The 120,939-nt window shown below is 39.9% G+C and overlaps 1 protein-coding gene across 3 annotated transcripts; it reads left to right on the top strand.

The window, feature by feature from the left end:
• Positions 1-22,023: 22,023 nt before the first annotated feature.
• LOC107075942 (uncharacterized) lies at positions 22,024-106,916 on the top strand. Of its 3 annotated transcripts, XM_069179676.1 has the most exons (25): positions 22,026-22,429; positions 26,609-26,808; positions 27,257-27,496; positions 29,301-29,477; positions 31,573-31,670; positions 38,613-38,672; positions 41,112-41,216; positions 42,157-42,257; positions 51,741-51,883; positions 71,218-71,330; positions 71,821-71,946; positions 73,554-73,757; positions 76,027-76,173; positions 79,053-79,163; positions 80,103-80,186; positions 84,332-84,451; positions 84,810-84,919; positions 86,435-86,537; positions 90,233-90,355; positions 91,012-91,104; positions 93,233-93,369; positions 98,162-98,300; positions 102,426-102,508; positions 103,587-103,737; positions 105,855-106,916. In XM_069179676.1, the coding sequence occupies exons 2-25, from the start codon at positions 26,613-26,615 to the stop codon at positions 105,897-105,899; spliced, it is 3,009 nt and encodes a 1,002-aa protein (XP_069035777.1). In that variant the 5' UTR covers positions 22,026-22,429; positions 26,609-26,612; the 3' UTR covers positions 105,900-106,916. The 3 variants fall into 3 exon arrangements, with proteins under 3 accessions (XP_069035779.1, XP_069035780.1, XP_069035777.1); XM_069179678.1 differs by lacking the exon at positions 84,332-84,451 and having other exon boundaries at positions 22,024-22,429; XM_069179679.1 differs by lacking the exons at positions 79,053-79,163; positions 80,103-80,186 and having other exon boundaries at positions 22,025-22,429.
• The last annotated feature ends 14,023 nt before the right edge of the window (positions 106,917-120,939 follow it).

Genomic DNA, 120,939 nt, shown 5'->3' with positions numbered 1-120,939 from the left:
ATTGCTCAAGGATCCATTTATAGTATTGAGGACAATAGGACAGAGAAAAGAGAAACAGGACTGAAATAAAGTGGTGGGAATGGGATCTAAAATAGAAGTGGTGGGTTTCATATGTGTAACTAGTTTATTGAGGGATGCTGAGTCAAGAAGAGAGAAGCTGGAGAGAAGGGAACCAGAGAAGTTGGATGAGGAGGGAGGAGGTGTGGGAATGATGTGCGTAGTGGAGAGAATGTGATGCTGGATATTGTCGATCTTAGAACTAAAGAAATCTAAGAATGTGTTGCAAACTTGCGATGAGGCAGGTAATGTGGTGGGGCAGTTTGGCTTGAGCAGTCTGTTGATGGTGGAGAAAAGATGTCTGGGGTTGTTATGGTGATTTTCAATGTTGTGAGAGAAGAAGGTTGAGCTAGCAGACTCTATCGTATCCTTATATTCAGACAAGTAATCTCTTCAAGCCTGATAATGTACTCCAGAGTCCAGAAAGACGGCACCTATGCTCAAGTTTGCGGGAGGCTGCCTTCACAGGTCGCAGATGGTCGGTGTACCAGGGAGCAGAGCGAGAAAAAGAGGTGTTTCGAGTTTTTAGAGGAGCAAAGGTGTCAAGGTAGATAAAAAAGTGCTATTGAGCAAATCTATTTTGTCCTCTAGAGGGTCAGAGGAAGAGAAACAAGATAAGGAGGACAGAACAGAATACATGAATCTAGGCTGATCAAACGATCGCCAGTTGTGAAAACTTGTGGAGCATGAGGGGGAAGTATTAGAAACAGAATAGCTATGTGGTCAGAGAGGGAATAGAAATGAGAAACAAATGAGTCATTTGTAATTATTAAATCAAGTTTTGTCCTTTGTTATGTGTTGGGCTATGAACAAGCTCGGTTAGATGAAAGCATCCCAACAGAGCAAGAAACTCCTTACCTAAACTGGAAGAGTCAATGTGTATATTAAAGTCCCCAAGAATAAGGATCCGCTTAAATCGGAGGCATAAAAATGAAAGTAAATCAGTAAACTCACCTAAAAAGGCTTTATTAGGTCTGGGTTGTCTTTAAACCGTGGCAATGATGGGAGGGTGGGGAACAGAGACATTTAAAACAAGACACTCAAAAGAAGATTATAAATAACAATGATGCCCCCGCCTCTGCCTGAGAGACGAGGGAGGTCAAACAACCCATACCCCGGAGGGGCTAGCTGGTTGAACAGGAGACCATCATTTTGTCTGTGTCAGGTTTCAGTTAAGCACAGAAATTCAACATGTTCTTTCGGTAATAAAGTCACATAAGAGGAGCCTTATGTTTCACAGAGCAGGTGTTTAGTAGTGCTGATCTGGCCAGTCTCGGGGATCTGGGGGGAAGCGGAGTGGGTTCTAGGCAGGGTAGAGGGAGTATATTTTTTAGGTCGGCGCCGATGCGGGATGATCTTGCAGCCTTGCGCCGAGAGGCAGGGATAGAGACTCGGCAGGTGGACGAAGGAAAGAAACAGAAATAAATAATCATACATGGGTTTTTTTTCAAGGAAATAATTCAGTTTCAGTTGCAGCAAGGCGTACTTCAGAAGCATGTTCGCGGAATCTGTGAGATGCGACAAAAAAACGGGAAGGAAATTCGGAATAAAGGCAGTAGCAGGTGGTTAAAAGTCCGCAGTTGAACACTTTCATTGGTGAGTAGGTGGCAGTAGAAGCAGCAGTCACAGTTTGAAGCCTATATCATGTAAACATAATGGCAAACTTTGGTGAATTCAATGTATATGCACTATGCACATTTTTACAGTTCAGAGGCATGGCATTTGAATTACTTTGAATGAATGCACGAGATCATATACAATAATTTTAAATATGCAATACCCAAAATCTACAATAATTTAAACAAATCAAGGCTTGTTTCTTGTTTCAGTTTGGAATAGGTTTACTGTTTGCACTTTCATTGACTACATGTTGCTTCACACACCTCTTCTTTCCTCTGTTCCCATCTTGAACCCTTTTCAATGTTTGTGGGTTTCATGGAACACACAGTCTAGGTTTGTTGGACTTTCCTCATGTTCCTGCAGCTAACTTCCCATCCACAGGAAGAGTACTTGGGTGCTCTCAGTCCTGCCTTGTTTCCTGTGCTTTTGAGCTGCAGTCTCAAGCCTCACTGGGACAGGTGAGTTTCTTACAAAGGATGGATCCTCAGAATCGCTAAATATCACGAAAGAAACTGCAGGGATTTCTGGCCCACCCTGACATGTCAGGTTTTAAGACCTGATGTGCTACTTCAATATCATGCCAATAGTAAAACATGAACAAACATGTCCCAGTGCACACAGTCATCCCTGCTTTATTAGTTCACCACGAATACAATATTTTCAATTCACTTTATTCACGATGAGTAAGATTCCAGGAATTCAAAGTTATTAAAAGTAAGTGCCTAAATTTGACGGAGCTGCATTCATTTTTTCTATTATGTCACCTTCATCTCCATCTTCAGCTCGGGTTTTGCATTTGCACCAACACTCACAGCAACAGACACTGCTAGCATGCAGTATATAGTATATAAAGTATATGCACTTACATATATATGGACTAAGTTCTCTAACCACTAAGGCACAACAGACTGAAAGACATAGTGGTTGAGACTGTAATAGAATTTTAGTGGTTTTGTTCACTTTTCTTCATTTTCTTTGTTCGGCTGTTCACATACACTGCAAACGTATCCAACCTCTGCTAATAATCTCATGTTAATACTTTCCATTTAATTATATTTTATTTTTTCAAACAGGAATGATTGGTCTGGACACTGCTTTAGGTGATGGAGCTGGAGTTTTTAGCAATAAACAGTCATTGTATACAGTAAGTTAGATATCCTGAAAACAAGTGCAGGGATTTCTGGTGCAGTGACATGTCTCTGATGGGCCATTTCAATACGATACGCAAAAATACGTTTTCCTCCAACCCTCACCTAATCTTCCTTTATCAGTTCATCCATCCATTTTCTCATGGCTTTATCCAATACAGGGTTGTGGGGGAGCAAACACACAGATATACACATACACCAGGGCCAATTTTCCCAAAAGCCTATTATCCTAGCAGTTAAATGTAGGATTGTGGGAGGAAAACAGAGTATCCGAAGGAAACCCTCACAAACACAAGGAGAACAGACCGTATGTTGACAGCACCCCAGGTAAGGACCTGACCCCAGGGATTCAGCACAGCGAGGCAGCAATGCACACCTTTGCACCACTGTACCAGCCTGATCATTTAGCAGAATTCTCTTGGTTTTATTTGATTTTTTTCTTTTTTGGGGAGGTCAGCAGTTGGGTCCATATAATGTCACATTCATGAATTACAAGTAAATTCTATTTTATTAAAGTTTTTGTCCAGACTGGAATGATTAGGTTGTAGACTGTTATGTGTGATGGATATTGAATCTTCTGCCAAAAAGTTACAGTAAATGTAGCTATTGTATGTAGTCAGTGTTCACCACACTCAGTCATTACGTCTTTGAAACCCCTTTGGGAACAATTACTACTGTCAGCTTTGCATGATAGAAATTTTTTATTCATCACCTGACAAACCTGCTCCTCTGACAGGTTTCTGGCCATAACTAATGGGCTGCAATATTCAATCAAGTCAGGCTCATTCACTCTGTTCTTGTCAGATTACTGTGGCTTTGGCCTTCGTTCTCCTGAAGAGTGAATTTTCAACGGTTTTTGATTCTTGGGAAACGTTTTCTTTCAGTTTTTTTCCTTTTTTCCCCTCCATGTCAACACGTGTAGCACTCTTAATAGTAATAATTGCTTACACTTACAGATGCAGCCATTCAAAGTGCGCGGTACGGACACGTACCGGAGGTAATTGGCTTCGGCGTCGCGCATCGTGACGCAAGATGACGCGGGGTACCGCGGTACGTGATTGGTTGACCGACAGGGGCACCCATGGTCCGTTGGTCTGTCGTAGAAAGATTTACAGTAAACGTCTTTACTGTGTCCATTGTAGTATTTAATATTTATATGGAATTTTACCTCTGAAGGGAAATCTTAGTGCCTGAGCATAAAAAGAATAGGAGCATACTGCAACGCGTGTGAAGTCCATAAACGATATTAATTTTGGAACTTAAACATACAGTATATGGCTGGTCTCGGTACTTTAAAGAAAACATACACACCAGTATTCCATTTCTCCCTAAACATTTTAAGCATCGAAGTCTTTAACTAATGTGATACCGGAGTCAACAAGCATACTTTTAGAATTTGATTAAAAGGGAATATAATATGGAATCGCGTATCTCAAGAAATTAATAACAATATAATTATATTCATGTTGCAAAAGAACTGCAACGGACATAAAAACTCCCTTGCTTTTAACAGAGCGTTCCATAATTTCTAACTACGAAAATGATTTAAACTGCGACACTTATCATTCAACCAGAGCTCGGATATCACAAGGATCCTCTAGAGCACAGCAAAGACTATATTAAAAGAATCGCGTATCTCAAGAAATTAATAAGATATAATTATATTCGTGTACTGCGACAGGGCTGTGTAGGGCTGTTTCACCTCTGTCTTCGTGTGACTCGATTCAAAAGCCATTAAGCAAAGAGGGGATGAGAAGAGTGACAAACTAGTATACGGTACAGTACTTCAGATCTTTTTTTCTGAACCGGGGAAAATCTGATCATTTTTCTCTATAACAATAATAAAAAACATTGCCACACCCGGACTGTTAAACCAATGCATTAGCACGTCGAAGCCCATTGAGGAGCCGGGCGCAATAACTGTTTTGTCCCTTGATTTACTGATCTGCATTAATTACAGAAATCGAGTTCCTCCTCTTTGCAGAGGAACTGGTCCTGCTGTCGCCCACAGAACAGAGGCTGGAGCAGCACTGTCAGACCTGGGCGCTGACAGTCAATCTGGACAAGACCAGAGTTATGGTTTTCCAGAAAAAAAGCCAGACCCCCATTAGTCTTCCTGAGATCGTCGGATTATGAACGAATAAAAGCATCTTATTAAAAACGCGTTTGCTTTTGTCTGGGTATTTACTTTGTAATCTGTGGTTTACATCTACCGTATTGTTTTGAGATGCCACTTTTAAAGGTGATATGTAAAATAAAGTTTTTTATTATTGTTATAGAGAAACATGATCAGATTTTCCCTGGTTCAGAAAAAAGACGATTAAAATCTGTAATCTTTCCAAGAAGTTTCTGCTTTGTGCTAAGACATTAACGAGTACAACCCCCCTCTCTGCGGGAGGGCTGGCTGTGACGAATTAAACCGGTTTCACAGGTATTTTCAAAGTAGGAAGTACAGTAGGACAGCACAAAAAAAAAAACAGACATTGTGTGGTACAGCACGGAGCTCAGTCAATTCAAACAAGTTCAGTTTCAAAAGAACTGCAACGGACATAAAAACTCCCTTGCTTTTAACAGAGCGTTTCATAATTGCCAACTACAAAATATATTTAAACTGCGACACTTATCATTCAACCAGAGCTCGAATATCACAAGGATCCTCTAGAGCACAGCAGAGACTGTATTAAAAGAATCGCGTATCTCAAGAAATTAATAAGATATAATTATATTCGTGTAATTCGTATAATTATATAATGCCAGCGAACTCTTGTTTTTATGTCCACTATAACTACGCTGGGCAAACGTTCCGAGGTCAAATTCTTCCAGCACGGGGGTACCTTTAAAGCGGAGACGACGGCACCAAAATTTTTTGGCGCGCCTTCTCTTTAAAGCCCTGGCCATATATGAAGACAGTACGTACAGTTATAATTCAAACGGAATTAAAAACTACACATCCCAGTTACCATGGTGGTGCTTGTGATCATTGCGTTTAACCAACGAAACAGGGCGAAAAATCAGTCACATGACTTTGGGGCATTGTTTCGAAAGCTTAACCTATCAGCAACAAAGTGAAATTTACACGATAGGCTACCTCAAACTGTCAGTTACACGACTGTGTATGTCGACATTATGAAAAAAATGTTTCAGGCATTGATGTGAAGGACAACAGAGCTTTCACTGGCCGATTATCATTATTATCATTATAATCATTATTATTAATAATGATATGAATTTAAGGGTCTAAATATCTAAACATATGTATCTGTATAGCAGGTAGTATCACTGTATTCCGCTTTCTTTGTAAACACGGAAAAACAGATTCACAACGCAAAGCTGTATCGCTGTGTAAAAAAACCCAGTTTGTAATGAGCTGCTGAGCTAAGAATAGGAATGTTCCTGCTGGCAGAGGGGGTGGAAAGTGCCTGCGGTCATTTAATTAGTATTGCAATTCGCACTGATTCCCTTGCGAAGATATGGACTTAAGAATATTTGTGCCTGGTCAAAAAATGGCATTAAGCACTTAAAATTAATATGGTTAATAATAGTAAACTGTAACATGCTGTAACAAGATTGGCTAAACTGCGAAGAAAATGCTTTCAGAGAAAATGTTTCAGGTGTGAAGAACATAGATCTCCAATGCAATTTCAACCAAACCTGTTCCCACACACCCTGCCCCCACTACCATTAGAATATACACAAAGCACTCAAATCTTTCGAGCTAATGATCAGGTGACCCGAGAGAGAGCGAGAGAAACACCAAGGGGTGCAGAACCAGGGAACTATTTACATGGAAAATGGGCGATCTCCCCAGACTGTCTGCCCGTTTCACTGTTACCTGGATACCTCTTTATTTAGAACTCACTAACACTGATTTTTAGTTTAGAAGGATTCAAGTAGGGTTTTAGATGAAAGGCAGCGACCTTAATCTCTGACCAAGGGAAACGTTTCATTTTTTCAAAGAAATGTTTGTTAAAAAATAAAGTCATAGTTCCATGGGATTCAATCACAGACCATGTGACATGGGAGTCAAGAAACTAACACACAGCGCCACCGGATTTAATAACGCTATAAAAACGCTATAAAATAATGTGACTAGGCACAGAACAAGTTTACAGCACAGTACAATAATAAATGCTGACCATGACTTTAGAAGCATAATTGCCTTACACTCAATTTAACACAAGCTGTCTTTAGCCCTCTAAGCTGGTTCATACAGAAATGTAGAGATCCAGGCTCAGAACACACAGCTTCATTAGCGAATACATATGCAGGACAACTAGAGAAGACGTTTTACAGAGGATGGATTTTTAGAAACATCCCATCAGTGACATCACTGAAGTCAACTCCTAGGTACTGTAACTGTCGTGTGGATAGTTTCACAAGAATCAGACAAAGGTTTAAGCATCGCTTGTTCTAGATAAAACTGCAAAAAAAAAAACAACAACCCATAATGTACTTCTTTGCGGCTCTGTTTGCCCAAATCATATATTCACAACGTGAAATCTAGAAAATAATATTACGTAACCAAAATCCGCAATATGGAAACAGAACCTGTGTAATTGTTGACAGATGATGTACTCGTAACATTTTTACAAGACGAACTACAACATTTAAAAAATGACTTGTATGTACTTGATATCTCTAATCAATCCATGGCGACATTGTTAAAAGCAGAGTCCCAGCACAAAACGGAACTAAAACGCATACCATTTCGCACTTCTTATTAGTTGCTCAAAAGTAATTTGACCTTATGAAATGCATAATATAAACCTAGAAACATATACGTGAGCAGTATTTACGCACTGTAGTATCGGTTAAGACATACCTCTCAAATACTGTAAATCAAGTTAAGAATATCTCAAGACCGATTCTGGTCATAATGAAACCATGTTTCGTGTATGTTTTCTTTAAAGTACCGAGACCAGCCATATACTGTATGTTTATGTTCCAAAATTAATATCGTTTATGGTCTTCACACGCGTTGCAGTATGCTCCTATTCTTTTTATGCTCAGCTACTAAGATTTCCCTTCAGTGGTAAAATTAGATATGAATATTCAATACTTAAACAGGCACAGTTAAGACATTAAATATACATATACATACTGTATACAGTACAGTTTTCATACGGTAATATGTTTATGTTCCTAAATCAATCTCTTTTATGAGCATGTGAAAAGCATGGTGAATCGGAGATTCTAAAAAATTACTGTACTTTGCATGATTGGAAACAAATGCGTGATTGCGAAATGCTGTGGTGTTACTTTTACAAAGACGGTCAATGAAAAAAAGAATGTTGACCAGGGCAATACTTTGAGTTTACACTTACAGCTTGTCCAAGGTCATTCATTATTAATACTATTAGTAATATCTTCGTTAAAGACTTTGATGGCCACAGCTCAAACATGAGAGGTTGAGCTTTATTAGCTCCACCTTGCGGAAATTCCGGATACTATTATTTTGCTTGTCGTATTATAGGAGAATTTACGGTAACTCGCGGTATTTACCGGTAGCTTGCGGCAGACTGCGTACAGCGTACCGCAAAATAATGCGGTATCGCCCGCGCATTTTGAATGGCTGCATCTGTATATAGTGCTTTTCTGGACACTCCACTCAAAGTGCTTTTACAGGTAATGGGGACTCCCCTCCACACCATGTCAGAGACCAGTAGGTGGCAGATTCAGACCCTGTGTGGGGCTGGAGTAAAGGGTTGAGAGAGAGAGTGTCCGATAACTGAAGTCCAAATCGTTAGGCAGTTCCGTGGTCAGAAGGAGGGCAGAGATCCGTAAACCAGAGAGTTGAGTTCGATAACCAAATCCGATCCATAAGGCAGGTCCGAATGTTGGTGGGAAGGCAAAATCCGTAATCCGAGGTAGTGAGACAATCAGGTGGTTTAGCTCAGGCGAGTAGAACTCAATAGTGAGCATGGAGAGCTGCGGTAGAAAGGTTTAAGTAGAGAAAAAAGAGGAAGAGTGGTTGGATAAGAGGTTAATTGCGGTGAGTGTGTGGTTGTGTGGAGACTCTGACAAGGGTGTCTGAGGACAAGTTGAGACACTTCCTGTGAATGGAGAATTTGTGAATTTGAAGACAACGTTAAAGTATTAGTAATGTTACTTCTGTTTTCAGGAAAATCCATCCTTATTTAACCGTGACAAAACTGCATTTTTTGTGTTTAGCCACCTGGATGATGCGATGGCAGCCATAGTGCACCAGAACGCTCCACACACACCAGCTCTCAGTGGGGAGGAGAGCAGAGTAATGAAGCCAGTTCAGAGATGGGGATTATTAGGAGGCCATGATTGGTAAGGGCCAATGGGAAATTTGGGCAGGACATGGGGTAACACCCCTAACTCTTTATGAGAAACGCCCTGGGATTTTTAATGACCACAGAGAGTCAGGACCTCGGTTTTACATTTCACCTGAAGGACGGCGCCTGTTTAAAGTATAGTGTCCCCGTCACTTCCTTGTCCTTGTTTTTTGTTCCCTGCTCCTGGTGTTTCATTTTTCCCAGCTTGCCAGCTTTTTAGACTTTGGCCTGTTTCAAGACTTCGACTGTAGATGCTTATTGTCATCTTCCTGGATTACCTACCTGGCTCTGGATTCAGACTTCAGGGGCGGACTGTGTTCACACACGGCGAGGGAGAGAGAGAGAGAGAGAGAGCGCAGCCGGAAAGTTTCTAAAATAGGAGACGGCTTCCGGTAAAACTGAAGGGGGGAAGGGTGGCGGTGGAAGAAGAAGAAGAAGAAGTAGAGAAAGACAGACAGAGAGTGAGAGTAAAGCAAAAGAAGGTTGAATAACACAGTTATGGGGTAAGAGTTTATACTTAATTCAATAATACTTACAGTGCCTTGCGAAAGTATTCGGCCCCCTTGAACTTTTCAACCTTTTGCCACATTTCAGGCTTCAAACATAAAGATATAAATTTTTTATTTTATGTGAAGAATCACCAACAAGTGGGACACAATTGTGAAGTGGAACGAAATCTATAGGATTTTTGAAACTTTTTTAACTAATAAAAAAATGAAAAGTGGGGCGTGCAAAATTATTCGGCCCCCTTGCATTAATACTTTGTAGAGCCACCTTTTTCTGCGATTACAGCTGCAAGTCGCTTGGGGTATGTCTCTATCAGTTTTGCACATCGAGAGACTGAAATTCTTGCCCATTCTTCCTTGCATAACAGCTCGAGCTCAGTGAGGTTGGATGGAGAGCGTTTGTGAACAGCAGTTTTCAGCTCTTTCCACAGATTCTCGATTGGATTCAGGTCTGGACTTTGACTTGGCCATTCAAACACCTGGATACGTTTATTTGTGAACCATTCCTTTGTAGATTTTGCTGTATGTTTGGGATCATTGTCTTGTTGGAAGATAAATCTCCGTCCCAGTTTCAGGTCTTTTGCAGACTCCAACAGGTTTTCATCCAGAATGGTCCTGTATTTGGCTGCATCCATCTTCCCCTCAATTTTAACCATCTTCCCTGTCCCTGCTGAAGAAAAGCAGGCCCAAACCATGATGCTGCCACCACCATGTTTGACAGTGGGGATGGTGTGTTGAGGGTGATGAGCTGTGTTGCTTTTACGCCAAACATATCATTTTGCATTGTGGCCAAAAAGTTCGATTTTGGTTTCATCTGACCAGAGCACCTTCTTCCACATGTTTGGGGTGTCTCCCAGGTGGCTTGTGGCAAACTTTAGACGAGACTTTTTATGGATATCTTTGAGAAATGGCTTTCTTCTTGCCACTCTTCCATAAAGGCCAGATTTGTGCAGTGTAAGACTGATTGTTGTCCTATGGACAGACTCTCCCACCTCAGCTGTAGTTCTCTGCAGTTCATCCAGAGTGATCATGGGCCTCTTGGCTGCATCTCTGATCAGTCTTCTCCTTGTCTGAGCTGAAAGTTTAGAGGGACGGCCAGGTCTTGGTAGATTTGCAGTGGTCTGATACTCCTTCCATTTCAAGATGATCACTTGCACAGTGCTCCTTGGGATGTTTGAAGCTTGGGAAATCTTTTTGTATCCAAATCCGGCTTTAAACTTCTCCACAACAGTATTACGGACCTGCCTGGTGTGTTCCTTGGTCTTCATGATGCTCTCTGCGCTTTCAACAGAACCTTGAGACTATCACAGAGCAGGTGCATTTATACAGAGACTTGATTACACACAGGTGGATTCTATTTATCACCATCAGTCATTTAGGACAACATTGGATCATTCAGAGATCCTCGCTGAACTTCTGGAGTGAGTTTGCTGCACTGAAAGTAAAGGGGCCGAATAATTTTGCACGCCCCACTTTTCATTTTTTTATTAGTTAAAAAAGTTTCAAAAATCCAATAGATTTCGTTCCACTTCACAATTGTGTCCCACTTGTTGGTGATTCTTCACATAAAATAAAAAATTTATATCTTTATGTTTGAAGCCTGAAATGTGGCAAAAGGTTGAAAAGTTCAAGGGGGCCGAATACTTTCGCAAGGCACTGTACATTAAAATGGTCATGCCATGCATTTTACAACTTCACTAACTGCGGGAAGAACCACACAGAAGATGGCCATAACCTCTATGTCATGTGCCCTGATTCTTACTACGGATCTGTGAAACATCCCAGCACCAAGATCCACGTACTGACTGATCTGGTGAGCAGCAGTCTAGAAATTGGAAGCAGAATTCACTAATGAGCACTCAGCTGAGCAAGCTGCAACAGGCAAGAGAAAAATGAAACCAAATGATTGATTGAAGGCCTGTCTGTTATCAGTGGTCTTTTGATTATATGGACCAATATTTCTGCGACAGCAAGTAAAAAGGGTGCATATATCAAACCTCCTGGATGGTCCAAAACCTGTCTGCCTCTTTAGCACCTGCCCTTGGCCTCTAGATGTCACTCTTATGCCCTGGAAAACAAAAAACTGAGGCAGCCAGGTTTCACAGATGTCAGCTCTTTATTGTGTAACTCACAGAAAATGGCAAAAACACAAAAAATAACACCCCAGCCCTCCAGAAAATGAAAAGAACACAACTCTTCCAGACAAGGCAAGAGTGGCTTCTTATTTGCAAAGAAAGGACTGCCGGAAGTAGAATGGACAAACACAACAAAAGACATCAAACGTGATAAAGTCCTTGAATCGGACAGGTCTGGACCAGGCTCTGGCATCAGAGCTGAGAGGATCAAAGACCAAAGATCTCTCCAAACCGATAGCTCCCCATTTCACCTCTAGCAGCCATGATCATACTGATCTCTCTGTTTGCATCCTATTGCAGAAAGACATCCAAAACCAGAATTATCCTGAAACTAGGATCCGTTTCAGGCTTCGGAAAAGAACACAAGTACAAGTGAGTCTATAAAACACAAAAATCTCTGAGACCAAGGATGAAGCATTTAATTTTACCCTTAAAGATAAGGAAGAGGAGGTGAATTATCTACAGTCGCCATCATGACTTTATGTCCTCTTACACATCAAAAAATAGGATTTTCATATTAAAAAATGCAATCACAGTTGTAGGTGTTAATAGAAAGTATACCGAAACAACTGGTATACTATGATATTCAAATCTAATAAAACTGTAGTGAGGGAAACTCAAAAAAGGTTTCTGTTTCATGTTCTCCAGCCACTTGCTTATAGTACAAGCTTTGTTCTTGAAAAAACAGCCAAAACAAAACCACTAAGGAAGGAGAGAAGACTTGAACACAGTTGGTGTGCTGTGGCCTGCTGTTATCACAACCACAAAGAGATTTGCTCTTTCACAGCACTGCCTCAATCATATTTCACAACCTCTTTTCTCCACGACAGCAAAGAACAGGAAATAATTGTTAAGAAATGGCTTATACGAGACATTGAAAGTATGGTGTCGAAATCCTGAATTAGAAACAGTCTGCTGTCTTCTGGAAGCCGAGGCACCAAACACTACTATTTCATAGGAACAAGTAATAGGTTTATTCCATGCTGAAAAAAAGAAGAAAGAGAACACAACGTTTCGACCGTGGAGCCTTCTTCAGGTGTCTCACACCTGAAGAAGGCTCCACGGCCGAAACGTTGTGTTCTCTTTCTTCTTTTTTTCAGCATGGAATAAACCTATTACTTGTTCCTTTGCAGCCTACGCATGCTGAAGCAGCTACCCACCTGAACTACTACTATTTCATACCGGGCAGAAGCTGGAGAGACATCCAGAGCTGGTTGCACATATAGCATCTCATAGCCAGGCAGCCCACTACATTGTTATTGTGTCTTCACCTGCCTTTGCACCTGCAAGACTCTGTGCTCCTCGAGGTGACCATCTGAAATCCATGTCACAAGTGTTATTTTTTATTCTGGGGTAGAGGAATTACGATGACGTGCATATACTGTGAGATATCAAGATGGCAATAAAACACGTGTGAGAATCAGAAAAGGAGCCAGAGGTATTTGCAAGTGTAGTGTTATCAGGTCCATTCCAAACAGACACTAGGAGTTAACATAAGTCAAAGGCAAAGATAAACATGAGTCATGAAATCCCAGATGTGAAGAAAAAATACAGGCAAAAATTCAAAACACATGCGGTTGACTTATGTTTTAAAGTAACATAAGAGGAATGTAATCCTCTGCACAAGGAAAACAAGAGACAGGCTTATGGAGGGTAAAGGCTTCACAAGGCCAAAGTATAATCCCTCTGTAACCCCGCCCCACATACTGTCACAAAAACATCCACTGTTAAAATGCAAAAGATAAATCAGTATAGGAAAGGGCAACAGAGACTCCAAAGCCAACCAATTAACATAACATCACTTTATTAGCCCTATACAATGTCTTGTATTTGGAATTTGTCTTTTTGCATACCCCAGCTTGCTCTCCATGAAACACACAGACAGGGAGAGAGCCTGGGGTCAGAGCACAGGGTCTGCCATTGTACAGCACCCCTGGAGCAGCTGGGGTGAAGGGCCTTGCTCAGGGGCCCAACAGAGTAGGATTCCTCTGCCATCCATGAGATTTGAACCGGCAACCTTCCAGCCACAAGCACAGATTCTGAGCCACAGAACCACCGCTCCGCCCCATTGATTTATACCCCACACATTTCTCTAGCAGCCATCTAGATTCTCTCTGTTGTTTAGTGTTTTATTTACATTTGTTATTCTTTTTATCAACTTTGTGTGAATCCTCAAGGCACATTTCAGTTTGACAGCTGGCAGAGAAAGAGAACAGTGATCAGCAGTCACTGGGGAAGACTCGCTGTCCCACACAGAGCAGGGGGAAACACACGGATTAATCTCTTTTGGGGTTTTTTCTGCTCCATTCAAGGAAGACTTCAAAAATGTATACAACAACTATCATCTTTTCCAAACCTTTTTTAGCTATAGTTGATAGTTCCATTCTAACTGCAGATAAAGGCACTTGCAATAAAATATTCCAGTGCAGAAGATCATCTGGCATCTCAACAATAAATCAAGACGCTCCACCCAGGAATTTCAAAATATTCCAATTTACATTTCTGCACTTTATTCCAATCTGGAGCCACGATAGCTTTAAATCCCAACAGCACCAGAGAATGTCATACTAAAACTTAAATTCCTTTCTGAACGTCTTCCATTTGGATTCACTCGTTCAGTAAATTTAACGTCAGCGTGTGCCCGTCTCCCTGACGGATTTCGGAAGCGTGTCAAGAAGGGGAAGAGAGAACTTGAGAACTGGGGCTCAGCGAGCTCGCAGCAGTGGACTGCTCGCTGAACGGTGACGTCTCACGGTCCAGCCCATCAAAGCGAGGAGAAGGAGAATAAAACATTCAGGCGTTGGTCAAAATAACTTCATTAGCCTCCTACAGATTCATACTGCAGTGCAGTTGTTTTGGCTCTGTACTCCAGCAGGTTGGATTTGAAAGGGAACAAGCACTATGAAGAATGTCAGCTTTAATCGGAGGGTGGTTACATCTGTATGTGCCGGAGTATAGAGCCACAGCAACACAAACCGTGTCACTGTCCGCATACTTACGGACTGCAGTGTATGTGTATTCCAGTCTTGAAAAAAAGCTCTTATTTCGGCTCCCTATTTTGACTGGTGAATATTCTTTACCTCCGGGGTATTTTGTACACGGAATATTTAATAGTACACGTATTTAATATTACAAAGCTTTTAGTTTTACCTTATTTAGCTTACTTTGAATGAACGTGTTATGTTCTTCGTACTGTCACTTTCGTACGGGGGAAATACATTCAGTAGTACAGAGCTGTGAATAAACGGTGGTATTGTCAAGTTTTCCCTAGTTTACTTCGATGTTTGGATTCGAGACTGCTCACTATGCATGAACACGATTCGTCACTACTTTTGTGAAGGCATAGACAAGATGAAATTCAATCCCCTCGAACTGCGAGCGGAGAATGAAAAACAAAGTCGTTTAAAAACGACCTGCCGACATGCCCTGGAAGACAAGCACGAACAGCAGGCAGCGCTGTGACGTCACGCGAGGTGTCCCATCCCCCCGTTTGCAACAGCGCACCCGAATCCTCTTTATTTTAAATAACTTTTTATTTAAACACCAGAAATATAAAACAGGAGACAGAATATTAAAATAGACACTTCACAGCCAGAGGAATTCCCAATTGTAAAAGCTAAAAATTATACTTTTTACATATTTCCATTGTGTCTTGCTTTTTGATTCTGTAAATATCTAATAGAATTTAAATAAAAAAGGAATTCAACTTTAAAAACATGAATAGAGGGAGTGGTATTGGACCATTTACATTTGTGGATGAAGTATTTAGCCCAAATAATTAACAGATAACAATAAAAACATATCCTTTATCCAAATCAGATCTAACAAAATATGAAATAATATCAAAATCTTTCAATTCAACAGTTACCTTTGAATTTGTAACAATAACATTTAGCAAATCTATCCAAAACAGTTTCGTATACAGTATATATACAGTTAAACAAATGTAACCAAGATTCCTTCTCATTATTACAAAATATGCATGTCATCTTGTTCATGTTTAACTCTAGAAAGTGTCAATTTAACAGGATAAAATCTATGAACAATCTGAATGTTCATAGTTAATGAAATTTCTTTAACTTTATTTGTAGACAGTATCTATCAGCAATTGTCCAAACTAATTTCCAATTTATTTTCCTAAACATAGTATTCCAAAAGGAGATACAAGAAGGTATAAAATATGAATTGCACAAGTTCCTAATATAATGATTATTGCATTTTGTATCTTTTATATCTACTGCATTCAAAAATAAATTATCAGAGAAATCAGAAGATACTCTATTAGCATGGCCGAAACTAGCTCTAAACAGCCTCACCACTTTCTCAGGAATAGCATCAAAGACTATTGCATATTCATAGAGAGTGATGGGAATCTTTAACTTTTTCCAAAAATTCTGTATATGCGAACGATCTTCCCTCTTCATTTAACAATTGGGCCACTAGCCAGATTTTGTTATCATACCAAGTCAGAAAAAATATACCTTGTATCTTTATTATTACAAATATAATATGTACAGTATGTGGTGAAAAGTTATGCTTATATATTAAATTCCAACATAACAAAACTTGTTTATGAAAATTCGACAATTTAAGAGGAATTATATTAATATCAAAATTACATTTTAACAAAAATTCGAGATCACCTATATATTGAAAAACCAAATCAAATTCCATATAATATTTGTGTTTATAGTATCATTTCTAATCCAATTGCTTTTAAAGATAATATTAGCAGTATACAAATCCAAGACATTCAATCCACTGTGATTCCTAGGTTGAGTTTGAAGAGACTTTCTTATATAATGGGGTTTGTTTTTCCAAATTAAGTTATAAAGTATTTGTCTTAGGTTCAAAATTATAATCCTCAAGTAAGTCACCACTTTTTTACAGGTATAGTGTCAGCAACAATTAACTCCGAGTCCTTAAGGGAGAATAATTCACATTTATTAAAATTTAGATATAATCCTGACACCAAAGAAAATGTACCTACTGTATGTCTTCTATTGTCTTAGCTAACTTTCTACTATCATTAAGAAATATATTAGTATCATCAGGTGGGTAGCTTTATCAGCATGCGTAGGCTGCAAAGAACAAGTAATAGGTTTATTCCATGCTGAAAAAAAGAAGAAAGAAAACACAACGTTTTGGCCGTGGAGCCTTCTTCAGGTGTGAGGCTCATAAGAGGCTATTTCTCTAGGATTATCTGAAATAGCACCATTAATATTTATTTTGTTAATCGAATTAAACTCAGATTTCTTTTTTTCTACATTATAAAAGTATTTAGAATTTTTTTTCTCCTTCTTCCAGCCATTTTCGTTTCAATCTTACAAACACATCTCTTGCTTTCTCTTCATAAATCTGGTCTAACTGCAACTGAAGCAAAATTAATTTATCCTTTAATTCCTGATTATAATTTGTAGTTAAAGTGAGATCAACTATATCTTAAATAATAGTATCTTCTTTAATTCTTTTAGAATTAGCTAAACCTTTACTTCTTTTAATTGCAAGTTGTCTTATTTTGAACTTAATAAATTCCCAATTCTTAGAAAATGATTTATACCGTGAAGCTTCGTCATAACTCTTTCTAATAATTGAAGTAGCATCCTTAACAAATTGTTCATCATCCAAGAGATTCTTATGAAACTTCCAATAATTTGAGTTTTTAGGTTTCAAAGGGCCAGACATACAAACCGATAAAAAGATCCCCTTGTGATCAGTCAATACATCAATAGGTAGACTTTCTAATTATTTCTAAATCAACCACAGATCAATTCTGGATTGTTGTGAAAAATCACGATTACACCACTTACTCCTGGGTTTCAGACATCTCCAAATATCAATTACCCCCAAACCCACACATAAGATTTCCAATTCCACTGACTCCAAACTACTATTAACCCTTAGGGGCCATCTATCGAAGGACTCATTAGGCACAGTATTAAAATCTCCTCCCAACATTATCCTTGCTTCAGAAAATCTAAGACCTGTTTTATTTTCATCTCTAACTCTTGAAAAAAAAAGTTCATTTTGTGATTTGCTAGTGGTAGCATATACATTAACAATTACATATTGCTTTTTCTCAACTACTAATAATATCCACCACCCAGAGTGATGTCCGTTATAATAAAGAATTTTCCCCTTTACATTCCCTTTAAGATGGCAACACCAGTTGAGTGATTAGTACCACTAAAAATCCAGATGTCATCTCCACATTGACTCTTCCAAAACTGAAAATTAGATTGACTTGAGTTTCTTGAAAAAAATGAAAGTCTGAAATGAAATGAAATGAAAATGAAAGTCTCTTCTTTTTACGAAACAGAAAAATCACCTTTCTTTTAACTCTATTCCGAATACCTTTGGCATTAATAGAGAAAAAGACATAAACAGCACAGAAAAAACTCTTGAAAAAAAAACTCCCAAACTAACTGCGAGTTTTCAAACCCGGATAATAACAACCCTTAAAAGTGACTACAAAGCTACAGTGAGATCTCCTGTGCTGGACAGTCACTGGCCGCGGATCTCCTTCCTCGCTCCTGCCTTCCCTTCGCGCGGCTTCAATCTGGGGCCACAGCTGCTTCCTGGTGTCACTGTCGGCGGCGGACAGATGCTCTGCAAACCTCAGATTTGTGGCTTTCAGAAACTTGTTCCCTCTGGCTGCTCACCACAGCATGTCCCTCATCGTCGTTCTGATGAATCGTATAATGGTTGCTCTGGGCTTTGCAAGTCCAGACATGTTGGCTCTCCGGACGCGTTGAACACTGTCAATAGATGAAATCCTCCTCCTGGACCGGCAGCACTGCTTTACAAATGTCCTTAACTTTAGCATTTCATTTTGTTGCTCTGGAACTCCATACAGCTTTACGTTACCTTTATGTCAGTGTCTTTCAGCTTCACTGACTCTTTGTTCAAGAGCATTAATTTTTGTTTCTTGCTCTGCATTTATCTGTCTAAGAGCCTTTACTTTGTCTTTTAAGTCACCGGCCTCTTTAAACCCAAAAAATCCACAGATTTCTTTAAAAAGTCTCAATTCTCACAGCATTGTCCCTTATCATTTCTTTCTAGTCCTTGTTATCGTGCCAAAAAACGTCTGCCTGCTCGTCTTCCAGCGCCAGGTCGCGTTTCCCTCTCTTGGCCGCTGGAGTCCTCACAGGTGTGACGGGCGGAGACTCCAGTTGCACCCGCAGCACTCGCATCTCCCTTCTCACCTGCACTTCTGCCGCAGTAATTCCAGTCTGTTCTCTAGTTGCACTCGAAGTTCGTGTAGCACTGTACACGAGCGCCTGAGGAATCTGACTCTTCTCTTTTGCTGATGCAGCACTTTCTTTTCTTTTCACAGAACTGCTCCTATTTTAAAACTTGCAAACTTAGAACGTACCTATGGAAGCCCGTTTCCGCCAGGGAGTAAAAAAAAACGTGCTATGGTATCTCGCAATTGCGACTTAGTATCTCACATTTGCGACTTCGAAATAGCCCATATTTTATTGTCTGTCCTCTTGTTATTGTAACGGATTCGGGTTCCAGGGCTTGTGCCCTCGCCGCTCCCACCCTACTTCGTGCCTCACTGCCTTGGCTCGAACCTGGGTCTTGCCAGCTGAGCTAAAGAAGACTTTCTTTAGCCCTGGTGGCCAGCATCACTGTTATGCACAGGGGAGGGCGGTGCCGTCGCCACACTGCAACCGGATCGTACAAGCTGTATGTCGGCCGTTCCGTTACACTATATTCATAAATCGTACAGGATCATAGGATCTATAGGCCTGAAGACTTGTCTTGTACAGTGCCCTGATAAAAATCTAATTAATTACACTAGCTTTTATGGAATCCCATTTCCAGTGAGGCTTCCATAGTACCCGGATGGAATAGTGGACAGTGGGCTTTTTAAAAAAGTTTTTATTTAAACACCAGAAATACAAAAACGGAGACAGAACATGAAAAAAAGATACAGAAATAGACACTTCACATCCAGAGGAATTCATAGTTATAAAAGCTGAAACTTATACTTTTTACATATTTCCATTGTATGTCCTTTTTTACTTAAAAAGAAGGTCTTCTTTAGCTCAGCTGGCTAGACCCAGGCTCGAGCCAAGGCAGCGAGGCACGAACTAGGGTGGGAACGGCGAGGGCACAAGCCCTAGAACCCGAATCCGTTACAATAACAAAAGGACAGACAATGAAATGTGGGCTATTTCGAAGTCGCAATTGCGAGATATAAAGTCGTAATTCTGAGTTTTTAAGTCGCAATTCTGAGATACCAAGTCAGAATTCTGAGATACTAAGTCACAATTGCGAGATACCAGAGCGCGTTTTTTTTACTTCCTGGCGGAAACGGGCTTCCATACGTAACTGATAACGTATATTGCAATAAAAGCAAACTAGAATCACACATGTAGCTTTTGTAGTTTACAAAAGTGATGAAAAAGACATTCGAGGCATGAAATACTCATGTTTTTCTCCACAGCCACTAAACCCTACCACCTGCTGGACCGCCATCTTGAGCCGGACCCAGAATGCTCGCACTCCTGAGATCACACTGGCGTTGCGTCACAGAGGGGTGGACCTGGAGCAGGGGCTCAGGCGCAGTGTGACACCTGGGACATGGCCGTGCGAGGGGGAGTGGGAGTGTTGGTCTGAGCAAACTAGAATATGCTGGCTTTTCGGTTTGGAAAAATCTGTGTCGGATCCTGGTTGTCTAGAAAGGAATCTGATGAAACACTGGGAGAGATTAAAAGAAGAGATGCTATTTTCTATGCTTTTTAAAATATTTTCCATTCAGTGTAAACAAAGAGCACTTATTTTTAACTTACAGCTACAATATGTGGGTCTGTCCATTTCGCCAGGATCAATCTAAAAACAATTCCTTGAACCTCCCCAGGTCTGCTACACTATATACTCAATGTGGCTGTAGCCAGCCTGTTTTCTAGCTGCTGTGTTCCCTTTCCCCTTTTTTTAAATCAACACCCCAGCACAAAAAAATAGCAGTCCATGAGCTTGTTCTTCAAAAAAGTATGCAGTCAATTCCTCTTTGCTTTTTACAGTTAATAGTCACAAGACTGAGGAAAACATGATTTCTAGGACGTAGAGTCCAGAACCACACCATCTTGGCTTTACACCTCTCTCAATGAATTGCTTCTGCCTCGATTTCATGTTTAGGTCTGGAGCTGGAAGAAGTATGCTTGGGACCTTGTCACATCTGCAAATGGGAATCTGCAAAAGTGTTTTGCATCTGTTTTTAGTAAAGATATTTACAATCATATTGCCTGCAGTACTGTATGTTTGCATTCAAGTCACTGGTCTATTCCATTATACTGTAGTTCACTAGGCTACAAAGCTTGCCAGCCAGCCTAGTTTCCCAGTTCAGTTAGAACTCCTGAATTGAACGACTGTTTCGGAGGCAAGCGGTCAGGATAGAATCAAAGATGAATCAAACTGAAGACAGCAGTGAGGAGAATTTCTTCCTTCATTTTCTGATTCTCAGTGCACACAACAGGAATCTCAAAGAATTGGAGCACGCACCCGGTATGAAATATACTTTCAGGTAGGGGGTTTATTCAGTCCCTTTTAGCCCCAAATACTTTTATTTTCATATGCTGTTTAATGAAACTGTTTTTTTGCTTCTAAATCATTTCCTCTTTTCAGTGTTAGATGGTCTTCTCCAAACTCGATCTGATACAGGGGCTTCTTACCTGGACCACTGTACAGGGCTGGTGTTTTAGCTGATGTGGACCTGAACTGTCTGTAACAAACCAGTGTTCCAGCCACTGATAGAGATTTCTCTCTACCGGAGGACCTGAAAGCCTATTACACTTGGTTTGAGAAGGAAATCACAGAACCACAGGCAGGAGTGCTCCCAGCCTGTACAAGCCAGTACCCGTCTTTTAAAGTACTGGCTGTTCCTTTTGTTCCATCTCTTATTGTACCTATATTGATAATGTGAAACACATGCACAACTATTCACTCGTTACCATCTAGTTAGCAATGCGGCTATTGTGTGTGGAATTTTGAGAGAAACAAGATGTGATCATTCTTATCAGTTCTGGGAGAGCGTTTTACTGTTATTTGTTAGCAAATCTACTCAGAAATGACTGTTCTGTGCCAGTTATACATTTTATATCACATTTTACGTCATAAAAGTCTAGTACTTTATGTGACAAAAGTCTAGATAAAAGTATAGTATTTTTTTAATAATGATGAAAACCATCCCATATCAGTGGAGCAACGGATAGACTTTATTAAACAATGATCTAGGAAAGATGCAAATAGCGCAAATAGTGCCAACTGCATTTAAAAGGAGGTGGACTATTGTAATATAGAAACTGAAACACAACACATAGATAAACCTTAATTTCCTGTTCTAGAAACTTCTGCTGCATAGATTTGCAGTGCAGGCTGTGTTGTCTTTCTCTGTTGTTAAAATCAGTAACTTGGCCACGAACAGCCATTTTACTAAATAAATATTAGTCTGAAGTAAGTTACAGTTGTACCCATAAGTTATAAAGCTGCGTATTGTTTTTTTTACTGGGAGTAGAGTGAAGAGCCTTTTGAAAAAATAATAGCAGGCATCAGAGTGTGAATTTAAAATCACCAACTTCCGGGCGTTGTTCGACCTTTATTAACATTTCTAAAGACTTTCTGTTTGTGAAAAGCCTCCAAGAACACTCAAGACCGTAAGTAACAATTTATGTACAGTATATTAGAACAAAAATTGAGTTTGACTTTTTTAGGACTACAATACACTGCAGCTACATGTAAAGTGTAGATAGGATCTAAATGATTTGAAAGATTTGTTGGATTACTGGATTACTTCTTATTGGTTTCTTAGTTTTGCTTGAGATCCAAACTTAATTAAAGCAATTATGTAGAATTGAAACAAGCTTTTGAACTTGTTAAAGGATTCTATGATTATCAGGATTTTTTCCCAACTGTTTCTATATCAAAAAGAAATATATTTTATATTATGTTACAAGTAAAAAAAAAATAAGATTAATAATAAAGTAATAATGAATTAACCTCCAGAACAGCAGTCTCTAAGAAGAGCAATCTTGGAAAGAGAAAAATTTAAAGATGCCCTTAAACAGAAATCACAATTTAGTTTTTTATGTGTATACAAAATTTAGTTTTAAATACACATTTTAATGCCACCATGTACATTTTTAAATGATAAAATTTCAATTTTATTTTTTTAGATATGTTTTGTACTGGTCTTTCTTCTTAGTAGTTGCTATAATTATAGCATATAAATATGTTAGTAGTTTTTTATCATTATTTTATAATGTAATTATTTTTATAATTATGTAAACAATTATTTATAATTATTTGGCTTCAGTTCCTTGTTGAAAAAGGAAAGAAAAACACAAATAGAAGTCTTTTTTTACATTAGTAGATTGAAAGATTGAAAGATCAGTTACTGGCAGCACAAACACTGCAGTCAACAGTTCATTGTTTGGGCGATTAAGGGCAGTCCAACTCCATTTTTACTGTGAGATGGTATGGGCTGTTTCCTTCACAGTGTGTACTGAAGTTTTAAAAACAACTCTTCGAGCACGTGAACCAAATATGTAAACATTCATCAATGTGCGACACATGCAAATCCCATGAAGTCATGTCCACAGATATTTTGGAACAACAGCGAACAATGAATGGCATACTGTATAAATATCCTGTATATATACTATGACACCATCTCATTTTAAAGCCACAGTTTGGTTTTAAAGTACAGTATGTGTGAAATATATTTTCCCATAAATCAAAATCTAAAGTGAAATCGATTCCTAATTATGTGTTGCTGGAATACCGGTTGTTTTAATACAGATGAAAACCTGAAAAAAACATATCACGTTCGCAACAAGCTACAATAATAAAACATTTTTTTAGATATATTTCTGGTCGGACTGAACATGACAATGATCTTAAACACACTTCAAAATCAACAAAGAAATGGTTGATAGAAAAAACAATTAGCATTTTGCCATGGCTGTCTCAGTCTCCTGACTTGAGTGCTATTGAAAGCCTGTGGTCTGGGCTGAAGAGGGTTGTCCACAAGCGCACACCTACACACCTCCGGGATCTGGGAAGGGTCTGCATGGAGGAATAGTCTAGGATCTCCCAGTGTGTTCACCAGCCTGATGAAGCATTACAAGAAAAGACTAACTGCCGTTATCCTTGCCAAGGGAGGCTCCACCAAGTACTAAAAACAGGGGGAGTCAATAATCGTTAATCGTTATAATTATTTCGTTTATTTTTGTCTTGGTTGATTCCATTGAATCATTCATTCAGGATAAATAATTCCTTATGTTGGAAATATATTTCAGTGCTTTATGAACTCATGATTTGTTTTATACTTCTTTTCTTCATATCTATCAAGAGGTGCCCAATAATTATGGAGTCCACTGTATATGACGCTCAAATATTCAAATATGACTTTGGATATTTCGAGAGTCCACATTGCGAACTGAGCAATGTGTTAAGCAAAAGAAATCATTGATTTAAAGTGCAGTCTGTTGCACTTATATTTTGTTTCATTCACCTGTGGTTTAGGTCAGTTTAACAACTGTGTGGGTTGTTCTTCTTGGCGATAGAAGTTGCTCCTGCAGATCCTGAAGCCCAGGCCTCCTTTAATCAGGCTCTTGTGATCACAAGGCTTTTACAAGACATTTGGGATCCTGAAGTAAAGATTTTGTTACCTTTAGATATCTGAGAACAGCCCTAGACAGGGCATGTAAAACCACTGTGACTAAACATCGCTACTGATATTGCCCATAAGCACATCTTTTTGTAGAGGTACAGTGAAGCCTCGAAATTTGCAGAAAGTAATTTAAGTAGATTCAGTTCCTTCCCTCTCAACCACCTCACTCCCACTTCTGCAATTTGTCTAATTCTCTTTCTTAAAAAACTTTTAAGTTTTTTGTTTTTTGTTTTTTGTTAACAGCTCTTGTTTGTTTACAACAGTAAGTTATATACAAGCATTATTTTGATAACAGGTCTCCATACAACACACATCTAATGCTTCCTGATGGAAACTGAATAAAGCAAAACCGACGATGCGCTCCATCAGAACCCCTTTGTTAACCAGCCTTTACTACTGAGACTGATGCAGGTCGGGTGAAGTAGATCGATGAAATGCATACGCCCAAATTTACTTTACTACTGTGAAGCCAACCAATAGGCAATTGTGGTCCACAAGTGTTAAAAAATGTGGCCTGTTGCATGAACTACAAATAGAAATAGAAAAAGAAAATATAGTGAATATTGAGGCTTTACTGTAACTGGGCTACAGCCAAACATAACATTTCAATAACTATTCCACATAAACAGTGTCATTACTGTTGTGTTATACAAATGACAAAGTTCAGGTGTCTGTGTGGTAGAAGTCTCTTTGTTTCATATGCAAATGGAAGAACGGCTTGCAACCACTAAAGATGGTCTTTTATACCGCGAAACAAACAAGTTACCACGACACATTCTAAACGAATGATAAGACAACAACACATGCCAGTATTGTTATTAATCATATCTAAGTTGCAGACTAGACAAAAGTTAGTTCCTTTCATACAGTATGTTCTGGGCACACAGCCAGCTTGCCTCATACATGCCCTTTATCTTACCGACCAAGGCCAGGCAACACATTTATATATTTTGGGCGCAAAGCCAACTCCAAGCCACTAGACTGCATAGTTTACAAAAATACAAAAATTATATCTCACTTCCCAGGTGTCTCACTTATCTCTTCATGAAAATCAGGAATCTGCAGGATTTAGTCTTTGTTTAGTGCATTTAAAAAATATTTTTTTAAAAAAGCTTTAAAATATTTTTTTTTAAAAAAAAAAGCTTGGTCAGTTTTAGAAAAAAATAACTTCAAAACTTCACCCTTCCATAAACATATTTCAAGTGTAAAAAAAGGTTTAAAATTGGAAAAAAATAGACTGGATGTCAGAAAATGCAAAATGTGACAGAATACAAGATATTTGTATCCTGTTTCTTGATCAGTACTTTGAATTGTTATTCATTAAGTATAATAATGTATTTCTCCACAGATTGTTTATATTTAATAACAGGCACTACACAAAAAAATTAAACACATAATAATGCCAACAAATTGACCTAACGCCTGTATTTAGTTTCCTGATAATTAATAGTATAAAAGGCAAAATAAAACAAGAAAGCTCAGTGAAGAATATTGTGTCTTTCAGTTACATATTAAGTCCAAAAAACATCAGGATATCCCCTGCATAGTTGGTTTTTTTATTTTTGGATAATGCCTTTTATTTTCTCATTATACCAAAGTGAACCATTTTTCTAATGTCTGCATTCATTCACCAGTGCCGAAAACACAGTCGAACACAGAAATAAGATGCAGATATATTTTACATTAGGGCCATTTTGAATACATCAATTATGAAATACAGAACTGTAACAGATCAGTGTGTTTGGGACTCTGTGTGTTGTAGTGTCAGTGGATATGCCTAAAAACTAAGGGAATGTCCACCTCCAACTGACATTAGAACATATGTTTTACCATGAATGTGTTGTTAGAAGATTAGTTCATATTAATAATAGTCACAATCTTCAGTCCAGTAGCTGAAACTATACTGTAACTTACCTGTACCTCAACAATCCACAAACATGTTTTTAATCCCTATCAATTGCTTTGAATCTTTTAAAAGATTTCATGATACATTTTTCAGAAAAGGATTTGACTTGGACTGGAATTTAAGACGGCTGAGCCTTAGAGGAGTTATTTTAAAAGTGCTTTGTAAAAAATTATCTTCCCTTGGGTGCCTCCTTTTGAGGAAGCATAAAGATTTTGTCAGGTTAATGTCTTAATTTAAACATGTATCTCTTTTAAGGGAAATGTCTGAAGATTTATCTGCACCACCTTCAAAAAAGACTAAAACCAAAAGCAATGATGATAAAGGAGAAGGATCGGAAATGCATTACAGAGATTTCAGTTTAAGAATATCTGATGGTTTTATGCGTACCATTGGAGACATTGTTAAGGTGGTGGTGTGTTCTGGTGCAAGCATTATGATGCTTAGAGAGTTAAAAGGTAAGGAATCATGTGTCTACTGTGGTATAAAATACAGGATTATTTTCCTTTTCAAATATTTTTATTTTTGTGTGTGTGTGTTGAAATATCAAATATACTAGGTTGTTTCATTCACAAATGTATGACTATATATAACCATGTCACATCTGCTGGACAATTAATTGCATTGCATTAAATCCCATTCTTCCTAAAATTAAATAATAAACTTCATTTTATATATAGTGCTTGCAGAATGAGTAACCATTGTCCAGGTTTGTCCATTTTGTTGAATTACAAATTGTGTATGCACATTTTATAAATATTTTAATCTTTTTAAACTGAACACTTTTATGTGCAAAAGACATTAAAAAAATAATGAAATCATGAAATTGCTCACTGATACTATCGTAGCTGTTTAGAACTTAAATTCTTCAATGTGTTTGATGTAACTTTTTTTTATTTTTGTTAGTTTCAGAATTTATGAATGTAATTAATGAGCTTGCAAAAGGTGCTGGACTCAAAACCAAGTGTATACCAGGAAGTACAATTGTGAAAGTGAATGCAGATCCACCTCTCACATCTGACCAATTGGAAGAATTTAGGACATCCCTCAAATCCAGACTCCAAGATTTACTACCAGTAAAAGCAAATCTTGTGGTCAAAGTGCTAGATGAGAAAATAAAAAATGCACCGGAACCACTTCTCCAAGGTACAGTATTTTTCACTATACCCCTTTTATTAATACCTGCTCAAATTATATGTAAGAAAATGGGAGGTCTTTACAAAGTTGTTATGAAGAAATGCAGATCAAGATACACAGATTACAATATGGAGAAGAGTTCAGTAAGTTTGCAATAGTACTGTAGATGCTGCTATATTATGACATTTTTATAGCATTGACTACATTAAAAAATTATATTGTCCTTATCACTCTCAAAAGATTCAGTGCAGCATAAGGGAAAGTGGAACTTTCTTAACAAAAGTTGATTTTTGTTACTCTGATAACAATCAGAGGTTAAGGGAGCAGGCTTCAGCACCAAGGAGCTGTGTGAAGTCTGAAATATGTGAAGAACTTTTCTTCTCCTTAAAGCATTTTGTATTTGAGATCTTTTCACCACTGGAACTTTGGCTAGGAAGTGATGGTTTGAAACTAGCAATACTGTAGGCTTCCAATATGTTTTTAGCACAGGGGTACAGTAATTGCAGCATATTTGAGGGAAGATGGCACAGAAACCAAACACAATGATCCAGTGATTACTGTTGGGACATGGGATCCAACAGCTGAAAAACTTCTACACCCCAGTGGGGTAGGAACTGGATCAAGGCCTTAGGCTGTAGAGTGCATTTTATGTACCATGTCTGTCACAGTGGAGTGACAAACAAGAGTTCACCATTTTCTCTGGGAGTGTACAGTGGGAGAGATTGCTGTCCATTTACACTATGGTTTGCAGTAATAGTAAATACATGACATTGCTCCTTGAAGGCAGAGGGTGGATTTGTTGTTTGGATCTAACATCCTGCTGTTTGTTAATAAATATTGTGTAGGATTACCTTGCCCATTATTGATGACATTGACAGAGAAAAACTATGATTCTTTTGATGCCAGGACCATATGTATTTTATAATAATAATACACTTATTATAGCGCTTTTCCGGACACTCCACTCAAAACGCTTACTGAGGATCCCCTCCACCACCACCAGTGTGCAGCCCCACCTGGATAATGTGACAGCAGCCATAGTGCGCCAGTACACTCTCCACACACAAGCTCTCAGTGGGGAGGAGAGCAGAGTAATAAAGCCAATTCATAGATGGGGATTATTAGGAGACCATGATTGGTAAGGGCCAATGGGAAATTTGGCCAGGACACCAGGGTAACACCCCTACTCCCTTCAAGATGAGCCCTGGGATTTTTAATGACAGCAGAGAGTCAGGACCTCAGTTTTACATCTCATCCGAAGGACGGCACCTGTTTACAGCATAGTCTCCCTGTCACTAAACTGGGGCATTAGGACCCACACAGACCGCAGGGTGAGCACCCCCTGCTGGCCCCACTAACACCTCTTCCAGCAGCAACCTTCGTTTTTCTCTGGAGGTCTCCCATCCATTTTGATGCAAGTTCCAGTCCTGCTGATAAACAGTGAAGCCAGAGTCTTTATACCTGCTTTCTAGTTTGAGACTGCTGCTTTAACAACTAATTGAATACCAATTTGTATACCAAGCAGAGTGTTTTGATTTGTTTTGTGTCCTGTGAAGTAACACATTGGGCCATATTTTTAGTATTTAGTTTGTATGCGATTATAAAAATACCTTATTTTTATTAAGAAAATAAAAAGTGGTTTACATTCTATTTATTACTTGGTATTTAAGAAATCAAATTGCTCCCAACTTTTATTTTTAAACATTATATTGTGTTTGTGTAGCAATGGGACCTGTTATCAGTGGGCAAATAAAAGAAAGAATTTCAATGATTGTAGTTTACTTCTTGAATGTATGATGTTTTTGTGTTTTAGATTCAGAATTTGCAAAGTTTGTTCTATGCTGGCTGCAGGAAGAACTAAGAAAAAAAGCTTTAAAGCTGACACCAGACCTTGAGGATTTTATGAACTTAAGAGATGCTGCAGAGAAAATGGAAGAACTCAGTATGGAGTCGGAGTCGAGAACAAAAGTGTCAATTTTATCGCAAAATGGTAAAAAAACATTCAATTGCAAGATTAAGGGTTCCTTTTACATTAAAGTGGTGCCTCCGCCTTAGATAGAGATCCAGCAATAAAATAACTGGGGCTGTGTGGTGGCTCTGTGGCTCAGGATCTGTGCCTGTGGTTGGAAGGTTGCCAGTTCAAGTCCAGCAGCCGGCAGAGGAATCCTACTCTGTTGGGTCCCTGAGCAAGGCCCTTAACCCCAACTGCTCCAGGGGCGCTGTACAATGGCTGACCCTGTGCTCTGACCCCAGGCTCTCTCTCCATGTCTGTGTGTGTCTCATGGAGAGCAAGTTTGGGGTACAGTATGTGAAAAGAGAGGTTCCAAATACAATAAATTGTATATGGCCAGTAAATCTTATAATTGAAAACATTGTTTATTAGGACCAGAAGATGATCCAGTTTGGGCAGATACAATGGTTTCTTGGAGCAACTGCTGGCCGAGAGATGCCACAGGACACCGGTCACAACAGTGTTCTTATATTGTTGTTGTTGTTGTTCTTCTTATTATTATTCTTTCTTCTAAATGAATTGATATTTTGTGTTCTATGCTAAAACTTAAAGAGACATTTGATATCTTATGTATAGTAATGCACTATACAGTACATATTGTGCATGAAATAACAAATATTACCTATAATTAAAACTAAATAACTAAAACTACCTATAGGTACCTAACGACCTATAACTAAAAGAAACCAAAAGAAAACTTTACCTGGATGCACATTTTTCATAGTTCTTTTGGGATTCTGTCCCATTGCTGTCAGATGAAGGGAAAGAAGTGAGGACTTAGCCAGTGCAGTATTAGGTGGTCAGTTTGCTATCTGTCATTGAAATGGAGTTTTTGACTGTACACTACCCAGATCATAACACTTGGAACTACTTCTTAGCTCCTGAGCCACAAGCATGTTCATCTGGTTGTTCTACACAAAACCTTGACTAAAGCTTTAGAGTCTACCTCAGGTGTTGCTTCATGAGCCTAAAGTTATATGGGCATATTAATTCCTTTCTGTTTTGTTGTTCATTTTCACAACTCATCCTCTGTGTTATCATCAGACTCACTGTATCACTGTGTGCTCATGCTTGATTAATTTCAAAAGGAAAATATTCTTTTCTAACTCTGAAAGTTTGTGATGTGCCAGGTGAGGCACTGAAGTCAAATTTTGCTTTGTCTCTTCTTTTTCAGAAGTCTGTCAAATATTCCAAATTCTCTTCCACAGCTAATATTTAACTTTGAAACCAATTGCAGTTAACTGAAATCCTCCCCTGACAAATCAATGTACCTGGTATTTTCCGTAAATGCCAACTTTTTTCAGTATGGTTATCAAATAAAATCTGACCCAATCCGTTATCACATTATCTAGTGTTCTTCACTGTAGCGACGCATTGGTCAGGACCCTGTGCAGACGGTAGAATCCGGAAGTAAGTGGAAACGGACATGGGGAGGAGACGATGAGGAACTGGGCTGGTTGACAAACAGGGGGGCGTGGCGACCATGCGCTGGTGCTTGGGGGGGCGTGGCCAGGGTGAACAAGTCCAGAGGAGTCCAGGGGGTAATCCAGGGAGAGGTCCAAAAGCCCAGAGCCGGGTGATCCATCCAAGACAGACACAAGACAAGGTGTAAAAACCCGGATCCAGTGAAGAGACTGGGAATAAAAGTGGGTTAACGAGGCCACGCTCTCCAAGCCCCGGACCCAGAAGGCCAGGACGCTGTGGTGAACCCGATGCCGTCGGGTCTATCCAGGACCCTCTGGTAGGCGGGCATCCAGACGTCCATCTCCCAATACTGAGCCCAGAATAGTGAGCGTCTGGCTTAAATAAGGAGGGGCTGGATAGGAGGCAGGTGCGCAAAATCAACTAAAATGTGAAAGAGCCGGAGCGCCCTTAAGAGGAGGGATTACACTGCAATCATGCGTTTGCCATTGTTTTATGCTGGTGGTATTTTCTAACACTTGCATGTCTGCATTATGGTTATATTTTAATTTCATACTCATTGCCCACTTGTCCATAATTATACTCTTGAAAAAATATTTTAGTTATTGTTATGGCGTGGTTAGGGTTTTAAAGTCTGTTTTCTGTTTTTCAGGAAAAGGTAAAAGTTTTTTTCTGAATCGTATGCTTTCGTTGACTAGCGACAGTTTCGATGAATATGCAGTAAATAACAAAGAAGTGTACCTACCACAGGTAAGTAATTAAGGCTGAGTTAATTAGGAAACAAGGAAAGGTCATTCAACCCATCTTGTATAGATAAATGTGTTGTCTTTCTTCTGAATATATTCCTCACATAGTGCTCACGTTACCTTGACAGAATGAGGTTTCTTAGTGTGTATGAGGAAGGTATCTCTCTCATGATCTACTCCTGTCTCCAGTCTTCTTTCCTCTCTCCTGTGAGATCATCTACCATCTCCCTGTTTACTGTGTGTCCTATTTATCCTGAATTGAGATCTACAGTACTTAATCCTATGTCCCATCCCCATGAAAGCTAGATTAATGATCTCTCTCATTATGATGATCCGGTCACTGCTAAATATTGAAGTTCTAAGACAGCTGACCTAATGATTTAAACATGTTGATGTTTAGTAGTACTTGCTTCATCACAATGGCTTTTTAGCCATTGCAACTTGCTTCAAGTGAGCTAATCAGGGAAAGACTGCAAACTAGGATAAACAAATTTGTATAAACAATAACACTAACACAAACTAAACAGCACACAACACAGCAAAAAACATTCAAGTTATCCTATTTAGAAACACAGCATCTTAGAGGTCTACATCCTGATCAACCAGAAGAAAACAGGCTAACCCAGGAATCAGAAATCCTCTGTTGTGCCTCATTGGCCAGCAAGAGAGTTACAAATGCAGCCATTCAAAATGGGTGGGGTATTTCGCGGTATACCCCGGTGGACGTGTCGCAGTATCACGCAGTATCACGGGGTTAATCGCGTCATTTGACGTCATGCCGGAAAGTATCCGGCATCACCTTGTAAAACCGCCAGGGGAAGCCAATAAAGCTTAACCTCTCATGTACAGCATTTGAGCTTTTAAATTTGAACTGTGTATTACAGCATGTGAATCATCAGTCATTAAAATGTTGGTATATTTTATGAAAGCAAGATTGCTCAGTTGGACAAAAGTACACAACCTACCTTTATCAGAAATATTTGTGGATCAAAGCCTTTACCGAAGATATTACTAATAGTATTAATAATGAATGACTTTGGACAAGCTGTATACTCAAAGTATAATTTCTTTAGCACATTTGTACAAGCACTTGGAATCTGTCCAAGCCTTACTTTGTCAGGCATTTTCTTTTACTTCAACGGACATAAAAACTCCCTTGCTTTTAACAGAGCGTTTCATAATTTCTAACTACGAAAATTATTTAAAATGCGACACTTATCATTCAACTAGAGCTCAAAATATCACAAGGATCCTCAAGAGCACAGCAGAGACTGTATTAAAAGATACTTGTATCAGATACATGAGAATCCAGGCTTTTTTATCAACGCTTTCTTTTCCGTATACCAGATATTATGGAACCACTTCAGAAGGGTGTCAGCCAGTCAGATTCCAGGAATCGGTACTTTAAAGAAAAAATATACACCGGTATTCCATTTCTCCCTAAACATTTTAAGCATCGAAGTATTTAACTAACATGTGAAATAGCGTGTGAAAAAGTGGTAGTTTTAAGCTTTTCTGCTAATATAATATGGAATTGCGTATCTAAAGAAATTAATAACGATATGATTATATTCGTGTACTGCAACAAGGCTGTGTAGGGCTGTTTCGCCTCTCTCTTCAAGCGACTTCCCTTGTAGCCCACTGGTCTACGTGCCTGATTACCAACTCACAGGTTGTGTGTTCAAATCCAGCTGGTGCTGTGAATTTTCTTTTAACAAACATTTCTTCGAAAAAATAGAATAGCAATATTATGGACAATCAATTGACTTTTATATTTCAAAATATCACAACATGATCGAATCTAAGTCATTTTTGATAACAATGAATAGGCACCTTCTTCCCTTCTGACAACGGTCCCTGCTTCTGCTTCCTGCTTCTATTGTGTGTGTGTGGGGGGGGGTTGCGGGGGATCCCTTCAGATCTCCCTTCAGATTTAAAAGGTTATTAATCATATCTTCGGTGTCGCATCTTACCAGTGCAGCTGATCTTTTGCTGCCTGGGTGGGTCAACTATCACAAAGCTTTAGAGAACCTAACATTTCTATTATCAACAAATTGTAAATTTGTAATAGAGTAAATTTTTATAGAGAAATGGAGGCTGGACAGTATGCGTTACAATATAAACATTTATATTGATTTAAATCGTGTTTTGATTTAAATCGCAAACGCGTGTTTAATTATATGTGTTTTTTTAATCATAATCAGACAAATGCAACATAAATTGATACAGTATCTTTGTCTTCTAAGTATCTTAATAAACTTTCAGCATAGCTTTCTCCCCGTTTAGATTTATTTTTCTTGGGATTTTGGGATCAAACGTGGAAGGATTAGATTGTAATCGTTTTTATTTTTCAAATACGTTTTAGAAAAGTGTAATCTATACGTGCCCAGACTGTACGCCTTCCTAAACCCCACCCTGACCACTTTCACTCCTGTCCTGCCCTTCCCCGCGCACCCCAGCCGGGCGCTCTTCGGCCTCTGCCCGGGACGAATGTATATTTAGATATTTACACCCGGCGCGGCACCGAGGGAGCGTCTGCATTTATAACTTAGTTTTTAAAATTAGTCAAGCAATATGAAGCATCTCCTTTTACTTTTAAGTCCCTTAAATACATTGAGCACAGCTTTCTCACCACTTAGATTACTTTTTGATACCATCCTTACACAAAGCAGAAACTTCTTGTATTTTCCGATGACATACAGTACAAGTGGAAAGATTACAGATTTTAATTCACTGCTTTAAATACATCGAATGAAGAAAGTTAGGTGTAGCACTTTAGATCTTTTTTTCTGAACCAGGGAAAATCTGATCATGTTTCTCTATAACAATAATAAAAAACTTTATTTTACATATCACCTTTAAAAGTGGCATCTCAAAGCAATAAAGTAGATGGAAAAACAGTTAAAAGGGACCAAAGTAAATACCAGACAAACGCAAATGCGTTTTTAATAAAATGCTTTTATTCATTCAGCAGAAAGAGAGAGAGACATCCAGCAGAGAGAGACACACACTCAGGTTTTCATTGACAAAAAGTAATTGTTTTTTTTACATTCCTCTTGTCTAACAGGAATGTTTTGTTTGTGGACAGACTGTCCACAAACGTTAGACTGTCTTTCTCAGACTCACATTCCCGAATGTCCCCCGCCCCGGTCAACAATCCTAGGAAGAACACGAAACAGCCTGTTAATAAAATTGTTACAATTTTGTTCGGTCAGTTCTTCCTCCCAGAATTTATAGATCGCATCGATCAGTTCCTGCTTTGTGACGGGCTTAGCAGTTTTCCTAACGTAGTCTTTCAACGAATGCCAAACCATCTCTATCGGATTTAGATCTGGGGATTCGGCTGGAGTTTTCACCCAGTTCACTCCTTCTGCTATAAGCCTCACCCTTGCTGCTGTGTGTTTCGGATCGTTGTCTTGAAAGAGACGGTGCCTTGATCCAAACTGCTCCCTGATATATGGGGCGGCATGCTGTGTGACCACGACTTCCTCGAAGAATTCACGGTCCATAATTCCTTTGAAAATAAGAAGTGGTCCCGGGCCTCTTCTAGATATACCCCCCCAGACGTGAACCTTCAGTGGATGTTTGGGCTTTGGCTTGTCCACATATGTCCCCTTTTTGCAAAATGCCATTGTTGAAAACTGTTCCAGAGCCACTGTTGTTTCATCGGTGAAAAGTACATCCTGAAATGCCTCCCCCTGTTCAATCCATTGGAGCGCTTGTTTGAGTCTTTCCTCTTTGTTTTTTAGCCTTATCATGGGGCATGTGTTGGTTTTTCTGTATCTCCATCCAAGCCTCCTGCGCACTCTTCTTATCGATGTCGGGCTAATATTCGCACCGAGGTCAGCCCATAGCCGTCTTTGGACTTGCATCACCGGTAGCTCATCATTTTCATCGGTCAGTTTGTCGATAGCTCGCACAATAGGACTTGAAAAAAAAGAGATCAACAGTTAGTTTTAAAAATAATGTGCATAGTTGTATTTACATGCAAGAAAAGTATTTTTAGAAATTTATTTACCTTTGAATTGTCCTCGGTTTAGATTCTCTTTGCCTCCTCTCCCCTTTATAATGTCGTCTCACTGTGCTTTCAGAAACAAAGATGTCCATTGAAGCCAAATGCTGTACAATGTCCTGTGTTGACTTCCCATTTCTTTTCATCTTCATTATTTGGTGTGAGAGAGTCTTCCTGATTTTGGCCATTGTCCGTCTCCTTACCAAAGCGATACAGTGGTGCAGCTTGAATTCTGTACCTATATACTGTATGGTATGCTACAGATAAAACTTACACCATACCGATGAGCTAATACCAGGGAAAGACACTCTTATTTTATTTAAAACACAATACGCCAGGAAATGTGTCTGATGCATTAGCAAGTTAAAACAACTGTGTCAAAAACCTGGGCGTAACACCATTTCCTTTTTCTGATCACTCGCTTTCTGGATACACGTCTCACCTGTCCTGTTCTTTGTTTTCCTGGTTTGCTGATTATGCCTGTTGCAATCCACTCCTACCCTCACACCTAAAGAAGACTATTTTAAATTTCTTGGAGCGGTTCATTGTGCAATTAACCCTTGTATGTGCTGTCCTTAAGGTGATATCACATAAAGGTGATATGTAAAATAATGTTTTTTATTATTGTTATAGAGAAACATGATCAGATTTTCCCCGGTTCAGAAAAAAAGATCTAAATTATACTAGTTTGTCACTAGTATACTTTTAATACAGTCTTTGCTGTGCTCTTGGGGATCCTTGTGATATTTCAAGCTCTGGTTGGATGATAAGTGTCGCAGTTTAAATAATTTTCGGTGTTGGAAATTATGAAACGCTCTGTTTAAAGCAAGGGAGTTTTTGCGTCCGTTACAGTAAAAGAAAATGCCTGACAGAGTAGGGCTTGGACAGATTCCAAGTGCATTTTTGCAATCAGCCTTATTTATGGGTTGCAATTTAAAAAAAGTCAAAAACCGCGCTCAAAATGCAATTTAGTGCTTTCTGGCAAGAGGAGACACCCAAATTAATAATGTAACATGCCACTGTTTGTGCATGAACAGCGTTATACTGTTATTCCCTTAGATACCCGATTAAAAAAAATATAAAAACATTTTTGAATCCCCGGAGGAACACATTCCATAAGAATCAGCGCTTTTATATATCGCCTTTAAACACATATATTTAAACACGCGTTTACGATTTAAATCAAAACGCGATTCAAATCAATATAAAGGTTTATTTTGTAACGCATAGGTGACTATTCATTGTTATTAAAATGACTTAAATTCGATCATGTTGTGATATTTAGAAATATAAATTTGTTTGGTGCGAGTGAGGTTTTATTTAATCTCTGACCAAGGGAAACGTTTCATTTTTTCAAAGAAATGTTTGTTAAAAAAAAAAAGTCATGGTTCCAGTGAAGAGAAGGAATGACAAAGAGATCTAGAAAAAGATTTGGAGGAAGGCATAGTGGGTCACAGCAGATGTAGGTTGAGGTAGTTCAGGTGGGTAGCTGCGTCAGCATGCGTAGGCTGCTTCTTCACACCTGAAGAAGGCTCCACGGCCGAAAAGGTGTGTTTTCTTTCTTCTCTTTTCAGCATGGAATAAACCTATTGTGTCTTAGAATAATACCACTTTTTGTTTTCCTTCCCCCAATTTTAGGTGAGCATAATATTGGGACAAATTAACAAAGTAAATTAAAGAAATGTAAAACTCTTGTTTTGGTCATATGAGATGCTTTCCCAAGCCTTTTCTACAGCTGTTTTCAGTTACTGTTTGATTTGGGAGGTTTCGGACTTCACTCTCCTCTTCGGCAAGTGAAATACTGCTCGACTGGATGTAGATCAGGAGATTGGCCTGGCCAGGCTAAGACCTTCCACCTTTTTCCCCTAATAAACTGCTTGATTCTGTTGGGTCATTGTCTTGCTGCATGATGAACAGCCAGCCAATGAGTCTGGAGGCATTTTCTTTTACATAGGTAGACAAGATGCTTCTGTACAATTCTGAAGTCATTTTGTTGCTACAACCATCAATAAAGAGGAGTGGACCAGTTCTAGAGTTAACCATGCATGCCCAAGCCCTGACACTACCTCCACCATGGATCATAGATGAAGTGGTGCTTTGGATCATCTGCAGTTCATTCCTTTCTGCACACTTTCACCTCGCCATCACTTTGGTTGAGGTTTATCTATGTCTCATCTGTCTATAACACACTGGCAGCAGTGAGTGCTGAGAGGTGGGCATATGATTAAAATACCCCACCATGTTGTAAATCTGCAACTAAAATAGAGTACTTTGTGTTTTATATAATCTGCCAATTTATGCTACTTAACCTTCTTGGTATAGACAGGACTGAATCTTGTCAATATCTGGGCTAACTCCCTCTCTCCAGAGTTTTATTGTGTTTTATAGATGAGAAATAGTTCATGGAAGGGGCATTAAAACCATGTTTAACTGTCCCAGCAGTGATCATTCATCATTCATCATTGTCGTACTGATGAATGGTAGAATTTATGCGTATCATGACATTCCTGCCATCTAACTCCTTAATCCTGTGCAGTCAGGATACACCCTGGATGGGACAACAGTGCAGTGCAATCAGCACATTTCTATTGATGTGTATTCAGTACACTAAATATTTTGCAAAACACAAAACATTCTTTTCTTGAAAGATATTCCTTAAGAAGATTTAATTGAAGGTTTATTGCCTCTGATTTTCTTGTTACAGTACTGTATACCATTTAAAGATTTCAGGCAATGTCTTCTAAAAATTCAATGAGAATTCTATGGAATGTCTGCAATTTGAATATTGTTGAAGAGGATTATCAGCTCATGTAATGTGATTTATTTTCTACACTGAAAAAAAATTCTATACTATTGTCTTTAGAACAAATGTATAATTTGTAGACACAGAGAATGTTTCCAAAACTGATTGCATACTTTTTTTGTTGTTTTCAGTGTGCCTTGGATTGCTCCCAGTCTTTGAAAGACAAAGAATGGAGGAAACTGCCAGAAGTTGTAAGTGACCAGTATTCCACTTTATCTAAAGGTCTTCACAGTTCAGGGCCTGCAGAGCAAGGCCGTGGCGAGTTGTCAGGTCAAAACAGGTCAAAGTGCAGAACTTCAGGAGGCTCAGAAAGTCGAGTTAGCAGTGCGACAGAAAAGCCAGACTGGAGAGGTGATGGCAGACGGGCTGGAGTATCTGAGGGAAGATGAGAAGAAGCAGAAGAGTGACACTGAAGGGTAGCAGGGAAGAGGCTGCTCAGAGTAGCAGGCAGCAGAGTCAGTTGAATAAAGGCATCCCAGAGTAGCCTGAAGAGGAAACTTTTTCCATTGGATCAGTGCTTTGAGGATGAAATTACTAAGCAGACGTAAGGCGAACACAGTGCTCAGGGAAGCTCAATGTCGAAGCGCTGGTCCACTGGACACTTGAACTTTAAATAGGTTGATTAATCAGGGCGGTTGATTGCTGGATCAGCCGCCTGATTGAGCACTTTGGGAATGTCCTGGTCTCCTGTAGCAGAGGGCTGCGAGCTGCTCCCTGTCTGGGTGTAACAGAGAGGCCAAACTTCTGTGAATCCGAATGCTCGTGCAGTTCCTGCATGTCCTCATTACATTCTGTATGCTTGAACCTGGAAGCTGAAAACATTTCTCTTCATTCAGCCGGTTACAAATGCAGCTGTTTTAAGAATGAAAGCGTGAAAGTGTCACAGATAAACTTGGGATATGTGGCTGTGATTCATACAGTTCATAATTCATATAGTTGGTGTTTCCTTTTCTGTACAGCTACTCCAAGAAATCTCGGGGTTGATTGTCTTTTGTTCCCAGTATGTTGGAAACACCAGAGATGTTGACACAACTTGTCAACATAGGCACCAGCCATGTAGCTGCGTATGCCTCCAGTTAATGTAATTTTAAAATACATGCTACAGCTGTTATTTCTATTATGTGTATCTGGAAATCACAGACTAACCTGGAAATCATCGCTTTAAAATTACACAATTTGTAGTTACCTTCTTTTAGAATAATATCCATTCACCAGATTCCTGCCCCAAAACCCCTGAAGAAATGTATCTTTAAAATATTGTGGTGTAAAAGACGTAGAGTACATGAACTTAACAATGGCACACTATACATAAATAATGTCTATTTGCAGTCTGTGGCCTGGTTTTGTTTTAGCATGTCATACCCTTAATGGAGGAATATATAATGTTCCCCATATTTCATCATACCATTGATGAAATAGGGACAAATTAAAAAATATATATATATTTTACTGCAAAAACAAGCGTTGTACAGAGTAGTCAGTACTATACAGTATACATTTTACAGGACTCCAAAGGTGTTTCCTGAGGTAAGAAATGCTGCTGTAAATACATAGAGGGCATTCAGTAGCTTCACAAGGACTGAGATCTCATGAAGACTGGAGGTAAATGGACATAGAATCCCACAATTTGGAGTATGGCTGTAGAAGATTTTGATTTGCTGAAAAAAAAAACATTCTAATGTATTATGAACATATTTGTGTTAACAACATGCCCAAACAAAATATATGACAATATTATCTGACCATTCAATAGAATCACTTTATAAAAGTAATTTATGAAAGCAGTGGATATATTACCATTGTCAAGAGCAAATGATATCAAAGTTTAGCTACGTTTGCAGTTCACACTTTGATTCTTTAATTCCAACTTTCAAGCCCTTAGTCAGAAAGATTAAAACTATGGGTATCATTGGAGTTGTTCACTTAGCTGCAGGTGGTTTAAGAGGCACGTACACCTACAGTAAATGATCAAAGGGAGTTCCTAGTGGTTAACTCTGGTTAATTAACTTCATAATTAATGATTAAAACCCATAATAAAGGATTCAACAGCCACAGTAACAGTATGCAGGGAGAGAGGAGAAAGGAGAAATAGGAGGAAGAAAACAGGGGGAGAAAGGTATGGAGGAGAAGGCACAGAAAATATTATATTTTGACATAGTGCTGTTAAATACTTGTTTTATTGTTATATTTTCATCATGTTGAACCTTTATGTGACATTCACACACAGATTACCTAACTTTTTTATTTATCTACTGTGTGTCTAGATAACATAGACTCTAATCTAGACTGTACGTCTCAATAATGCTCCTTCTGTCTACAATATATGTCAATATTTTATAATATGTCTTTGTTGTAAATGTCTGTTATATGTCTGTAGATTTTATATTACTTTTATTTTTGTTTTGTTTCATGTGAATTTCATTATTTTATTTGCTTTTGCAACACTGATTGTACCCATCGGTCATGCTAATAAAGCACCTTGAATTGAATTGAATAGTAAAAATTATTTAAAGCTTATGACTTATTTTTAAGGCAACTTATTTTTGGAGGCATCCACTCCTAGATCGTGTATCACAGAAATAATAGACTGCTTCTGAATAATTTGAGAGAGATCTCTTTTTTTTCTCTAGTTCAAGGAAGAACTTGAAAACCAAGAACAAGAAAAAAACAAGAAAGAAACACTGGAGAAAATGGCTAGAAATACCTCCCACAAATCATCTTTTCCTCAGGAAGAAGTATGATTTTGATTTGTTTTTAAAACTTGTCTGCAGAATAGGAAAATCCATCCATTCATTTTCTAACCAAGCCAATCCAGGTTATAATTCAGAAAATATAGTTTAATATTGTGGAAAATGAACCTATGAACTGAAAGCATTTTCCAGTATAACTTTCGTATTTTACTTGCTGATTTGCTTTCAGAAGCAACTTCACATTCATAATAAAACTACAAAGTACTCCATGCAGGGAGCAAAATCATTGCTTTCAAACTAGGTGTTTAAAAATAGGCTTTTGTAACTTTGGCATCACACAAATCATATACATTAACAGACCACTTGGCGTATCATAACATGCTTTTTATCTTAGGTGGGTCCTGGACAACAGACCCACACATTCACAGCTGTAAGGTTCAAAACACCCATGTGCAGGTAACAAAAAAAACACTCCACTACAAACCAAACAAACACCAAACAAAGATCTTAGCTCCTCTTTGAGCTCCGGACTTAACTTCTCCACTGATTCCCTACCTGTCATACTGGGCAGCTGAGCTGCTTACTGGCTTCAAAACAGCACCTCAGTCTCGCACCGAGACTCTCCTCAAAACGTTTAAAGATCTCTCTACCCGCAAGTACCTTTATTCCGCAAAAGGTACAAGTTTGCTCCTTTTGAATTGGCAGGAGAACGAGGTTCTGCTTTCTGTTCTGCACATGGCAGATGAATTCACTGACACAGGTAGCCTTTTCTTCCTGCTTTTTAAACATCCAGCAACTTCCTGCAATGAGTAATGTTACAGACAGCAGCAGCTCCTTCCTCAGGTCTTTCTGGGGAATGTGGTCTAGAAAGGCCTGTGCTCTCATAACACCAATACTTCAATAAAGTCTGATTCATCAGATCTAGGAGGTGTAATACATTACTGAGTAATTCCAGGATTTTAATACAAACTGCTTTGCCCCATAGATGAAAAGACTGAAAAAAGCTGAGGAAGACTCATTTGAAGTGCTGAAGAAGTACTGCAAAGGAGGCAATCTTCGGAAGGTCCAGCCCTTTCTGCTTCCAGAGTAAGTAAACTCCAGGTCAATTTAAAAAAGTTTAAATTATGCCGACCCCAGATGTCATACTGTAATCTGCTGCTGATGCATGGAAAAGTAAATAATAAGCAGCTTTCATATTTTAGCAGGGAATTCTGGGTCTAGGTGAGCTGTAGTGCCAGCTATGAAAACAGGTAGAAAGAAAATTTGCTTTTCTTTCAGCTGACACCATGAAATGCACGGATACAAAGATATCCGTATCTAACAGCATAGATTTCAAAATGATCTCAACTTGCTTATTTAGTTATTAGTAGTTGATATGAAAATCTCATTCATCCATTTCTTTAATGAATGATTTGAGGCCCTTTACAAATATACTGTTCATCTCCCCACTCATACTCACCCTGTTTGCATCCTTTAATTGATTTAATCCCTTCACAGGGAATATTCAGATCCCCTCTAATTTATATACCCAGATGATGATATTAACTCTGCCACTATCCTATCCTATCTTTCATCAGCAGATCAGCAGTGTAAGATGCTGCTTTTAGTTGCAGTTTGGTCAGGGTCTCTGGTCATAACTGCATACCTGATGACTCTGATATGACAAAATAACAAAATAACAAGATCGGCTACTATTTTAATTCTGTCTCTTAATCTTTAAATGAACCTAGCACTTTAACCAACAGTGCTATGACAGCTTTCCTCAGAGAGCTGCATTCTCTTTTATTACTATGACAGACAGGAGCTCTAAACCTGTCTGTAAGAAGAAGGCTAACCCTTGCCTAACGTTTTTTCTACTTCAAGTCTGTCTGCTAATCTAATTTGACTCTCTGAGTGTTGCCTGAAGTAACCCTGTTTCTTCTTATAACAGAGACACAGTCTATAACAGAGATTGGAGTGATGAACAAATTATCTTAGTCTTTTATCATGATGGTCTTTACGAGTTCCAGGACTTACAATCACTCTACATATTTTGGGGCTCCTCCACTGTACTTATATGTCTATTCTGCAATGTGTGCCTGCTGCATCCCCTGAAGAGTAAATCCATTATGTAATAATAATAACAATAACAATAATAATAATAATAATAATAATAATAATAATAATAATAATAATAATAATAATAATAATAATAATAATAAATAGTAATGTAATATTATAAAAAAGGGCAACTAGCTAGTCCTCTGTGTACTCTCTGAAGGTGCTTTAGGGACTCTCCAAATGCATGTGAAAGTATGTTTCCTAAGAGTGTGAACAAATCGCTAGGTTCTAGAAACTGGCTCTCTAGAAACTCTTTCTGTTTTCATTATTATAAACAGTGATATTCCCTGTTTTCAATGAAACCTTCTGCAGACTGTTGACTCTGATCTTGGTCTTTCTCAGAAGTTGGAGCTGACTGAAGCTGAAAAGTTGTTGCTGCCTTTTGTAGTGTCTTCATCTTCAGCTTGGAGAGCTGTTGTTGGTGCAGTCCAAAGCTTAATTGTAGCTGTTGGACAGGATTTTAGATGTCTGTAATGCGCAGCCTTTTCTCGGAGCATCTCAGAATGTATTGTGGGTGTGCAGCTCAGAATCCAGTCAAAAATAAGTGCAGACATCTACTGTACATGAGTTGATGTACATGAGTTGATGTTGAATAGAATACACTTCTCTTTAAACTGGAAAAGACCAGAGGAGAAGTTGTCTAATCATATAGTCATGAAGTTTGACAAGTTACAGGATTATAGTTAGACCCAGAAAAACAGGTCTGATTTAAGGTTAAGGGGAAATGTGAGTTTGCTGTCTTGTAGGTAAAAGAGGTAAAGGGTTAAGGGTTACAAGGGAGAAGCATAGTTCACTCTTCCTGTCATCAGATTCAGAACAAAGCAGAAACCTAGTGGGTCAAGTTAGGTTGGGAATGTTTATTGCACCAGCTTCAGCCCTGGTTTCTTTGATCCCCGTTGTTTAATGTTCAGGTTACAGCAAGTAGGGTGTTAGTTAATATGCGTAGGTCCTTGTAGCAGATTCTCCTAATTGGTAGTGTGGTCTGGGGGACCTGCATACATGAACCCGTATTTTTCCTTGAATGGGGAAAGTAGTTAATAGGCTGAGGAAGGACCAGCTCTGTCCCTCTCTTCAGCCATGTTACTTTCCCTGTTAGGGTGAGTAACAGTTATAGTAAAAATAGTTACTATTTTAGTTTTTCAAAGAAATGTTTACTTGTTAAAAGAAGACTCATGGCAAGAGCTGGGTTCGAACCCCCAACCTTCGCGTTGTGAATCACACACCAAAGCCATTACTCCGACGCACTGCTTGACAACTTAAGCTCTAACTGAGCAGGGCAGGCAAAACGTTTCCAAGTAATCGCGGGTGAATGAGTCAGATTGATTTGATAATTTGAGCTATATGAATATAATTATATCGTTCTTAATTTCTTTAGATACATGATTCCATATTATATTCCCTAATTTTATTAGATTATGTTTTATTATATTATATAATTATATTCCCTATATCAATCAAATTCTAAAAAGTATGTGTTTTTTTACTGCGATAACGAGCACAAATATTCATTGAAAAGGTTAAAACATAACTTTTTATGAAGTATATAAACTTAATACTGTCAGAAGGGGCACATAAAAACTTTTCCAAAATAACCACAGTATGTAACCGAATGAAAGACTTTGATGCTTAGAATGTTAAGGAAGAAAGTGGAATACTGGTGTGTCTTTTTTATTTAAACTACCAATACCAGCCATATACAGTTTACATGTTTATGTTCCTAAATTAATATTTTTTAAGACTGCGTTACGCTCCTTTAATTTTTATGCTTAGCTACTAAAATTTCCCTTTAGCTATAAAATATTAGATACCATATTAATACCAATACCAATATCAATATAAAGCGGATTTAAACGTGCACAGTAAAGAGATTAAATAAGGCAACCACGAGTGGTCATGTTGGCCAGCCAATCACGTAGTGCGGTATAACGTGGTGAACTGTAGATAATTTTGCATGGTATGGGATTGTACTAGACCTGGCTAGTCCTGTTTCGCCAGGGACTGGTATTAAACCTGCAATACTACTGCCCCTGACATAACAGCAGTCGGGACAGAAAGCTGTTAGTTGACTTGGAGAAAACATAATATTTTGGTCATATCCACCTGGTGTCAGGGAAGAGTTCACGCTGAGGCACATGGACTCACTCTACCTTGAAGGTCAAGATTAGGGGGTTTGTGCTGGGAAGCCTCTGTCGCAGCTCAACTAGCAAAGTGCAGGAGTTACCTGGTGAAGGATACTGAGGAGGATGCTTCCCTGGCACTATTGAGTCTCCTACCCCTGCGGGGCGCAAACCCTAAAACCTCTGGGCAGAGCTGGCATAGTCCCCCCAGTACTCCTGCAAGGCTCTAAAGGTGACCCTTAACAGCTAGTTGATAGATTTCCAGATAAGGTCATATCTGAAAGGCAAGCTTCTGAAACAACAAACTCTTTATTTCGAAGCCTTATAGGGATCACAGATTTAAGCAGTACAGGATTCATATGGCGATTCTAAGGAGGGCTAAGCGAGCATCCAGAAAGGGAAAGCAATAATCTTACTGATTACAGATGTCTTCTCAATAAGAAGAAAAATAACAAAAGTATGATACTAAAAACATATTCCCTGTCCCACTAGTCCCCGGTCTAATTCTAAACAAAACCCAAAACTAAAATTACTACTTCTACTACTTTTCCTTCTTTCTCTCTCTAATTCCTAACCTCTTCACAACATCACCACCTAGACAGACAGAGCAAATGTTCCTTTTTATACGGCTTCACAAGTCCATTTTTTCACACACAACATAGAGCTCTTTCTTCTTTTGCACCAGCGCTGGGGCCTGCTGGCTCTCTCTTACCCATTTAAGGAAATCTACAAGAGTTTCTTCCTGGTTCCCTGTTCTAGCTTTCCTCTCAGTGCTTAGCGCAGTAGCAGGTGGCACAGGGGGGCTGACTGGTCCCTCTGAGTCTGGCACTCCTGTGTTACTGGTAGTGGTAGTGTATTCCACTTTCTTCATAAACAACTGCATCAAATTCTTTGGCTGTGGTTATTTTGGAAGCAGTTTGAAGTGCTTGTTTTAGTTACAGTTTGTTATAATGGGAAATTCAATGCTTATAGTGTCTTGGAAACGCTTGTAGAAAATGGAAAAAGTAACTCTTACGGTTTTTATTTTATCTTGTCCAAACTGAGTGAGGCTTTGGTTCAGGGATAGAATGTTCTCCTCCCAGCTAAAAGGTCTGAAGTTTGATTCCTGGCCAATGCACAAGTTGTGTTTTCAACAAATAAAGACTCTTTCTCTAAAAGTAAAATGTAATAAAACGTATGTTTGCTATATTTACTTTTTCCTTAATTTATATATTACAGTATGTTAAAATATTAAAATAATATTAATAATGAAGCAAAACTTAAATACTGTAAACGGTGGAAGTAAAAAACAGTTAAATTAATATTGAAAATAAAAATAGCAATAACATGGATGAACCTGTGCAGTGAGTGGGCACCCTGAGACATGGTCACTCAGCCTGATGTATAAAAAATAGTTTATTTTTGGTAGCCTGTTCAATACAATGTCAATACAAATTCAATACAATGCTCTACAATGTCTCTTGCTGACTTTCATTTTCATTATCTGGCATGAAAGTGATTGTTAATTGTGGCCATAGTCCTCTTAAGAAAAGCCATGTGGTCTGTTTTGACAAACAGTACAGATGAATGTTTACATACGTGCGAATATCTGAAGAGTGCTTTGAATACAGTAACTTGCCTTACTTAGTAACTGGAGACATGCCAGAAGGCCCTGTGGGGCTCATGAGAACTGGAGTTCCTAAGCTAAAGCTACATCAGTGAATGTGTGTTGACGGAGAGTAAAAATAAAAACCCACACGCAGTTTCCCTCCCTCTAGTGCTACATCAGAAAGGTTAAGATTAAATACATGCCACGCACCACAAGTGCAATTTATACAACTTTTTCTAACAACTCAGATGAAGCCAAATACTTTTAAGCACTACTAATAATATATTAACTGATATAACAAAGGGCAGCAAAAAAAAATGTTACTTAAAAATATACATAGTGTCATTAAAATGTGTGTTTAAAAGTAATGCTGTATGAACTTGAAAAAAACTCAATTGCGATTTCTGTTTAAGGGCATCTTTAAATTTCTTTGGTTATGCAATTACATACTAATATTCCCTTTTAAGTGGATCTTAAAATGTACTTCAACATTTTTTATAGTAATAATGACAGCAAGTATTCATACAAATGGTTAAAACATTATAGCTTTTTAGAAAACATATAAACTTGAAATAGTTGGAATGAACATTTCAAAATATTTCCAAAATAACCTCAGCAAGTGTCCGAGTTAAAGACTTTGATGAAGAAAATGTTTATGAATGCTTCAATGTGGGACAGATGCAGTGGTCAGTGGCCTTCCTAAACCCGTGAAATGTTTATGTTGCTGGAGGGGCGCCCTTGAGCGTCCGGGCGGACCCTTCTGGCCCACGCAAACTGCGCACGTCCGGCAGAACCGCTCCATGTCCCGGTGACAGAGACCCCAATGGAAGGGTTTTCGCGGAGCTGAAGTGCACCACACCCGGCTGGCCGTGCACCGCTTGGAGAACCGCCCTGTGGAGTGACCGCGGCACCACAAACTGCCACCTTACCTTGCTGCTGGAGGGCACCCGCCACCCCCAGCACAACACCCCGTCCCTCACCTCCAAGGCCTCCCAAAGTGCGCAAAGCGTCTTCACGGACTTGGGGTGAGGGGCGAGCTCCTCCCGCACGGGCCGGGTCCCCGCCGCCTTCCAGCGGAGCACCGGCCCAATGTCGGGGTCTGCCTCCTGCTGCTGCGCCAGGTCTGCCAGGCCCACACCAAACGGCCCGCTCAGGGACTTGGCCGCGGTGCTCGCTCCCCACTCACCACGGGCGGCCTCCTCACGCTGCTCCCGCTGGCCGCAATAGCGGCGAGAGAGTGTCTGCATTTCTGTGGTGAGACCCTGCACAGCGCACGACCTTGAAGTCATACTCCTGCAGAACCTCAATCCACCGCGCCATTTGACCCTCCAGCTCTTTGAAATTGAGCAGCCAGGTGAGGGACGCATGGTCCGTCCGCAGTTTGAACTGGGTCCCGAACAGATAGGGCTTGAAGTGGCGGACCACTGAGACTACAGCCAGCAACTCCCTCCGGGTGACGCAATAATTCCTCTCGGCCTTATTGAGCACCCGGCTAAAGTGCGCGACGACCCTCTCTCCGTCTGGCCCCTCCTGTGCTAGCACGGCCCCCACCCCCGTAGCACTGGCGTCCGTATCCAGCACATAGGGCAGCGTCGGATCCGGGAAGGCCAGGACAGGGGCCCCCACCAGTGCCTCCCGCAGCACCTGGAAGATCGCCTAACAGTCCGCGTCCCACACAAAACACCGCCCCTTCTCCGTGAGGTGGTGCAGAGGTGTAGCGAGGCTGGCGAAATCCCGGACAAACCTCCGGTAATAAGACGCCAACCCCAGGAAACTGCGGAGCTCCGTCACGGTGCGGGGCACCGGCCAGTTGCGCACCGCGGCAACCTTCCCCGGGTCCGTGGCCACCCCTCGCGGCCCGACCACATGCCCCAGGAAAGTAACCTCCCGCCGCAGGAGCCCGCATTTTCCGGGGTTGAGCCTCAACCCGGCCCGCCGGATGCAAGCCAACACTAACCGGAGGTTTGCCAGGACCTGCTGGAAACCCCGGGCATGCACGAGCAAATCGTCCAAGTACACCACGGACTTGCTCCAGGGAACTGATGCCAGCACTTGCTCCATCAACCGCTCAAACGTTGCCGGGGCATTACACAGTCCGAAAGGCATGACAGTGAATTGCCAGAGCCCCTGGCCGATGGAGAAGGCTGTCTTCCTGCTGCAGCCATCTCCCGAACCTTCTCCTCCGCGGCCGTCCCCTTGACGTAGGCCATCCGCCGGGGTGGAACGGGAATGGGCCACGCATCCCCGGTGTCGATCCCGTGCTGCGTGAGAGCCTTGCGGGTGCAGTCCTCATCCCTCGCCGCGAACAGATCCTCGTTCTCAGCAAGGAGAGACCGCAGCTGCCGGCGCTGGCCTCGAGTGAGGCCCTCGCTGCTACGCCACAACAGTTCCCCCACATCACGCCCTATCTCACCGTTGCGCTTGGTCCCCGCATTCCCCCCAGCGGCCGCCCTGTCAACTGCCCTGCTGCCTCTGCTTCCCGCTCCAGTCAGCCCGCGCGACCTGGACACCTCCCGCCCCGCCCGCCGCGAGACAGATTCGTTCCCCCTGCCCCACCAACTCTCGCCGGCCCAAGTCAAGGCAACCACCCACCTGCTGCAACAAGTCCAACCCCAGGATACAGTTCTCACGGATTGGGGTGAGGTAGAAGGGGTGTTTCACCCTCGCAGCCCCAAACTGCATGGTGAGCGCCCGCTTGCCGAGGACCTCGGCACACTGCCCCGTCACCGTCCTCAGCCGCAGGCTGGTGGTTTCCCATCCTGGGGGTTCGGCTGCCTCGGTGCCCGGCAGGACACCAGGCCGCAGCAGGGTGATGGTCGAACCGGTGTCGACGAGGGCCTGGCAGGGTCTGCCCTCGACGAGGCACGGAAGAAATAAGACCCGACTGTGGTCAACCCTTCCCACAGCAGCAGACGGGGTGAAGCGCTCCCTCTGGCTTTCCGGAGCGGTTGGTCAAGGACGGCCTTTCCCCCTTTAGGCCGTCCCGCTCCCGTTTTCCCAACGGTCTCTGGAGTCCCCGGGGCTCCGGTGCCCAACACTCCCGGGCGATGTGCCCCCTCTCCCCAGCAGTGGCAGATGACCCGCCGTCGTCGCTTCCCCTGTGTCGCCGCGCTGGCCGTCTCCTCCTCCCCATCTGATTCCCCGTGCGCCGCTTCCGCTGCCCGGGAGGGAGTGCCCCTCCGTTGGTGCCCACCGGTCTCCTCGAACACGGCATCAGCCTGTTCAGCCAGAGCCAGGGTCTGCTCCAAGGAAACCGGCGCGGCCAGCATCACATGGCGCTGCACCTCAGTTGGCGCCAGGGCCTGGAGAAACGCCTGGAGCGCTATCTCCCGGTGGGCCTCCTCCAGGAGAGTATTGTAACCCTGACAAGATAAGTAGATTACATCCGCGGTGACAGGACCCAGTGGCTCTCCCGCTAGGCGGCGGTGTTGGGCCAGCCTCGCCCACAGCAATCCCGGCGCCTCCTCTCCCCCGCCGAAACGCCTCCGGAGGGCCGACGCCAACGCCGCGTAGTTGTACCGCTGGTCTCCGGGTACATCCAGCAACGCCTGGCAGGCCTTCCCCTCCAGGACTGCGGCAAGGTGGCCCGCCATCTCCACCTGAGGCCAGCCGTTTGCCCAGGCAAATCTGGAACTGGGCCTCAAACATCTGCCATGGGCCCCTCCCCATTATAACGGCTCAGTCTCACCGGCGCAGGCTGGAGTAGGGGTGGTGGGCTGGACCCTGCTGGTCTGGCATCTCCTTCCTGCCACATGGCCTGAGGCGACCCGGGAAAGGGCCCCCCTTCCACTGAGTGGGTCGTCGTTGGGTAGCCCTGATAAGGGCTGTGGCCACTGGCGGCACTGAGGGGTTGTCCTGGCCCCTGGCGGCTGCTGCTCACCCCCAAAAGGCGCTTTAGGGGGTCACTTGGCTGCTGGGGGATCCGGCACTTCTCCGAGTCTCACAACATCGGCCATTCACTGTCCATCCTCCTGCTTCTGACACCAATGTAACGATTTTGGGTTCGGATAGGACGGACACAAGAACTCAGGCTTGCGGAGTTAAAAGCTGCCTTTATTTTTCTTCTCCGTCACCACCTGCCAGCCGGCTCTCCCGCGCCCCCAACCAGAGAGAGACAGACACCCCACTCCCAACAGCGCGAGCTACCACACCGCCCGCGCGCCTGAGAGAGAGAGAGAAAAGAGAGAAAAGAAAGAGAGAGAGAGAGTAACACCCAGGGGTGCAGAAGCAGGGAACTATTTACAATGAAAACGGACACCTCCCCAGACTGTATGCCCGCTTCACTGTAGGACAGCCACACTGGTCAGCGGCCTTCCTAAACCCCGCTGTGACCACTTCCACTCCTGTCCTGCCCCTCACCGCGTACCATAGCCGGGCGCTCTTCTGCCTCTGCCCGGGGCGAATGCGCTACAGTATGTTCCTAGAAATTATAGTTCGGTTGTTTTTATATTCAGCTTCCAAAATTAGCATAATTCAAGGTTAATATCGCATTTTAAGTGGATTTAAAGATGCACAGTAGAGTAACAATAATAGTATCACTAACATCGAAAGCACCACAAGTGCCACCTATCGATTGTCTTTAGCCAGTGAATCACACCCTGTTACATGCCACTGTGCCACATACACGGTATTAAGAAACGATGCATGCTCTGAGGGGCTGCATCAGTATACAGTAGCTGCTCTATCTACCATGACCTCTCAACACAGACAATAAGAAGTTACATATTTGTCAAAAATATTTTTATCTGTATTCTTATTTTCTAGAAAAGGCCCAGAGAACTCATGCATATCGACAACTAAGTGTGTAGTGCAACTGCGGTATAGCAAACTGTACCAGATGAAAGTGGATTATATGACTATGGAGAGTCTCCAGAATCAGCTTTATGAGCTGGTCTTAATGATGAAAGGTACGTTTTTAATCTATTTCCTTCATGTTTTTCCTTCATGCTCATCTATTAACTACTGATGTGTTTTTAATCTCATAACTGAATTTATGAATTTGTACTGAATTATAATTTGTTTAAACATGTTTACACATCTCCACTCTGTAGCTGTATTTGTTTACTAAAGCTGTACTCATAGTTTTCATTCACATGCTAATCAGTTTTAAACTAATGTTTTAAGTATAATGAATGGCTTAAAAGTCACATAATTCACTCACACATGTTTCATTTTTGCAGTTGTTTATTTGAGAGTTTATTTCTAAATTCACTAGGAATAATAAAACCCAAGAATTACAGGTATAGAAAATGTTAATTGAATGTTTTAGGAGACCAATCTCCTGTAGAGGGAGAAGTGAACTTTCATACTGTCGGATTAGAAGCTTATTGGTTGCTGTGACACAGTGGCATAATCTCACGGTGTTTGCTGCTGGCAGACCTGTGACCTTGGGAAACATTGTATTAGTGAAAAGAAGATGAAAAAATGAAGTGATAGAGTGTGAAAGTGCAGTCCTTTCAAGTCTCAGCTCCCTTACTGTCAGGTATGGCCGGGCTTCAGTAGATAGGGATCCTATGTGAGGCGCTTCCAATGGCGAAGGTTAGGAGTTGAGTCGGTATGCGAAGGCGTGGTCGAGTACAAGAGCAGGGGTCCAAAATCCGGGAAGGAGTCAAGAGTTCGTAAGTACCAAATCGGGAGGCGAAGACATAGTCGAAGGGAGGCATTTGAGTCGGAATACCGGTGGCCTAACAACAAGAAAAGTAGGAAACATACGAATACACAGCTCAGGGAGGAGATCTCAATCATGAGCGAAGAAGGGAAGACTAGTGAGGGTTTAAATAGTGCTGAGAAGATCGGTGCATGAACATTTAGGGAGAGAAGAGCTCGTGGGAATGTGGGAGCGCGTACATGCCCGTGTGCGATTCGTGACACTTACTGTGTGGGTTTCTATTGGTTTTCTGTAGCACAACACCTTGACTTATTCGTCTGTGCCATTTTTTGTGAAGTTTGTTTCAGCTGATATTCTGGCAGAATTCTACAGATGGATGTTTGTCAACTGTGTTAAGACTCAAACGTATATATTTTAGGGAAACAAATGTATTGATTTAAAATGGCATTGGAAACATCCCCCACCTGTGCCTGAAAGACAAGGGAGGTCAAACAACCCATACCCCGGAGAGAGTTAATAATGAAAAGTAGATGATAAAAAATGAACACTGGTGAGGGGAGTGGCAGCCAGAACACTCCGGAACCAGAATTTATGAGACAGAAACAGCTTCTGGATGCGTGTTTTCATGCTTGCTGATGACACTGTACAACTCGCTGAGTACTGCTTCGGCATTAGCATGTTGCATTAGCACAGTGTTCATAATAACAGCCCTAAATTCCCACAGTAGGCAAAGAGGGTGACATTTAATAGTGAGGTACTCCAGATTAGATACACACGATCTGTACACAGTTTCTGTGTCAGTGCACCGAAGGTTATTTTATACTACAGGTGCTCTGTTGGGGTAATTGGTGGTGTGTCTGTCATGGCATTCAGGTTACAGGATTTTACTCTGTGCATGACTTTGGAGCAGTTTAAGAAATGGTACAAGGCAGATATTTTATCGACAGTGGGTTTCTTTAGTTGCTCAGTTTACCTAAGGATATCAGAGAGCCATCGTCTCGGATCTCTATCAAATCTAGATTCCAAACCTTCTTTTTTAGATGGGATTTTATTGAAAAAGACCAGACTTCTTGTGGTTTCAGTGCACAGAGATTTACAGTCTCATTTAATTACTGGCTTTGTTAAGGTAGGGGTGCGACCTACAGATACTTCTGGCACTGCCAAGATGATGACTGTGTACAGAAAGCTCTCTCGCTGTGTGTCTGTTTAAACGTTTATTTACACATTTATACTCTTGTTTTGTGTTGAGCACTCAATGGCTGTCATTACTTATGGTAGAAAAACACTTTTAAACCTGGGGCCAGACTCCTGAGGGTCATCAAACAACTGTTTTTACATACCTGACCCCACCTGCCGGACCAGACAGAGATGCGGTAAACAGACGCCGGGGGAGACGAGGCGGCGTACTAGCGCAACTACGGAGGTGTCCGCACAGACCACCACTGCCGTCTATTTTGTTACCTAATGTTCAGTCACTGAACAATAAGATAGACGAGCTACACTGTTGGATCAACGCGGAAAGGGACCTGAGGAAATGCTGCGTGTACACCTTCACTGAAACCTGGCTGAATGCGTACAGTACATCCTGGGCACCACCATCCAGCCAAAGGGGTTCAACGTTTATATTATATAATGTTTATATTATGAACTCATCGCCTAAATCAACTCCTGCACATTCCAGTGCAGTTTCCAAAGAACTAATCAGACACACCTTCTCCCACCTGCCTACTTAAACCAACCTGACCCACCACTCCTTGCTGGGTTTTACCTAGCTAGAAGTGCATTGTTCCCTGTTTGCAAGATTTCTAGGTTTTTGCCTCTGACCACTGGCTTTGTCTCTGACTTCGTCTCCTGGATCTCTACTGGGTTATTGTGGATTTACTGGTTTTCAACCCTGACTTCCTGACCCACGTTTTTGGATAAACTCCTGCTGGTACATTTGAGTTCAGAGGATTCTGCTTAGGGTCCTTCTTCCACACCGTAACAGTTTACCGCATGGACAGAAACCACCAAGCAACCAGCAAACACAAAGGAGGAGGCATTGGCTTCCTGGTCAACAGTAAATGGTGCACCGACGTGGAGGTAATCTCTAAATCCTGCTCACCGAATCTAGAACACCTGACCATAAAATGTCAACCCTTTTATTTGCCAAGGGAGTTTTCCACCACCATTATTACGTTCCTTTACATTCATTCTCAAGCCTGCGTGGAAGCAGCACACAGCGAACTCCACGACATTATCATCAAGCACGAAAACTCTCATCTGGCAGCCGTCTCAGTTGTAGTCGGGGACATCAACCACTGCAATCTGAGGAAAGTACTGCAAAAATACTTTCAGCATGTCACTGTACCGACAAGAGGAGGCAATATTTTGGACCACTGCTACACAACAATAAAAGGAGCATACAAAGCGCTTCCCAAACCAAGTTTCGGTAAGTCGGACTACATCGCTCTCCTGTTGCTTCCTGGGTACAAACAGAAGCTAAAAACCTCTCCCATTGTGAACAGGTCAGTGCGTTGTTGGTCTGAGGAAGCAGAAAGCAGGTTAATAGACTGCTTTGATAGTACAGACTGGGATGCATTAAGAGCTCCCAACACAGATTTAAATGAGTATACGGGTGCGGTCACCAGCTATATTAAATACTGCACCAAGATTTGTGTACCAGAAAAGAAAATTAGGACATTCAATCACAGGCTAGAAGGGCTGCAGCTAGGAGATCGACACGAACAACATCCCTGCCTGGCGAGCTGAACCATTTCTATGCTCTGAACACGGGCACTGCTGAGAAGACCCCAAGTGTGCAGGGTGAGTTTGTTCTGAAACTCTCAGAGCAGGATGTACGGAAGACTCTGAGCAGGGTGAAAACCCATAAGGCTGCAGGGCCCGATGGGATACCACCTCGTGTCCTGAGGACGTGCAGCCCAGCTGGCCACAGTGTTTACGGACATCTTTAATTCCTCCCTGTCGCAGTCCATTGTCTCCACCTGCTTAAAAAGAACACTGCTGTTCCACTCTCCAAAAAGGCAAAAGTGACGTGCCTGAAAGATTACCACCCAGTAGCATTAACATCTGTGGTGATGAAATTCCTGGAGAATGGTATTGTCACACATGAACACCTCCATCACAGAGTCCCTGGACCCCTTGCAGTTTGCCTACCAGAACAACGCATCAGTGGATGATGCTGTCTCCCTGGCTCTACATACAGTACAGGAATACCTGGACACTGAGAACTCATATGTGAGAATGCTGTCTGTGGACTACAGTTCAGCATTCAATTTAGTCATACCCAGCCAACTGGTGACAAAGCTCAGGGGACTAGGACTGTGCAACTCTGTCTGCAACTGGCTGCTGGACTTTCTAATTGAGAGACCACAGGTGGTGTGGATATGTAATAAAACGTCTACACCGCTCACCCTGAGCACTGGCACCCCACAAGGCGGCTTTCTGTGTCCAAGGTTGTACTTCCTAATAACCTGGACTGTGAACATGGACATTATCTTGAAGAAGGCTCAGTAGTGCCTCTATTTCCTGAGGTCAAGCAATGGGGGATGCCAGTATCTGCGTTGGTGAACTTCTATCACTGCACCATCAAGATCGTCCTCACCAACGGGATCACTGTGTGGTATAGCAACACCTCTTCTCGAGAGAGAAAGGAATTGCAGAGAACGGCAAATATGGCCCAGAAGATCATCAGCTGTGGTCTCACTGAGATTAACGAGCTCTATGAGGATTGCTGCCGTGGTAGAATTCTGTCCATCACAGAGGACAGTCACCACCCCGGGCATGAGCTCTTCACCCCACTGCCCTCAGGCAAGAGACACAAGAGCATACGTACACTTGCCACCATATTCTTTAATAGCTTCTACCCACAAGCAGTGTGATTGGTGAATGCATTTGGCCATGCCCCTCGGACCACACCTATCTGCAGTCATTGTTTACATTCAAACTGTTTACTTGTTTGCTTGTACATTGTCTACTGTTTGTTTGTATAATGTCTTGATGCACTGTCTGCACTTTGTGTTTTAGAACTTTTCTTAACAATCGAGAGACTTTCTGTAAGTAAGAATTCCATTGTACCAGTACATGTACCAGGTACATATGGCAATAAAGTTCAAGTTCAGGTACAGTAGCATTGGTGTGCTTTTGAACATTAAAATCCTAAAAATCCAACCAGGTGTAATTGCGAATAAGCAAAGAAAGGGTTCTAAAACCAGATACTAGATGTTTTTCAACTAAAATCTGTGGATATTTTCACATATAGAGGTTGTTAAAGTGCCCGTGGTTTGAAGGCTCTGTGTGTTTTGCTCGCAGTTCTTGACAAGTAAAACATCATGCCTCAGAAATGGGCATTTTAAAAAGAGGGTTGTGAAAACAGTGAAAAATCACTCTGAACAAAAAACAAGCAGTTTGAAATTATTTATTATTCATAAATTAATACTATAAATATTAAGAAAGTTCAAAGCATTAAGAAACATGATTATACAGATGCAGGCATTCAAAATGCGCAGGCGATACCGCATTATTTTCCGGTATGCTGTACGCAGTCTACCACGAGTTACCGGTAAATACCGCGAGTTACCGGTAAATACCGCTAGCAAAATAATAGTATCCGGAATTTCCGCAAGGTGGAGCTAATAAAGCTAAACCTCTCATGTTTGAGCTGTAGCCATCAAAGTCTTTAACGAAGATATTACTAATAGTATTAATAATAAATGACCTTGGACAAGCTGTAAACTCAAAGTATTGCCCTGATCCACATTCTTTTTTTCATTGACCATCTTTGTAAAAGTAACACCACAGCATTTCGCAATCACGCATTTTTTTCCAATCATGCAGGTACAGTAATTTTTGAGAATCGATTCACCATGCCTTTCACATGCTCATAAAAGAGATTGATTTAGGAACATAAACATATTACCGTATGCAAACTGTACTGTATACAGTATGTATATGTATATTTAATGTCTTAACTGTGCCCATTTAAGTATTGAATATTTATATGGAATTTTACCACTGAAGGGAAATCTTAGTGCCCGAGCATAAAAAGAATAGGAGCATACTGCAACGCGTGTGAAGGCCATAAACGATATTAATTTTGGAACATAAACATACAGTATATGGCTGGTCTCGGTACTTTAAAGAAAACATACACACCAGTATTCCATTTCTCCCTAAACATTTGAAGCATCGAAGTCTTTAACTAATGAGATACCGGAGTCAACAAGCATACTTTTAGAATTTGATTAAAAGAGAATATAATATGGAATCGCGTATCTAAAGAAATTAATAACGATATAATTATATTAATGTACCGCAACACAAGAATAGAAAACATACACGAAACATGGTTTCATTATGACCAGAATCGGTCCTGAGATATTTTTAACTTGATTTACAGTATTTGAGAGGTATGTTTTGACACCGATACTACGTAAATACTGCTCACGTATATGTTTCTAGGTTTATATTATGCATTTCATACGGTCAAATTACTTTTGAGCAACTGATAAGAAGCGCGAAACGGTATGCCCAGGGCGTCTTAGTTTCGTTTTGTGCGGGGACTGCTTTAACTCTATCGCCGTGGATTGATTAGAGATATCAAGTACATACAAGTCATTTTTTAAATGTTGTAGTTCGTCTTGTAAAAATGTTACGAGTACATCATCTGTCAACAATTACACAGGTTCTGTTTCCATATTGCGGATTTTGGTTACGTAATATTATTTTCTAATTTCACGTTGTGAATATATGATTTGGGCAAACAGAGCCGCAAAGAAGTACATTATGGGTTGTTTTTTTTTTTTTTGCAGTTTTATCTAGAACAAGCGATGCTTAAACCTTTGTCTGATTCTTGTGAAACTATCCACACGACAGTTACAGTACCTAGGAGTTGACTTCAGTGATGTCACTGATGGGATGTTTCTAAAAATCCATCCTCTGTAAAACGTCTTCTCTAGTTGTCCTGCATATGTATTTGCTAATGAAGCTGTGTGTTCTGAGCCTGGTTCTCTACATTTCTGTATGAACCAGCTTAGAGGGCTAAAGACAGCTTGTGTTTAAATTGAGTGTAAGGTCAGCATTTATTATTGTACTGTGCTGTAAACTTGTTCTGTGCCTAATTACATTATTTTATAGCTTTATCAAATCTGTACATTGTCGATAATGTTTCTGTAGTGCTTTTTCAGCCCTCAGCATGTGACCACGCTGGTAGCGCTGTGGGTTAGTTTCCTGATTCCCATGTCACACGGTCTGTGATTGAATCCCATGGAACTATGACTTTATTTTTTAACAAACATTTCTTTGAAAAAATGAAACGTTTCCCTTGGTCAGAGATTAAATAAAACCTCACTCGCACCAAACAAATTTATATTTCTAAATATCACAACATGATCGAATTTAAATCTTTTTAATAACAATGAATAGTCACCTATGCGTTACAAAATAAACATTTATATTGATTTGAATCGCGTTTTGATTTAAATCGTAAACGCGTGTTTAAATATATGTGTTTAAAGGCGATATACTGTATAAAAGCGCTGATTCTTATGGAATGTGTTCCGCCGGGGAATCAAAAAATTTATTTTTATTAATCGTGTATCTAAGGAAAATTGCAGTATAACTTTGTTCATGCACAAATAGTGGCATGTTACATTATAATTTGGGTGTCTCCTCTTGCCAGAAAGCTCTAAATTGCAATTTGAGTGCGGTTTTTGACTTTTTCTAAATTGCAATCCATAAATAAAGCTGATACAGTTTAGACTTACTGTATTCTAAACTGTATTACAACAGCACATTGGACAATGCACCGTAAATTGCTAAAAAATGCACTTGGAATCTGTCCAAGCCCTACTACGAAAATTATTTAAACTGCGACACTTATCATTCATCTTTAAATAAACTTTATTTTATATAGCGTTTTAAGCGAATAGGTAATTAGATTGCTCATAAACCTAATCACTTATTCTACATAAACACAGAGTGATTGCTCTCTGAAAATGCTTTTCCTTTATATTTAGGCTCAGATTTCAACTATAGATCGTATTATTATAAACTTTCTTGGAAAAAATGTCTTTTATGTAAACCATGTTTGCTATTAATTCATTTAGGGCTAAAATACGTTCATTGTCTTCCAATCGAGTCGAGTTGACATTGGAAGCTTGCCACGCCCGGACTGTTACACTAACGCATTAGCATGTTAAAGCGATTTCATTGAGGAGCCTAGCTACTAGTTAACACTGTACTTCCTACTTTGAAAATACCTGTGAAACCGGTTTAATTCGTCACAGCCAGCACTCCGGCAGAGAGGGGGGTTGTACTCGTTAATGTCCGATGACATACAAGTGGAAAGATTACAGATTTTAATCGTCTTTTTTCTGAACCAGGGAAAATCTGATCATGTTTCTCTATAACAATAATAAAAAAACTTTATTTTACATTATTTTACATATCCCGCTTACACATCGCACGACTTTAATAAATCTATTCTTTATTAAAACTAAATAAATAATACTAAAGATACTACAGCAAAGAGGTCAGTTGATTTTTGGAATAATTCCAAATAGCACAATGATCCACTGGCATCCCTGAAGTCTGTTTAGTCCATAATCTTCCAAATACAATCACTAAGCAATTATAAGAATTATACCATCCTATTTCTTTGTGATGTCCTGTAAAAACTAAACCTATTTTTATAAGGCTTTTACTCAAAAGATTTCCAATCACACAAAGCATTTGTGAAGTACTATAGTATTTCTAAAGGTTACTGGTACAACATCAATCATTAAAGCTTAACAATAAAGTTTAGATTGCTGACTATGGACTAACTACATTAACTAACTGCAATGCAACAGTAGACATTTTACAAGTAAGAATATCTGGTTGAATTCTTGCATTTGTAGCCAATTCAATGCGAGAGATTTTAAGTTTTAACAGAAGAAAACTACGAATATGAAAACAGCCATAGCAACAAAAAATACTGTGCAAATATCAAAAGGCTACTTCAGTAATGAAATAATGATCACAGTAGAAACCAGACACTGTTTACACCATATTGTTAAGAAAGACTCAAGACAGAAATGTTCATGTACAGCTGGAAAAAACAACTTCTAAAACAACAGTGAAGGCTGCAACATTACGCCCATGCTTTTCCACACTTGTAAGGATAACCTTAAAACTTAGGCTGTTGAGTCCAATCAATTAAAGCTGGAGTTCTGCAGGTTGTACAGGCTTAAAAGGTAGATCGGTAGTTTATCTGCAATATAGTCCAGTATTTTAGGTGTTTCTTGGTTTAATTTTCCTGCTTATTAATGCTTACTTTCCTACATTTCCAATGCAGTTCACTATCGTTATACACAAAAGCCAAACCATAAATTTTGAAGCTAGCAGACTTCAAGAAAACACCTGTTGGTGTTAAATGGTGAGGTTTTATTATAATCTAAGGTATGAAAACAAACTAGCTACATTTTTAAACACTTTATAATACACAACTTTTTTGTTGTATCCCAAGTGATTTGAAGCATTTCTGTTTTAATTGAACTTCTAGAGTTATTTCTCCAATGTTTAGGAGGATATCGCCATAATAAGGGCATGCTTGTCATATGCTAAAAGAATAGCTTATAACAGGAAAGGCAAAGTCTGTTTTTTTTAAAAAGCTCCTTTAAAGTCTGTGCCCCAGAAGGTCCATTTATGTTGAGCTGTGAAAGTGCTTTACAGTAAAAACCTTGTGTAAATGGTTAAAAGCAATGATCCAGGGACCAAAGGTGATTCAGGAGCCTAGAACCAATATTTGTGTGCTCGGTGCAGTCGAATGTTGAAATTTGTTCCCCATTTTTGAAAAAGTCCCACTGTATGCTGTTCCTTTTATTTACAATAAGAATCTAGGAACCTCTAGGAGACATCAACTGCAAAGTGACATGACTGAGAGCCTCATGAGTCCTGCAGATACCTCATAATTTTAATGAAATCAAATGTGTACTGTACGTGTAAAACTGAAGCTGACCTAACAACCATCCCCTTTTCTGCAGAGCGTGTTTAATTGTACTGTTTCAGCACATCAGTTTTTTTTTTAAAATTTTTAAATAAAGCCTTTAGACAATTAGGAGGTACTGGTATTCACAAGGTAGAAGGTGGTGTTTTCAGAGGCCTAAAGGGAAACTGTTATACCTAATGATTAAATACTTGATGAGACATTTTTTTACTGCATTGTTTATGTATGATCTGTGTATCTCAGCTGAAAAGCTGAGATAAAATAAGATGTATGCATCTAAATAACTGGACCTCAAATAGCAGACCTTATGAGCAATACTGTGTGTATTTATTTAAAATATTTATAGCTCCTCTGGAAAGTTGTTGGGGGAAAAAAACCTCACTCGCACCAAACAAATTTATATTTCTAAATATCACAACATGTTCGAATTTAAGTCATTTTAATAACAATGAATAGTCACCTAGGTGTAACAATATAAACATTTATATTGATTTAAATCGCGTTTAAATCGCCTTTATTTAAAACCCATAAACAAAGCTGATACTGTTTAGACTATTAATTATTTAAAACTGTATTACAGCAGCACAATGCACAATGCAACGTAAATCGCTTTCTTTGTCTTCTGTGTAATAATGTTCACCTCTCTGTCCAGCAAATTAACAATAGTAATAATAATGAACTTTATTGTATATGGCGCCTTTAAAGGTGGCTCCTCAAAGCGCTTTACAGGTTAAAAACAATAACAACAATACTGTTAGGCTGGGCAAACGATTTTTTTTTTTAAGAAATACAAAATGAGATATAATGATGTGTTCCAGCTTAGACATTAAGGAAGAGCATAACACGTGGGCGGCGTAGAGGTCGGCTCTGGCTTTCCCATCTACTGTATACACTGCAAGTACAACCCCCCTCTCTGCAGGAGTGCTGGCTGTGATGAATTAAACTGGTTTCACAGCGAAAGACACCTCCCCCCCCTCAAAAACCCAGTAAGTACAGTGCTAGTTAAGAAAGGCTAGGCTCCTCAATGAAATCGCTTTAACATGCTAATACGTTGGTGTAACAGTCCAGGCGTGGCAAGCTTCTAATTTCAACCCGACCACGGCCAAAAGAACCCTTCTTTCATTTGAAGACAATGAACATATTTTAGCCCTGAATGAATTAATAGAAAACATGGTTTACATAAAATACATTTTTCCAAGAAAGTTTAGCCTTTGTCACTAATGAAACAAAGGTCACTAGCCTTTGTCACTAATGAAACCACTAAATAAAGACATAAATATAAAAATCTTAAGATTTTTAAAATACATGACTTTGCTAAAATTTATTTGAAAATAAAAACGATTACAAACGCCAGAGGAGAGAGAGAACAGGGGAGGGATGTTGGTTTTGCATAAGGGGTGGGGCTATGGAAATGAGGTCTGTTTGGGAATGTGGAGTTACATGTTCTGGCTGTTTGTGAATTATCGTTGTTGAGTATGGAGTGTTGAGGTATTGATTTTGTGTAATGCTTTATGTTGAAAATTGAGGTGGATTTTGTTTATGATAAAGAGGATAAACTGGGATGGGAGGAGGGTTTGGTTTTGCATAAGGGGCGGAGGAATTTGCGAGAGTATAATGGTTTGATATATTTGATTTTGTATTGTGTTTGTTATCTATGTTTTTGCTTGGTATTATGTTTATATGGTTGTTTTTGTTGGTTGGTTGTTATTATGGTTATTAATAATACGATCTATAGTTGAAATCTGAGCCTAAATAAAAAGAAAAAGCAAGTGATTAGGTTTATGAGCAATCTAATTACTTATTCGTTTAAAACCCTATATAAAATAAAGTTTATTATTAATTTGCTGGACAGAGCGGTGAACATTATTATGCATAACGATCCTGATCAGTTTAGAAATCTGTGTACGCTGTAAGGTTTTTACTTCTTAAACTTTTAAAATACACGTTTCGAATAGAAAGAAATCCTCTTCCTGGTACAGTCGCATGAAGAGAGAGGCAAAACAGCCCTGTCGCAGTACACGAATATAATCATATCGTTATTAAATTCTTTAGATACACGATTCCATATTATATTAGCAGAAAAGCTTAAAACTACCACTTTTTCACACGCTATTTCACATGTTAGTTAAATACTTCGATGCTTAAAATGTTTAGGGAGAAATGGAATACCGGTGTGTATTTTTCCTTTAAAGTACCGATTCCTGGAATCTGACTGGCTGACACCCTTCTGAAGTGGTTCCATAATATCTGGTATACGGAAAAGAAAGCGTTGATAAAAAAGCCTGGATTCTCATGTATCTCAGAGAGCGAGTGATCAGAAAAAGGAACAGCTGTTACACCCAGGTTTTACGCTCTCTCTCTGTTGAATGAATGAAAACATTTTATTAAAAACGCATTTGCGTTTGTCTGGGTATTTACTTTGTAATCTGTGGTTTACATCTACTGTATTGTTTTGAGATGCCACTTTTAAAGGTGATATGTAAAATAAAGTTTTTTATTATTGTTATAGAGAAACATGATCAGATTTTCCCTGGTTCAGAAAAAAGACGATTAAAATCTGTAATCTTTGCACTTGTACAGTATGTCATCGGAAAATACAATCAGTTTCTGCTTTGTGTAAGGATGGTGTCAAAAAGTAATCTAAGTGGTGAAAAAGCTGTGCTCCTCAAAGTGCTTTACAGGATAAAAACAATAACAACAATAGTAGCTGGGCAAACGATTTTTTTATAGAAATACAAAATGAGATACTGTATAATGATGTGCATGAACAAAGTTATACTGCTATTTTCCTTAGATAAAATTTTTGAATCCCCGGCGGAACACATTCCATAAGAATCAGCGCTTTTATACAGTATATCGCCTTTAAACACATATATTTAAACACGTGTTTACGATTTAAATCAAAACGCGATTCAAATCAATATAAATGTTTATTTTGTAACGCATAGGTGACTATTCATTGTTATTAAAAAGACTTAAATCCGATCATGTTGTGATATTTAGAAATATAAATTTGTTTGGTGCGAGTGAGGTTTTATTTAATCTCTGACCAAGGGAAACGTTTCATTTTTTCAAAGAAATGTTTGTTTAAAAAAAACTCATAGTTCCAGTGAGATTCGATCACAGACCGTGTGACATGGGGGTCAGGAACCTAACCCACAGCGCCACCGGCGCAGTCACATGCAGAGTGCTGAAAAAGCACTACAGAAACATTATCGACAGACAATGTACAGCGTGTACTATTCTTGTGTTGCGGTACATGAACATAATTATATCGTTATTAATTTCGTTAGATACGCGATTCCATATTATATTCCCTTTTAATCAAATTCTAAAAATATGCTTGTTGACTCCGGTATCTCTTTAGTTAAAGACTTCGATGCTTAAAATGTTTAGGGAGAAATGGAATACTGGTGTGTATTTTTTCTTGAAAGTACCAAGACCAGCCATATACTGTATGTTTATGTTCCAAAATTAATATAGTTTATGGCCTTCACACGTGTTACAGTATGCTCCTATTCTTTTTATGCTCAGCTACTAAGATTTCCCTTCAGTGGTAAAATTCAATATCTACAACGGACACAGCAAAGACGTTTACTGTAAGTCTTTCTACTACAGACCAACGGACCACGAGTGCCCCTGTCGGCCAACCAATCACGTACCGCGGTACCCCGCGTCATCTTGCGTCACAATGCGCGACGCCGTAGCCAATTACCTCCGGTACATGTCTGTAACGCGCACTTTGAATGGCTGCATCTGTATTTTGGTTCTTTTTATTTTTAGCTACCACTCTTCTCCACTTTTTTGTAGTTTTTCATTCTCAGAGAGATTCAGCCTTGTCTAATTTTTTTTTTCATTTTTCTTTCAGTGCTCTTTTTAATACCACTTTGTTATGCTACTTTACAATTACAATCATGAAATACATGTGTACCGTTTCCTTTTAAGGTTTGTTGTAAACCAGTTTTTACTCCCTGCTATTGACAGTATTCACGTTTGGTAACTCATTAATGACATAATATTATTTTTAATATTTAGCATGTTGTGATATATAAAAGTAATAAAATGTCAATATAGTGTACATATCATTTACTAGTTTATTTTTAGAGGTGTCTTTATTGTGTTAAAAATAACACTTGTGCCCTGACTGGGAATCAGACTTGTTGACAGGTGAGTACTTTACCACTGTACCAAAGCATCACTTGGTAATGAAGTTAAAATAACCACAAGTGAACAAGTCAAAGAAATTGATGCAGATTTGTATGAAGAAAATATGGTCCTATTACCAACTGTATAAACATATTATATTTACAGTAGGTCCATAAATTAATAGCATTAATGACATTCAGAAACTATTTTTATTGTCAGCTGCCAAAATTTCTTTAGTTACATGATTCCATATTAAGTACATTTTAAAACATACTTCAAAGTTTTTTTACTACAATAACGACAGCAAGTATTCATAGAAAAGTTTAAAGGATTCTTGCTTTTTATAAAGTAGATAAACTTCAAGTGGAGAAGCAGGGGTTGGTGTAGTAGAGACAAGTAGCACCCGGACTGCATGGAGAACCCAAGCCTCCGGGGCATGAAAACATAAACATGCCCCCTTGATTCGCCGAGAGGAGCTGCCTCGCGACTGGGAACGAATCCCTCAACGGGACAGAGAAAGAACCCCTGACTGGAGCAATCACTTTGAGAGACATTGAGAAGGAAGAGAAAGCTGCTTGAGAAGGAAGTGAAAGAGTCGCTTTGGAGGTGCTGCCTCACTACTGGGAGCTGGAGAGGAGGGGAATCAGTAGGTTAGACCTGCTGAGTGAGGGCCAGCAGTCATATCACCCTGCAACTCACAACTGGCAACCCACTGAAGCTCAGCAAGTGTGAGCCTGGTTAGTACATTGATGGGAGACCTCCTGGGAAAAACTAAGGTTGCTGCTGGAAGAGGTGTTAGTGGGCCCAGCAGGGGGCACTCACCCTGTGGTCCATGTGGGTCCTAATGCCCCAGAATAGTGATGGGGACACTATACTGTAAAGAAGCGCTGTCCTTCGGATGAGACGTAAAACCGAGGTCCTGACTCTCTGTGGTCATTAAAAATCCCAGGCTGTTTCTCGAAAAGAGTAGGGGTGTAACCCTGGCGTCCTGGCCAAATTTCCCATGCCTCCTAATAATCCCCCTCTATGAATTGGCTACATTACTTTGTTCTCCTCCCCCCCCTCCCACTCCGATGACAGGTGGAGCGACGCGCTGGTTGGAGTATTTCTCGGTCGCAGTTAATGGCAACGTCAGCTCAAAGATTTGGTTCAAACCCCCAAATGGAGACTGGTGTGCCGACAAGCAGACCCTGCTGATGCGGGATTAACGCTAGGAAAGAGAGAGAGCTGCTGAGTGAGGCCGGGGGTCCCCTTTGACTCACGCTGACAGAACCTCCCCAGGAAGGGTCAAGCTGGTGCCGCCAGCCTGAGGTAGAGCTTCACTGACTGCCCAGAGGGAACCTGTGTGCAGAGGCAACATGACAGAAAGAGGAGGGGGGAATTCAAATCTCTAGATGTGCATGTTAGCGGGGTTAGGGCTTAAATGGGAAAGAGAAAATTGAATGATAGAGGAAGGGGCGGAGTGCTCCCAGCTTCTCCCCTCGAACCTTCACCTGTCGGTTTCCATTTAAGATAGTTAGAACGAGCACGTCAAAACTTTTCCAAAATAACCACAGTAAGTGACTTAAAGATTTTGATGCAGAAAATGTTTATGAAGAAGGTGGAATACTGTTGTGTACTTTATTTTTTTAAATTTATTTTTAGCTACCACTACCAGCTACTGGTAGCTGGCATGTACATTAGGTATAATATGTTTATATTCACGACACACCTGAAGAAGGCTCCACGGCCGAAATGTTGTGTTCTCTTTCTTTTTTTCAGCATAAATCTATTACTTGTTCCTTTGCAGCCTACGCATGCTGACGCAGCTACCCACCTGAACTACTAATATTATTAACATCGCCTATGACATTCAGAGACATTATACTTCTGTTGCTTTTATCTTCAACTACCAAAATTGTATTACATAATTTCATATTCATTTTCCATATTAATGTAGGGAAACATTAAATGAAGCAATCTTTTCACTAACATCTAACACACGACAGGTGCCACCTATCGATCGTCTTTGGCCTGTGAAACATCCTGCCATGCTGCAATGCCATGCGGTACAGCTAATGCAGTAATCAGGATTAACACATGTTCTGAGCGGCTGCAACTGTAAATCACATTTATATTCTCAGGCACAAGTGAATATGTATTTATTAACGTGAACTTAATGTCAAACGTGTTTGGGGTAATATGTCAGTTCTGCAGAATTCTAATATGAATAATGAAATTTAATACTCAAAGATCCATTGTCCAAACATCTTTGATGAGTTTAAACATCACACTGGTAAATAACTGGGTTTGTCAGTAGCTGCAGAAAAGAGAGAAAGCTTTTCCTTGCGTTGTCATCCTGGTGTCTTGGAGAAAAGTTTAAGGCCTGACTTGGACTGCTTGCAGTCACATGGTTGTAGAAGTCAGTTTTCCAGTTTAGATATTTCAATTCCGTGGTTAGCCAGCAACTAGTGAAAAGCAACTAGTGAAAAGCAGGACTCACAAACTGTCCATTATTTATGTACTTTCATGTGAAAGCTCACAGTCTAAAAAAATTTCCTCGCACCTTTTTATTCCTCCTTTGTAATAAGTGTTAGAAATAAAACCCCTTTTATTCCTGATGCTTATTTACAGTATATGAATACAGTATAACTACAAGAGTTGCCGTTTTAGCCTTTTAAAAGGGAACATTATGAAACAATTGCATTTTCTTTAAAAAGATTTAAGCATCATGTCACCATACTTTGTAGTGGAGTCAGTATTTTCTTTTAAACCGAAGAAGTAATCTAAAGAGTTTTTCATAATATGGAATTCAAAAGACTTCTATAAGCTACAATGCAAATTACAGTACATGACAAAGTCATTCAAATCACTACTCAAAGCCTTAATCTTAAACAACTGTAATCATTGTATTTAATTAACTTGTCTCTAGTACTGTATGTATACAGTGCCTTGCGAAAGTATTCGGCCCCCTTGAACTTTTCAACCTTTTGCCACATTTCAGGCTTCAAACATAAAGATATAAATTTTTTATTTTATGTGAAGAATCACCAACAAGTGGGACACAATTGTGAAGTGGAACGAAATCTATTGGATTTTTGAAACTTTTTTAACTAATAAAAAAAATGAAAAGTGGGGCGTGCAAAATTATTCGGCCCCCTTGCGTTAATACTTTGTAGAGCCACCTTTTGCTGCGATTACAGCTGCAAGTCGCTTGGGGTATGTCTCTATCAGTTTTGCACATCGAGAGACTGAAATTCTTGCCCATTCTTCCTTGCAAAACAGCTCGAGCTCAGTGAGGTTGGATGGAGAGCGTTTGTGAACAGCAGTTTTCAGCTCTTTCCACAGATTCTCGATTGGATTCAGGTCTGGACTTTGACTTGGCCATTCAAACACCTGGATACGTTTATTTGTGAACCATTCCTTTGTAGATTTTGCTGTATGTTTGGGATCATTGTCTTGTTGGAAGATAAATCTCCATCCCAGTTTCAGGTCTTTTGCAGACTCCAACAGGTTTTCATCCAGAATGGTCCTGTATTTGGCTGCATCCATCTTCCCCTCAATTTTAACCATCTTCCCTGTCCCTGCTGAAGAAAAGCAGGCCCAAACCATGATGCTGCCACCACCATGTTTGACAGTGGGGATGGTGTGTTGAGGGTGATGAGCTGTGTTGCTTTTACGCCAAACATATCGTTTTGCATTGTGGCCAAAAAGTTCGATTTTGGTTTCATCTGACCAGAGCACCTTCTTCCACATGTTTGGGGTGTCTCCCAGGTGGCTTGTGGCAATCTTTAGACGAGACTTTTTATGGATATCTTTGAGAAATGGCTTTCTTCTTGCCACTCTTCCATAAAGGCCAGATTTGTGCAGTGTAAGACTGATTGTTGTCCTATGGACAGACTCTCCCACCTCAGCTGTAGTTCTCTGCAGTTCATCCAGAGTGATCATGGGCCTCTTGGCTGCATCTCTGATCAGTCTTCTCCTTGTCTGAGCTGAAAGTTTAGAGGGACGGCCAGGTCTTGGTAGATTTGCAGTGGTCTGATACTCCTTCCATTTCAAGATGATCGCTTGCACAGTGCTCCTTGGGATGTTTGAAGCTTGGGAAATCTTTTTGTATCCAAATCCGGCTTTAAACTTCTCCACAACAGTATTACGGACCTGCCTGGTGTGTTCCTTGGTCTTCATGATGCTCTCTGCGCTTTCAACAGAACCTTGAGACTATCACAGAGCAGGTGCATTTATACAGAGACTTGATTACACACAGGTGGATTCTATTTATCACCATCAGTCATTTAGGACAACATTGGATCATTCAGAGATCCTCGCTGAACTTCTGGAGTGAGTTTGCTGCACTGAAAGTAAAGGGGCCGAATAATTTTGCACGCCCCACTTTTCATTTTTTTATTAGTTAAAAAAGTTTCAAAAATCCAATAGATTTCGTTCCACTTCACAATTGTGTCCCACTTGTTGGTGATTCTTCACATAAAATAAAAAATTTATATCTTTATGTTTGAAGCCTGAAATGTGGCAAAAGGTTGAAAAGTTCAAGGGGGCCGAATACTTTCGCAAGGCACTGTACAGCATGATTAATACAGGAAAGCACTAATAAGTTAATAAACATTTAATACTGTACCAATTAGTCTGCAGCTGTGGTACTTTAAGGATTTACTGCGCATCCTGGCAGTTTTACAGAGCAGTGCAGTCCTGTATTGGATTATTTGAAAACGTAAAAAAAACATATTCCGCACTTGAGTCTGTGACACCACAATATCTACTGCAGCATACCTACTGAGTAAAGGCAGTCCCAGGTTCACGCTAATGGTGTTGGGAATGTTTTTGCTCACGGTATTACATTTTGTGGGGGTTTTAGTGTCATCTATACATTTTAAACCCTAGAAATTTTAGTCTTTAAGAGATTTTAGATAAAATGCTAATCCTCATAAATGAGGATTGTTTTGATTAGTTTTATTTTATAGTGGTCTGACATGCCATACCAAATGTTTGAACTGTCACCATAGTGTTCAAACAAATGCAAGTGATACCAGCCCTTAATTTCAGTTTCCAATCCTTGAGTCAATTACTCTCTTATTCAAAAACACAGAATAAGCCATTTATTCAGCCAAAAAAAAACTGTTTTTAGGTAGTAATTTCATTTGTGTGTATCATATACTGTATGTTTGTCAATGTGTTTATCAAGCTGCTGTGAATGCTTTGTTAACCCAAATATCCCTGTCTTTTAATGAATAGTGATGCTTACCTGTTTTTTTTTTTCTCAGTCATCTTCTATTTCTCAAGTATAGTCCTGCCTGGTGGGCTGTGCTCCAGGCTGAGATGATTTACCAGGAATCCATGGCTGTCAGATTAGTGGATTGATGGGTCAATTGTTGTTCCTATGATTTCATTCCTTGTAAACCGTAGATTTGTCATGTTACTGGATCTTTCCTTTTTGTACATTTCTGCTCCCTGGACATTGAACCGAAAAGAATCTGTTCTAACCTTTTCTTTTCATTTGGTAATTGTAGGATCAGAAATAGCTGGGATGAAGGATACAAAGGCAGAAAGAGAAAAACAGTCTGAATTGGAGGAAAGATTCCTGATTCTTACCAAACATTCTCACAATGGTATCATTGATATGGTATGATGGAGCCTGCTAGCAGAATCTGTATGTTACTCTGTACCCATATAGTGGTAGGAGCTGTGAACTCCTGCTGAATTCACAAACCTTCACGCTTGCTTGAACACAGATGCTTCTCCCCTCCTGTACTGAACTCCCATCTTCTGTACTAAACTCCCTGATGGGAACGGAATGTTTATACTAAACTCCTGATAATGTATTAAGTGTTTTCTGAGTCCTGGAGTTTCTTGAGAAAGCTACCTCAAAGACAGGAGGGGGAGGGTGTAGAGAAAAGTATATATAAGCTGTGTAGAGCCATATCCCCTTTGAACTACTATAGATACTATTATACTATTATGGTTCCTTGCATGCATACAATAAAGCTTGTCTTGACGAACGGACACTTCAGGCTTGAGTCTCTTGGTTTCTACAGTTAAGAAAGTTTTGATATAGTGTTTGACTAAAGAGTCCAGATATATTTCTAAAACAACTTTTTATATCATTTTTTCAGGAGTTAATTAGGAACATTGACAAACCAGAAGCCATCATATTAAAAGATGAGCTTACCTTCACTGGCACAACTAAATACTACATTGGAGATGGAAAGGATGTGGATGAAGACCGTATTTTTATCCGGGTAAATAAAATTGATATTTTTAATGTTAACCATACAAATGATGATGCAATAATAGCAATAATAATAGCTTACACTTATATAGTGCTTTTCTGGACCCTCCACTCAAAGTGCTTTACAGGTAATGGGGACTGCCCTCCACCACCACCAATGGATGATGCGACGGCAGCTAAAGTGCACCAGAACACTCACCACACACCAGCTATTAGTGGGGAGGAGAGCAGAGTAATGAAGCCAGTTCATAGATGGGGATTATTAGGAAGCCATGATTGGTAAGGGCCAATCGGAAATTTGGCCAGGATGTCGGGGTTGCACCCCTACTGTTTTCGAGAAACAGCCTGGGATTTTTAATGACCACAGAGAGTCAGGACCTCAGTTTTACGTCTCATCCGAAGGACAGAGCATGTTTACAGTATAGTGTCTCCATCCCCATACTGGGGCATGAGGACCCACATGGACCACAGGGTGAGTGCCCCCTGCTGGGCCCACTAACACCTCTTCCAGCAGCAACCTTAGTTTTTCCCAGGAGGTCTCCCTTCCAGGTACTGACCAGGCTCACACCTGCTTAGCTTCAGTGGGTTGCCAGTTGTGAGTTGCAGAGTGATATGGCTACTTGCAATGATACATTTAATTCTTTAGGGACAAAAATGGTGCTCCACTTTTTGCAAAACTTATTCAAATAAACAATACCAAAGGCAGAATGAGACCTCAAGTTGTCTCTCTCCATGCCATTTAATCAAGGTCTCATTTCGCAAGAGATTTATGGAACCTGACTTTTGTAAGAGAAGTCACAGTCACAGATGTCATACACAGGCGTTTTCCATCTCCAGCACATTCTCCAGGTCCTTCTGTGACCAACTTATAGCAACAGAAGCAGGAAAGCAATGTCTAGAATTTCCCACTCATGACTTGGAATGGAGGCAGCTGTTACTGACGGTCAACAAGCCTTTGCGTTTCAGCACTTTTTCAGGATCCACTCTGCTTACCTCCGAGTGATAGGAAAGATGGACTAAACATGATCTGCCACTACACAATAGCCAAATGCAGTGGGATCAGCTTTGGTCAAACAAAACACAACGGATTGAAATTTGGGGTTTGAATCATCAGAACGCTTATGCATTCTGAATGCAACACTGCTTTGTGGCCTGATAACTCCCAAGATATGACCCTGACAAGATATGATAACTCCCAAGATATGACCCTGACATGGCTGCCCAGAGTGAAATACAATGAGCTGGAGAAAGGCAATGCAAGGAACATGGAAATAGTTATACTTCCTTCTGAAAAGGAAAACAGGAGTAAGGATGTCAGACTCATGGATCTGGATATGCCATCAAAAATGAAATTATCAACTGCCTTAATTGCACACACGGAGGTCTGGCCTGGGTAAATGGTTGTAAATCTAATGTTCAATAAATTAAGTTCTAACTGCATAATTTGTGCATATTTAATGTTTAACACAAGGATCCTTTTGGGGGTAATGATAAGGCTGCCAGGTGAGTTAAATGAAATATGCTATCCCTTTAGATTTGCCGACCAGTGTGTTTATTAAAAATTGACTTCATTCATTCTGGGATAGAAGAATCATCACTCAATTGATTTAATTCCAGGAGAAGTTGGCTGAACATGTAACAATGACATGCAAAGATGAATCCAGGCAGGAGCTTCAGAAAATGAAAATTGCCGCTGTTAAAACAATCTTGGTGTATGCGCCGTGCAGATTTCTGGATGGGGGAAAGGAATTATTAGAAATGCCTGGATCCGATGAGTCAGACCCTTTAGCTCGCAAAAACATTCAAGATGTACTTGCAGAGGTAAGACTTCAATTTCCAAACCCTTGATTTTTGTTCTTCATTATTGTGTCCTAATTCCTATTGCATTGTACTTCAGGTCTACTCTAAGCTTGTTACTCTTTTTCCTGTCCAACTCCCACGCAGTTCTGTGGGACACTTTCTGCCATCTCTCATATAGGATACCTGTCTGCTTGCATCTGGCATAAGATCCTTAATCTGATCTATAGCTGTCCTCATGAGCATAGCTTGTTTTTGATTGGGACCTCTTTGCAGACAAGGCAAATTCTCTATATCTGGGAATTTATCCGGCTTTTCTGTGCCACGGTGTGATTCATCACACTGCTCAAAGAATCTTCTCTGGCACTTGTGGTGCCATAGATGTTAACGAAAACATTGGCTTCTTTTAATCTGTTGTTGAACCTCTTTTAAATCTACTTAATATGAAATATTAATATGGAAACATAAAACTTAAGGTAAAGTTTGGTACAGTAGCAATGGTAGCAGACAATGAAAATTATTTCTGAACATCATTAATTATATTAATTTATGAATCTCAATTTATTTATATAGCTGATAGTGGTAGCATATTATGCTTTCTGCATTAACATCTGCATCTAATTCTTTTACTTAGTTCCTTGTGGCTATTTTGGTTTTGACAACATTTAACTACGTTTTGCTATCCTGATTGTTGTAATGGAATATGAAACACTTGTGGTTTCATTAAAAGTCTTGTGGAAAATGAAAAAGGTAACCCTGCTGTTTTTAATTTGTTTTTAATCCAACCAGAGTGACGCTTTGCTTTAGAATTTTCAACTCCTGGTACCAGTTGTACTTTGAATAAATAAAGACCCTTTCTCCTAAAGTAGAATATAATAAAATATGATAATAGTATTTACATTTTTATTATTGTTATACATCACAGTATGTTAGATATTAAAGCAATATAAACAACAAAAGTGAATAAAACAATGATTGACCTGACCTACCCATGGCCCTGACCCCTTCTTTAGTTACTTCTAAGTTAGTCAAGCTTTGACCAAGCCACTATAGAAAGCATGAGAAAATCTAAAAGAAGCATCAATCTCGACGTTTTTTCAATTTTTCAGTAATCTGTCATAAATCAACGCTTGGGTTGGGTTAAGTGTTGTGACTAGACTAATACTTATTTGCCCAAATTAATCAACAGATTTTTCTAAATTCTTATTTATGTATTGTTTCTGGAAGACCCTTACAAAAATGAGTTAATTATAATTCCACACTAATACAAAATAGTGAAGGCACATATTAGATGTTGCTTCATGCTAAATTGGAAGGATTTCTTGATTCCAGAAATGTAATCATGCGGTTGAAGGCTTCATTAAGAAAGGCTTTACAGTTTGGACATCAGTTGTGTGAGGCATCAGTGAGTTCTGACACAGGGTGTTTCTTCTGATTATTTATTATGGTTAATTAACTTCATGGTAAATCATTTAGTCTTCATCAGCTCTAGAACACAGCATAAAGAAACACAGAGAAAAGAAAGAAAAGGAGAAGAGAGAAACCAAGAGCAGACAGAGTTAAGGAATACCAGCATCCTCCTCTTCCTCCAGGCTTGTGCCATGCAAGATGACCTTATTCTGATTAGTGTTAGAAACCAAATTCTGGTAAATGAATCATAACTTTGTTTTTAGAGAGCTTGCTATCCTGTTTATTTGAGGATATTGGGAAATTCTAATTTCCTTAATTTGTGAATCCTCAGGCTATAGTCATTCTCTCTGAGTTACATTTTTAGAATAGGGTGGTTGCCTCCCATTCACTGTTGGATATCCATGCAGGAAGGAAGATTTGTGTTCTTGTGTTTAGGACCCAGGTTTGGTCTCTTTTTGGCATATTTAGGTTCTATTGTGTTGCAGGTCACAGAGCTGACATTCAGAGTTTCTGGGTCTATAGGATGTAGGTTTCTGGAAAACAGATCTATATACGCATTTTTGTTTAGTATTATGTGTTATTATATTGTAAATAATTTGGATGTCAAGTTTGGCTTTGATTTGATTATTTTTCTGCCAGAAGTGTGCCGGAAAATATACAAACTTGCATGCCTCAAACTGTTACCTACGGCTTGGATATATTTTCTTAAATTGCTCTGTTATCCTGTCCCCCATATTTTGTAACTATATAAAATGAAAGAATGTAAATACATACAGTATGGTGTGACTCTCCATTCTCAGTAAACATTTTTGCGATGTGTCTTTTAAACACAGTGATTTAGTTGTTAAAATTAACCTTGTTGAGTTTTTACACTGTTTTTCAGGCCAACACAGTTCTGTTTATGTCACAGTCATCCTTTATTATTGCTGAAGCTGAAGTCAAAGACATCCTTTGCAACAGTCAATTCTTAAGGAACCTGGAAAAAAATCCTGATGACTACAGTCTGATTTTCATGACTTACCCAGAGAAGGTACTAACTTTGTATTTACTACAGAAGTTAAATGAGGCCCTATATTATATTTTAATCGTACCTTGGGGTTGTACTATTCCATTCATCTATTGTCTAACCACCTCCTCCAATTCAGGCTCGCGGGGGGACTGGATCTTATCTCGGCATGCAACAGATGCAAGGCAGGGTACACCCTGGATAGGAATCCAGTAAATCACAGACACACACACACACTCACACCTAAGACCAATTTTCCCAAAGGCCAATTAACCCACCAGCATGTCTTTGAACTGTGGGAGGAAACCAGAGTACCTGGAGGAAACCTACTTGAACACAAGGAGAACATGCAAACTCCATCCAGGTCAGGAATGAACATAGGGCCTCTGCAATAATGTTGCGTTTAGCAATACTAAACACTGCACAACTGTGCCACCCGTGGTTATACTAATATTGTTAAAGAAATGTATGGTTCCCTTGTGCTGGAGTTCAAAACAAAATATTGGGGCAAACAAAAATCCCATCTCAACTCTGCAGAGTATAAAGGCTCTAGAACACTCCGTCACTCTAATTCAACATGAGTCAGTTTTCTTTCATCCACTGCTGTGAAGTTTGGAGATGATATACAAACGTTTACAGCCTCCTAATGTCCATCAACATACATACAAAGTTCAGAAATCTTGTATCACTTGGTAAAAATTGAATAATCTGGAAGGTGAGAATTTCGTTGTAGAACAATGTTTTATTATGAAGTGAAGGGACAGAAAAAACCACCACAAACCATCACATGTCAAAAAAGTCTACAGTAGCTCCTTTTTGAGCACCTTACAAACTTCTTCAGGTAAGGGGCTAACATGCCGGGCAGCTAAGCCGTTTACTTGTATCAAATAAACCAAAATTCAGTGTCACACAGATGACATTTCACACTGGATACTTGGTCCACACAGAGCCCCTTCCCTCTGTCTACAGACTGCAGCTCTCACTCGCAGACTGACTGGCTTATTTTGGGGGTCTGCCTCTTGAATGGGAAGGCATAAACCAAGATGTATTGAAGATGAGAGGCAAAAAATCCAATTAGAGCTGTTGCATAGAGAGTTAGATATTGAGATTCCTTGAAAAAGAAACTACATACTTGAGGAGTAAACAATTAACATAGACCAGGTCATCCAGCAAAGATGACAGCAGCTGATAACAGATAAAATCATTTTAGAGCACCGAAGAAAACCCTAAAATAAGAGCCGAAGAGATTATAGGCACTCTATAGAGTGCAGTGGTGAAAGTGTCTCAGTGCAGAAAAAACATCAACAGGACAATTACAGTGCAGGATGAAAAACTCATTTTTTAAAGCACAACAGGTCTGGCAGAAACACTTATTTACAGGACAAAGATGAACCTTATAACAAAGTAAAGGAAAGATGGAAAGGAATAGAGAAACGCATGACTGCCTCTCTGATCCTTATTTACGGAGCAACTGGTGATGGTCCAAAATCATTGGTCGGCAATTCACCCTGCAGCAACGCAATGATCCAAAATGTGCATCACACTTAACCAAGGAGTTCATCAAGAGGAATTGCTTTTGAGCTGGTCAAGTCAGTCTCCTGATGTGTCTCTTATTCAGCATGCATTTTAATTGTTGAAGAGGAAACTAAGGTCACAACTTTAAAAACATCTCAACAACTAATAACTGAAAGTAGCTGCAGTTAAGACACTTTTTACCATATATATATATATCAGTATATGGTTGCGACACAAATTTCACTCAAGCATTACAAGAGTTACATTGACTGGGATTAGTGTACTGAGCCTCATAAATACTCCATAAATACTCAACAGACAAGTAAATGTTCATGTTTATCATTTACTTTTTGTATTATAAGCTTATTTCTTGAATCCAAAAACGACAAAACTGAATGGAAACATTGAAATTGAAAATACCTGGCCAGGCGCATATCTGATCGGGTTTCAAACATCCCATGGAGAAACGACTAGACTTTGCATACTTGCTGGATGGTAGCAATATAAAATCGTAGGTATACTGTGTGTGTAGTATAGGGACTGTGGAAAACAAACAAAAAAAGGCATAAAACAAAAGCAAAACCTGATAGTTATATAATAGCAAAAACACACCACAGAAGAAGTAAGAAAACCCAGTAAGATTTATTCCCTATCCCCTACCATCTTATGGACAACCATAAACAGTCTCAGGAGCAAAGATGATTTATTTTTACTTATCGTTGATAAAACTCTAAATACTTGACAGAATGTCCAACAAGGAAACCTTCTCCAATCCATATTTTTAGGTCTGGTTTGAATATAGCAGGGTAGTGATGCAATGTATTTTCTGTTGCTGCTTTTTGAAAACAAAGAAATGATATCAGAAATAAGATCAAAGGAGCACCCCTAAGCCAAAGTTAAAAACAATTCACATCAGCCCACAGACTTACTTAACTGTATACTGAATACTGTATGCTACCCAAAGATCTTGAGTCAGCAAGGAAAAGCTGTAAAACAAATTGTATTTCAAAGCAATAACCCATTTTCCAGAAAATAAAAACATTATAGGTGTTATTGATTGTTACAACTGACATATCCCAGAAGATTACTTTTAGTATTTAGTCACTGCTCTGTATCTTCACAAAACCAAGAAAGGATAACTGATGAAGCTGTACTTAAAAAGGTGAATACATGTATTTTCAGTTTATGTGGTAAATTAAATTGCAATAATATAATTTATTGTGAAGATAATTACATACACCGAGATAGAACATGGACTGCTGACAAGTACAATACGAGTGGTAAAAGTAATCTTTTATTGCAGTTATTTCAACGTTTCAGCCTCTCCCTCAATACATTTACCTACCATTCTGGTCCTTGAGTAATTTTTCAATCTATTTTTTTTTCAGGACAGTTACATGCAGTTTAATGAAGAGGATGACATTGAGAATTATCCATTTTTGAAAACACAAACGCAGAAATTAAAGATGGAGGTTGAGATACTTGATAAGCATCTTGAGGTTTGTTTACCTGATTTTTTTTCTGCAACTTACTTCAAAATGTGAAGAATTTTAATAGTGTTGATATGTCAGTACAGCATGAATAGTATATTTTGCATTTTCTTTCAAGAAAAGATTGTCATAAAATCCTAGAGGGCCAGTTTTACTAGAAAGCAATCCAAATTGATCGTGTTCTGGCAAGAGATGTGGTCTATCAGAATAGCAGAGAAACGTGGAAGTTAATACAGCTGTCTAATATACAGGAAGGAAAAAAAACATTAATTCTGTTGATGTGCTGCATGATAGGACATTTTTGTTAAGCAATCATCTTTTTTTGAGAGTTTCCTGTCAGACTGTAGTCAATGGATGAGCTCATGAAAAACTGCCAACAGCCGTAGGGAGATACTGTATCCCAACAGAAACACACAGGACAAAATTAGGGCATCACAATCACACCAACCAAACCATATAGGAGAGTATAATGATAAAAGCATGCCCATATTTTAAATTAGTCAAGATTAACAAACCATTACAGATTGTAGTGATATGTATAATAAAATGTAAGGGAAATATATAAACTGTTCAAGTAACACCATGTGGTGTGCAAGTCTCCTCTGGTAAAAGAGTTATTATTCCCTTTCAGATCTTGTGGAATGCTGTTGAATCGAATCCAGAATAAAAACAGACCACTAAGCATTTATTGAACTTCATAGAATATATTGAATACATTATACATATATTGAACATTTATAGAACATTGAGTGCTTATTAAAATAGAAAAATATTTTCCCCAATTCAATTGAAGTAAAACAGATTAATCAGTTTTATCAGTCTCTTTTTCAGGACTGATATTGCCACAAGAGAAAAAGATCAATTGCAACAGAATGTTTACTATTGTGTCTGCTGTTCAAATCATTAACTGTAATAAAGGAAGAGCAAAACTATGGTTTTCTTTTTCAGACACAATTATCAGAAGCAGCCAAAAAGAGAATTTCTTCAAGTGTTGTTTTGCCAGTGTTTCATTCTTCTCTTCTGATGCAAGAGGTAATGATTTATTTGGATTGTATTCTCTAGAGGCCTTGCGACAGGCCTACCTCTCCTCAGGTGACTTGTTAGTCCTGAGCATATGGACAAACCACTGGGAAAAGATACATATACTGCTCAAAGTTTTCTAGGTACAAACGAATGAAATACAGTACCTAGTAAGATAACAACCGGAACACCAACTATTACAGTGAAGCATTTTGTTTCTGAAACTTAGGCTAAATTAAACCATGTGAGAGAGTGACTCGCCCTTCACCAATGATCAAATTAGTTATCTCAGCGCAGTACAAGAAATGAGCTTTAGTGGCAAGTAAGATGAAACTAATATGCTCACTTCCGTGTTCTGCCACAGACATACAGTATATCATCTATCCATTTAACCCGTCCATTCATTTTCTAATTCAGTGCTTCAGGGGAGCTGGAGCCTATCTTGGCAAGCAAGTGTCTTTAAATAGGTGAATTCGGGCTCATGGTTAGACTTGTCCCCGTTATGAACACTCTCTTGGTTAGAGGTCCTGGGGATCACTGGAAGAACAGAATTACAACCAGCCTGTCCATTGTGGAAAATAGACAAGGTGTTTACACCCACATGTTGAGAGCCATGCGAGACATGTTGGGGGATAGGAACCCTGTCAAGGTAGTTAAAAGGAAAGTAATAGCAAACGCAACTGCTGCTGTGACACTGGCTACCTGTTTAACCAGCTGATAGGTTAGGTTAAACAGGTTTCACTACCAGTAAGGTTAGGTAATTTGTTAATTAGGTCAAGGAGAGAAGAAAAAAGGTTAGCCGTTTTCGCGGTTATGTGGTTCACAATCCCAGAGGGGGTTTGGGTATCAGGGCTTCAGGTCCCTGCGGCTGGGTTTGGGAGGGGCAGTGATACGCCTGGGCTGCTGTTGCCATGGAGACAGCAACATTTGCAGGAGCAGTCAGCCTCTGGCCTGCTCTGCGGAAACGAGGTCTGGCCACCAGTCTGTGTGTCGATCATCCGATCTTTCCCATCTTTAATCAGCCTATTCAAGGTATTATTCTCCACTAGATCGATGCTGCGACATTGAGCTCCTAAGAGCCAGCAGGTATGCAGAACCGCCGGCAGATCTGAGCGTCTTCAATATTTACTGAAGATAAACACCAGCAGCAAAGTTTAACAACTTACAAGTGTTCTCTAATATCCTTTGGATCTAACTATGTGAGCAGAACCCAGAAAAGGCTTTTTTTCACCATTACAAACCTTCGTCATAATAAACCGGTGATAAACAATAAGTCCCACAGAGCACATTTCATAATATTTCACCAAAAAAAAACAAAATCTTTCCAGAAAACCTTATATATTATATCAAACGAAAATAGAAAACCGGGGCTTCACAAAACCTTGTTCAGGACCAAAATATACCAAGGTAATTGATCACAATAACACTTTTTTTTGAGGTGGCGCAGTTCAGCAAACTTTCAAAGTGGGTCGATAAGTAATACTGTAGATAACCCAGCAAAACAAGACCGCAAAAGCAAAAACAAACGTAATATCCCATGTTTTTACCTTGTTAGGGACATCTGTAGGAGCAGAACTATACTGTATCCACTAAGTCTAAATTTACTCCTCCCCAGGCTTGGAGGAAACTGAAAGGTCCTGAATTTTCAAATGACCACCTCAAAAAAGCTGGTCTGATTAGTTGAAAACACTGTCATTCATTGTATTTTCAGCCTTTTGGAGGCCTTGAGGATGGGACTTCCTCTGAGTAGAGTAGTTTAAGGACAAAGCTACACAGGAGAACGGCACCATTGTGGCCAGATGGGAGCCTCTGGCTGTATTCTGGCTGTAATCCAACTATCAATTATTGACACTGCAGGTTGTAATCAATCAGATTCTTATCAGTTGTCTTCCTTTCACACCTGGAGGCTATTCTAGAGGGTTTTTGTCACTGCCTAACAGCAGAAAAAGTCTCCAGCAGTGCCTAGAGGCTTTCTATAGCAACTGCAATAGCTTTTACAGATTTTTATTGAATTTCAATCATTTTTATACATTTTCTGGTGATACAAGAAATTTAATTCCATTTTTTTCTAATTGATTAATTTGTCCCAAATTTCTATCCATGCTAGTAGACACTTAGGGCAAGGTCTACAGGCATCTTCAGCTTTCTGGCAGGCCCCAGAATTGAAAAAAAATGATCTTTCAAGACAGAAAAAAAATGTTTGCTGTTTTTTTCTGTATATTTTTGTCTTGTGAGTGGACACAGTGAGAGAGAAAAGAAATTTCAATTCAAAACCTGAACCAGGCCTTTGCTGTGTTCTGCTGCAGAAATATAACAAAATATTTAAGGACAGAAAATTCCAGGTGGAAATTGGCTCTGGAAGACAGGACCAATAAGAGGGTACAGTGAAAAAAATATTACAAAAGCCCCATCCTTTAAAATAGTAAAGGTTTTTTTTTTCTCCTACTGAGCACCATGTCTGCGATATCCCCTTATTTTTCATCACTACTACATTTTACTAATGTAAAAATATCTGTCACTAAAAATATCATTGTGAAAGTAAAACCGAAACTATATGAACCTTAAGCCTTACCTTAATACTGTGTTCAATAACAATTAAAAGAAAGCTGTTATTGTAGTAGTTGTACAGAAAAGGGGTAAGGAGTGTTTGGTACAGACTCAATTTAGCTTTGCTGTGAATTTGGCTGCCCTGGGGCAAAGCAAGCTGTGATTCAGTGAATTCTGAGCATTCAGAGACTCAGGAGAGGTTTATAGGTGGCTAAAGAGAACGCCTAAGGAAAAACAAAAGTTTTATTGTCTATTTTATTGACTGTCAATCAATCTTTGTTGATCTCTTTGCCTCTTACAGGCTAGAAAAGTTGTTTTTAAAGCCTAAACACCATACATCTGCTGCTCTATTATTGCCTAAAGCTTAATATCAATAAAGCTTATGGAACTTTTGTGCTTTTTATAATGTTATCATAATTTTATTATTTTATTTTGGAAGGTGACCATGTCATGCCCTGACTTTACAAAAAATAAAGTCAAAACAACTTATCAACTCAGATTTTGTTTTTCTGTCAGTTTTAGATATTCATCCAAAGCAGTAAACATATCAGAGGAGCGCTGGGCTAATTCTAGGACTTTTCATTAGCTATTATTTGAAAAAAAAAATACTTCTGGAGATAGAAAGTGAAGAGCTTGTGTTGCTTCTTTTTCGGTTTTAAATATTTCTTTCTAGTGTGTTTACCAAGTAAGAGATAACAAAATCTGTTGTCTGAGACTTGGCCCAAAGGTTAGCTTCACATGCAGCAGTGAATCAGGCCTGTCTGTACTTCTCAGGAGATTCCGGAATGTTTGTATTCCAGAAAGGAATGGCTCCTGGATGCCCAGAGTACAAAATATGGTGGTCTGCAGTAAAGTTAATTTTAGTAAATTATTCGTGCTCCATTTGCTCATCTTCCTCCATATTTAATTGCTTCCTGGACCAAAGACAGCTACATAAATGCCGTCAAACATTGCTCCTAACAATCTGGGTGGGGCAATTAAGAGAGCAAGTGATCCCCCCCACCCCTCCCAGTGACAATAATAAAAACGAGTGAGATACATATGAACAGTCACATTGGGGCAGACAGAAGGGAGATTATTTGTGTTGTATTTCATTCTGAAAGATCGAAATGTTTACTGTATCTTTATATTACTTAACTGTTTTCAAAAACAGCTGTCAAAGTAGAAATCTTTAACTATAACACTAGTTCCCTTTTTTTGTTTGCTTTTATTCCCTGTACTTAATTTCCACAGGAAAAAAATGTGAGTTCATTGTTATTTGTAGGGTAAGGGTTAAAGGAACGTGTACTTAAACCTCCACAATGAATAGAGCCACAAAGCATACTGTGTGATAAGAAAAATGAAGTGAAATAAGAGACAAATTAGCACTTGCCAAGTACAAACATGGTTGTGCTTAGAAGGCCCTATGTTATTCTTGGTGTAAAATGTGTGCATATCTAGGTACTGTATTTCACTCGGGATATTATTTCCAATTTCAATTATAATATTTCAAACCAGTACAGTGATATACAGTTTCTAAAATGCATGTGTTAATAGTGATACGAATATGATCATTATACAATTGATGGCATCCTGTGTGTGCTTTAGTGTGTTTTGCCTTTTTTTTATAGGGTGACCCAGATAACATTGTAGAACATTTCAACACAAAACTTCAACAAACAGGCATATATAAGATAATGGAGGAACTTGACCGCCCTGCATTTCACAATATGAAGACTTATTTGAAAGATGTAAGTCTTGGTGTGCTCTTAGCACACATATATTTAATATGTGTAATACATTATAATATATTATAATAATATATTATTTGTGGTGTTTATATGTTCAAATGGATTGTACTTAGGATTAACATCTATCAGTATTAAAAAATGTGGAAAACGTTAAAAACAAACTAAAGGGAAAAAAAATTCTGAAATGTTTAAATCTTAAATCAGCATCAGTACAATTTTATGCAACAAAAATTAAAACGTCAACGAAACTCTCTTTGTACTTTTGACTATTATTAAATTGTATTGATTGCACAATTACAGTTCATCATTTAATTGATTCATTATGTTAAATTTGAATGTTTTATTTATTGATTTCTAGGCAAGACACACTTTGGTTGAATTACTGAACAAAACTGAAGAATACTCACACTTCTACGAAAAGAAATCTGATGCTGTGCAGTTGTTGGTGAATCAACTAAAAAGAAGAAGGTGGCTTTTTTTTACTTCCTTTGTTTTTAGGATTATTGTTTAAAATGGTTATCATTTCATAATCATTTTTAATCCTCATCCATTTGAGAACATGCTTCAGCAGCTCTTGTGAATAAATATGACAAGCCCTGTGCAGCTTTTTGACCGAATCAGAGCACCTTCAGTTTAATTTTTAGTAGCTGAATTACAAATCTGATGAGAAAATACAGCTACATAGCATCATATGCAATTTGTATTAATGTATATTGTCCTTGAAAAGACCCCTATTATATCAGGCATCTATTTAGGATCAGAAAGATGGTAAATCCTGGTTCTGGTGAAGAGAAGCCTGTCCCAGAAACACAAGGTACAAGGGAGAACCTCACCTCAGGTGTCAATGAACAGTTTAGAGAGCATTGAGTTTACCAACTAGCACATCTTTGAAAGGTGAAAGAGAATCGAAGCACTTGGAGACCTTGCGGAGAACATTACACCTCTAATAAGAAGGACACTATAGAGTGGAAGGGAATTTGGGACCAGGAATGTCCAGTATCCCATACTGTACAGTATGTTGTTGTAATGCTGCAGAAAGTTGGAAATACGGCTCTGCAGCTGGAGATATAGGCAAAGGTGAGGTTATCTAAATGGTCAGGGAATAAAAACAGATCGATTGCAGGCCTTTGAATAAAGGTTGTGCCGGTTTAAAAGACGAGAGGAAAGAAAAGGAACAAAGTAAAAGGGACACCTGGCTCCCAGCCGAGATGAAGAAAAAAGAGGCTGGCGAGTCGGTGCAAAAAAAAAGGGAAAAATTAAAACGGAGAAAATGTTTTAGAAATGAAGAATAGGAGTAGAAAGATTAGAAAAAAGGGATAAACTAGACTATAAGGGGAATGTGAAGGCTAGGTATGCAACGGTTAGCTCTAATGACGGCACAAAGATTTGGGTTCTGAACAGATTTAAGTGTGCTTGGGAACTGGATGAGGAGTCTGATTGAAAGACTGAAAGATGTCCCAGCCTAGTCTGAATGACAGTTTGAGCGCTCATGGGAACAGCAGGACACAAGTCGGTCCCGGCCCGGTCATTACAGTTGTCACTTTGAAATAATGGGAAGAGTGTTCTCTTTGTTATACAACATATACTTCAGGAACATGTCACCGGCCACCTGCTTGTCACACACTCAGCAGAAACAGATCTGTTTGTCGTGTGCTCCAAAGTACTTTCCCAGTCCTGTATGCAAGAAATTCAGGCCATCGGCCTCCTTGTTGTTTGTACAACTAAAACAATCAGCTGTTTACGGAACCATATTGTGTTCAGGAAATAGACAATTAAAACAATAGGTGAATATAGACATTGATAAAGCATTAAGAGTATAGTGACAGTGTAGGATTTTGAGAAAGAGTGATTTAGAACACAGGGAATTACAGACTGGACTTTTTTTCGCATATTATTTTTATGTTATAACAAAGCTCAAAATGTGGTGTATGATATCAAATCTAATTTGCTATCTCATTTTCCGGTTCATTTCCCTTTGTTTAGTTTCAAACAGGTTTGGGAGGACAACTTTACATACCAGCATGAACAAATAATGATAGAAACTAAACATAGTCTGCAAGAAACAAGAGAGAAATTCATTAAAGAGGTAAAAAAAATCGGATTTTTTTGCACTGTTATGCAGTATTTTCCATGCAAAATGCATTTATCTAATGTGTTCCTTGTTGTAATAAGTTTTATTGTTAGCAAATTGATGTTTGTTTTGTATTTGCTATAAATTCTAAAAGAAACCTAAAATCTCTGGTTTAAAAGCTGGTCTTCATCTCTGCAATCGTCAGCGATGGCATTAGGAAGTTTAAGACATTTCAGCAGCAATACATACAATAAAAGTCCCACAGACAAAACCTCCTTTACGTGCATGTTTAAGCCTTATGTTTCAGGACAGGATGTGTTGTTTAATCAATATTGCTTGTTGATTATAACACCGTCTTTCCCTATCTGGATTTGGACATTTGGAGAGCACAGTTAGCTCTTAGCGAGTCGGTGTTGACTCATGGCGACCCTATGGACAGCTCCCCCGTCACTACCCATAGAGTTTTCATGGCAGGATACGGAAGTAGATCGCCAGGCATTTCTTCGGTGCAGATAGTGTGAGTGTTGTTGCCGTTGTCACAGAAATGTGCCGTCAGCACCGCCCCATACTGCTGCTGCCCAATATGGGTTATTGGAGAACCTGGCACCCGGCGTGGGACACAAGCCCACTACCCTGAGATGATGAGTCTCATGCTCTACCAACAGAGCGAGTCGGGGCTCAAGGGCTGATGGAGGTGGACTTTGGTCTGGTTATGCTCAGATCTTAAGTTAAGTTTACATTAGAGAAGAGGTGGAAAGATTGAAAACTTTTTTTCAAGGAGGAACTGAGGGTGCAAGGTGTAAACCCAGATAGTGTAGTATTTCAAGTTAGCTGGAGGCAGTGATATAAAGGGGAATTCAGGGGAAAAATCAGAATAAAGAGCAACTGGACAGAGATCCTGGTAGAATTAAGGACTAAGAAGGGTTTTTACTTCAAATTGCAAGTAGGAGAGGTGTAAGGACCACACTACCAAAGCTAGTTTGAGAAGACATGAAATAAAAGATCACCCGTAGGGTATAACCTCCATGGCATAGTTGAGGTGACTCAGCAGAGACAGAAGTTCATTGTGTGCAGAACGTACAGTGGTGCTAGAAAGTTTGAGAATTTTCTGAATTTCTGCATAAATTTGACTGCAAAAATGTGATCAGATCTTCATTTCAGTCATAAAAACAGATAACGAGAACCCAATAAAACAAAGAACACACAAAGGGATATACTTTTTCATTCATTTAATGATCAAAATGATCCAACATTAAATGTCTTTGTCGGAAAAAGTATGTGAACCTATGCTTTCAGTAGCCAGTGTGACCCCCTTGAGCAGCAATGACTTTGCTGACTTTGCACGTCAGCTTGGAGGAATTGTGGTCCATTCATCTTTACAGAACTGCTTCAACTCAGTAATGTTGGGGGGCTTTCTAGCATAAACTCCCCGCTTTCAGTCCTGCCACAACATCTCTATTGAATTAAGGTCTGGACTTTGACTCGGCCATTGACAGACTTGTGTGTTTAGGGTTGTTGTCTTACTGCAAGACCCATCTTCTGTTGAGCTTCAGTTCACGGACAGATACCCTGACAGTCTCCATAAGAATTTGCTGGTACAATCCAGAATTCACAGTTCCATCAGTGATGGCAAGCCATCCTGATCCCATGGCAGCAAAACAGCCCCACACCATGATACTGCCCCCATGTTTTACGGTTGGGATGTGGTTCTTATGTTGGAATGCAGTGTTTGGTTTTTGCCAAACATACCGTTTCTCATTTAAGCCGAAAAGTTCTATTTTCAACTCATCCATCCACAGAACATTCTTCCCGTAGTCTTCTGGCTCCTCCAGCTGGTCTTGAGCAAACTTTAAACTGGCAGCAGTGTTCTTCTTGGAGAGTAGAGGCTTCCTTCTTGCTATCCTCCCATGCACACTATTCTTGTTCAGTGTTTGCCTGATGGTGGGCTCATGAACACTGATATTAGCCAGCGCTAGAGAGCCTGCAGATCCTTAGACATTACCTGGGGTTCTTTGTGATCTCCTGGAATATTATACGCCTTGCTCTTGGAGTGATTTTTGTTGGACGACCACTCCTGGGGAGAGCAACAATGGTGTTGAATTTCCTCCATTTGTACACTATCTGCCTGACAGTGGACTGGTGAAGCCCAAAGTCTTTAGATGAATAAATGAATGAAAACGTATAACCCTTTGTGTGATCTTTGTTTTATTGGGTTCTCTTTATCTATTTTTATGACTTAGATGAAGATCTGATCATATTTTAGGTCACATTTATGCAGAAATTCAGAAAATTCTAAAGGGTTCACAAACTTTCTAACACCACTGTGAGTGACAGAAGGTGGAAAGCACAGTGGGATGCAGTCATGGGGCAGAGAGTGTAGGGTCAGTGGAAATGAGAATGTAATGAGGCAGCGGAACACCTGGCATGATAATGGAGACTACTGTTGTGGGTTGGGCTGTGGTTTAAACGGGTATTGAAGTGCAAAAGAAGGGAGCTACTGTATAGTAAAGGAATGGAGCGGCCAGCTCAAAGGAGATGCTGAGCTATATTAACCAGTTGACTTTGCAAACTCCTGGTGTGAGTTAAGTGTGGGGGACTAACTGCTGGGTAGAGAGAGAAAAACAAAACCTCACATTGGGAGAAAAACTCTGGGGGTCCTGGCCCAATGGATGCCCCTCCTCAGGGCAGCTAGACATTTTATTGGGTTTGGGCACCGGCTCTGGACTCAAGCTGTAATGCTGTAACTGAGAAGACACCACACTGCCCCAGAAGCAGAGGTGGCTTGGCACTGCCTGCCTGAAATTCGGTAAAGCCACAGTGGAACAGGGGCCGAGGAGGTGGCATCAGGAGCAACAGAGGACAAGAGGAATGAACTTGAGGACGCTGAGGATAGAAACACAAACAAGACAGGATTCCAAGTCATTGGGCAGCTGCTGACTGAGCCAGAGGTAGGACACCGTACAGACCCTGGGCCGAGGAGGTGTTGACAGGAGCAACGGAGGACAAGAGGGAGGAACCTGGGGCCAAATCGGACGCCGGAAAACAGAAGCAGGAGAAGAGGCAAGATTAAATTAAAGAACATGGAGGAAAGACGTTCAAGCAGGGAGCTGTGTCAGCATGCGTAGGCTGCAAAGGAACAAGTAAAGGCTTATTCCACGCTGAAAAGAGATGAAAAGAAACATTTTGCCTGTGGAGCCTTCTTCGGGCGTGAAGAAAGAAGGAAAGGATACAGCATGAGGCTTGAGATTCAGAAGAGTGAGTTTAGACGGGACAATAAGGAAAATAAGAGAAAGCAGAAACAAAACAGATACGCCTGAGAAAGAATGACAAACATAGGAAGAAGGAAGAATGGGCTGTCCTGGGGTTTGCAGTGATTCAAGGGCTCAGGGGTCCTTTGGTCTTGCTGCGTGTTGAGTGACCACCATGCTGAATAACCACAGTTTATTTATCAACTTCAGAGTTAAGAAAAAACAGCATTTCGATGAAATAGGTTTGGGAGAAGCCAGAAAAATGGCCTGTATTCTGTACTTTTCTCTTCCTTCCTCCACACCAAAATCATTGATCACTTAACATAATATATGGTATATTTTTTAGACTTGGCTACTACGCTGCACTTTCATTTAGTTGACATGAGGATTTTTGTTTTACCTTGGAATAAATATATTGCTTTCAGCTATATTTTTGATGTTTGCCTTATAATTATTTTATAGGTTGTCAGTTTGCTGGGTCAGTGTGCCCAGGAGGCAAAATCACAGTGGGATGAAAACAAAGCAAGTGTACATAATCTGGGGATATTTAATCCCTACTACAGTGGAAGACATCCCTGTTATAAGGTAGTATATTTTGTATTTCCTAAATATTTAAATGTCGTAATCATGTTCACTTCTTAGCCCAACATTTTAATTATTGTTGTTTCACCAAAAGTGCAGACAAGTGGAAAATATCTTAGGTCGGAGCCAAGCAATTTACATAAATATGTCAGAATTGCACTTACCGTACAAAGTGACAGAAATAAAATATTTCATGGTATTTAACAACATTATTTGCTGATTCTTTCATCAGTTAACATCTCAGCATAAACATAAAAGTAAATAACAAGAACGGATCTAACAGTGCTGCTCACTGTCCTGAAGACTATGGTCAAAAGAGCAAAAAGCATCAAAAAGCATCGTCACTACTGTGATTTACTTTGAAATTAGCTTTTAACGTGTTTCCATCCGTATTCCACTGAACTCATAGGAGAAAGTTTTAGGTTGTACAATTATTTAACACTTAAGCTGCTATTCTCTTTATTAATGTTAGTTTCTCTTAAGCATTTTCAAATCAGGGTACAAACGACAAAAAAGAGGAGAAAGTTTCATGAATTTTCCAGGCTCAAAAGACATATTTTAGAAAATATCAAATTGTTTTAGCATGCTTTATAAGTCACTTGAAGAGTGTTGATTACAGGAATTTTACAGATTGTTTCTTATTGTGTGTTGCCCTACAGCTGAAGTTGTTTAACATGGCTTTTGGAAAAATTGAAGACCTGGACTTCTGTAATTTTCTGGCTGATACTAGGAAAGTCATGGAGAACTACAAGGTACTGTATTGTATTGCCATGCCGATGCAAAGATACACCACTCAAAGCTTTGCTTTTGCTTCTGAAATAAGACCTACATAACATTAACTTGACAGAATTTCGCCCTAAAATTAAACTTATGGACACTAAGCAAAAAATCATTATTATGATTATGATATTGTGTTTTTTTATGGGCGTTATGGACATCTGTTGCATATCTAGGATATAAAGGGGTGTAAAATGGCTTAAGGAAATTAAAATAAAAACAGTAAGTTATTCAATTTCATAAACTAAACAGAATTTTTTAAACTTCTTTTCTTTTTCTTCTTTTCACACAGAGAGACAGTTCATTCATATTTCAACTAATTAGTCAATATACATACACATATAGCAATTAGTTTAATTCAACAGATAAACACCATATAACGTGAAAAATTAATGAGGTGACCCATTCAGTGATCATGAATTTTTACTGAAAATAATATACTGTTTGCTTTTTCTGTCATCGTAAAATGTTCTGAAACTTTCTGAAAAATTATCATTGAACTCAGGATTTGCAAGGTGACTGTAACAGACAGGCCCCACCACTCTGTGAGCCTGTTGTAGACATGACTGCACAAACTGTATATTTTTACTCACTATCACTCTTTTTTATTTACACACCTAGTCACTCACAGTCCTCAAACACACTAACTATCCCTTCTTTCACACCCTGTCTTCACACCACACTTCCTGATCTCCAATCAGCTGATCCCTGATTTCAGCAGGAAACACCATTGCCCGAAGTTCATCACCATCTCCCCCACACTTGCATCGCCCATTTTCACAAACTCAACGACCACTTCCTCCCTTGCCAGCCCAGCCCACTGGCTGTTGTGCACATACTGTATTTCTGTCACTGGGACATGACAGGATAGAAGAGAATACCGTCTTCAGTTCAAAAGCTCTTTTCCGTCCGAGCTCTTTTGGGTTCTTAGATATCACACACTGGTCTTCTCCTCCTGCTGTATTTCTGCTCACCTTCATACTGCACACCATTCATGGTCACATTCAAACATGCTGCTAATACCAACCAGCCAACACCAACCCTTCCACTACACTACCTGATAAACTGCTCTACTGCATCAGTGAGTCCCTAGTCAACTGCAGAACCACACCACTTGTGTGCACAACTTTCCCGGCACTTCAGCACAGTTGAACAGCCTGCAGATTCTCTGTCCACACCTCTTTGCACTCAGCCCAGGCTCTGGGCAGACGCACCACTGCTCAGCTTTCCCGGACAGTGCACTGCTGCACAAGTTCCCTGCTGCTGTACTGATAGATGTACAGTAGGATGAACCCACACGCTGCGTGAGACAGCTGACAGTACCAGGTGCCCTATCATGACTAATGCTGGCTCACTCCACAGCTTTGCCATGACAGTAAACCTGACAGTGAATCTTTTAATTTATAGCACGCTTATCTCACTTCTTAGTCTTAAATAAAATTAAGCAAAACTAGAATAAAAAGATCAAGAACATATAAAGTATGGGTATACCAAGTAGGGTAGGTGACTGATTTTATTGGGGTCCAAATTAAATAAATATTGAGTTGGCTTGTAAATCCCTTGTTCCTCTCACTGTCTACTGACCAACTGTTCACTTATTCTTTCCAGCTGGTTTCAACTGCTGCTTCTTCTGAAATACGCTTCTGGTTCTTATTAGCACCATCAGCACACTGCCTTTCTGCAATGACATAGTGCTGTCTCAGACACCATGTGATAACAGTAATAACACTACAATTGCAAAATGATTATAAATGATCAACATTTCGTCAACAGGTGATCAGTCCAGATTAAAAATATATAGGGTTCCCTGAAGCTACTGAAAATAAACTGCAAATGAAAGTTCAGGAGATTAGAATTCATATTGCTCTGATTTCTCTGTCTTCCCCATCATTGTCCGTCATCTCATCGAATGTGTTTCCTTGGTCCGGGACATCAAGCAGTGCTGGAAATATTAAAACAAGCTCAACTGGGAATCACACAGTACCGAATTGTGTGGCTTTCAGAAGCTGGAAACAGCACATCAATGGATAACCCATCATGGTGAAAATGTGCAGCGTTGACAGTTCTCAAAACTGACACAATGCGGTTTCTTTTTTTCTGCAGGACAACGCTTTGAAACTCCTGGATACAAAAGTACAAGAACTTGTAGATGCACATGAGATTGATCCTGAAATGAAAAATGAGATTAAAGCCTGCGTCCTGAAGTCAGCTCAGTATGAATTAAATGATGCTATAGAATGGTAATTATTTTTAAAATTATGATAGCAGATCAGTTTTTATACCTACCTGATTTGTGCTAGGTGTTGGAATGCCTTATTTGTGTGTTTTCATGCTGTGGATCACAGCTACAAACCCTACAACCATGTGCAGAGAGAATGAGGCAGTGTTGGGCAGACTATTCATGAACGAGGCTCCAGGAGAGAAGGTTTTAAGTCAGAGGTCTAGTAATCAGACGTTCCTAAAATAAATTTGACAGCCACTCTCTATAATATTGCTCCGATTGCATAACCAGAATCTGGTGTCCAAGACCAAGAACAAGGTTCTCTTGCATGGCATAACTTTGAAGAAGAACAGCTTCAGAATCAGAAGGATATATTTGCGAAGAATGTGTATTTAAGCAGGGCAATATGGTGGTGCAGTGATTAGCATTGCAACCTTGCAGTGCTGGGACCTGGGGCACTATATGTGTGGAATTTGTATGTTCTTGTTTTGCTCATGTGGGTTTTGTCTAGGTGCTCCATTTCACTCCCACAGTCAATTGATGGTCGGTTATTTGGTTTCTGTAAAATTGGCCCATGTATGAGTCTTTGCGAGTGTGTGTGAGAGTGTGCAAGTGTGTGTGTGTGTGTGTGTGTTTGTGTGTTTGTGTGTGTGTGTATGTGTGTGTGTGGTGATAGACAGGTGTCCTGTGCAGGGTGTATCCTGCCAAATGCTTCCTGGGACAGGCAGCAGGCCACTGAGACCCTGAATTGGCTAAGCGATTATCGAAAGTGATATGATAAACATACAGTAAATGCTGCTTTGGAAAGAATATATCTGACCACCAGAAGTATACAGTTATCATATAATTCCTTCCTCTCATGTTCTCAGTCAGTTTAAACACAGACTCCTTTGGTACTGAGCTACATGACAGGTGTCCTGCTTTTAAACATGTCAAAATACAGTCTCTGCAAATTGTAGAAGTATTTATGGAAAAAAATGATCAAATGAAAACTTAATTAGAAGTCTGATTGAACAATATTTGATATATTTTATTTCATATAGTTCCTCTCATGAATCTCAAGGCATTGTATAATAAAACAGTCAACCAAAAGACACGGGCATATGCAAATTAAAACTGTCAACTGAATTAAAAGCCTGAGTATAAAAGTGAGTTTTAAGACAGAATTTGAATGTGACCATATATGGGGTGGGTAGTCATTCCATTGCCTTGGAGCCCCAGAACAGAAAGCATAGTGTCTGGAGTCACATATTGGGATCTGAAAGAAGACAAGAGTCCATTCAACTTAAAGATAGGAATCAGTTATTCTAAAATCTACAGCTTCCTAGTGCATGCAAGGAAACTCAAGCAGCTGATATATGCTCATCCTTTTAAGTTGACTTAAAGTCTGAGTAGTTGAGGTCTGCACATGCTGTAACCTTTTTGCTGAATTTGTTTGGATACAGCAGCAAGTGCTAAATTACACTAACAAAACAAAACACAATAAGCATGCATTAACTTTTCTAAAGATAACTGTTACTGATAAGTGGAATGTTACAAAGATAAAAAAAAACCTTCAAAACTGTATTAGCATGAGCTTTATATTCATGATCTGGATCAAAACGCACCGTCAATAACCAAACTGAGGTTGATAAGGAGAGCTATGAGTCTGGTTCAGTTTCATCTGATTTTTTTACATCTAAGCAGAATGATAAGGCAGATAGTTCTTAAGTAATGTTACACTTTGTGCAAGCGAACTTGGGTGTAATCAGAGCAGCAATGAAAGATGATGTTATAACTATGAAGAATCTGACCCAAAATGGAACATAAACATAGTAAAAACATGTAACCTAGCTGTGTTGAGAAAAAACAACAACCCTTTAAAACAAATTGTTTTCTATTACATAAATAGAAGAATAGTTTTAAAAATAATCCTAAAAAAGCAGTAATTACAACATCCATATCTAATTTATTTACCAGTCTATCTTGGGTTAAAAATTACAGCACAAACAGATAATGAACCAGAGGCAGCAGGCATCAACAGATTAATAATAATAATAATAATAATAATAATAATAATAATAATAATAATAATAATAATTGCTTACACTTATATAGCGCTTTTCTGGACACTCCACTCAAAGTGCTTAACAGGTAATGGGGACTCCCCTCCACCACCACCAGTGTGCAGCCCCACCTGGCTGATGCGACGGCAGCCATAGAGCGCCAGAACGCTCCCCACACATCAGCTATCAGTGGGGAGGAGAGCAGAGTAATGAAGCCAATTTATAGATGGGGATTATTAGGAGGCCATGATTGGTAAGGGCCAATGGGAAGTTTGGCCAGGACGCCGGGGTTACGGATCATTAGAATCCCTAAACAGAAAGACATGGTTCACACAACTGTTGCCAAAAATGCTGGCTGATAATTACTGAGCAGGCTAGAGTATAAGTTTTATGTTTTGTAATTGGGGGATGCAGAGCAGAAGTAAAACTTCAGACTTTGATGGAAATGATTCATTGAAAACATGGGTGATAATGGGACAGAGAATTTCAAAATGTGAATGCAGAAGGACCTTGTGAATAGGATGTAGGTAAATATTATTACTGTATATTATATAAAGAGCTACAGTATATGATTATAGCTATAATATTGACCCCTCTTGGACGTCTACCACATTTTGCTGTTACAAGATCAGATTGTAACACATTTAAACAGGATTTTTTGTATGATTAATAAAACATATGTAACATTTTAATGGGGCATTATCATTTTTATTGTGACAGAACATTTTAAGGCAAAATAAAAAAACTGAAAAATCCAGCTTTGACGAGTAGTCACCCCCTGAGACCTTAAGCATTTAACATGTACAGTAGTTGCTCTTTTGAGGCAGCAGTTAGAAGCTCATGTCTTTTGCAGTGTGTTGTACCCAGCTTTTCACATCTTGTGAGGTTAATTTTTGCCCACTCTTCCTTGCGGAATTGCCCCATGTTGCTCCCTGGGGGAGTGGTGGAGTACAGCGATCTTCAGGTCCTTTCACAGATGTTCTATGGGACATAAATCTGGACTTTAACTGGGCCACTCAATGACTTCCACCTTCTTCTTTTAAAGCCACTCAAGGGTTGCTTTGCCTTTGGGTTTGGGATCATTGCTGGATTGGGTGCTGGATAATTGATTCATTGTGGTGAACAGTGCACGTTGGAATGCGGCGGCAAGGGCCTGGTGACTCTGACAGCAGTTCTGCCTGACGGCAGCTGCAACTTAACTTAACTTAACTTAACCAATGTAGAGACTTACTGTAACTGTTCCTACTGTAGGAGTGATACGCTGCCAGGGTCTGGTGTGAGTTAGAAGGCTTGCTGCAGAGTTTTGGATATATTGTAACGTGTTGACAGCAGAGTTAGGGAGCCCACAGAGCAGAAATCGAACCTTGATGTTATAAATGCATGAATCAAGCACTGAGCATTGGACATTGATAGAAATTGCCTAACACGGACAAGATTTCTGCTGTGAAAAAAGACACCTTTATCGATTTTTTCACGGGGGGCTCAGAAGACAGGAGAGGATCAAGTGTGACACCCAAATTCCTGACTGCGCATGAATGGGGAAGCCATCCACCATTACTGTGAAACCCTTAAGTTTATCCCGCTGAGATGCTGCCCGCCAGTAGAATTTCTCTTTTGTCACTGTTTCGCTTCAGAGAATTTGATGTCATGCAAACGGGATAAGTGATGGAGCAGAGAGATCAGAGGAGGAAGAGGTTGTAATGTAAATCTGAGTATCACCTGCAAACAGTAAACTTGAGGACCATGTTTGCATATAATCTGGCTGAGAGGAAGTATATAAATCATAAAAAGAAAGTGGACCAGGACTGAATTCAGCAGCACACCAGGATTGGTAAAACAATGGGGGAACATGAGGAATGGGGGAGACAAAATGCAAAATGCTGCCTGCCAGTCAGATGAGAGCAGAACCAAAGACAGAGCCATTGATACACAAGAATGTCTGCAAGCGATTGAGCAATACTGTATCAAAAGATGCACTGAGATCAAGCAGCATAAGAATACTTGTATCTCATATACTGTATATGATCAGACACAATAAGTTAATCATTCACAACCCTAACCAGAATAGTCTCAGTGCTATGATTACAGTGACATCTGGATTGGAATGGTTCAAACAAATCAGTGGCTATCACACGAGCCTGTAATTGATGCGCAACATATTCTAAAACCTTAGAAATAATTGGTCTAGTTCATCGTTATATCAGAATCCAAGCCAGGTTTTTTTCAATATAGGAGTGATAGATGTCACCTTTAAGCCAGTAGGGAAAGGGAACTGTTGCTGATGGGCAGGATCTAGGCAACAGGAAGTTGTTTTGCAACTGTTAAAAATTTGTGTAAAACAATGTGCAAGTTGAACTGAATTGACTGAGATAAATCCAGAAAACAATTTCAGTTAAACATAAAAGGTCCAGACCATTCTCAGTAATGAATTTGTTCACTACAAATCAAGGAGCAAGTGTTAAATAAAGCTCCTTTTTCATCTTTTCCAGAGCTGGAATTACTGTGTGATGCTACAAAAAGAAGGACACACAAAATACCTAAAGAAACCAGAATACCAAGCTGCCCGGAAGGGACTGATTTTACAATCTGCTACTGGAGGACCAATAACAGCATCTAGTGTAGTGGAACTAGTATTCAGTTAACAATAGAAACATAATAGTGCTTGTACGGTGTCAGCATCAATTAATAGATGTGTTGTTTATTTCCATTGTAAATCTAAGATGTTTTTTTTTCATAGCTCTGAAAAATAAATCCATCTCTTTTTAGGTACATGGGTAAAATCCAAATGCCATTTGCTGAGAAGAAATTGACAGAAATTGTGAATCGATGCTTCAAGGACTGCTTCAAAACAAAGCTGCTGAAGAATGCCTATGCCTGCACCTCAGTTGAAGAAGCAAAGAAGCTGGTAAACATTTGATAGAATATTTTAAAGCTAACAAACTCTCGATATTGAATGTTAAATAGCAATTACCTAAAGCCATTTTCTTTTTTTAAAAAGTGATTTTGTCTATATATTGTTTGAAAGTGTGTCAAGAAATACGTAACAAGAAAATATTTACTAACTGTATCATTAAAAATATAATCCAGAATTATGTCCCCATAATCCATAGAATGCAGAATCCATCAAATTCTTTTGACCAGAAATAAGGATATTACTTATAACCAAAGCATTTGTTTGGTATGTTTGGTATCATATTGTTAAATGTGATGAGTGGTATATAGAAATTAAGTTAGTTTTAAGTTAATTCAATGGGTATTGTTTGGAGTTTTGTCAATACAATATTCATTGATTATAATTGACTCAGTCCACAATGGCTTGAATCTAAGTGACCAGGCAACATTACTAATATCGAACAATGACTGCGCCATTCTAAGTCAGTCAGTCTTAGTCACCAAGCCAGTCTTTTTATGAATGATACAGTGCAAACATGGGGCTCAATCCAGTTTAAATGCAGGAATACAAAGATTGAAAAAAATAATATAAGTACCAAAGAGACCAATTTAGGTTTTGTAAAGGGACTGTTGCCTTAAAGTTGTGGTGGAAGATATATATTCCTTATATAAAGAAAATGTTTGCTGCTTTAACATTTTGCAGTTTGAAGCAAGGAGAAAAGTTCTCTTTTGTATAGCATCTGCTTAAATAGTTACCTTGTCCTTTGAAGAGGAATAAGAAACAGGTCATTTTCTTCTTAAATGTTATTCAAGCCTCATTTCAGAGTTACAGCAAAGCCTTAAAAAAAAAGATCAAAGAAACAGAGGTTAACAGAGATTAAGATGCATTTGCAACTTTTCTTATGTTCTGAAATTGTGGGAGTTCAAGTACAGATCTCTGCTTATTGAACATAAGGCTTCCTATATAATCAGGACAGTTTTCAACAATAGTACTATATTTACTTATTTGTAGTAGCTATTCCTCAGAGATACCATGAGTAATAAAAATTAACACCTCTTCTTTTTTAAAATGGCTACAGCATTATGTATTCTATATATTTTAATATCTGTGGTTATCAATTTTTTTGCATCTAAACAATCATTTTTAATATTTATTGATTTTTAGACAGACCTATTAGTGCCTCTTTCTCTACAGATACCACATCCATCAGGTTGAGAGTGAGCCACTACATACAGTAAAACAAATCTGGCCAGGTTGCTCTTTACAGTGAGATTGTGTGACTTACTAGCTGTCCGTCATTCCGCTTGATCACCTGAGTCGATATAGTTTGATTTTCGTTGACTCATGAATATACTGTACTTATAGCCCCAAACCTTGCCCGGCCCCAAGTCCAACTTTGTTCACAAACTGTTAAAAAGCCCAGTTCAGGGTGTCTAATTAATTTAGAAGAAAGAACCTGCCTGATGTTACAAGACATACACTCCTCTGAGACTAATCTTGTTATAGTTTACCTCCCCAACCTGAGCATTAGTAGAATAACATCTCTGAATCCTTCATCCTTGGATTCCCAGTGATCTATGAAGTTTCACTGCCCCCTAGCAGAGCTAATCTCCCCATCCCCCCCTCGGCTGTACAGCTCTAGCTATGGTAACCTCATCCGAGGACAGTCAGGTATTATACAGGTTTCACAAGGAGACCACTCATCCATCTGCTGAAAAAACAGGGCTTAACTATTCAGTAACCAAATCACAAGTGCTCCCTCTCCACTGATTCTTGCCTTATTACAGCATCCCTAGCTCTTCACTCATGGACTCACAGCTGCTTCCAACTTCTAGAAGAATTGTGACTGATGAACATGCTCCCTCACTCTACCCAAGAGCAAAACATGATTCAAACTCCATCTGGAGTTTGGATCCCTGTTGAACTTTTTTCCCAACCCTTGTGGGGTATGGAGAATCTTTTATTCCTGATAGCCTTTTTATTCACAATATAGTTTCCAGAGACAATGTAGCATTTAATAAATCTGTCATCTTTTGTTCTAGATAACCTAACCAGTTCTTCTGTCCCTTATACTGAGTTGATTTTACTGTGCTCAGCTTGAACATGCCTGAGATCTAGCTTTTGCTTTTCACACCTTGTTTTTTTTCATGCTGGGAAACCTTGATCTTACTATTCCTCTACAATCCCCTGCAGGTTTTAGAAACACATTATTTTCAATCTAGTAACCATCCAGGTTATTTTGCCCCCTTTGGGGGTAGATAAATCCCTTCCACGATTTACAACCAGATGATGTTACTGTTCTCCTTGCGGGGTAAGAGAGAGAAAAGGAACCTAGACTGTTTTCAGTTTCTCCAGTCTTAGCAGTGTAAGCCCACTCTCAACTGATCCCATCTGGCCAGGTCTGCCGTATAATAGTAATAAACTTTATTTTATATAGCGCCTTGAAAGGTGACTTAGGCACAGCAACAATCGAGTCTGTGACTATTTTGCATCTTAACATCTCAGACTTCAATAAATTCTAGTACCAAACCCAACATTGCTAAGACAGCTTTCCTCTGCTCTGAGAAGGCTGCTGTCTCTGAACCCCATTAGTGCTTTCCTGTGCTAGTCATACTGCATGCATACTAGCAAAAAAACAATCTGAGTACAATGATTACTGTGTTGAGACAGGATGTTGTTACCACATGGCCACCACAAATCCAAATGTCATAATATCATATAACACAGATTATTATTTTTAATTACAGTATATTCATTCTTGTGCTTTGCTGCAGTGACTCCCCAATTTTGACCCTTCTGTGTTCTGGATTTCAGCTCTGGACAATGCTTGCCTGCTCCACTATTTTCCCCAATTTGACACACGCTTTCTTTTGAGAGTGGTGTTGTCACTTGGCCTCCTCATCAGAACTACTACATGAGGCATAATTTCACTTACATGTCCTTCTCACTTTGCTGTATCTTATCTTCTCCCTGCTCTCTCTCAGTTCTTACTCGCACTTCTGATATCACTCTCCATGTCATTGTATCTCTTACTCGTGTTCTCACAGTCTTTCTCTAACTCATCCCATGGCCGCCTCTATGATCTCCTCAGAGATTGTGTACTTAAAGTTGACTCATGTCCCTGAGTCCTTGGCTTGTGGACGATAAGACCCACCAACTCACACAACTCCGGTTCTCACTTCCTCTAGATCGTCCCTTTCGGGGAGTTAGAGTGGATGACCCTTGACTCAGTCGATCTCTTTTGGCTGGACTCACCTACATTACCTTACTGAAACAGCAACGTTTCATTTGCATGTTAATTGGTTTCTGTTTAAGGGCGTCTTTAAATTCTTTTACTCTCCTTGAGCTTCCTTGATTGTTGGTCTTGTGTTCTTTCACATGCATTCGAAGGCTATATGCATGTCTATATTGTTCGTTACGTATACATAATTGAAAATATATATGTAATCCTAAAAGAAAGGCAACATGTTTACAACAGACAAGACAGTTCCTGTGCACAGGCAGACAGACAAATCATGTACCATTGAGAGTGGAACAAAGAAAGATTTCCACTGAGCATGGGCATTTTGAAAGGGGATCACAGATTTCCAGGAGCACTGAATTGGATATGACACCCATATTATCCTAAAAACATTAGGAAACAATTGCATTCACTTACAAAAAGATTTACAGTAACTACTAGGACACGAGGAAGTATGTCATAATACTTCATATCTGTGTCAATATTTTTTTAGAACTGAAGAACCTGACCTGTGAAGTAGTGAGTCCACAGTGAGTCAGTGAGTCCTGTTTGTGAGGACAAGGGTAACTGCTGCAGCTACTCAGATTGCATGTCAGACTCGGATTCACTGGCCAAAAAAGAACGATGGGTGACACTGGTGGTGCATTAGCTGTTACTGAAAACATGAAGTTCATTTAATAGGCTGTCCTACTTTAAGATATAAGATTTACTGTACACTAGACACGGATTCACATGGACACGAGCATTCAGAGTGGCTGCATCTGTATAAAGGCAAGAAAAGGAAAAGCAGAGAATAAAAAAGACATATCATTTGTATTGATTGAATACCTGGATGTTTAGACAGTTTCTAGCCAGGTGTAACTTACTGTATTTTATTTTTCATATGTAATGACCAGGTAACAGAAAAACTGGAAAGTACTATCATGGCAGCTAGCAACTACCTAAGGACTGACCTGGAAAGAGATCTTCACAATAAAAGGTATATGAGTGCAACCAGTCACAGATGTTATATACTGTGGATCTAATGTGTTTTGTATTAATCAAATTGTTGTGGGCACAGGACACCTTGTTGCAGGCAGGCACTGGATGAATTTATTCAACTGCAGGTGGGAACAGGTGGTTAGATAATGGAACTTCTATACTATCTATGTTAGTACTGATAACACACTCTTCATTTGGAAAGGATGTGCTGATCACACAAAACTAGGAAACAACTTCCTCAATCGATGATTAACAGACCATAAACTTCTACTGTGACACAAGCCTTTTTCAGTACAGTGAGAATGTGCAAGGCAGAATCCAGCACAGAAGACTTAATGAATAGTATTCATTTCCTCTACAAGGCACAGTCAGTAACACCGTTTGTATTTTTGGTAACCCGAATAAACTAATTGAAAAATGTGCTTTTGTTACAACTAAGCAGCTGCTTGGTGAAGTTCAGACTGAAATATAGCCGTTTTTCACATTGCTGTTCTGTAAAGGTTGTAGACATTCAAACAGCCATATCATGTTGTTTGAAAATAAATTCCTGTACTTTATAGAAGCTTTCTATTTTTGCCTCTATGCAGACATTGTTAAGAGTTTTATTTTTTAACATTAAGATTGGGCTTGCTTGCAAATAACTGATGAAATAGAAAAAAAAGATCTCCCTGTCTAGTTTATTATACAGTAGTTTAAAATGATTAGGACATAGAGTTCTGTCCTTACTTCCAGAGCTGTCGGAACATTCAGTGTATACGTTTTCCCTTCAGAGGATGAAGCAGGTTGACCGTACGTTAACCCTTTGTTGTAAACTCCAAGGCTGAAGCAGTTTAACCAGTGGGCCGAGCTGCAGCCCACTGTTTCCTTTCATTCACCTTCTGCTGAAGGATCTTTCTTAGTTGCAGGGACACAGCAGGTAAAGCAATACTGTAAGTGGGTGCATCACCTGAGAGTGAGCTTGTTGACCACTAAAATGTTAGTAGTATTTAAAGGTGTTTCCCAGCATTATTGTTCCATCTAACTTTGTTGAATAATAATATTGACTTATTAAAATATCAATGTGATTTTTTTCTCAGGTGGGTTAGCTTTAAGAGAAGAGTTGTCAATGACAAGTCGGTTCCGATATTGGTGCGATTTACTGCGGCAACATTAAATCTCCGAGTGGTAGATGAACAGAAAAAGGAAACCAAGCAGCTGAAAGACCTGTTTCAGCACATGATAGAAGTGGTAAATACTATTTTTTGAGAAATTATTATTACTGAAAATCTCCTTTTTTAACACTTCCAGAATGCTTCCTCCTATATTGTTCACACACAAATTGTGTGATGTTTAAAATATTAAATAGTGATTCTGTCACATGTGGAAAAATGTATTTACCTGTAAAAAGAAATCCTTTAGCCACTAAATGGTTCCCTTGTACCTCAGTAGATGCCAATCTCCAGCTAACCAGTGGCATCTCTGGCTGTAGCTGCTGTTGATTTCTCTGCTGTTGATACAGCACTCCTGCTGGGCCAGCCTGCCAGCATCCACACACACAGAGCTATCCAAAGACACGCATTGCTGTTTTATAAGAGAAGCTGTTTTCTTTTTCTCTCACTCCAAGAGTGTGCCACGTGCCAACTATATCCCGGTCACTGCACAAAAAGGGACTTTATAGTGGCAAACCCATCTTTACATAAAAGCAATCTGTGATACAGCAGTGTGATGCTCAACGCCATCGAATCTCAAGCGTTGTGTTGGCAGCATCATGTTAAGAGATGCTTTTCCACAGCAGTGACCAGGATAATTGTCAGTATTGAGAGACAAATGGATGATGCAAAGTATAGGCAAATCCCAGTGGAAAACTTACACAAATCTCCTAAGATCCTAAACCCAGGTAAAAAAATTCACCATTCAGCAGGACAAAGACATAGTATCTCAAAGCAAAATCTATACTGAAGTGATCTGTCAAGAAGAAAGTGAATGTCCTTGAGGAGCCTTGAATTCAGGAAAGAATTTAAAAAATATATCACCAGGTTTGCTCATTGTAATTTATCCCCAATATACCCCCTAGTCAGAACTAGAGCAATTTTGTCAGGATGAATGGCACATTACCATGATGCTCACTGTACACGTTTATTTGCTGGTGCTCCCAATAAGCATTGGCTTTAAGGAACTGAATAACTTTGTTTTCTTTGCAGCTTTTGCTGACATTCAGACTCGTTTAACCCATTTAAGAATTTTCAATTGATTCATTACAGTTTTGTAAAACAAAGAACTGTCTATATACAGTATGATTAATATATAGACATATTTATTTGGTATGTTTTATTCTAATTTATATTTAAAATACATACTGATGGAAAAAAGTATGCAACACCCCCACCTCCACACTCCCATCAGTGTGGAACAGGCTCATCTGTGAAGAGGACCTGATGCCTCTGCTGACGAGTCCATCACAGCCTCTGTCTGGCCCAAGCCAGTCTGGTGTGACATCTAGGAGGTGTGAGCAGAGGGCTTCTGACAGGTCTCCTTGCTCTAAGGCTAGCAGCATGGAGTCTCACTGTCCTGTCACTGATGAGGGCATTGTGTCTGCCAACACTTTCAGCAGCAGTACGGTTGGCAGATCTGAAACGATCTCTCAAATGGACCAGTCTGATGTGTCGGTCCTGCTCTGTTGTGATCACTCGAGGGCGACTGGATCTTGGACGGTCATCTGTCCTGCCGGTCTGCTGAAACCCTCTCTGCAGTTGGGATACAGTGGAGTGGCTTACTCCATAGTGTCTGGCAACGTTGGCACATGACATGCCTGCCTGCAGCATGCCAGTGGTCCTTTCCCTTGCTTCTGGTGTCATTCAAGGCATTACGGAATGCACAGAAAAGTGACTAAGTGTGGCCTTTTTCTTGCAGTGACCTAAGCTTTGAATTAAGGCCTATTTAAAGGTGACCTCATCAGGCATAATTCCACCTGGACCTACAGTAGTTGGTTAAAAATGTACCTAACGAGCTTTCGTGTAATTGGCAGATTGCAATGCCTCACTGCACAAGCTGTATTGCTGGCCAGAGGGCTTAAAACAAACTGACAACCTTTTGTGAAAGTGCATAAGCTATAACTCTAGTATTTTCATTCCAGAAAATGTTGTGTTTCATTTTTCCATCAGTATATATATATATTTAAAACCGTTAAAAAAAACTGTTTATCAATGCAAAATATGACAAATTTTCCTTCAGTATATTGTGATATGTAAAGCAAGTGCAAGAAAACTTTCACAGAATTTGTTTTCCATAACATTTGGATTCCCTTTTTGAACTTGTATTGGTGGGTCAGGATGGAGTAGATTTTAATCCCTTCTTTTTATTTGCAGGTTGACAAAGCTCATGAAGGAGTGAAGAAAAGGACACTGCTGTAGGTTATTGACAAAGAAGCATTTTTATGCGCTGTGGCTTTTAGACAAATATGTTACACTTGTTTTTATGACAAATGTGACCCTTGTGAATTGTAAGCTATACAATCAGTTCTTTATTTAATTTACTAAATGCATTGCTAACAGTGGGATTCTTCTTTTTGTGACCTTTCTAAAAATGAGGAATCCAGATGCTTTTTTAATGCAGTTGATAATCATTTAAATAATAACTGTATATCTATGTATACTGTGGGCAGCACGGTACGTTTATTATAGGCTTTGTAGAACAATTTTCAGATTTGCTGCAATTGCCCACCATCTTTACATTTTTAAAGAATGAGATTAGCATAATAGAGAAAAGGGTGGCTTCTACCAAAATCGATTTTGCCAAAACATACTCATGTTAGTAGCAGCCTTAATAGCCCAGCAGTGTTAAGCAGTGTGTCAGTTCCTAGATGTTGTGCAGGGGTGGTTGTTACCAAGTGGTGGGGAAAGCTTTATGGTTAATGTTACCAGCCAGTAGTATAACTTTGCCATCTAGTAGTTTTTCGTATTTTACTCTTTGCACATTTTCACAGATAGTTTAGTAACAGTATTACAGACAAGAATAAACATTTTTGCAAAGAGTTAATGCCTTGTTTTACATTAATGTCAGTAATTTACAGAAATACAATTTTAGTAATTTGCCATAGGTACAGAGCAGCAAGTTTGATGTTTATAAATGTGAAATGTATTGGACCACATACTTAATTTTAAACGTTTTTCACAGTGCAACTTCTTTTTCACAGTGTTTAATGGTATTTGTTTAAACTGTGAGAATTATGTGTTAATCAGGAAAGGCACATGCAAATTTACATGGTTCATATATAAAAAATGTATCTCATAGTTAAAACTCATGATAGCCAGATTTCATTATAACAAAGTGAAATTCTTATATGAAAATACTGATACAGTAAGTAATCTTTTTCTGTTTTGTGCATATATGACTTGATTTTTAAAATAAACCATAAATTCATTTAAAAATGATGTCATTTTTTAAAAAATATTCATTTACAAGGAATTTAAAAGTTCACCCTCACTATGGAACCTGGTAATATACAGATGCAGCCACTCAGAACGTGCATTAATCCTTTTTACCCACTGGTGGAACTGTGATTATGGTGTGTGATTCATTGTCCAAAAACATTGATAGGTGGTACATGTGGTGCATTAGATGTTAGTGAAATAATTAAATCATCTAATCTGTTTTCTTACTGTTTATCATCTTTAAATCCACTGTGGAATATAGTTATATGAAATTATGTAACTAAAGGGACATTCTGGTAGCTGACAACAGAAAATAACAGGAGTATAACGTCTGTGAATGTCATAAACAATATTAATTTATTAATATAAATATACATACTGTTTATAGCTGGTAGTAGTAGTTATAAAAAATTAAGTACACTACCGTATTACACCTTCTTCAAAAACATTTTCTGCATCAAAGTCTTTATCTCAGACACTTACTGTGGTTATTTTGGAAACATTTTGACATGCCCCTTCTTCTTATTATTAAGTTTATACTTTATAAAAACCTATGTTTTAGCCTTTTCTATGAATGCTTGCTGTAATTATTGTTGCAAAAAAAAGTTGTAATACGTTTTTAAATCCACTTAATAGGGAATACTAATATGGAATATTATATGGAAGCAACTTAAGGAAAATTTTGGTAGCTAAAAATAACAGAAGTACAATTATAATCAAGTCACTGAAAGTCATTAATATTAATTTAAGAATATGAGTAAAAAATAAAAAAAATAAGGTACACAACAGTATTTCACCTTCTTCATAAACATTTTCTGCATCAACGTCTTTTAAGTTGGTCACTTGCTGTGGTTATTTTGGGAAGATGTTGACTTGCTCCTTTCACTAGGTCTGTTGTAGTGGAAAATCAAACACCATTTAGAGAGACATATGGGTGGCTTAGTGGTAGAATTCTGCACTATCATGTGATGGGGTTTGAGTTTGATTCCAGTCAAAACCAAAAAAGGTTTGGTTTTAATAAATTGTCCCTTGGGCATAATAAAGACTTTTTCTCACAATAAAATAATATGTACATTACATTCACATTTCTGATTATTTTACCTATCACAATATGCCAAGTATTAAAATAAAACTAATAATAAAGTAATGATATAAATTAACCTCCAGACCAACAATCTCCAGAATGCTCAGAAAGAGCAAGGGAATTTAAAGATGACCAGAAATCACAATTGTATTTTTTACATGTACTGTATACAGCATTTAGTTTCAAGTACAATTTTTAACGGCAAAAAAATGTATATTTTTAAATTATAAAATTTTAAATCTAAATATTAGTTTTTTATACATTTTGATGCTATTTTTGTCTTCTTAATAGTTGCTATAATTATATTATATCACATATATATCCTATTATGATGTTAGTAGTTTTTACAACTATATGGCTTCATTAGAGGTGTTAAAAAACTGTTTTGAAATTGTTACGATCGTGTCCTGCAAGCCATCTCTCACCTAGTGGTTGCCCTGAGAAACTGTTTCCAGGACTCATCGAGTAATTCCAAATTTTTACTGGTGATCTGCATTTTTTTCTGTAATTAACCACTCTCTATTTAAAGATAGAGCCAATGGGGCTCCGTCATTGTATTTTCACCCCCATCCTAGTTTCCCGTCTGCACTTATTTTTCCCTTGTCCTGGTTTTATTTAATCCCTGTCCCGTGTGATCTCGTCTGCACTCTGATTCCCCAGTAGTAGCCTCAGACCCCTCTCCTGGTGGTCGTGTCACCCTGGATCCCGAAGCCTGTCTGCATTCCTGCCTGTGGTTCTTGACGCCAGGATACTGCTCCAAAGTCGAATGTCCTGTTCTGCCCTGGAAGCCTGGCTTAGATCCCACTCTGTAGCCGAAGCTGCTCAAATCTGTGATGGTCTGTCTTGCCAGGGTAGAGATCCCCAGATGCTGACCACCAGCTTCTCGCTGCTGAGGCAGTCTGATCGCAGTCCACTCAGAATACCACAATCTGCTCCCACCCCGCTCCAGAGTATACCGGTCTGATCGCGGTCTGGTCAGATTACCACAATCTGCTCACACCCCGCTCCAGAGTATACCGGTCTGATCGCGGTCTGATCAGATTACCGCAGTCTGCTCCCACCCCACTGAAGAGTATACCGGTCTGATCGCGGTCTGATCGCGGTCTGATCAGATTACCGCAGTCTGCTCCCACCCCGCTCCAGAGTATACCGGTCTGATCGCGGTCTGAACAGAATACCGCAGTCTGCTCCCACCCCGCTCCAGAGTATACCGGTCTGATCGCGGTCTGAACAGAATACCGCAGTCTGCTCCCACCCCTCTCCAGAATATACCGGTCTGATCGCGGTCTGATCAGATTGCTGCAGTCTGTTTGTACCCTGCTCCAGGGGCGCCATATAAATGGCTGACCCTGTGCTCTGACCCCAAGCTTCTTTCCCTGTCTGTGTGTCTCATGGAGAACAAGTTGGGGTATGCAAAAAAGACATATTCCTAATACAAGAAATTGTATGTGGGCAATAAAGTGATCTTAGCTTATTTACCAGTCTGATCGCAGTCTTGCAGAAGGATAGTTAGAAACACCATCATTGACCATCCATTCAATCCATTTCCTCAAAGTGTATACCATTCATAAGGAGACTTTATGGTCTGTTTCTAAGGAACTCTTTCATCCAATATGTGAGCCCACTATTCACCCCCAGGAAAATATTATAATGAAATATGGGTCTTCATTGTGTTAAAAGCCAAGCTAAGCTATCCATGGATACAACTTTAGCTAAGATATTTTGTTGCTGCAGGTGTTTAGTTAAGATGTTGCACAGGTAGTAGCGCAGGAGCAGCATCTTCCATCTGCCTGTAACAGGGCAGCTGGATCTGGAGTGTCAGATTAATCCACCAGAGGAGACACCCCAGATACACAGGGAAATTCGTTAATACGTACGTACAAGGTTATCAGACAACTGGACTCACCGGTGAGAAACCTACTTAAGAGATTACCTACTTAGGGTGTTAGACTCCTAGAAATATCAACAAATTTGCTTCGATGAGTTGGAAAAATGTATTATAATAAACAGCAGCAGTGATAATCCCCCCGGTTGTCAAAGATTATATCCTGAATTACCCACTGAGTCTCTTCAGGAGGGTGATCTGGTGGAGGGAGTTAAAACCTTATTTCTTATTAGGGCTGTTTGGTCACAATGGAACGTGAAACAGGAGGAACCTACAGGGTGTACTGTATGTTAGGGGCAGACAAGGATGGAAAAATGGTCAGGATAAAAAAGGAGAAAGCTAGCCCTAAGATGCTTGAGGAAGGAGACTGGGCGGAAGAGATGAAAACAGTTACTAGAACTAAGCGCCGAGTGAGGTGTAAAGTCTGGTAAAAGACTTGCCTAAAATGTATAAAAATCCAGTGGAATTTTGGGCACAAGTAAGTGAAATTCATCAGATAGACATGCAGTCTATATTGAGGGCTAAAATGATACCTGAGGGTTAGGAAAAATGTAAAGGAATGTCCAGACTAGGAAGGCTCTCATTGCAAATAGTGACACAGTTGATAAGTGTGAAATAATGGTCTGAGACATGATGGAAGTAGGCTGACTAAATCAAAGTGTCTGAGTTGGGAGAAAATGACAGCATGTTCACAAAAGAAAGATGAATCTGTGTGGGAGTTTATGGACAGGTGGGTCTGTTGAGAGGTGCATTTATGTAAGGCAGGATCTGTAGAGTGTGATACTCCTGGAATACTGTCACAGGGTAAAAGGTGTTTGTGGCTATAAAGCTGTAATTGCAGAAGATTCTGTTAAGGCAAGTAAGTTGACCGAACTTGGGAAGTCACAAGAAGAGAGCTGATTAAGCAGAACAAAATGTGGAAAATAGTAAGGTGAGTAAGATAATGGTGGATCAGTCAGGAGGCCTTGGTTGAGGCTATCAAATTTCTAATGGGAAGAACTGGAGACCTCAAGCCCAGAAGCCAGGAGGTCTCCAATATGTTATAACTGTGGGCATCTAAAACACGATTGTTGGTTTAAGAATAAACAACTGAAGGGATTATCTTGGGATAGTTTCATGGAGAAACAGAAGAGAGAGTCCCTTTCCACAACATACTGTAGGATCGCCATAGTGTGTTAGAGTTTTCCAAATTAAACTAAGTGAATTAAACAAATCACCTGGTGAGAGGGGAGTATGGGATGGAGAATGTGAATTTTTCAGACACTGTGCAATGCACCAGAATTAGGTCTGCCACAGCCAGAGAAAACATTTAAGCTTTTTGTACATGAACATCAAGGTCATATTAGTGCAGTTCAACACAAAAGCATGGAGACAGAAACAGACCAGTTGGGTTTTACAGGCAGAAGTTAGATCCAGTAGCTGCGGGCTTCCCTACATGTCTCAGAGCTGTGAAAGCTGCAAGCTCAGCTGTGCAGCTCACTTCAGGGATTGTAGCTGATGATCCTTTAACTGTTTGCGTGCCACATGCTGTACATAAACGTTTTAGCACAAGGAAGATCTCGAAAGATTACAGCAGCTCATTGGACAGGTTGGGATGTGCATTTGATAGCACCTGGTACTGAAATTCAAAAATCACCCCCTCAAAATCTGGTTGCTTTAATGCTATTACCAGATGAAGGTGAGGAGCATGTGCCCAAGCATTTTTATTGGGAACCTTTGAGACCCGAGTTGACAGAAGAACCGCTAGAGAATCCTGCCTGAACTAATGGTTCTAGCTTCATGGTAGGTGGAAAAGGGTTTCTGGATATGCAGTGGTCTCACTACATGAGATTATAGAGGTAAGAGCTTTATGAGCCGTCTCAGTCAGCACAGGCAAGAGAAAGAAGAAATATTTAATATTTACACTGATTTTAGGTATGTGTGGGGAGTGGTTTATGACTTTGCTAGTGTCAGAAAATGGAGACAATTCATTACTGCTATTGGCAGTCATAAAGTTTGTGTCACGGATGTCAGAAGGGCAAGACGTGGAATGACAAGGAGAGCAGTAGAGACCCTATGTGTAGCGGTAAAAGGGGCAACACAGGGGTTAGCCCAGGCTCAGGGGGTCAGACGATAACGGGGTAGAAACCTTTGCCCTCAGGCCATGGACGTGGGGTGACCTGGTGCTAGGCAGGTCTGAGGACATCCGTACCCTCAATGCTGAGCCAGGAGCAGAGCAGGCACAGGAATTAAATAGGCTACACAACAAGTCACAGGGAAAGGGAACAGTCCCGCTGATGTAGCCAAAACAGCTGTTGTGTCACAAATGAATGCAGGAAAACCACAAGCGAATGCGAACAGTCTTCAGCGATCATTCCTGTACAGATGATTAAAGAATGACAAAGCTCAGCTTCAAGGGAGGGGATTTGGTCTTGGATGGAGGGGGAGGGGGCTAAACTGAATACAGGGCATCTGGATTTACACTCCTACTGCGGGGGTAGTAGCACCAATAGCTATTAAAGGGTTTTTCCCTGATCACTGTTTAAAGCCTGACAGTAGTTTGATGTCCAGTCTTTGAGCTTGAGGTGAATGATACTGTGCAATGTAGTTACAGCTGTCCATGGGCTTGGCCACAGCCTTGGGCTACACAGGTGTTGGAGGACACGTGGTGCTTCCCAGAGCCTGTGTTCCTGACCTATATACATATACACGTCTCGCTCTGACCATAATACATTATCATTACACTAAGCCCATAGCTGCACACAGGAAACAGTAACTTAGCTGAATTCGATGTACCGATTGCACAGGGAACCACAGATTTCTTGTCTGCATCTTTCTTAGCCACAGACATTCTAAAACGCCTCCCTGACGGTACAGGAGCAGTTGAAAATGGGAATGAAGACAGTGGGAGGGGTCATAAATGATAAGATCAGCCTTCCTTTGAACTGGAATATAATACAGCTCTTTAAGCCGCTTATGTGGTTGGCCAATTATTTTACTAGCAATATTAACAATTCTGGCCAATTTCACCTTACTCTTAATGCTCAGACTACCACAGCACACAGGATATCACACTGTGATGTTCTGAAGACCAGAGCCTTCTGCATCAGCCTGGACTGTAGAGGACACCCCCCTGAACCCCTTGTCTCTGGTCCTCATGTCTTGTCCTGTCTGATGACAGCTGGGCACCCCGGGTGCATGTAATTTTAGCTGGCCTTCTGGCTGCAGTTCAGGAATGAAAAGGTTTGAATGTTACTACTGCAGAACAGATGTCTGCTGTCATGCCTGGTGGTTTATCATGCCAACGTTGCCCACGCTCGAGCAGGCCGAGCTCAAATATCTCTTAGTGGTGTAGAACAAGCTTTAGCCCGAGAAAGTTTTGCTGAGGATATAATGGATCACGGCTGGATGTTTTACTGGGTCGTTCTTGCACAAATAGTCCGGCTGCTAACCATACCTACCTTTCTTTATAATGCAACGCCATGTACCCGAGTGTCTCATATTGTATGAGCGAGATCCTCTGGTTTTTGAAGGCCACAGCAGGAGGGACAGAAAGATGCTGTAATAAATCAGTTTGTATGTGTCACGGAGAACCGGACTTCGTACGAATACAGAGCTCAGGGAGGAAACCTCAATCATGAGCGAGGAAGGGAAGACTAGTGAGGGTTTAAATAGTGCTGAGTAGATTGGTGCATGGACGTTTAGGGAGAGAAGAGCTCGTGGGAATGTGGGAGCGCTTACATGCGCGTGTGCGATTCATGACAGTGTGATGCATTGAAAGGTTAAGAAGTAACGTTTGCTGGCTGCTGTTATGTCTGTTATGTTATGTGTAGTAATCTCTAGTCTACATGACTGACTGTGCTACAGATATTTCTGATCAAATAATTTAAGATCATTCATCCTATTTTTCCATAGAAGCTTGCAAAACTAAATGATCTTGGCAAGATACCAAGGACATCTCAGTCTAAAATTGTTTGAGTTACTCACATGTAAAAGTGAAGACGTGTGAATAAATGTGCTATAAAAGACTGTGGTTTCTGGTTTGTAAGTTGAACATTGGGTTTTGTACTTCGAGGCCTGTGTTCCTTTCTAACAAGGGTCTAACAAGGGTTAGTGAATGAGCAGTCCCGGTTAACACAGGGGAGCTGGACCCTCATTCTCAGGTGTGGCAGAGAGTGGCAGAGAGGCTCAGGGGCAGAGGCTCCGTGACTGCCCTCACTGTCACAAGGGCCCTCAGTGTCACAAGGGCTGCAAGATGGCAACTCCAGGAGAAACATCTTGCCCAGGAAGGGGTAGGTTCCAGCTACAGTCCCAGAGAGGGATTAAGCAACAGAGAGCTTGTTCTACAGGAGAGAACAGGGTTGTTTGAATGAAAGGCGATAGCCTCCTAGACCAAACGGAAGAAGTCTAGGAGTAGGGGACTTGGTTAAACAAATGTTTATTAACATTGACAGTGACTAATAGACACACCTGCCTAGCTAGTATGGGATGCAAATACGCTCACATGTGGTGCACTAATTGACTAATTGGCTAATTGGCTAATTGGTGAAGAGGCTCGGAGTCACATTCTCACATGGGGTCCACTGAGAGGTTGAAGGTGGTATGTAAGGGATGATAGTGGGTGTTGAATAAGTTTAATGCAAGCTTTTGTTTGGTAAATGTGGGGTTGGTGTGTGGTAGAATAATTTTCCCTGCACAGGCTGTCTACTGTCCATTGTTTCCTGGATGCTCAAGTCTCATGAAGCAACTGCTGTGAGGTAGGACTGGCATTATCATGTTTTCATCAGATCAATAGGAGGTTCGAAATAGCTGTTTGCTGTTTAAGGCTGTCAAATCTTATTTGATCCCAGTCATGGAAGTTCCAGCAGAAGCCATTTCAGAGCTTGCATGACATTTCAAGGACCTGCCTTCAGGTGTAAAGGATGGGTAGTTAGAACAAAAACTTCTAAAAGAAATTAGTCCATAAGTACAGTATGTTTTTTTTCTGGGAAGTCCATACCGATCAGTGTCCCCCTCACTTAAAGCTTTCAAATACACACAGCTTTTGAGCATATTTAAAATATTGCGAACACAATTCGCATGTTGTAACTTCATTAACATTTAGGACTTGCTCTCGGTATGTAACCAGGTGATAAGATGGTGCAGGAGGTGGGAGAAGTGTCCTCATGTAGACTGGGAGTTCCTGTTCAGGACAGGATTACACATACAAAACTAGCTGAATCTGTAATACCCATGTGAATGTGGGCTAGAACATTCTACTTGGGCTGCAAGAACATGATACCGATGTTTATTTGTACCACCCTCCCCTAATGTGTTAATTTTGTTAACATCAAGTATCTGAGTCCTACCTCAGTCCCAGCCCTGTGCTCGGACATCGGGTTTCTTCCCCTCCCTTATTTAAAGTTGCTCTCCGTTGTAAACAAACCTTTGCTTGCACTCATGGCCTTGCTCCTGGCTTCCCCTCAGCTTGCTGACTTCCTGTGCCTGCTTGTGGTTTCCCTTTGCCATGAAGAGCATCAGCTTGCCTGGGCTCCCAGTGCACTGCTTTCAGCTCCACTTGCTGATTTCCCAGAGCCTAATGAGTGGGTTCCCTCCTGTTCTGTGACTGCTGCTCTCTTCAGGGGAGTGCAGCATCATTACAGACTCATTTAAAGAGATAAAATTGCATTTCAAATAAGACAAGGGGGTTTTTCCTGGCAGTTCTGTAAGTATAAGTATATTGTTTCCATGGATATTCCGAACAATTATGCTCTTTTTAATCAATTGGAATGTTTTAATATTTAAAGTCTGAGAAAACGTCTGGAAGATGTCTTTGTATTTTTTTCTTTTCTACATGATGGACATTCTGGTGACTAATCTCATTTCTTACTGTTTGTGATTCTTGTCTTCAACTCCAACTACCTCTAGTAAAACGGTAGAAAATAAAGCTTGAAAAACAAGAAGCAGTTAAATTGTAACAATTTTAATATTCTCTCTGTACCTCCTCTAGTTTAACAAGAGGGCAGAGCTCTATTGGCCTGAAGGTTCAACAGGTGTGTCTTTGTCTATCCCCTCTGTAAACACAACTCCCGTGCTGACCAGTTTCTGTATTTCCTGTCTCTTTTCTTAAATGCAAAATCATGTTTTAAATTGATTTCTTGTAAGTGGTGTTTATTGTAGCAGCTGAAGTTGAATATTAAACATGGAAAATTCTGGTCTTTTAACTACTGAAGGAGAAATGCATGCAGTCAAGGGTAGAAATGCTGAAGTGCAAATCCCGCGTCTTCTGTTTCAAGTGAACTGGTAGTTATGGGAGAGGATGTCTAGACAAGCCACAACTCTCGCCATCAGGCATGTGCACCCTCCTCAAAGTACAGTCATGGATTCCCATTAAACTAACCATTCATCCATTTTCACTCCGCTTTTCCTGGTAAGGGTCGCCATGTAGATCGGCCCAGACTTCCCTGTCCCCAGCAACAGATTCCAGCTCCTCCTGGGGAATCCCCAGGCACTCCCAAGCCGGCCGGGAGAGAGAATCCCTCCAGCGTGTCCTGGGTCTGCCACGGGGTCTCCACCCAGTGGGACATCCTAACGAGAAGCCCAAACCACCTCAACAGGCTCTTCTTGATCTGGAGGAGCAGCGACTCTGCTCTGAGGCTCTCCCGGATTGCGGAGAGTCAGCCCAGCAGCCCTGCGGAGAAACTTCCCGATCTCGTTCTTTCGGTCGTTACCCACAGCTCGGGACCATAGGTGAGGACCGGGAAGTAGATTGACCAGTAAACCAAGAGGTTTGTCTTCAAACTCGGCTCCCGCTTCACCACTACGGACCGGTACAGTGCCCGCAGAACTAACCAGTCAATATCATGGAAAATAGTTTCTAGTAGCATGCGTAACAGCGAAATCCTTCTTGACATTTTTAAATCTTTTCAAACTTAACTCTTTACAGATGGAGTTTAATAACTCAAGATATCTCTTTCACTACACTGTAGATATAGCATTATATAGAGCAAATAGATATTCAGCTTTTCACAAATGTATGATTACTTATACTAATTAAATAGCTCATGTTTTCTACTTGAAAAATAAATCCACCTACACTTCTGGCTATATACAGGTAGGACTACACTCGAAGTGGAAATCTGCAGGAGGTCCTAGAGTGGAAGTCTGGGGGAGAAGAGTAAGTGCAGTGGGAGAGAACGGCAGTCTCCACCAGGTCTCCGTTTCCCACTTCAGTCTCCCTGTGTCTGTGCCCTGTGAGGCAGCTTCTGTATCTCTGGCTTGTTCAGCCATCCATATTTGGGGAGCCATCCATATTTCTATCATGTCAGTGAAACACCTAAGTGCTTAAAAAGCAGTTATAGTTTATGTACAGTGCACCCACACATAGTGTGGAACTTGAGCCCTTGTATACAAGTTTTTTTTTATATAACCTGAGTTTTCCATAAAGAGGAAGTGCCCTTTTCTTAGCTTTTGTGTGAACGTGTGAGAGAATCCTTATTCATGATAAAGCAGGGGTCCTCCTTTAGCTACCCTGGCTGTCTGAAGGTGTGAGGGGAAAATTACACTTATATAGTGCCTTTCTGGAAACTCCACTCAAGGTGCTTTACAGGTAACGGGGACCCCCCTCCACCACAACCAATGTGTAGCCCCACCTGGCTAACGTGAGGGCAGCCAGAGTGCTCCACTAGGCTCACCACACCAGCTATCAGTCCAGAGAAGAGCACAGTGATGAAGCCAATAAATTAATAATGCTTTTTGCAGCCTATTACACTTAACTACTGATGTTGCCAAATCAACAAGTCGAAAAAGTAAGACACTTTCAATAAGTAACTTGAACTATTTTTGCATTTTTCTATATCTTGAAATAGCTGAGTTTCCCAAGAATAGTCTCTGTTGGCCTTTTTTTATAAACAGTCTCTGTGTTTGTCACATCTTAGGTTTGTGTCTACGAATCCTGTCCCAATTATTTGACAGTTTCTACAGTCTGACTGTGAACTGTGGTAGGTTGGAGGGGTGTTGCATTTTTCCAAAAATGTTCCTTTCTTTTCAAGATGGTTAACTTCAAAGAGAACTCCTCACACCATTAAGCAAAACCATTTGGAATGAGCCCATGATTTCTTGGTATTTTAATAAGCCAAGCAGGGATGTGTCATCACCAAACGTATTGATGTCTGTGTTGCTCTTCCACTCATTAGTGTACAAAATGTGCAGCATGGGGACAAGACTCCACCCTGTGGTGATCCAGTGCAAGTGTAGTGAATGTCAGACCTGTTGAGACCTTTGTTATACTGTAAGTCTTGGACCAATCTTATGAAATTATGGCTTAAATCTATGTAAATTGAGTTTCTCAATTCTGTGAGATGGTGGTTGTTAGTCTGGTAGTTTTTCCCCACAGGAAGGGGATTTGCAAAGTTAATAACATTCGCGAAAGCAAGTTAAAAATTTGACATATCTGCAGGAACTCTTCCACACTCATTGGCTGGACCTACGCTTTGCCTTACTCTAATTATCCTAACCTGTCTACACAGCTGTAGGTTTTAATACAAATGGGTACAAAACACATTTAAATTAATTGCATCTATTGAAATACAGCTAGCTGTTTAAATTATACCAGTTAGCTAAAGAACAAATTGCACATACCTCCACACTTCTTTCAATTTGTTGAAGTCTCATCCTTTATCATTTGTTGGTGATGGGAGGGTGTTGCATACTACTCAGATCAGGAAAGATGCGAAAGGGTTCCAACCTCCAAATGTCTCCAAACCTCTTCCATGCTCTGTGCACTCCCAACTCCACTTATCTGGAGCTCCGGCTCTCCTCCTCCCGATTCCTCACTTCTTCCTGTACCATCACTCTCCTCTGCTTTAAGCTGGCTTTTCCCTACTGCTGGAACTGCTGTATTGGCAGGCAAAGCCTGGGAACATGGGTTCCCAATGGTTTCCCGAAAGCTTTAACACTCTCTGCTTGGGCCACAGAGTCTGCAGCTGCCCACTTCTTTTCTGATCTAGTGACGTTTCCTGCCCCTCTGACCAGGTCGTGTCTGGAGTTTCTAAAGGACATCTCCACCCTGCACTTTGCCACCTTGCATTCTTCCATGACTAAAGACAGTTGCAGCTGTCCTGATCTTGGGTAAAGCTCCACTGATGTGAAGCTTGGAGGGTACTTGTTGATCTTTCTCTCCACTCCTTCCACTATGGTCATGGGCACCTCCTAAACTGTAAGCAGCCACATGAGTCTAGACAGCAGCCCATGTTGATAAAGCCATGCATTAAATTTTCCTGATCCATCCTGATGAGTCCTGATCCATTGATCCATCAATCTTCCTCAGCCCCTCACTTACCTGCAATTCCATGTTGCTGACATTTCCGTTGTCCAATAGTCCTGTCAACCCACTTGCCCAGGCATTTTGATTCAATCCACCCCCATTAATGGAATGGCTTCACCTTGAATCTGGCATTTGGATCTATTGCTCACTCGACCTTTCCTGATCACAATGCATCTTGACTTCCTTGGTTTGAACTTCATTCTTGCCCAGCTTGCCATGCCCTCTAGTGCTTTCAGAACCCACTTCTCTTGCACATGGGATGTAGTTGTTACTGTAAGATCATCGATGAACCCCTAAGGGTTGGTTGGCGGATAGCTGATTGCATCTGAAAACCCTGGGCTTGTTCTCCTGCTGTTGCTGTTATACAAGAACTGGGTGGTTCTTGTATACCTTATAGGGGATCACACTTGGGCCAGGAAATGTTTTTATATTTGCTTCACCACTTCTTTCCAAAACAGTTCACTGATGTTCACTATCTCTTTAGGTGGTGTTTTAGTAATCCTTGGAATCTTTCCCCAAACTTTCTTCCTTTGGATGTTCTCATAAGTTTCTTTAAGATATTCCTCAATTTCTTCTTTAGAGTGCTCAAATTGTCATGGCCTGGCTTCTCCTAGAAGGGGTTTAGCAAACTGAACAGGTTCTTGATGAACTGTGCCCTTCTGCTTTCACACATTCATAGCCATTGTCACTCTGCAAAGCTGCTGCCTCAGGCTGGTCTTTCTTCTGCCTTAGACCAAAATCTTGAACAGAATTAAAGAGAGCTCTAGTCTCAAGCATCCTATCTCTCTCTCTCCCTTGTAGTTGTTTGCTTTTCTGCTCCAATCTTACCTTTTCATACCAAAGTATTGACTTTCCATTCAACTGTCCTGGCTAGAGTTGCATCTAGTATCCTACTGATCTTCATCTAGTTATTGCCATTCTGCTGTTGATTGCCTTGGGCCAGTTTATTCTCTCTGTAACACTGCAACCCTCAGTAAAGTTAGCGTTCCCACCCTTCACCTGTACCCTGTGATGGCCTTCCTCCTATTCATCAGATCAACAGGGTGGTAGAGCTGAGAGATGTCATAGCTAAACATCAACTTAGTGAAAGAGGATATATCCCCCCAGTTATAATTAAGGTAAAAGTGGCTTAAGACTTTCTGTAACTGGGGAGAAAGTTGAGAGGGGAAAAACCTCACCTACTGTATACTACCTGATTCACACAAAAAATGTAGGGATAAAGTCAATAACTCAAAGGGAAACATTATTGTTTGTAATTCCTATTCCTCCAGCTTTAACCTCACTTATTTTTTGTTGGCTAAAATTAGGGAACACTTTCATTCAGAGGATTGCACTACAGTGTATTGTACAGGACCACTGTGGATGATATTCTTGTACTGTGTCCTAACCTGTTGTGGTGCCACTAATGTAAATGCATAAATTACTGCTGCATAACATTGTACAGTCAATGATGTGGAGGAGCTCCCCTTCGATGCCAGAATAAAGTAAGACCACTACATGCTCATGTGCTTTTTATAGTTTTCTTTTATTTCATTGGTTGTCATAATTAACTTCCCCATTGCCAGGCGTCGACTTTGGCTTTTGCAGCAGCTCCTGCATAGCAAATTTTATCCACCGTTTTTCCATAAACATTCATGGTCACTGGGTTAAGAAGCACGTTCTTTCACAGTGTTTTTTGTTGGCTCGAATGTAGGATTCGGTGCCCGATCCTCCTTGTCTACTGAAGTATAGTGTGAACACAGTGTTTCTACCTATTCCTTTAACCAGA

Source organism: Lepisosteus oculatus, chromosome 16, assembly GCF_040954835.1.
Source record: "Lepisosteus oculatus isolate fLepOcu1 chromosome 16, fLepOcu1.hap2, whole genome shotgun sequence".
NCBI lineage: Eukaryota > Metazoa > Chordata > Actinopteri > Semionotiformes > Lepisosteidae > Lepisosteus > Lepisosteus oculatus.
Note: the sequence above shows the minus strand (reverse complement) of the source record. Positions and strands in the feature narration are given on the sequence as shown.

Coding starts and splice junctions, on each gene's coding strand:
- LOC107075942 (XM_069179676.1), top strand. CDS start 26,613: ATGTCTGAAGATTTATCTGCACCACCTTCAAAAAAGACTAAAACCAAA. Junction 38,673..41,111: donor GGAGGAAACTGCCAGAAGTT/GTAAGTGACCAG, acceptor TTTTTTCTCTAG/TTCAAGGAAGAACTTGAAAA. Junction 84,452..84,809: donor TGAAGACTTATTTGAAAGAT/GTAAGTCTTGGT, acceptor ATTGATTTCTAG/GCAAGACACACTTTGGTTGA.